Consider the following 133,959-nt stretch of genomic DNA (forward strand, 5'->3'; position numbering starts at 1 on the left):
GCTGGGATGGGCCCCTGTAAAGACCAGGAAGAGGGAAACCCCAACTCCTGCAGAGGCCCTTGGCAGCTGCTAGGAAACACCCTAGGGCACTGGCCCCCATTGTGAAATGCAAAGTCACTTTTCAGCCTCTCATTCACCAAGAATCCTAGATTCCCAAAGCCAGTACACATTACCTTCTAATGTTTCCCAATGTTCTAGATATTTGGAAAACAGACTCCTTGTTAGAAGTTGCCACAATTTTTTCTTGGCTTTTATTAGCATGTGTTAAAATCATAGTATCCAAACACTACCAGAAGAACATGTATTGTTCTGCATAAAGTGCTTAAGGAAAAAAAAATGCAACTTATTCAATTGGACATTCTTTTCTAGTTCATAGATTTTGGGTTACAATCAGGGCACAAAAGGAGAAACAGAATGCAGTATTAGAGAGAGCGAGAAGCTTAGTTAAGAACTTGGGTGGAGACACAAGACCACGTCCCGTCCCGCCCCTCCCACTTCATTGCTGACTGAACACTGCACCTGCATAAAGCAGCAAACAGCTTTGTTTTAATAAATATATTTCCCTTCATTCAAATCGGAAAAGTTAATTATAGTAAAGCACTTTTTCTTTGACCATCTGTTTTTAGCCACAGACAAGATTTAGCCACAGAGTTTAAGTGTGAAAGTGTTATTTCATTGGGCTTTCAGCTTTCTAATGCTATCTGGGTTCAAGATTGTCTGAGCAATTCATTATTGGTTTATTTATATTTAGCTGGTACTTTAAAATACCAACTCTGTAGTGTTCAGATGCTCTGTACAGATGCCAACCAATGATATTTCCTCAGTACTAGAAATGTCAGTGAGTGGGCCTACACAAGGCCCCTCCCCCAACACACTCCATTTCTTTAAACTGGCTTCCGCACGTTAACATTTTGATGGCTGCACAAAACCCAAGTCCCTCTTGTGACAGATTTTTAAATTGGTGATATTCTGAAAAAAACAACAACTTGGAAATCTCTGCGTTTGAATCTTGGGTGGTCATGTTGAGAACAGAAAAAAACTGCATTAAATACACTTTTAAAACATTCATTTGCAATCAAACACATTTAAATCTTCCAAGGAAGGAGCAGGCTGGTGACGGGGTGGCTGCACCTGGAGCAGCCCCGTCTGGAGTGGCTGGCGGGCTCGGGAGCCTGTTTGGGACATGCACTCAGGCAAGCTTCTGGGCCGCAGACCTCGCTTCTTGGCTGCAATGCCTTTGAACTTCTTATAGCAAACAGAAGAGGAAGGCTGGCTGTACCTTCAAATAGTCAAGAGCAACCTCGTTGAGTTCAGCTTGAGGCTGACCCAGAAGCTGAAGCAGGTGCCAAGCTCAGGGCTGCCAAAGGGCTAAGCAGTACTGGCTGTAAAAAGAAGTCATCTTCGGTTCTCCTGGGGAGACCCCCTTGCCTTCTCTCAAACTTCAGTGCTTTGGGCTTCGGGCAGGAAAAGATCTTAGCTGCATCTCTTACTAAAATTTCCATATCATTTTATAAAAGCACACTGAATAGCAGTCCTGAGTGACAAGTATACAGAATTTGCTGAGTGTAGCCAAGAGAAAAACAGCTTTCTAAACTATCCTGTTCTTTGCCTCTGTAGATGCGTCTGTAGAACATTCTTCAGTTTCACAGTGATATATGCTGTTTCAGGAAGCACAAGGTGATCAGACTTTGTTTCCAGGAAGTGATGACCTACTTTAGCTTGAGCACAAGTTTCCATGACTGGTTCTAAATCCTGCCGTGTGTTGCTACACCAGTGACAGGATTCAGAGCAGTCGGGAGGCTCTCAGCGCCCAGTTCCCGCCAAACGTGGCCCACTGGAGTCCCGGCTCGGCTTTCACCATCAGTAGTTCTACTTCCCTTCGATGTTTCAAAAAACGTATAGTGTATCTGTTGCCTCACTTCACTCCACCCTGTCCATGTGACTTGGAAGCCTGAGAGCTTATTGAATTAGGCTGAAAAGAGGCTCTGTACCTGCTGATATTGACGGCAGTAAGATGCTAGCTTACTATTTTGCACAGCACCATATATTGTGCCTGTTATTCAGGCCAACTATAGCCAACCTTTTCTTTTTTTTTTTTTTTTTTGTTTTTTGGGTTTTTTGTTTTGTTTTGTTTTGTTTTTTTTATAAAGAAAATCTATGTAAGTTGAGGTTCAGAAATGCATATATTTTTTACTTACAAATATTCATCTGACCAAAATTCAACATAACCTTTATGGAACACTTAACAATTGTTTTGTTTTTAAAATAACATTTCATTCAAACTGTATATAATTCAGTAAAGTTTTTTATACAGCAAGCAATGCTTAAACCCTGGAAAATCTGTAGAAAAGAGATTTTCACACAAAATAAGGAAAGAAAACTTTGAGGTATCCCTCACAGACACACGCACCCATTCACTCTGTCCCTCGTGCACGCATGCGCACACACACACATACACACACACCTGTGTGCGCAGACACACATCCATTCTCACTCACAAAGTGGCTGCAGCATAGGCAAAAAATTGTAGGTCCAATGGAAAATAATTGATTGTTCTAATAGAGTCCAGGTAGCTCAGAAAGAAACAAAACAAAACACAATAGTCCTCTGAGGAAATTACTACCTCAAAAAAAAAAAAAAAAAAAGTCCTCAAGATGAATTTGAGATCTAAGCCTACCAAATTGCTTTTGCAAAACAGCTCCCTGCAGTCCAAGGTGACTTGTGCAAATAGAAGGAATCAAATGAGGCTAGTTCCTGTACTTCCTTTAACAAGGATGTGGGATGCTTGCAGGTGCCCAGGGCGCTCCCCTCACGCCAGGTACTGCTGCAGTGCCATCTTTGCCCTGGAATCACAAAGTTCCTGTTAGCCATCACCTCAGAAATGTGATTAAGGCAAAAAAGCCTCGGTTCAAAGATGATAGCTGGGAGAGCCAAGAAAGGTGGATTCCCAAAGGGAACTGGGGTGAGCCCTGTTGACATCTGCCACGGGGGGCAGAGATCTGTGTCAGCACAAACTTCAAACCCAGGCTGCCTACATTCCTCTTCCTGTGGCCCTGCTCTTGTCCCTACAGCTGCTGCAGCCTGGTGACATTCTATAGTTTTCCTGTCACTGGCATAGAGTTGTGATGGATCTGGAATTCCTGACTTTCTCCTGTTCTGGTGTAGGTTTTATCTAGCACTGCAGGACACTGGGGAGGACACTTAGGGTTCTGGGAAGCTATGAGGAAAACTGACACACGGAGAGGTGGGTAGGTGCTGATGAAAAGTTACATGGGGAGGGCCAAGAGCTCATGGGATGAGGGTGCCTCGTGGTTCAAATGCTTTAAAACTGAGGAAGGGAGGTTACAATTTTATTCCATTCTCATCATGCCTGATGACACTGACCAGCGTGGGATGGCGGTTGTCATGGTGATTAGGGAAGAAGGTAGCTGGTCAGAGAGGAAAAGCTGTAATTGGACAATGACTTAACCTGTCCAGATCCTTGTCAAAGTGCCTTCCTTTAAGTGGGGACTGAGAAGGCTACCTTTACTCTCTCATCATGAACTTGGTATAGTTCAGCTGTGGAAGTTAGGAAGTCTGGTTTTAGCAATGGCCTCCCCATCTAAGTTATGGAAAGTAAAGGCTAAAATTTCCCATTACTATCAGCTGATGAAAGTAGACTGGGCATGCAATAGGCTGGACTCAAGTGCAGTTTCTTCGGTGTAAACAGTCCGATCCATCAGAACAGAGAGCTCCATGCAGGCCGCTCCATGTTATGAGCGAGCTGGGTTTCTACAAGACTGTTTTCCTAGGGAACACATTATGAATAATGCTGCAGGTGACCTCTTATACACCGTAACTTCACAGATCTGAGGCCCTCTGAGCCTGGGGTGGAGAGGCCTGGTTAGTAATTTCTCCTCATCTGTAAGTGTTTGAAAGTGAAGGATCACAAAGCCTCAGAGACAGAAAGAACTGGAGAGATGTCATCTCTAGGTAATAGATTTTACTGGGCCATGATGGGAACGTCCCCGTGAGGGTCTTGACTGGAGTTCTGCATTGCTTTTTAAAACTGCCAATTCAGACTCCTTCTGGGTCTTTCTAAGGGTTGGCTGTGTTTGATTACATCTGCCCTCAGAGACTGTGCCCTCGCTAGCTTTCCGCTATCTATTAATATCTAAGGCGTTTTTCGGATGGATGGGTTTGCAGGCAAGGTCACCTTTCCTAAATGGACTTAGGCAGGGGAGCTCAGACCTTGACTCTGTTAATGGAGTTTAAGAACTGCTGAAAACATATGTGCCACACAAATTTGGGGAAACAGGACCAGGCCAGTCTCAGCAACGCAGGCCAGGGCTTAAACCTATTCCATCTCATGCTGGTGAGGCCTCTTTTAGTGTTCCAGGTCATCCCAGAGATGACCTTGAGCAGAATTAGTTTAATTTCTGAACATGAAAGATAACCCCAGGGAACAGGCTGGCTCCCAGCCAGAAGACACAGGCTGATAGAGGCTGTCTCTTAGGCCAGCAGCTGTGGAGGCAAAGGCGGCGGCTCCAGTCCTCAAGGTTCAGCTCAGATCCAGCCTTCGGCATGTGGCTGCTCGTGACTTGCCTGTGACGTGATGCTCATCTGAGCGGCCGCCTCGGGCTGCAGTTATTTGGGGGTCTGTCTTCTCTAAGCCCCTGGACGGCAGGCTTCAGGGAGGCAGAGGCCCGGTTTCTGTGTGCTCTGATCTGGCACAGCCGTTCACTCAGGGAGCCATGACCCAGTGCCTCTTCCCTTCCGTAGGGCCAATGGGCAAGCTGACAGCCGTGTCACAGTGGGATGTTATCTAGGTGCCGTGGGAGCAGAGAAGGAGTCCCTGGCACAGCCCGGGGGAGGGTGGAGGATGGTCCAGCAAGACTTCTCGGCGGAGGCGACAACCTGGTCTGAGTTTTGAAGGACCCGTGGCCACTGTCCAGGGAATTCTCTGCCCTTGCTTTCAGGACACCTTATGCACCTGGGTCTCGGTCTGCCTTACCAGCTCTTCCTTCTGTTCCTCTGCTGGACCTTTTTTTATCTCCTCCAAAATGTTGGCGTGTCCCAAGCATGCTCCTTAGCCCTCCTGTCTTCTCTCCTCTTTCACCCTCCTTAGGTGACTCCATCCAGCTCCACGGCTTTCTATATCATCCCAATTTGTACCTTCAGCCCCACTCTCCCAAGTCCCTTGGATATCAAACAGCATCAAAAAGCTGGAACACCAGACAAGGACTCTGGGTCCTCTCTACCCCCACTTCTCTTGTGTTCTTCACTAACTTGGTAAGTGACAACCCTCTATTCAGTTGCTCAGAACAAAACTCTAAGCATTTTCCTTTCCCCTCTTTCTTTAACAGCCTACAGGGGATGCATGGGCAAATCCTATTGGCTCTACCTTTAGATTACATTCTGAATCCAACTACATCTCACCACTCCTACCACTACCGCCCCCATCTCTTACCTGACAAGACTGGAACAGCCTTCAGCTGGTCTCCCTGCTTTCATTCCTGCCCTACTACAGACGATTCTCCAAACGGCCACCAGAGGGCTCTTTTAAAAGTTCAAATCAGATACTGTCTCTTCTGTTCAAAACTCTCCAATGACTTCCTATTAAACTCTGAATAAAATCCAAAGTCCTTACTATGGCCTACAAGGCTCCCTGAGTCCACTGCTTATCACTCTCCCCCTCGTTTATTTTCCTGTGGTCTTCCTGCTTTTTCTTAAGCAGCCAAGCTCATTCCTGCCTTGAGTCCCCTCTGCCTGGAATACCTCTCTTCTAAACATCGGCCTGGCAGGCCCTGTCATTTCATTCAGGCCTCTGACCAAACGTCACATCCTCAGGGAGGCCTTTACTGACTCATCTATATGAAGAGCTTTCTTACTCTCCACACCCTCACCTTGCTGATTTTTCTTCACAGTACCCTTCATTACCTGCTACACATTAATTTGCTTATTGTGTCTTCTGTGCTAGAATTTAAGTTCCACGAGGGCAACGACTTCATCAATTTTAGTCACCGTTTTATCTCCAATAACTGAAAAGATGCCTGGTAGAGGTTAGTATTAACAAAAATATTCATTGACTGAATGGGGATTCAGAGGAGAGGGGACTGGGATGGCAAATCAGATGGAAGAGAACGTGTAAATGCCTGAAGGTGTGATACAATGACAGGGCACGTGTGGCTGGAGCATGGGGGGGGGGGAGGCCAGGGGGTGGGGAAAGCACGAGGCAGGCAGAGCCAGACTGTGAGGTGCTTCTGAGCCACGCTTGAGAGTCAGGAGGATGCAGGTGAGCTGGGAAGTGAAGGCTGTATTATGAAAAGTGCACACAGCCAGGAGAAACGTTCTTGGCTATTCTCAGGTTAGAGGGATCTCTGACCATGACTCTTGTCTCTCCCAGTAAATGGTGAGTCTTTGGAAGACAGGGACTCCATAATGGTCACTGCTGTATCCCCAACAGCCAGGCCAGGCTGGCAGCAGGTACTCAGTGAGGTTTTGAGCTAATGAATGTTTTTATTGTTAAAAGGCCTAAGATCTAGTCTAATGATTGAGGGAATGCATGGGAATGGCCTCGGGATCCTCTCCAGATACCCACTGAGATGGCCCAGGCTCATGTTATTCAGAGTTAAAATGAGAATCTTGAATAATTTGCTCATTATTAGTTTAGCTCTTACTCAGATGTCACATAGTTGGCTCATAGATTATTAAAAAAGAAATCCAGGGATCTAAAAGATTTTGAGTTTGGCCATGTGACTTACTAAGCAATTCAAACCCTTCCATAAACAAATCCAACATACCTCAAAGCAGGGCCCTTTCACCTTGATACTCACTTGTCACAAAGGTTTGAATCTGGTGACTGACTCAGTTTGTGTAGAATATCCACAATGCCCATGTCTCGTAATTTATCCTGGCGTTCTTGTGAACCTGAGAGATGGAAGCTAACAGGTTACTGGGAACATGACCCAGGCAGTTACTCTCCTTAATGTACGACCAACCACCCAGGGCCTTACCAGTGTCCTCCACTCCCCGCTTCCTTCCTCCCCCTCGCCCTCACCCTCCTCAATGTAGCCGAATGCCTTCGTGCCTGGATTCCCCAACAGCATTTTAACTGGTCTCTCTTCCTCTTGACCCTCCTTCCTGCAGTCCATCCTGGATTCTGCTGCTGGATTGATTTCTCCATGGACCACAGACAGGGTCATGGTCAGATTCTATAGACTGGCACAAGGCTCTCTCCATCAGGCCCCATCTTCATCACTTCTTTCTGGACATACTTAGCCAGGCTCTTCCTACTCCAAACAGGTCTTTTTCCCCCCTCTATTCTCTTCCACCCTCCTCGGACCTCCCAGCACTTCCTGTTGCCTCTTAGCAGGTGGTAGTTCCAAGTCCATACTACTATGTTCTACCTTCCAACCAGACCAGGACGCTGTGAGAGTGACTCTGGTGCCTGACACCTGGCCTGGCCTGTATGTTGAATCCAGTTTTTCCTCCTTTCACTTTGATCTGGAAGAATAGTAATTCTCCTGGATTCCTTCCTCCCCACTGAAGAGCCCACAGTCACTCACTCATGCAGTGACCTCCTCGAGACATAGTGAACCAGAATCTCTAGGGGGAGCCAGAAATCTGCATTTTAAAAAGTTGCTCATGTGATTTTCATGTAGTCAACGCAGCACTGAAACCCATTGCTCTCTTACATCTGTTCACTACCTTGGCTATACAGTGGAATCATCTGAGGGATTAAAAAAAAACACTTCTGCCTGGAGCCCACCCCTAGAGATTCTGATTTAACCGGCTGGTGCAAAAATCCCTGGGTGATTCTAATACAGTCCAGGTGGAGACCTACAGAGGCCTCCTTACAGACTAGCCACTTCCCTAGTCCCAGTGTGTTTCTCATTCCTCACCAACACCCCCTCTTCTCCACGAAGCTCACCTGCCTGTAGTCCTTCCCTGTGCTTCCCTGCACAGAATGAAAGGCTGTATACTTGCACCTCTCATCTTCTTCAAGGGCAGTTCGCCATCCTCCTCCTTAGCCTTCTCAAGGGCAAGGACTGTCACTTACTTCTCTAGGGTCTCCTGCACCCCACCCTCAGTAATCCGGAACAGTGCCGACTCCAAGTTGGGGGCTCAGTGTCAGCTAGTCACACAGATTCTCATCCTAAGGGACTCAGTTGGGGGCCTGGGACCAAATGAATGGTGCCTCTACCCAGGACTTCTGGGCACCTGATGCCTTTCCTGTGCAAGACCCTCCCTTCCCGCAATTTTCTTCAGGACAAATCTCACCCATCTCTTACCTTCCTCGTCATTCCATATGAGGTTTGATATACAAAACATAGCGGCAAGCTGCAATTTGACATGTGAATGACCCTATTTGATGCAGAAAAAGAAAGAAGAAATGGAGGTAATCTCATTTGAGGTAATTTTTTGGAACATACCACAGACAATTCCAATAGCCTAAAAGTTTGAAGCGGGGACCTCAAACCCGAATGTCTTCTAAGTCACTTATTTGTCCCTCTGCGTTATCTAGTCTGCTTCTAAAAGAATTTAGCTTGGCTCTTATCTCAGCCACTGAGTTTTCTGTTTTTTATTGGCTCCTCTTTATGTTTCCATTTTCTTTGAATGGTATTCTGTGTTTTTATTTGCAGTCTCTCTCATTTCCTTCAGTGCTTTTATAGGGCCCTTTTTGAACTCATGATCTAGTAGACTATTGAGGTCTACTTCATTGAGGTCTACTTCGTTCTTTCAGGGGACTTCTCTTAAACCCAGTGTCTTGAGGAGCTACAAAGTGAGCACTACTGGGTGAACAGGTTGGGCTAGAGACAACAGAAAATGGTGGGAAAGCTGGCCAGGGGGAGTGAAACCTTGCCAAAAGACACTCACACTCCAATTTCAGAAAACAACCCCCACCCCCAGGGCCACAGGTGCAGTCTGCAACCTATCCCGCCACCCTTGCACATGGGAACACTGGCACCCGACCAGCCCGTGCTCCTGACTGAGCTCTGTCTGCGTTACGAGATGCTCGGGTCACCAGGCCAATAAACTGGATGCACGTGCACTCGGTACTCATCTCTCTGGCCTGATTATCTCATCAAATGACTCATTTCTACAGGAACATCACAGAAAACCTGATAGATCCTCTTTTACTCGTAAGGGGCCTCCTGAAACATACTTTCTGTTTATTTCTCTTTATATACTGAAAGTACAACCATTTTTGCTTAAGTTATTATTTATCCATATAGAGTGTTTCTCCTAAATGAAAGAAGACCTAATGGTAAAACAATCTTTCCTAATGATTTTCCTATTGGTCAATTAAAAAAGAAAGTCCCCAGGACATTACAATAACTTAAGCATATCTGGGGAAACACTGCGGCTCGAAGCGCTCAATGGTCCTCGAGGGCTGAGACAGCCTTGTCTTGCTGCGGAGAACTGCATCTCAACTAAGCGGAGACAAAGGGAAGGACATGGCTTCCGTCATTAGAATTCTATGGTGGGTGGTTTTCTTTTTCCTTCTACCTGCCAAGACTCTTAAAGAGCTGTCTAGTTTGGGTTCCTACAAAACATAACAAAATGTATCATCTGCTCCCGGCATCAGGCCATCAGTGTGTATTTGCTGAATAAATGAACTTATTTATAGCATAACAATAAGTATTTACTACATACAAGTTCATTCATCATTCACTCAATATTTTTTGAGGAAACAAATTGCTGTGATAGAGAACCCTGGAGGGTGGAGGGGTAGGAACCTAATTCCTAATTTCGGAGAAATACACAGAAAAGATCTCTTTGAAGGAGGCAATACTTAAACAGAGAAAGAATAAAGAATAAGAAGAGTAGGAGGGTGCCAGTGTACAAAGAGCAAGAGGCGCCAAGAGGAAGGACCAGGTCTGAGAAGGCGCGAGGTAAGCAGCAGCGGCACAGCTTGTGCACACAGGGCAGGAAAGCAGCGTGCTGCTAATGCAGAGAGGGAGGCACAGCTCCACCGTGGGCCCTGCAGGCCAGAGGAAGGACTGGACCTCATTCTGAGTTGACGGGAAGCCCTGCAGGATTTAAGCAGTGGAGGGACAAGGCGGGACTTAACAATTTTAGAAGATCACCCAGGCTGACGGGTGGGAGTGACAGTGCAGAGGTGTCTGGGAGGCTGCTAGAGCCCATCAGGCCTGAGATGCCGTGGCCTGGACTAGGGTGAGGGCAGTGGTAAAAGGAAGAAGTGAACAACAGGATGCAGATCAGCGTTGGCGGCAGGGCTGACAGGACCTACTGATAAACTGGATCAACCAGGTGAAAGCGCTGGGGAAATCAAGACTGACTCCTGGGTGTGAGCAAAGGGGTAAACGGTGGAGCCACTACACTGAGAGAAAAGGTTGGGGGGAGAAATTTAGGTTTAGGGGAGATATTTAAGAACTGATTTTTAAACATCAACCTCAAGAGGCTTCAGACAGCCACGTGGAGATGCTGGGTAGGCAGGAGGATACACGGGACTGGAGTTCAGAAGAGAGGTCGAGGCTGGAGGTAAACCCTCACTGTGACCCTCGATCTTGCCCCCCTCCCCAGCCCCCATTGAGAAACCAGCATTTGTAAAGCTGTAGACACCATCAGGGAAGCTTGTTGTCATGGCTTTTGGAGGCCAGTAACCATTACTGTGGCTGTGTTTTATACTGCTTGATACCATGAAAGTGTAAATACTGTAATGCCTAACTTATCAAAATGACTACTGAACTAGAACCAGAAATCAGAAAAAGAATAGAGGTGACAGTAAAAGCCATGGGAGCGAATGAGATTCCTCTAAATCAGAGGTTCTCAACTCTAGCCATGTACAGAAGAACCACCTGGGGAACCTTAAAAAATACCCTGATGTCCAGGCTATTAAGTCAGAATCTTGGGAGGAAAGGGGCAAGGCAATGGTCTTTGAGAGCTCCCTAGGAGACTCCACTGTGCAACAAGGTGTTAACCATTAGTCTCAGGAGCCACGTGGGAGAGAAAAGGAGAGAGTCCAGGGCTAAGCAGGGAGGCGTAATGTCATGGAAACCAAGAGAAAAGAATGTTTCCAGCAGAAGGAAACAGCCAGCTGTGGAGAAGTTCGCTGTAAGTGAGCTAAGATGAGGAGAGAAGACTATCCTCTGGATTTGGCATCACAGAGGTTTGTTGGTGACTTTAACCAGAACAGTTTCAGTTGAGTGATGGGGTGGAGGCCAGAGGAAGTTTGCTGAAGAGTGAATTTAGAGGCATGTGCAGAAGATGCTTTTAGGAAGTCTGGCTCTGAACAGCAGCAGAGAGGCAGGTGTACCTCAGTGAGTATGGGAAGTGAGGAGATACCATGCGGATCTGGTACTGGAAAGAGAAGGGAGTTCCTGGCTGAAGCAGTACGGTTTTCATTCAACTTACTGAGCATATGCTAAAGGCCAGGCCCCGGCAAGGTGATGGATATACAACTGTGCACAGAACTGACACAGTCTTTGCCCTCACGGAGCTGACACTCAGTAGTTGCACAAACAAAAAAATATACGTTGTGATAATTGAGCCAAGTGCTCTGAAGGGAACAGAATTCAGTAACAAAGAATAATGCACGTAGACAAAAGCCCACAAGGAAGTATCAGTTGAGCTAAGATCCGAGAGGTGAGAAGGTGCCCCATGAAGGAGTGGGGAGAGAAGTGTTCCAGGCAGAGGAGCCATCATGTGTGAAGGTCCCGAGGCAGGAAAGAACACGCGTGGCTTCTGTGAGGAACAGTCAGTGTAGTTCAAAGGGAAGAGGGGAAGGAGAGGAGCTGGGGATGTAGATGAGCCAGGTCATGTAGGAACTCACAGGCCTTCAAATGTGGGCTGTAGGGTTTATTCAGGGTGTAATAGGGAGCCACTGAAGGACTCTGGCTTTTAGTCTCCTAATAAAACAGAAGGTACAGAAGGTGAGGTCATCACTAGGAGTGGTAAGGGAGAGAAGAGGTGAGGTTTAAAGAATAAGGAAGGGGGGAGGGTACAGCTTAGTGGGTAGAGCGCATGCTTAGCAAGCAGGAGGTCATGGGTTCAATCCTCAGTACCTCCGTTAAATGAAAAATAATAATTAATAAATAAATAAACCTAATTATCCCCCCCCCCCCAAAAAGAATAAGGAGAAGGTACTACCTATTCTTTGGAGAATGGAGATGCCAGTGGAGAATCACAGGAGGGTACCAGGCAGGGCTGAGCGCCATGCAGTTTTTGTAATGTGAATTTTTTTCCCTTGTTGATTTTATAATTGCTCTTTATATATATTTATATATGTGTGTGTATGTGTATGTGTGTGTATATATATATATATATATATAGATAGAGAGAGAGAGAGAGAGAGAGAGATAGGCATACATACACTTTTTTTTTAATTGAAGTATACTTGGTTTACTCTGTGTTAATTTCTGGCATACAGCATAGTGTTTCAGTTATATGCATATATTCTTTTCCATACTGTTTCTCATTATAGGTTATGTAATGTGAATTTAACACGAAACCAGTCAGCCTGGTTCTGTGCCTTTCTCTGCAGTTAACTCTGACACACAGGCAAAGAGAAGATAGGTTTGTCCACAGTTAGGGTTTTGCTAAGAGACACTGATGGCATGAAAACAGGAGGGATGTTTAATACCCAGATTTTGACAATGGGCAGTTTCTGGTGATGACAAGATCCAGGGTATGACCATGGCAGTAGGTGGCTGAGGTGTTGCAAGCAGGTAGCAGATTGTGATTAAAAGCAGACTGATCAAAGGACAACTGCCAGAGGTAGCAGAGGCTAGAGGCTATATAGGACTGAAGCTGTGAGAGGGAAGAAGGGGCTAGGGGGCGCCGACAGAGGGCCAAGAGCCCGAGTCGTCACTGTGTAAGAGGGAGGCAGTCAGACGAGCGAGTGGGGAGGGGCGTGGCAGGTGGTAACACTGCCAAACGGCACAAGATTCCAGGGCTTGTCTGGTGTTTTATTCTTCAGGATGGAAGAGAGCTTCTGGAATCTGTTACAGAGGAGTCCATTCTTTGTTTAATCTCTGCACAATCTGGTTTGAGCTGACAAGGCTACAGCCCTTGCCTTCTAACGTGCAGCTAGTGTGAAGCGGTGAAAGGGACAAAGGCCTACCATGTAGTACTTGATTTTCTGCAGGATGTCATCGTTGGTCATGATAAGCTCTTTTGCCGTTGTCCCATCTGCTATGTTGGCCAGGATGCACAGTGTCTAGAAAAGAACAGAGGGCCAGTGATCAGGAACGCTCTGAAGCCCGCAGGCTCAAGCTTTCTCAAGAACTTGGACAATTTCCCACCTGAGGCACATGTTCTCCCAGGTTCTACTCCAAATGCCCTGATTTCGTATCTCCTAACATCACTGACAACAAAAGTAACCATACCTAAGAAAATCTCCCTGAGGTAAAAGAGAACCCAAACGTTTCAGTGGTTTCTTTCTGGGCGTAAGCCATCACTGCTGGGTAAAGGCAGCCATGTCTTAGAGTTCATCACACAAATCACAGGGAAAATGAAATTTATTATTATTTTCTTGAAAATTTTATTTTACAGAGAAGCTCTTGCTACTAACCCACAAGATTTCTTCAAAGAGATAGTCTCTTTGGTGGAAGCTTCACACGTGTTACAACCCCTCCTACCTCCCCCTCCAAATGCTACTGGTTTCCAAGCTCATGACCTTCTGGAGGGAGACCTGGGCCCTGTCCATTAGCCACATGCAATGAGGACCTCTTGACTTTTTTGAACCCTATTAGAGGAACAGAAAGGGAAGCACATTGTGTGGAGGAGTTTACTCCAGGATTGGCCTAATTTGGAGGCTGGAGGGAGCCAGTGCCAGCTGGCAGGACAGTCTATCTTGAGGACAATCACCACATTGGTCCTGGAGGAAGAGACTGCTCTTGTCACCTGCTACATTCTCACAGCCAGACCAGCAGGAGGCAAGAACTAAGGTAAAGGTGAAAGGACTGGGACAGGGCCGCTGCGCCAGTACCAGCTGCAGCAATTAGACAAACACTAGCCGAGCACCTGTAACATGCATGCCCTCCGCCACTCCGCAGGACACGAGGGTGAGACAGGACGAGGACACACTCCCTAACTTCGAAGCCATCTCACTCCGGTGTAACTGAGGTAAAAACGGAACTGAGAAAGCAAGACGTGCATTTTGTGATAATGTGAGGGTCAGGGAAGGCTTCTTGGAGGAAGTGGCACTGAGTCCAGGAGCACAGTAAGGAATCACTCAAAGAAGGTGATGAGAGGTGGGGAAGGGGTCTAAATTCAAATAATTTTCTCCAGTTTCAACCTTTTTTTCCCCTAGACTCAAGCTAGTTAAGCATGCAGGTTATCGCTAATTGAGGAGACCGTTTTCTTACTACGGTCCAAACCTTCAGATATCTTAAAGGGTGGGTGGTCTTATTTTTCCTAGGTTAACAATACTACAGTAACTAGACTGTTAGGGAGTGAGTTCTGAACCAGAAAAGGTTGCCTTTCTGATACAGGAAACATAGAAAATGCAATCTTATGTTCCAAGGCACTGGGAACTATTCATTCCTGGAAACTTAAATCATGTGAGGAGACCCTGACATGCCCCAGGAGTTGGGGAGAGGTGATGTGAGGAAGATGTCAGATTTCAAAGTGATCTGGTACGTGGTGAGCCTGTCAGAAATCTTGGCATGCACAATACCCTTGAATTCTTCAGGACTGAGGGGAGAGCATGGGGGAAAAACAAGTTTGGACTGTAACCATGGGTAAGAATTTAGACTTACTTAGGGAAGAACGACGCCTCTCTTATCCACTAAGACAATGAGTATAAGAGGGGATTTCAGGAAACATTCCTCAGAATAGACTAGGTCAGCAAAGACAGGCAAGTGATTCCCCTTCTTGGAGTGTTAGAATACACCTATGCATCGCATCCTCAGGCTTGACAGCATGGCAGAGTGAGCTACAGTTTTTGAAGCCCATATACCCCTACGGTAAATATTCTGATGGAGACAAGAAACCAAATCGTAAAGAGACTAGTTAGTTCTGGGGTCAAGCCAATGTAATACACGAGCTAGGGAGCAGAGATAAAAGCCACACACACGCAATCTCCTGTGAACAACTAGAAATCAATGATAATAGAGTAGAAATTGTCAAATTATGGCTTGTGAGCCAAATACAACCCAATGCCTGTTTTGGCAAAAAAAGTTTTACTGGAAGACAGCCACGTCCACTTGCTTACATATTGTCTATACCTGCTTTCAGCTGAGAACAGCACAGTTGAAAAGTTGCTACAGAGACAGTGTAGCCTGGAAAACATAAAAATATCTGTCTTGCCCTTTGTAGAAACAGTTTGCCAACCCCTGAAATAGGTAATAGAAAAATAACAGGGGGGAGGAAATCAATGAAACCAAAATCTGCTTCTTGGAGAAGAGAAAAAAAAATGGATAAATCTCTTGTCTATCAAACCTCTTGTCAAACTGAATCAGGAAAAAAGGAATTACCAATATAAAGAACAAAAGACAGTTCAATCCAAAGAATACTAGACTTTAAAACACAAGAGAATATTTTGAATACTTTTATATTAATAAATTTGAAAACAGATGAAATGGACAAATTTCTTGAAAGACACAATGTCAAAGCTCACTCAAGAAAAAATAGATAACCTGAATAATCCTATTTCTATAAAAGAACTTGAATTTGTAGCTAAACACCTTTCCACAAAAGAAACACCAGGTCCAGATGGCTTCATTGGTCCATTCCACCAAAATCTGAGACAGAAAGAAGACCACTTCTTCGCAAATTTTCTTGCAGAAAACTGAAGAAGAGAGAACACTTCCATCTCATTCCCTGAAGCAAGCATTACCCCGTATCAAAATCAGACGAAGACATCACAAGAAAACTATATACTGTATCATGAATATAGATGTGAAACATTCCTCACCAAATGTTAGTAAATTGAACCCAGTAACATAAGTAAGCATAATACATAATGACATTTTAATATGATACATCTATTTATGTAGATCTTAGATTTCTTTATCAGTGTTTTATAGTTTTCAGCAAACAGAGCTGTGCATATTTGTGAGATTTATACATAGTATTTCATTTTTTTCTGAGCTACTGTAAAGGATACTTTTTTAAAAGTTTCAATTTCTAGTTACTCATGCTAGTATATAAAAATACAATTGATTTTTCTACCTTGAGGCCTTGGTTAACTCACTGACTAGTGCTAGCTTTTTTCTGAGTCGATGGCATTTTCTAGACAGACTTCCATGTTGCTGGGGAATAGTTTTACTTTTTCCCTTTTCTATCTGTATGCATTTTCTTTCTTTTTCTTGCCTTATTGTACTTGGTAGTAGTTTCAGTAATGACGATGAATAGGAGGGGTAAGAATGGAATACTTGTCTTGCTCCTGATCTAAGGATAGTGATAGATATGCTCGCTATCTTGATCATGGTGACTGTTCCATCGTATACACATGCAACTTATCACACTGTATGCTTTAAATACATGTAGCTTATTGTATATCAACATACCTCAGTAAAAAAGAAAAAAAAAAAGAACTTATATTTTGATACTTTTGAGAAGAATTAAACTTCTAGCTAAAAACCAGACAGTTTAAGCCTCCCCACAGTCGCCTACTTCTGGACCGTCACCCACATCTGTGTGAGAGAGTACCATTTGCATCCTGCCAAAACACATTTTGTTGTTGGTCTTCTCTTTTGCCCTCATCTAAATCTTGCCCCACCTTTCAAGTTAGTGCAATTCTATGCAGGTGCCTTTTATAGACAAATCTCTATGCTCTCCAGATAGACTAATTTATTTTGAACACTGTATCTTCTTTATTGTTGTGTTCCAATAACGAATCTCATTCGCCCTAATTCAGTGATGCCTACAAGATCATAGTTTTACTGTGTTAAAGTTTTGTTCATCAAAAAACATACTTGTTTATTATTGACTTTCAAGAGAAATTCACCTATAACGTCCGTCTTAAAACCACTCTGTCAGATCTATCACCTCTTTCGCTCACAAATCCCATCACAGCTCCTGAGTCCTACTACTCTTGCTTCCTGGACTTCTGAAGCCTGATGAATTACTCTTCACCCAGGAACACAGAGGATAAGGAGTGAGGCCCTGCAGTTAGACTCTGAGTCCAACTCCCCAGGGATGACCTCAATGCAAGTTTTTCCCATACATGTAAGTGTATAGCTCCATGAACGGTGAAAGTGAACACACTGTGTAGCCAGCATGTATGTCAGAAAGCTGAACGTCACCATTATCTTAGATCTTGTGTTAAAAATTTAAGTTTACAGGTGACTTTTCCTCTTATGACAAAATATAATACACACACTATGTTCAAAATCATATAATAAATTCCAGGAACTACAGAAGAGTCACTCCCAAACTGTCTCCTAATGAACGCACAGCCTCTGTATTTTTATGCCTACCCTAAACCTGCCTTACTGAAACACAGTAGAAAGTAGGAGTATGGGATAAAAATAAGGAACAGGGATTCATGAAGGTAAAGAAAGAAAAAAATGTCTCCAGCATAAGGAATTATTTCATCAGGGAGTTGCAGGAATTTGAATTCAGAGTGTGGTGATACAGAGGGCTAGAAACAGTGAACCCTAGAGAAAGGATTCACTCCAGGGTGATCAGAATTGACCCCCATAGAGACAGAGAATGTCTATGGTACATGACACAGAGGGTAAAAACTCCAGACTCTGGTCATGTTTTCTTCTGTTCCAAGAGTAAGGATTCTTGAAGAGAGTTTAAGGGGTGGTGAAGAACCTTTCTCCCCAGATCTGTCTCTACAGCATGTCTGATCTCTGCACCCTGCCTTTTGCTGACTTGAATATTTCAGGAGACTCTTAACTATGATCTCTTAGTACTCACATTCAGATGTTCCTCAGAAAAGGGAAAAAAAAAAAAGGAACACATACCTGCTCTTTGACCTCAATGTTATGCTCCCCTTCCAAAATAAGGGTGACGGCTTGCATAATTTGCTTTCCGTGAGTACTCATTATTTTATCTATGTGCTGCAAAACAATGAGAAATCCACAATTATCATCTGAAGAACAAAGTCTTTTTAGACCAAGAACAGAAGGCTTCGAAAAGTTAAACAATACACAACTGCTTCAAAGAGAACACCATGGTATATAGGACTAGATGCCAATGAACAATGTTTACAAGTGTACCTCGATTTATCGCACTTTGTAGATATTAGGTTTTTGTTTGTTTGTTTTGTTTTTTAACAAATTGAAGGTTTGTGGCAACCCTGTATTGAGCAAGTCTATTGGCATCATTTTTCCAACAGCATTATTTTTTAATTAAGGTATATACTTAGTGTTTTTTTAAACAGAATGCTACTATATGCTTAATAGAAGACAGTATAGTGTAAACATAACTTTTATATGCACTGGGAAACCAAAAAATTCTTGTGACTCTCTTTACTGCAGTGGTCTAGAACTAAACCCACAGTATCTCTGAGGTGTGCCTGTATTATGTTATGAAGCCATATTTTGCCTTCAGTTTCTGTTGCTGATGATGTGAAGATGAAGAGAGCACAGACTCAGCCAGATAGAATATAGAACAGCAATCACTGAGGATCCTCAAGTTCAAGGACATTAAAGAAAATAGAAACTAAAAATGGATGGGGGAGAGGGAGAAGTCAGAGACACGGAAAATATGGTGTAGATTTACTAATACTATCTTGGAGCACAATGTACTGAGAAGACTCAGGAAACAAGTGGGGCACAGAGAAGGGAACCACCCATGTTTCTTTCTCTGCCTGAGGCCACTGACACTGTTGCTCAGGGAACATGAGAGAAACACCCCTCAGCGAGGCTCAGCCTCTCCTGCTCTGACATATACCCACTGTTCTCCAGGCTGACACCTTCAGAGGTCAATCCAGTTAACGTGGGCACGGTGAGGAGCTGTTTTATGGAATAGCACCAAGAAGAATTCTCTAAAGGGAAAGAAGCAGAGGCCCCAGAGATAGGTGATTTGGGCAGATGAGAAAACTCATCCTGGCCAGCGAACCAAGTAAGAATAAAATAACAAGTCAAGGCAGGCTCCCATCCAGCACAGAGGAATGGGAGGGGACAGAACAGGTGGTGCAGGAGTTGGAGGGTCAGGTGGGCATATAGCAAAGCAGCTTCTAGAACGTCTATGAAGGTGACAAGTCTAAATGTCAACTCCTTGCTTCTCTGGGAAGGGGCGGCACTGAATCACACTCCCAGGCAGATGCTGATGGGAGCGCAGAGGCAGGGCAATGTATTCTGTAATGCATGTGCAGGGGTAGCTAATCTGGAAACCTGGGTGATTTTACTTACAGGGCGAGTGGAGAGGAGATTTCTAAGAAGTCCCAACGTCTTCATCAGCACATTCAAATCTGAATCTGATAATAACCGGAATAGCTGCTCAGTACTCAAGCTTCGTAAAATATCTGCTTTTATTTTTTGTTCAGCCTGAAATGCCATATTCTGAAAGGATTAAAGAAGTTTCAAGAATCATGTCTCTACACTGCTTTATTAAATTATATTTTAATAGTAATTCTGATAATTATAAACAGAATCTGTAGAAAATCCTTAAAGGTAAGTCACATTATTTTCCTGCTTCTTATTAATCACCTATAATTCTGTCAAGAGAAAGATAACTGTCACTCCTATATACACTCCTCTATGAGAAATATGATCACTTCTGATTATGGCATTTGCATGTCTTCAGATTTCTCAAATAAATACAAAATCTACTATTACATTAAAAAAATTCAATTTATTTAACTAAAAAAAAATGGTTTAACCATTTCTCCCACCCGCACCCCCACCTCTCTGGCAACCACCAATCTGTTCTCTGTATCCGTGAGCTTGGTTAATATCCTCCTGGTTATCTAACTGCTCTCTGTGTACTTTAAGTACACTGTGCCATGCATGTGGACAAAGACTTAAAGGTATCCCCTTTTTATGCATGAAAATAAGTAGCGGGTTTTGTTAACTTTACTGGCATGAAACACCTACTGTGTTCACAGTTCTACGCTAGGTGCTGATATGGCTGGGTCACATCATACAGGAAGCTCTCCAGGGGGCAGGGGGTGTATCCAAGCTACTAGTAGCCCTAGATGGCCAGCAGGTATTTTGCTCATTTTTCTCATTTCTGGACACATTATGGGTTACCCTGGCTTAACCTGAACTATAATAACATGTCTGAAGGGGAAAAAAAAAGGCAAGTTCCAAATAACTCATAACTCAACTTTTAGTATAAAAATCTCTTACAAACTAGTGACTTGTTATAATATGTGTTTATTGCCCTCCGGGAACTTTTTAAAATTAAGGCTTTAAGACATGCTGAGTGTCAAGAGACCCAGGCCACAGACAATTCCAAGGTTTTATACTTTATGGACCAAGAACATAATAGCTGGTAATACGGAGATTGATGAGAATAAGACAGTTAATACAAATCTGAAGAGTGGGATGATAAGTTCAATTTTCAATATTAAAACTGTACTTGTCAGGGGGCTCTCAAATGAAGTTCCATCAGCCGTTTAAGTGACAGATCTGGGGAATAGGGAACAGTTACATCTGGATATGTATATTTCAAAGCAACCTCTTCTACTGGGGCGGTTGAAACCATGAGAGTAGATGAAGTTCCAGAAACTGAAGTGTAAAGGGAAGTGGAAACTGGGAACTGAAACTCAGGGGAATGTCCCGTAAGAAGGAAGTTGAAAAGGAGGCTATGTAGAAAGTGAGGTGAAAAAAAATTAAGTCGTGGGAAAGAGTTTCAAGAAAGAGAATTGCCAAAAGCTGGTGCAAAGTTAAGGAGAAAAATTACTGAATCTACTGAATTCAGTGCTTTCTTGGAAGATCATTATTTCCATCCCAAAGTTTGTGTGAAAAGACAGCAGATATACCCCGTATGGGGAGAAGAGTATGGGCGTGGGACAGGTCCAGAACCCATTTCCATGACTTACTAGCTGGGAGGCCTCAGATGATTCATTTACCCTGTAAGTCCCAGTTTCCCAATTGTAAGGTATATATATATCAATATAATACAAAATAAAAATTAGAGATAACAAATGTAAAACACCTAGCTTGGTGTCTGGCACATAGTAATTAAATTATAACTACTATAATTATGTTTTAAAAATTTCATGTAGAATTACTTTATTTTTAATTTCAATAAATTTTATTTTTAAAACTTTTAAGGAAAAACGGTTCTCTGACTTCATAGTTACACGGTTTTAGCATTTAGATTATTATAAATTATTTACTAGGAAACAATTAAGCAATTATTAGGCATTTATTCCCCAACTCTGTTACCTTGGGCAAGTTATTTACCCACTCTGTGCTTAGTTACCTCACCTGTAATTATGTATACTCTCTAGCTTATTTCAAAAAGATGTTATAAAGGAGATGCAAAAGTACTTTGTCAAGTAGGTAGCGTTATAAAGATATCAGTATATGTTCATGATGAGGAAAACTTTTTTCCTAAAATTAGATATCAAATTTCAACACCTGCCCACTTTTCTTAATAATAAATAGGAGAACTGAGGCACACAGTGGCCAAGTAACTTGCTTATATTTGAATCTGAAAGCTGAATGAAGTCTTCTAGGTCCTAGGTCTTTAGAAAACTGGGCCAAATAGCAAGATTTTTTAAAAACAAAATTCCAGACATTTCAGTGAATACACTCTTTAGTTTTAACTCTGATAACTGCTTCTTTTTGTGAAACATACCATTAAAGCCCAAATTCCATTCACTCGTAAAGCGGGGTTTTCACTTTGGGTTAATCCACAAAGTAGCTCTACAGCTCCTGATTCTAAAATTGGCTGTGATTGGAAAGGAGAAAAAAATAACATTAAAGTCAGGTTTATAAACTAAGTGCATATACGCCTGGCACTGCCTATGATTTCTTTCCCACTCTTACCCAATTCCAAGCAAAGTTCACAAAGCAGGGAGTGAGGCAGCCATAAAAATCACCTTGAGAAGAGCGAGGGCAAGGACACTGATTCTCTCACAAATCCAAAAACCAAAATAAGCCCTCTCGTTTCCTTTTCTTTGCAGTCCTGAAAGACTCAGGAGACACCCTAATTCTGTGCACGTTTTGTACATACCCTTGGGATCCCAATGCCTAGTTCCACACTCTCCTCGCCCTCCTCTGAGAGGGCCGCTCCCTGCTTCGAGCGTGCATGCATCTGGGGTGTTCTTTATGAGCTGTGACTCTGAAGAGATATGGCTGGTTTAGAATGGAACTACCTTCATTCCAAATTGTTAATCTTACTCATCAACATGCTGCAGAGTTCATCTTTTAGAACTACTTTCAGGACTACCTATCAATCATACAAGCAAAATAGCCTTGTACTTTTATACTTATATCACATTTTATACCTAAAGTAGCATACATTAGTTTGACAACTTTATTTATGATACTTGGCTGAAAATAGGTTTTGATGGTTTCTAAAAATTCAAACCTTAGAGAACTGATTCACCACCACCAATGAATGCTTAAAAGACCATCTTTCAAGTGGATTCTAGAAACGTCTTAAGCAATTCAGACTGACTTACTGAGAAAAAGGGCAGTGACTTTCAAGATGACATTTTGAAGAAGGGTACACATGTGGAGTTTTAAAAAAACTTTTTATTCTGAAATGAGTTCAAACTTACAAAGCAGCAAGACTAAATAAGGAACTTCCACATTTTTTCCCCCCAGATTCACCAATTTCTAATCTGTTGCAATATTTGTTTTATCATTATCTCTCTCATTCTACACACCCATATCCACATTATTTATCTTCTTCTGAACCATTTGAAAGTAGAATGCAAGCATCATGACACTTTACCCTTAATGCTTCAAAGTGTATTTCCTAAGAACAAGGATATTCTCTTAGGTAACCACAGTTATCAAATTCAGAGAAATTGACACTAAAACAATACTTTAACTGGATCTACAGTCCATATTCCAATTCTGTCAACTGGCCCATTAAATGTTCTTATACCATTTCCTTTCCTTCCAGTTAAGGATCTAGTTTATTTTTAATATTAAAAAATCAGTTGTATTAATGACTCTATACCTGAGCTCATCTATTTTACTTTCTAACCAGATTCTAAATATTCTGAAGGTGGATCTGAGGCAACCTAAGAGCTGTCCACGATGACTAACGGTGTGGCACTGACTGCAACCAGATCACCCTCAGGCTGAGACCCCCACCACCAGGGCACGGGAACAGATGGAAGTTCTGGCATCCTATCTTGCCTTCCTCTTCATTCAGAACAACTACTACTCTCCCCTTTTGTTCCAAGATTTCTGCTTGAATAACTGTCTCTGAACCTCGACCTTATTACTAATGTCTTCCTAAATACGAGTCAAAAGCCCAAGGTGTTACAATGCAGAAAAGAAACTCACCAAAATGGGACCACTAGATGCATGTAACAAAAGATGGTATCTAAACCAAGTTCTTGATGGGACAGACCAGAGATATTTTAACATGATAAAACTAACTCTACAAGATTTTCTCCACTGCTTTACTAACTTTATTAAAGTTTACTTCCATTTTCCCTATTATAAAAATAACGCATGCTCAAACAACTTATAAAATGAATAAAAGGAAAAAGGTATTCCCAAATGCAATCCCTCCCTAAACAACTACCATTAACATTAAACATTAAAAAGATTATTTTCCAATGTCAGCAGTTATCTCCTGGAAATGACTTGTAATCCTGGTTTACAAAATAGAGTCAATTTATTCTTCAGTAAATATAATTTAAAAATAGTCTATTTCTTGTGTAATTATTTCGTACACTTACAGTTGCAGGCAGTTTAGACTGACTGTAAGCTATAATATCTTTTAAATAAACTGCACATGCCAGGCATAAAAGGGATAACATGAAATGATAACCATTACTTTAAAATATTTTAATTTGCCCCCTCTCCCCGACCAATCCAAACAATTCAGAAATGGTTTTTAAACAACCCAATCCTCAAATTTCAATGTTAACTACTTTGGAAATTATTTGATTAAGCTCCAGGTAGACCAGGCAAAAGTCTAGAAAGAGAAAATCAACACTAACCTCTTTGCTTGGAGAAAATTCAAGAAGAAGATTACATAGCATGGAAGACGCTACTACTAGGATTTCATCTGGTGCATTTTGTAAAACCTATGGAATTTTAAAAAAGATACTATTAATGGTTTGGAACCATGAAGGCGAGATCATAAAAATAAAGGAGAATAGAAACAATTTATCTTTCAACCTGATTCCTCACCTTGGAGAGTTAGGGAAGACTCACTTGATATCATGTAAAACTTTACCTAGTGCTGTAATTATGACTGACTAAGGCCCTCTCATCTATCTTGCTGAAGGAGAAGCTACAGACCCACTGCTGGGATGGGGTCTGCTGCACGGAGGAGATAGTCTATGTGAAAAGTGTGAAGGCCATGAGACTGCTCTGTGGCAAATTAGCTCAATTTATTTCACCACATTTGGCCACCTATGAAAGCACAGAATGGCCCTGGGACCTGAGACCTTCTGATGTCTCTGGAAGGACCTGTTTGACTAGGAACGTGGATAGATTAAAGCTATTGCGCAGGGAAGGCGGGGAACTGGTTCTCAGGACTGTAATCACACAGCCCTGGTTCCAATCCTCACTCCTCCACTTACTAGAGGTGTGAACTTAAGCACATTTCTTAAGCTCTCTGAGCTTTCAAATTGAGGAAAACAACGCTTTCTTGACAGGATCATTTAAGATTAAGTGTGATCCAGTGAATAATAAGGGAAGCAGCACAGCATGGGCCCTAAGAATACAGAATGCTTGAGAACGAACGTCAGCTCAACCACTACGTAAGTGTATGAATTCCTTGGCTGTAACATGGGGGTAATAATAGTGCCTGCTTCATAGGGTTGTGTGAAAATTAATATATGACAAGATTTTAGAACAGTAACTGGCACACAGTAATGGCTATATAAATAAGGTTTTTTAAAATGGTAGCTTATCGCCATAGTTGTTATTGGGCACAGGATCAGACACACAGCAGTTATGCAGCAAACTAACTGCCATGGCCTCTTACTGAACTCAGAAGACAACAGAGCATGATGACAAATGTTAGTTGCCATTAGCTATTACCAGAACCTCTTCTCTCTAGATTCTAAGAGGGAAGGCTTCATGAACACTACCACTTATATGCAATATCCACTTCAAATTAATTCTCTGCATTGGGAATCAGCAGGATCAGGCTTATGATCCTAAAAGGAATCCTAGAAGCTCTAGTTATGCAAATTGGAAATGTATCGTCAAGAAAAAAAAATTTCAGAGATAAATATATGATCTGCTTTCTTTAGCTAAATCAAGTCTGATGTTCCCAAGAACAAGCAAGAATTACAAAGCTGAAGCAGTTCTCCTAAGATGCTGCATTTTAACTCTCCTGTGAATTGTTAGCTAGTTGATAAAGATCAAACCTCATATACTAGGCAGGGTGATCTCTGCGTTTGCCACAACCCACTTGAAGACCCTGCTCACCCTTCCCTTCCCTTGCCATGCCCTTCCTACATCTCTCAGGTGTGTATTCTACCCACGCCTTACGGCTGGCTGGCCCATTCCAGAAGCCTCCTTGGAGCTCTTCCAATCAGAAGTCATTCTGTCCTCCTCTGAGTGACCACTGCTATCATCTGGGACCTCTCTTAGGGCCCTTCTTACTGTCCACTATTCATATTTTTTGTGCAGCCCCACCAACCTCCTTTCCTACTAACAAATTTAAGCTTCTTGACAGAATAATCTGTAACAGTATCTACAGTCTAGTTTATCCTGGCCTGTATCAGCTAAACGGCATTGTACAAAGTGGGTGCTCAGTGAATGCTTATGAATTAAGAGAAATAATCATTTTCCAAAATTATACTACTTAGAATCATTGGTTGAAATAACTGAGTGTCTACCAAGGCTTTAAAAAGTTGCTTTATTTCTCGTCTATGTGCAGGGAAATTTGCAATCATTGAATTCAGAGCAGCATATTTTTGGGCAGAGGGGCATTCTGCGTTTTGTTAAGAAGAAAAAAAAGACTTTAAACATGTCTAACTTTTAGAAGAAACATTAATAAATAGTTATTACTTGTTTTAAAAAAGTTGCTTTGCTTGGTATGATTCACTTTTTAAAATAACTGTTTTATAGAGATTAATGTGCTTTTATCAAGTTTTATTTTCAAATTAGATAACATTTAATAATAAATTAAAACAGAAGAGATTTTTGGAAATTCTTAACAGCATTTACTCAGTGCAGTGTAAGATACAACATGTGAAATTCAGAAGTTGACATCTAACACTGACCAAATAGAATTTCACCAAAATAAAAGCAAAAAATTATCACAAATTTTAAAAAAGTTAAAATCAAGTGCCTACTCCCCTGTGGTTTGTTAACCAACATTTAAAAACATGGAAAAGCAGGAGGGGAGAAAAAAAAAATCAGTAGACATGCAACTAGTCTCTGAACTAATAGGAACCTGAAAATATCTGAAATAAATCACTGATTTACTTCTAGGCTTTTCATACTACAATTTAAATGGGCAACAAAGCAGTAGGTTGATGGTAATCATACCCCATGTACCCAAGTACACAAAATCCTTTCAGACTGCTCACCAAACCCTAGCCCAGGCAGAACGAGTCAGAAGCCACACGCCGCTCCATTTCTGATTCATATGATAGAGGAGTACTGAGCTGAGCAATCAGAGAACATGAAAATGGCTCCAAAGAAAATATTTGGAAGTTATTTTTGGGAAACAGGAGAGCACTTTAAGAAATCTTGAATGGACAGAATCAACAAATCAAGGCTAAGCTGCTATGAAAAAAGTGCAATCTAAGAGTAAGAAAGAGTGGCAATGGTAAAATCCCTACTGAGGCAAGCACTGGTCCAACTCCTCCACCTGGTGCCCACATCCCACCTCTACTGCAGTCCCGAGGAGTCCTTAGGCTTCCTACATACACAAGCGTAATTTTCTGTTCCTGCTGTTCCTCTCTCTGCATAATCCTCATGCCTTCCTGTTGCCCTCAAAGCCGCTTCATACTCTTCCTCCCCTGACTACTGCTCCCCTACTGATGCCTCTACCTGTAACCTGGAGCTTTCAGCTGACGGCAAGAGCTCTGTAGTGAAAATTTTTGGTAGATTTAGTGTGCCCGGTGGCTTTCACAATAGGTACTAAAAAGCAAAATGAAAAACCAAAATCTTAAACAAAAAGTTTCGTTGGCGAAATACAAGGTGTATAGTCACTTAAAAAAAGAAAAAAAAAAGATGGACCAAAGACCAAGTTGACCTGTGGTTCTGTAATGTATTAGGGATAACATTATTAGCAGCAACCTGATGTATACTCTAAGTCTCCATTCATATTTATGTAACCACCCCCCTCCTCCCCACCAAGGGAAGACCTTTAGGTCTTAACAAAGAAGTTCTTCTGGTAGAGAGACAGGAGGTAACAATTGTTTTTAAAAAAATATTCAGGGATTGCCAAAAGACTAAGAACACGGTTAAATGCATAAACAGCTGATTCCTTTCCTTTTTATAACTAAAAATTACAAAGATGACTCTGGATGTAAGTCTAAAGTGTAATACTAAATACACAGGGAGATCAGATGAGTAAAGTTTTATTTAATAAAGAAAGCCAGGCATATACTTCCCACGTCACACATAAGATGCTGACTTCACCAACATGTTCTGCAGATCTAAAGAGAGTCTTAGAACATCAGAAATGAGGAGATATACATTCAAAATGCTTTACACAAAAATCAGACACATTCCTAGACCAGGGAGTGTTGTCAGCCACCTCACTCACCAAAGGTCTGTGGGACTGGGTGTGAATTTGCTTTCTTCTTACCTTCATCAAAGGTTTCCACACGGCGTGATCCTGGAAACTGGTTCGAAGCTGCTGCACAGATCTAGATAAACTGTGCAAACATCTACAAAGAATAATCAAAATTAGCTTCACAAGAAGCTGAAACTTTTACTCTTCAAACACACTGCTTGGTACTTCACAATGACTAACATACACTTCAAGTATATCTACAGACATTGTTAATTCAACTACTTCAGGACTTCACGGCTTTTCAGGCTAGCTTCTCTGTTAAATAATGTTACACACTGTATGAATTCACCTGAGAATACTGTCAAGTAACATTTGGACTCTGTGCTTACTTGGTGAAGGTCTGGAAAGGAAACAGGTTAAACACACGGCAAAAGATTTTTATTCAGGCCATTTAAAGCTCATACCTGACGGCAGCTAACCGCACCTTGACACTAGACTCAGACAAGCCAGTCACAATTCGGTCCATCATATTTTCAGTCTCAATGATCTGGAGAAAAAGGTTAATGCTGCATAAATAACAACACGAAGATGATAAACTTCACTGCTTGTAAATGCAAGTATGTTAGTGTCCATTTTAAGTTTAATGTTGTTTTTATCAGGTTTTTACCTCTGGAACAATCATTTTGCAGTGGGGGCAGGCAGCTCGTCAGAAATGTAGGGCTACCCCACCAAGGACCTGCCAGACTGAATGACAGGCATAAGGGGCAGATTATATTTCTTCATTTATTTTTAAAAACACTTAAAACAATAATTACATGGCATAAATATTGCAGAGGTGTTGCATACACAGTACTGAGAAAAAGCAAAAGATGTAACTAAACTGCCATCAGGCGGGTTTCCTGACAGAGGGAGTTTCTAGAAAAATCACGGTCCACACTCAGCCCTTATGAAATGAAATCTGTGGGTCTCTGACAGAGCTACTCTGTGGCTACTTTCTCACCAAGCAAACTGGAACTAAGCTAAATATTCAGAAAAGTATTCCTTGCCTACTTTCACTGTAGCACCAAGTCCTGCTACATGTAATCATTACAATCATGAAGCATTATTATTTTTTAAGATTTAAAAACAAGATAGCCTAGGATTTTCCTTCATTAAGCAATGTATACATACAAAGTAGTATGTAGAAGAAATTAAGTTTTAACTTGCATGGTCCTTTGGAAAAACAGCATATTAGAAAAAATGCTAATGCAATTACAACACAAATATTAACAAAAACAACTAATATTTATTGAGTATTTTCTATGTGCCAGGCACTGTGCTAATAAGCATGTGACCTTATATGACCTAACGCTTTTGTAGGCACTATTATTCCCCATCAGCATATTAGGAAATTAAGGCTTCCAGAAAATCCAGAGGTTGCTTAGGATCACAGAGCTGAGACTGGAACCCAGGCATCTGACTCCAGAGGCCTCCTGCTCAGTCATGCTGGTAACACAGCCCTGGTGAGAGAAACTGTCCCCTGCTCGTCAGGCAGCTCCCAGTGTGGGCCACACAGTAATGGGAGTTACTCCTTTCACCTGAGAGAACACCTGGTCAGGAGAAGTTGTGGGAAGATCACCTGGGGAGTTTAAATAAAAAAAAAGTCCCATGCCAATTAAATCAGATTCTCTGTGGGTGGGGCCCAGACACCTGTAATTTTTTTTTTTTAAACCTTAGAGTCCAGTGTGCAGCAAGGTTGTTCACTAACCCAGACTAAAATGAGAGGAGTGAGAAGGCTGAACTCAGAATAGGAGGCGGTGGGTAATCTCCAGATTTTCAAACCAGATGGGAAGAGACGAAAACAGAGTTGAAAAGAACAGTGCAATGGAGAAGACAACTATTGACTATTAAGACCAGAGAACCACGCTTCAGCCACAGGACAGGAGGAATGGTCTTTAATACAAAACAAACAAACAAACAATCCATAATGATTTGCAGGTTCCAAAGTGGCTGAAGAAAACTTACATAGTGGAATTATTCCTCACCCTGGACCAACCCTAATCTCCTCCTTACTTTTATGCATCTCACCTTGTCTTCATTGTCACTTCTAGCCCCCAAACACCTCCCTTTCTCACCGCCTACCTATCTATTCAACCCTCATATTTTTCTCTCTGACCTGGATGCCTTGCTCAGATGCTCCATATAGTCAAATCCTGTCCACTGTCCTCCCCTCACTCAGTCCTGCTTCAGATCCCAAACTGCTGATATTACAGTAGAAAAACCACCCAGCCTGGCTGCCTGGTCTCTCAGGGATGCAACCTCACCTCAGTGGGACCCTCACTGCAGGACCACCAGCCTTGCACTCACCTGCAGGAGACTCCCAGATTCCTCAGGATGTTTACCTCCTACTCCGAATCCCTCCTTCCTCCCTCATACCCTCAGTCCCTCTGTGATCACCTCATTTTTGCAGGGACATTGCTTTCTTTCTGGGACATAAGCTGCCTCAACTTCCCTCCTCTCATTAACACATCTGCACTTTTCTTCACTCTGGTTATGTAGAAGGTGGGTACGTCCAGCTCAAAGCCCTTCCATCTTGATCCAGAAACTACTTCCCCACATGTCTTTCTCGTATCTTTACTCTGCCCCACCCCACTGGATCCTTCTCCTTGGCCTGCCCCACCTCCCACTCTTACAACGAAACTCCTATGTCATAAGACCTAAGTGTCCCAACTTTAACCTCTTTACATTACAACCCTCTCACCCCTTCCCTTCCTTAAATGGACATGTGTCCCAAAGCTCTCTTTATCCTCACTCTACATTCACGACAATGTTATGACTTCAAAAATCAGCTCGATATGGGTAATTCTCTTTCTTGATGTCTAGCTTCATATTTCCAACTGTTGCTAAACACAAAGGCTCCACAATGTTTGATCTAACTCATGATGTCCTACTATCTTCTCTCCCGAAACCTGCTTCTTCTCTTTGACTGTCTCTCTCTGCTAATGGTGTTACTCTCCCAGCCACCCAGGTACTACATCTGTTAATTTTGACTCCACCTCTTCCTGAATCAAGTGATTCTGCGCTATACGTTATATTCATTCCATCACTATTCTCACTCCAATAAAATAGTTAGGACCTTATTACTATTTCTTTGGGATTAGAGTGTTTTCCAAGTTATCTAATCTTTTGTGCTATAGCAACTGTCAAAAGGCTGGTTGGCTGGCAGGTTACTTCAGTCAAGCACTAGCCACTGTTCTTGAAAAAGACAAGGCCAAATCAGGATCACCTTCAGCATGGAAAGAAAACTAAAACTTGGGACAAAGTCTCAGGTATTTGACAGCTAGATGCAGAAGCCTGAAAACTCCTTCCAAGTGGCTTGGGAAATAATTTTCACTTGAGAATGAGAAGGGATAATCTGGGAGAAACAGTTGCCTGTGCTGACTGTAACTGTATTATCAGAGAATAAAGTGGTGGGGCTGGGGTAGGGACAGGGACACATGATTACTTTCTAAGAACTGGGAAATACTATTACACTGGCTTCAGGAGCTTAAGAAACCTGGGCACAGGAAAGACTTGAAAGAGGCTTCTGGACAATATTCACTAGCCACATCCAACCAAAGATGTAACTCAGCCAAGGGATAGGACAGGTGCAGCAAACATGTAGGCACATAGATTTGCTCTATGCTCCTGAGCAGGTCTCTTGACCTCTCTGGGCCTTCAGTAAAATGAGGGGGCAGAGCAATGATTATTCTACCTCCAATTCACTGCAATCTGGTAAATAAAAATTGTGTTAGTCTGTATGGGCAAAACTACCATGTTGTTCAGAAGTGACATGGGAAGCAAGGTTGGTTTGAAGAGACTGGAGATGGTGTAGAACCAGTTAGACAAGAGGTCAAAAGCAGGGAGGAAGGGAAAATAGGACATAGCTCCTATCTACATGCCCACATTTACTTACTCAGAATATACCTGCGCGCCCACTGAGTGCTAGGCATGGTTTTAAAACTTGAAGACACAATGTTGACGAGGGACTGAGAGCCCTTGCTCCCACCAAACGTACAGTGTTGACTAAGGAAGTGCAATGCACTGTTTAATGAGTGCTCTGGCACCTGAACCTATGTTAGCAAGAGAACTTATTATGAATGACAGGGGCAATGGGGCTTAAAGCAAACAGAGTGAAATCAGTACAATGGGTAAGTAGGAAACACATCCATTCTCAGAATGGGAGTTTTACTATCAGTTGGGAAATGGCCATTAAATGACCTTACCAGAGAACATTCCGGCTCAGGCCAGAGGACACCAGAGAACTGCGTTAGTGGCTAATCACTGCAACATTAAAGTGGAGCCTTCAGCTTTCTTTCAAGTTTTCCGGGGGTTGTGGTAGCTGAAATGCTGGGGATGGAGGACAGCTGTAAGGTGGCTGGGAAACCTGTCTCCTAATTTAGGATACAAAACAGTAGAATATCTGGAAGTATATTCTCTGCAGGCACAAGGTGATCTTCTTAAAGTCATAGCCTATCAAAATGTCTGCAGTAAGAGGCCCTGATTTGTAACCAAATTTGATACGGAGGGACTTCAGTAACCCTGCTAGGGTTCCAGAAAGCACACTGCTTGGGTGTCTGGTCCACCTTCTCCATCAAGGTATCAGTCTGGGAGCAAGTGGGTGAAAATGATGCAAAATCAGAATGTGAATCTAGGATTCCAATCCAAAAGACTGAGGCTATGTGAATGAGCAACATGATTAAACCATAGTTTTGTAAAAAGAGTATAGTGAATACACTGACCAGATGAGGATAAAAACGGGATTACAAAGCAGAGAAAGGTTTGGAATCAAATCCAGAGAGATTTCAGGTCAGCTGGGAAGCAGGTGGCAGTGGTCACTGCCATAGCCCTCTGACCCACATGAAGGTCAAACAGAGCACTAGATAGCTTCTCAGATCCGGGGTCAGAAAGTCAAGCACAATAAAACACGTTCTCCATGGAGCCTTTCACCAACCCCAGTGCTGTGCTGGAAAGCCTTGATAATCATGGACAGCCAAGTCCTAACCCCTGCAAAGGATCTTTGGGCCTTTCTAGGGCATAAAAGCAATGTCAAGTGGAGGCTGAAGTTGTTCTGCCCTGTGGTTCTTGTCGAGAGAAAGAGAGAGAGAGAGGAGAGAGAAAGAAGAAGAGAGAGAGAGTGCCCTCTATTACATAGACACTGTGCCTGGCCAGGATGAACACTAGTGGTGGACGGAATCCTCAGAGTGGAGAAGCCATCTCTCTTTCTCTACTCTTCTAGAGGATTAGGCTGTATATTTAACTATAGAATTAAATCACATTAAAAAATGCTGAACCCTAAACTGACCACGTTTTAGGTCAGTGGACTAGGTATTTTGTACCTCCTGCTGGTGTCTTCATGACTACGTGCTTTTGCTAAGCTTTTTGTCTCTGACACTGTAGCTCTTGTACAGGAAGATGAAGATCTACTGGAACTGGATTTGAGGCCCCTGCCTTGGGACAGGAGATCCCGATGGCCTGTGGGAGAGAAGGGCAGTCAGCCTAGAGGGTCATGGGGAAGATGCAGAGCCCAGATAATCCTAAGGCAGTGGTTCATGGCACATATGGGAGTGTTAACAAGATACAAATGGCTTATAAGGGAATTTCCTAGCCCTCCATGAGTTCTAGTGGACCCAGAACTTAGTTGTGGCCAAGTCATACACCATCTTTTCCTCAGAAAACTGAAGAACTAGAAGGGTCAGGGAGTTTAAAAAAACAAGGCACAGCTATTCTGCCAGCATGACCCAGGATGAAGCAGTTTCCAGGCACTACAAACTTCAGAGTGGACTCCGAACTGTGATGGAAACATATCAAGCAGAAGATGTGGAAACTGAAATGAAGCAGATTCTTACTCATATCACCAAACTTCTCAGACAATTCAAAGTCGGTGGGTTCAGAGTCAAGGGAGTTGGACTTTCTTTATGTAGAATTATCTATGCTAATGTGCACAATGACCAGGCAAATACAACTTGATTTCAAATGGGCTTCTGTGAAAGGTTTCTAGAAAGAGGTCCAACAGAAGATAACAAGATAGAACTGTCTAGAAAGAGTGAAGACTTGGAATTAAACTTTGTAAGTCAGGAGAGGCAGCCATCTTAGATTGAAGATGATAAGGTACCAAATCCAGAAAGTCTACTTAAAGCACCACAGACTAAGCAGCCAAGCAGAGTGTAGCACAAGGAGGTCAGGAAGAAAGAGCAGGTCTGGCAAGGAAAAAGGGTCCATGAGAAAGCCTGAACCTGTCAGATGTAAATGGCAACACTTCGTCTCAGAAGTGTCAATGTTGATGAGTCCTGGAGCACACACTCGAGTCTTTCCTACTAGGGGCCACTTACTTAAGGACCAGCTCCTCATTTAACTTATCTTTTTTTTAAAAGTTGAGCCCTATGAGCACAAGATCAGATCAGATAACAGTGCAGCTGACTGGTTTGGGAAACGAGGTAGAGGCTGGGAGAAAGGAGAAGGGTTAAGAGACAACAAGGTAAACATTAGAGTGAGATAAGCACGTACAACCAGCTTATCTGGTGGACTGAGTAGCACTGGTAGGGGACTAGGGAGGAATCTATTCCTAAAAATGGAAAACCAAACTTTTCCTGGGTTTTATGAAGTGACCATACTGATTTTGCCACAGAATACTTAACTAAAGGAGATGACGCCACATACATCATGAATATGCTTGAGCACTTAATACTGATAATCCCTGAGTACATCCTCATGCCATTTCTCCATTATTAAAACAAAGCAAAACAAGCAAAGAAAAACCCCAGCAGTACATGGCCTTCCATGGATCAAGCAAGGGTGGCTGCAGCGCTCGCTCCTTAACAGGCTCGGTGGAGAAACCATTCTCTCACTGCATTCTTCTGGCATGGCATTAATGGCAGCACACGACTCTCTGAAAGAACTAAGTGCATTTACGGCTGTTAATTTTTAGCTGGATAATGTTAAAATCTGTAGAGGTCTTAGAAATAAACTTATCCAACTTCTTTGGTTGATCAATAAGATCTCAAAATTCAGGAAGATTAAGTCACTGGCCCAGGTTCTCTAGGCAAACTGGGACAGAACTGGGACTTCACTGGGTTTTCTTATTTCCAGCGTGAGGTCCTTTCTACTCGCTGTGCTTAAAGAAGAGATTTTTGCTTAGCCTTAGTAATTAAGTTGAGACCTGACTTTGCAAATTAGAGAAGAGAACTTTAAAAGCTGTCAGTGCTCTGGGAAGTACAGATTATATACAGACGCCCTAGGCCAATAAAGATCAGTATATGACGTATGAGGCAAAAGAGGTCATCACTAATAAACTGGATGGACAAGTGAAAAAGAAAAGGTACAACTCACAGGGCCTCCAAGAGAGACAGTGACAAATCAGTCATTCAGTTAGGGCTGGAAGCATAAATGCCAAAGGTCAGAGAGGACGCAAGTCAATGGCGAAAATGTAAGTTAAGAGAACACTGTGAAGAAACCGCGAGAGTCCCACTGACTTTTAAATTCAAAAAATTCCCTTATAATCTGATCTCCAGTCTAGAATCAGGATCTAGCTCCAGCAGATACCAACTAAACAGAACTAGTATCCTACTGTTCTCAGGCTTCAAGCCCCGTCTGCTCTGGATGAGCACTGCAGGTTTTCCCAGCCACAGCCTAGTCTATGTAGTATCTTTGCTGCTGCTCCAATATTAAGATTACCTGACATTTTCCTCTAGCAAAAATATTTAAAAAATAAAGGGTAGTTTTTACCAAAGCCTCTTTTTTTTTTTTCCTTAAAGATATATAGCTTCTCTTAGGACAGATCACTGATCAAAACGTTATATTCTGGAGTCTCAGTAAACATTTTACAAAGCATTTCTTCCATTCTCTCAGTCTTCCATTGCTCTACACTCCCACATTCCTACCAAATTTCTCTAACTCCACAATCTTGGGAGGCAAGGGGTTTGGGGAAATTACACGTCCTTTCAGCCAGAAAACTGAAAAACAAAGCATCCTAAGAGTTGACCTACAGGGCCTACTTTTGGTCCTTTCTCTTGAAGGCACGGAACTGAAATTAACATCTAATAACCTGTCCTGCAGGTCTAAGCCTGGGAGCAGAATCACTTCACTTTAGGAGTGCAGAATGAAGAGGAGGGGGTTCTAATGGTGGGTGCATTTTTAAGCTTCCATATTTAATTCTTGCTCTTTATAAAGCCTCTTTAAGTGGTATTTTGTAATTTCTACCTCAAGACCTTTTAATCTTCTTAATAGCTGGGTAACTTCACTTATGTTAAATGTTTAGAAGAAACACTCAAAGTTTTAAACTTTTCTACACTTTAAGGAAAAGTAGGAGAACTCTTTTGGCCTGACTTCTCCTAAAACCAAAATATAAAGACATTGTGTGAGAAATACTTACAATGTCTAAAAATAGATCAACACTTCCTCTAACAAAACAGTATTTCTCTACACATAAGAGTTCAATTTTTGAAGTTCAATCATTAGCTTAGTGGCAGAATAGAACCTGTTTAAACAGATGCTGAATTACACTTTTTTATTTTAGCACATAAATAAAACAGTTATAAATAACTATTCAAACAACAAACCAAAAACTTCCCCTCCATCTCTTACTGCTTTCCAGGGATCTGAATGATGCCCTGCCCCAAGAACTGTACAACACAATGGCCCCTGCTCAGCCCCGACTCCTCTACACATGGTCGTGCATGCAACGGTCTTAACTATCCAACAGGCTGGCTGGCTGAATTCTAATGTCCAGACATAACACAATTTACTCAATAAATACAAGCACAGTATCTGCTATATACCAGGTACCAATTCTATGGGGCTTACATTCTAGTTATGAACATTATAGCTAAAAGACCCAAGGATTTCAAAATGCTGCCTCAAGTTTAAATCTATCCCATAAGGAAGCTGTCTATAAAATAAAATTCTGAAACAGTACTGTATGACATCATTAACTCTGGATGTTTCCTTTCTAGGACAGTAATTTACAGTGTAGTCACATCTAGACAGTGGCCTTAGAAAAACATTTCTAATCGATACAGAAGGAAAACAAATATGGCCAGTTTTCATTTTGTGGGTCAAAATTTCTGAAACAACTTATCTTAATATCCTGGAAGGAAAAGGTGAGAATGCTTGTTGTAAACTTTAAAGTAGACGGACTCTTCCAGACTCACTCATAATAGGCTTCAATTACAGCCTTATTTTAGTCATATCTGGGTGTACTGATCACAGCAAAACCGACTTTCAATGCAGATAAGACTTTCTACACACACACGAGGCCCTGGGATTACTGCATAGCGATTTAGTGTCTCATTCCTTAGCTACTTTAAACTGTAAGCTCCCAAAGGGTACACACACCAGTCTTCTGCTTCATCCCTGGGCACACAGGAGGAGGTATATTATAAGTGACAGATGAATAAATGGACATAATTAATGCAGCTCATCATCCACTTGGTACCAAAAACTACGAGAGAAAAAGACACATTTGCTGAATCTGATGCTTTTAACCACCTAATACAAACTATTAAGTTCTCTGAATTCTTAGCATTTTCTTTTTCAACTATTTCAGACTACAACATATCCTCCTGTGAAACTTCTTGCCATTCCACATCATGATTTGGCTCTAGTAATGGCATTTAACTTTATACGAGTAAAGTAATAAAACAGTTAACAGCATAGGTTTTGGAGTCAGAGAGACTGGGACATGATGTAGGGGCTGTCACTTATTAGCTGGGTGGTTTTGCCAAAAACTGCTTGTTTTCTGATCTGCAGCAGCTAGCTATCTTCCAAGGCTGTGTACAGTTTAAGGGAGATAACGTGCTAATGCTTATTATTAGCACAGTGCCCACACATAGTAAGTGCTCAATAAATGGTAGTTTTGTTAAATTAGGTTTCCCAAACAGACTCCCTCTTGATGTAAATATTTGAATTATAAGATTTTTACATGCCCCCACACCACCTAACAGTGCTTTGTAGAGCAGAGACTGAGGAGATATTTGCTTAATAAGGGAAAGCAAATATCTTCCTTTGTCTTAATTTTTAATTAGATCTTAATTTTTCTCGTTGGCATGGTGAAAAATCTTTATTCAGGCCATTCTGCTAATTAATACATAGAATCTAATAATGTTTCCAAACATAACCAAAAGCCATAGTTATTATCCAATTTGTCCGGGGTCTGTGACATGCCAAATCATTCAAATAAGGGGACCAACATGTAGGAAAAGAATCCAGCGACGATGTCGTATCACACTTGATAATGCCTCTCTTTCAGGAACTCAGACAACTGACCTCCCTCTCCCCGGCTTCGGTAGGGCCCCACTTCTTCCTATAGCCTAGTACAAAGAGGCAAATGGGAAATGCAGCTTCTCACCAAACTCATTTATGGTCATTTTTGTTTAGCTATGCAGCTTAGCACAGGGTGAGCAAACTTTTTCTGCAAAGGGCCAGATGGTAAATATTTTAGGCTTTGTGGGCCATATGACTGTGCAAACAACTACTCAACCTGCCACTGTAGTGCAAAACAGCCATAGGCAGCGTATAGCAAATCAACATGGCTGTATTCTAAGAAAACTTTATAGACTTTTTGTCAATCATAGTCCATGGACACAAATTTGAATTTGATTTACTTTTCACATGTCAGGAAATATTATTCTATTATTCTTCTTACAGTTCTCCCCCTCCCCCAACCATTTAAAAATGCAAAAACCATTTTAGCTCACAGGCTACAGAATTATTATATAGGCAGTGAGTACCCAGAGGATATAGTTTGCTGACTCCTGTGCTAGCATTTTAATCATAGGAAAGAGCATAGCAATGATCCTGGTTCTTTATTACAAACTCAATCTTCTCAATGCCTACTATTCCACAAACATTATATCACCCCGAACATTTCATTCCTACCCAGATAGAATATTCTTGAAAATCCAACTAAGTCACTAATTTTAGCTCTACAGATCTAATACAGACCATATTTTAGCCCATTTCCTGGTTTATAAGACATCTGTCTTGATTATTAAACAACTAACAAAACAACCAATATGTACTTCCTATTTTAAAAAAACAACAAGAATTGTAATTCAATGATGTAAGCAACTACGATATCGCAGTGTAACACTCAATTTTATCTCTCCCTTTAATCAAATTCTGAAACAAAAATTCATTACTTGATTTTATAAATACCTCTATTCTGTATATAGCATTATCACTCCCAGGTTTGCTTCTTTCAGTAAGCTGAAGGCCAAGGGTCTCAATACTGTGGGCAAGTGGCAAAACCTGGTCCTGTCATGGTGAACTCTTTAAAAATACTTACCATCATGAATCAATGCTGCAGAGTTCATTTAAAATTCTTTGGTAGATTAGCTTTCAGACGACAACTAACAATTTAACCACAGATTAAGTCAAGGAATTCTGAATGAATTTGTTGTTATTTGGTAGCAGAACCAAGTCCTGAAGGGTGCTACTTCTGTGGTACCATCGAAAACCTTCAAAAAATATTCCAGGCAATTGTTTCAACACGTAGGCTAAGGCTTAGAAATAATTCTTCGCATCTGCCTGATATCATGGCAGAGACAAACACAGAATTTTGACAGTGTACCTTTTAAATAACCATTTAGAATTATTGAACTTTGCAAAATATTTAAATATATAACTTCATGGTACAATTACACCATTACACAGAAGACCAACTAGTAATAAAATCATGCTATAATAAATGATAAAAATGTTCAAAGTGAGGTATTTATCAAGTTTCTGAGAGAGCAGAAAGACATTAAGAAAAACTGACCTAAATTTACAAATACATTTTAAAATCGTATAACTTCAAAAATATAGGAAATTTACGTTTGTCCAAAATTTGAACACATGTATTTGGGATACAATTTCATATGAATGATGACTCTGGAGAAATGACATCTGTGGTAACCACTGACAGTAATATTAGATAACCAAAGTTAGACAGAATTTGGCCTCCTCGCTTTTCTCAAGACAACTACTACCTATGATTTTAACCAACATATTGACTTATATTGTAAGTTCTAATTAACTCTAAGAAAAGCAAAATTATATTTTGTGCCTCAGAGGGCATGCTACAACAACAAAAAGTTTTGAAAATGAGTATTTTAAATACATTTTAAAGTATAATTATGAGAGTAAGAAGACATCTTGTCACTAAATATAGATAAACTAAAGAAAGAGCCTATGCTTCTGAAATATAAGTATTCTTTTGACTAGAATGAATAACTAATAGTCTTGGAAATTTATAGCATAAGATCACTGCCTTCACTCTAAACCTCTTTTATTTATACCCCAACATTGTTTGGCTTTTCTCCTAATGCACTTAAAAATATATATCTATTTTGAATCTTCCAATGAAGCCTTTTAAGATATTCTAATAAATGCTTCCATTTATTGAGCACCTACAGGCACCATGATAAATATTTTAAATACATTATCTCATCCTCACAATGTCCCTGAAAATATAACTTTCTTTGCCAGGAAAAAGAGGGTAGAAGAAAAATTCTCATTCTTCTTTCAAATTTTTTTTCTGCCTATACCACTCAAAAAAAATTGTTCAGTAAAAAAAAAATTGTTCAATTTAAAAAGAAAAAACATCCTACCCTTGGCTACCTTCTTCACATATGTTATGTAAAAACCACTGTGACTAGATGGCATTTTTCCCCCAATGGAACAAAAAGTTAAGATTTAATGCTTTAAATTCTTGAAGATATAAAATAAAAGGCACTTAGAAAACATTAAAAATGACAAAAATATTAAATTAGTAATTTCCAAATTGATTCAAAGATAGCTCCACTGATACTACTATGTTCATTTTAACTGGTTTCAAATAATTCTTTGAGCCCCTCGCAAATTCTTACTGGCTATTCCTTTTTTCTGACGTACTGAGGTTTTATTATAAATGCTGAGTATTAAGGCTGTGTCTTTATTGCTCTTTATCTCATCTTACTATTTACCTCTTCCCTCCACCCTCTTGACAATGTTCATACAATGTAGGCAGTACAGTCTATGTAGAACTGAATTAAATTACTGGCCTTTATTAATTATGATTTTCATAAAAATCTGAGATTCATTAGTTGGGAATATAATATTTTATACAGGTATATATCACTTTACAGAATAGTTGATTCCGGAGACTTGGGCTAATTTCTATAAACCAAATCATACTTTTATCCTCAGGGGAAAAAAACTGGTCCAGATTCACACTGGTGAATCCTATACATTTTTAAAAATCACACATTTAGAAAGGAAAAAAATGAAGAAATAATTTCAAAGTTAAACAAGTACCATACCACAAAATATGTTCTCTTTGTTCTATATCAGTGAGTAGAAGACACGTCCTTGGGACTGTCTGCCTCTTGAAAATGGGAAACTTCCTGCATTTTCTCTGTGCTAAGTATAGTGAAACTTCTTGCCTATATGATCAGATACATAGAGTTCCTCTATTTTAAATCTCCTCTCTTCACATACCTGCAGAATTGCTAATAAAGTTATGAAAGTTCTTAATGCAGAGAGGTCCATATGTAACATGATTAACGGTGCTTAACAACACAATTTTGTGATATGATTCATTTATCCATTTGTCCATGCATTTTTTTCATTCACCCATTCATTCTTCAAATATTTATTAAATGCCAACTATGCATCCAATAGTACTGTAGATGCTGGGAATACAGTGAGGAACAAAACATTAAAAAAATCCCTGCCCTCATGGAGCTTACATTCTAGTTCTTCAAAAGGGATATCCAGCTAAAACATAAGTACTCGAAGTCCAAGAGGAAAGCTTTTTGAAAGGCTCCATTAGTCAGGTATCTCAAAGGAGCGAAGACTACAATAAGTACTACACTTAACATTTGTAATGTGTTTTATTTTTTAACATCCTGTTCAATTTATTAATTTCCTTACATTTTAACTTATATTTAATACTTCTAATTTTCCTCCATTTACATTTTCTAACTATTTCTAATAAATTCTACAAGTGCCTTGAAGATAGTAAAAGAAAGACAATCTTTTTAAATTTCCAACCTAACTGATGATCAACAGGTGGCAAGAAAGTGATGGTCTCTATAAAAGCAACTCTTTGCTATAAAACAATCGGCTGCACAACTACAGGGTTGTTTGCCACTGCTGCCCCTGCACGACTTAACCGGCTGACTGGGGTTTTGACTGGGATGCCACTACTTGAAATAATTTGTTGGTTATCTTAACTTCTTTCTTTTTTACTGTCCCATTAACTGAATGTATGCTTCCTAGTCAGCTTTAATATCCTGGTAAAGGCTATCATCAGAAACTAGGCTGTCCCTATGGCAGAGATGACAGCTAGTTTTTAACCTGGCATTGCCATCACTTCAGTTACTGCTAATGTGCTCCAGACCCTTCTTTCATTGAGCTCTCAATTCCTACCTCTGCCCTTGCTTTCCCTAACCAAAATCCTTGAATTATTCTAAGTTTAATATGGCCAGGCCACATCTGTTGTCAAGCTGAGTGGTCCTTCATCTTTTCTTGGGCTTCTTCTCCCTCTTCATGTCACAGCCAATGGTAATGTTTTCCACTCACCGCAGGGCTCTTTCTACCCTCTTTCACTGACAGGACACCACAGGAAATCAGGTAATTTGTAGGTCACAGAGTGTTATGTCACAAAGTGATAAAGGATGCCAAGCTAGGAATTAGGATACCAACTTTATCTGCACAAAAGGATACAGAAAGATCCAGGTATATTAAAGGAAATGTCACTCTGTGTATGATTTCTGCATTTTCATTTCTATATTTATCTCTCTGTATTCATGTAACAATATTTATTGAGTGCTTATTAGGTTCCAGGGACCGTTATATAGTTGGTTTCTTTTAATGGGAACACATCAACACTGCCTCAAAGCAGGAGTGATAAATCTCTGACCTACAGGTCATATTCAGTTTTCAGCTTAATTTTGTGTGGCCCAGAGAGAAGGTATCAAGAAATGAAATCACAGCAGACCTTCAGACGTCTTTAGAAGCAACAGGATAGACAGACACATAATTCTAGGAGGAGAAAAGGCCTGTTTCTTTCTCCTTCACTGCTGTGTATACCCCTCACTGTCTCCATCTCTTTGCTTTAGTTTTCTCTTCTTTATCCTGCCTCATTTCCTTAACTGGTCAGAATAGGGCAATGGGATATATGTTATTTCCTGCATTTATTGAATTACATTCCCATTTTCAATTTAAAAGGCAGGCCATCTGAACATTTCATATTTTTATCCTGAAACAAACAAAAAGCCTTTTTGTTGCTTCTGTTTGGTGGGGGCTTGGGTAGAGGGGGTGGGAGTTGGGTGGAAATAGGTCTATAGTCCTTGAAATATCTGATCAGAGATTCTCCACTCATTAACTCAGTAAACTGAAATTCCATCTCAGCAAGTATAAAAACTGCATTAAAAAATAAAACAATAATAACATTGTACTTCAAGAATCTAAACCAGAAAAAAAAAGAAAGAAAGAAATACAATCAAAGTTCATAAGGCATAAGTGTAAAAGGTAAATAAATATTTCATGGAGAAAGTAAATAAAAATCTACCCAAATAATTATTTCAACAAAAAAATAGAATGGAAATAAATGCATTCAAAGGAAGAGTTATCATTTATCATCATTTATACACTGAAAATAAGAATTCTCCACTCCTAAGAATCATTTTCATGCAAATTTTATCACAAAATTACTTTATATTTTCCATTTTACAATTTCTCTCTTCAGTAGTTGCTATGAACTGTAAATTATTCACTTAATTTCCCAGAAATTAAATATCTTCCTAAAAACCCTATATAATCCCCATTACATAAGAATATCACAGTATCTTTTCTTCAGCACACACAAAAAAACTATAAATTATAACTTATTCTTTATTTGTTATACTTCTACAGAAATTATCAGGATTTAGCCTTATCAGGAAATTATACATATTATAAATACAAGTTTTAATAGACTACTTGATCATCAGACTGTTACGCTGCAAGTATTTCTAGAACACGATATCACAAATTAAAGTCATTAATTCCAAAACAATAGTTTATTAACAAAAAATTACAAAGAAGTACAAATGGACATCCTATTTCCCCCCATTATGGTCCACCTATCTATCTCCCTTTCAGTCCATGGCAAGCCTTCTTGAGCTAAAAGAATGGGTAAAATACTTCTCTTTCCAATGGGCCCTAATAACCATCCCCAAACAAATTATTACGTATTTAAGTTATACAGTCCATGTCAAGTTTTTAAAAATGTTTTATCTACATGAGTTGCCATAAAAGCCTCTTCCCTTGCAATACACCATGTACCTGAACTGAATGGGACATCAACGTCAGCATCTATAACTCATGTTCAGACATTGGGAATATCATAGCACTAGTACGTGTGCCTTGAAGTAACAGTTTACAAATGAAAGCTCAATGGTGTCAAAAAAGATTTCCATAGATATTCACTAAAACAATTCAAGTCAAAAACATCTTGTTAACTGAACTAAATTGAGGTACGTGGAAAACATTCAGCGTAGTTGTGTTTTCTGCACTGATTTTAAAACAAAGCTACTTACATACCTAATCTTACTGCTATCAATTTCAATTTTCTTCTAGAATGGTTCCATTTATTTCAATAAACCTGCAGTTAATTCCATACTTCTCTCTCTACAAGCCCAAAGTACTTCTCCAAATCATATTAAAATTCTAATACTTTGTGCTTTCTCTCACAGGGCTCCTTAAAATACCAATATAGGATGGGGAGATTTAGTAAATTGCCATGTTCAGTAAATAATACACAATTTGCTCTTTCTGCTATGGCTCACCAAGACAGAACATGAATTAATTTACTGATGTTCCTAAAAGCCTTGCATATAATTTATTAGATTATACATATTTTTGAGTGGTAAGCTCCAGCCTTTTGGTTTGTGGAGGAAGCCAAATCAGAGCTTACCACTATACCTTACTCCCTGCTTAGAACTATTCTCAGACAGAACATGAGCTCAGTGTCAGACTAGGCTGTAGTAACATAAGGTGCTATACCAGTGATACATATTTTGGAGCTGGAAAATTCAGATGACCACTCACTAAACATAAAATCATTATTCCACAAAGATTTTATTCACATCAATCTTGCACAGTAGCAAAAAAAAAATCAAAACATAACTAAGCCACATATCAAAGAACAATATACAATAGAGATTTGAATTTCTCAATGGCATTGGAAAGTATTTCCATAAATAACATTTACAATTCTAGTGTTAGGTCTTTCAAGGTGTCTGAAGCTTCACAGTGCTAGAATTGATTTTTATCAGAACACATGCAAAAAATGTGCAACATAATAATCCATATTAATGACACAAAAAAGCACGCCAGTTATTTGTCATTCCAGCACGGCCATGCCACTCTATGTTCTAAAAACAAACAAACGACCCCCAAATCCGGGTCCCATTCATTCTTCAATTATGCCTTTAGTCACTCTGTTTTATTATAGTCAAACAGTCACTGTTAGTGCTCTTCACCACGACTTTCAGGTTGATGTCACTCCCTGCCTGCTGGCTGTCAGGACTGGGGGACGCCCCTCTCCCAGACTCACCTTCTTCCGGATGTCTTCATCGTTTGCTCCGAGAGAGGCATAGAGCTTGAATGCAGCCTGGCGAAGTTCGTGAGCATGCTTTAAGTCATGATCAAGCTATGGGAGGGGAAAAAAAGGTAAGTTCCAACTCATCCCATGATTAAATTTTCAAAAAAACTAATCGAGTAGAGTTGCTGTGTGTTTGTGTCAATGTGTTCTTGAATTCCTGCAGTCTGCTTCTGTCTAAAAGTGAACACCACAACATCTGACACCGGTATATGAAAAACTTTTGCGAACCTTTGAGCCCTAAAAATTCAGTGTTTCGAGATGGTAGCTTTAGCGGCACCGATGCTTGCTTGTCCCAGCTCTCTGAAATGGTCTCCCCCAAATCAAGGCACACTCGGGCCTTTCGAGCCCTAGGATATAGCTGATAACTAGAGTGCTACTGCAACAATATTTAGAAAGTTTTCCAAACATTAAGGTTAGTGCTAGCCGAATTTCAGCATTTAAAAAGCTTTTAGAAACAGGGAAATTTTTGTGAAAATCCTTAATAAACAAGAGATAATGGTAATCATTATTATCTATTATGGCTATCGAAGAATTATGTTCAGAGGGGGCTTTTTTTGGGATAAATTCATTAAAATTACTTACTGGTAAACAATTAATGCTATCTTTCCATAGCATTAACTGGCTTTCTCAGTTAACAACTCTTCCATATACCTAATTTATCACCAAACTACCATAAAAATAAAAGAGAAGCATGTTCCCAGGATACTTCTAGTGACTAAATACAAACCAGTAAATACACAAGGCATATCAGTAAAGTAAATAATTTTATAACTAAGAGATACAACTTACTCATCTAAATGATGACAACTTTTTCCAAATGAGTTGCCTTGGAAAGGTTTACCCTTATGCAAAGACATAGGTGTTGTTCAGAATACTATGACACCCTCTTTTGAGAATTCCTAAAGAGTTGAGTGGCATACTAGCAAGAAAACCCTGCCAATTATATATCTTCATCAACTAAGAGAGTTTTTAAGTTAAATGTCACTGGTGTGTGAAGATGGGGAAATCCAGCTGGGTAACATCATTTAGAGTAACAACAACAAAAATACCACAGTAAAAACACTGAAACTCAATTGGGGTGGTTCTGAAGGCAGTTCTTAAGAGAAGCTTCAAAAATACTGTGGTCAAAGCAGCACTGATGGATAATGGGAGGAAACTCCCAATACACAACACTCGTTTTCACGTGTAAGTTCTAAAGTATCTCTTCTTATGTCTTAACTACTTTCTAGTCACATCATATATTAGAATATTGACTTGGACTAATATATCATGAAAATCACACATTTATTAACATGTAAAAATTCCTCTCTTATGGGTCTAGTATCTATACCTGTGGGAAACCACTGGATAATCCATCATCAAAAACAAAGATGACAAAACAAACTAATATTCAAATCCAGGAGATAATTTTTAAAAATTATCATTCCAGTTTTACTGTGGTGGAAAAAAGTGGAAAAACCCTAACGTAAGGGATAATCTATATACTAGTTAAATGATTTGCACATGCATGGGCTAGAAGTTCTTATAACCATGTTTCCTCACTCTCATGTCCATCAAAGTGTCCTATTTGCCTTGATGGGACAGTCAACTAAGGATGCTCATGAGGCCACAGTTAGGACTTGCTCATTTATCTTTGGACTGTGAGGTACTATGTTAGTGTGAGTGAGTTGCCAGAGGGAAAACAGACAAGGCAGGTGGTTCAATATAACCCACCACTTCTACTGGAAAAATACTACTACTGAGGGAAGAGCAGGCACAGAACTTTAATACAGAAAGAGCAGTGTACATTAACACAAATATCAATGAAGATTATTTTAGGTCCTGTCTGAGTCAGAGGAAAGGTATACCCTTAATAGTTTTTTTCATTGTTAAATGCCAAATGAACAGATGCCTACCAGATGAAGTTTTCTAGAACTCGGGTATGGGACAGGTCAAGACAACAGTTCAAAAAATTTTACCATTGAGAATAGTGGCATCACAAAAATACAGTCACATTTGTGAAACAGAATTGGTTACTAAATAGAAGGCAATGCTCTCACTACCATGACCTCCTTAAATAAATTTTCTCTAATAGAGTATTTATCTCTCATGATTAGAGAAATGAATATGACAAACAGGTTGAGCAAAACAAAACCAAAAGGAATATCTATCTGTTCTAAGGAATTTCTATTTTGAGAAAAAGTTAGCACAATTTGGTCCCTGATGGTCTCAAGCTGGAGGTTAAATGGTGCTTTAGCTGTCAATAGCAGACACAAAGTGCAGTATGAAACTGCAGAAAGGAAAGAGAAGATGGCAAAAATTAGGGGAAAAGAGATAGCAAAAGAAAAAGACAGTGGTGGAGAGTAAAATAAGGCCACTCAGTCACTTGGAAGAAAAGATTACTCCTGATCTAAAGAATGAGAACATAGCAACAGAGATGATTCTGGGACCTTGAATAGGATTAGATGATGTTAATATAATGTCAATAACCAGCTTAGAGACCCCACTATTTTGAGGATAATTGGGAATTAGGGATGCAATTTTCTTCTTTTCTGATTACCTCCTTACAAAAAAACTTCTGACAATAAACATAAAATAAACTGGATTCATAAACACATAAAGCAACATCACCTATGTTACCAAAAGTAAAAGATTCCTTTATTTAAAAGGACTTTGAACTGTAATTATCAATTGGTTCAAAGTGGTGAACAGTAAGAAAATCAATCCCTCTTAAGCTGCTAAAAATGAAAAGAGAACATACCCTTTTAATATCAGTGATGGCACTCACTGAGCTGGGATACTTGAAATAATCAGCAAGCATGGCAATGAGGTGATCAGTAATGCTCGCGATTCTCTGCAGCTCAACATCTGGTTCAATCAGATAGGCGAGTGTCTCAGCTCCTTCAACTCTCTCCTCTAGTAATCTCTCTTTACTGCACATTCGAACCAAACAAGGCAATGTCTGTAAGGCAATGAAATTAATTATTTGCTTTTTGGTAAAGGCAAAAAGCATGATTGAGATCATATAGTTGAATCAACCCAATGGTTTTTACTGGGAGTCATGTGTGTGAACAAATGTTTCAATAAAGACTTTCAGAGGACAAAAGGTTTCTTTGAGGAATGCAAAAACAAACAAAATTCAGTGCATATTAATCACTTATGCTGGCACACTATAATCATACAATCAAAGCACATTAATACAAACTCTAATTAGGCTTTTTGTAATTTATAAGACTGAAGTTTATTATACAACCTTACAAAAGACATTTAAAAATCCCTACTAAATCATTTCTGATGTTTCTGCCCTGTCTATATATTAATTTAATATATTAATAAATATATACTAATATTAAAAGACACCCAAAAGTTTAATCAGGAATGACTTTGCCTTAGAAAAAGTATGCTATCTTTTCCTTAATGAGTGATATGGCTAGGATGACTTTTAATTTTTGTTTAGAGATTAATACCTACAGTTGCAAAAACAAAATACACCTTTAAAAATTCAGTCATCTTACCATTACTCAGATTCCACCAGTTCTATAATCCAAGTGAAATGCATCAATCACAGTTCCTAGGTTCTCCAAATAACTCCCTATAATGACTGTGAAATCTACTAATCCAATTTTACTTCTGAGCTCCTTCAAAAATCTTGGCACTGATCTTGGTAATTTATCCACATTAGGTTCTCAATAAAAATGTCCCATATATTTATATTTCTAAGGCTGACGAATTCACTTTAAAGGATAATGTGGAAATAGAAACTGAAATGTTAGACTTACAGGAAGCCTTCCTCAACTACCAGTCAACTATGGCGTGTTCTTTTCTAAGTTCTTATTATTGCTTTACCACAGAGTTTAGCACTTTACTGTTCAGTATTGATTTCCTATCAGGCTGTTTCAGACTTTAAAATACACCCCTAGGCTTCCAAGGAGAAAGCTTTATTCTTATTTTCCTTTGAACAGTTACCAACATTTATCAATACCATGAATTCATGGATTATTGAATTTAAAGCTCACAACTACTATATAAAGAAGATACCATTAACCTAGTTTGGCAATGAGAAAGAAAAGGAGGGGCAGAGCAGTTAAGTAAGGGCACAGAAGCCCTTAGTACTCTGTGCGGTGCTGTTTACTTAGGGCCCTCAGATTTCATTAAATGAATTGTCTTGCTTCACCAAAGACTAAAGGAAACATTAATCTTCTTAATGTTCTTTTACCCTTGGGTTCATTTTGAACACTGATAATGAGAGAGCTCATATTCATAAAATGACACACTATCTGAAGTCTGGGAGGGTTATTCCTCCAGCTTTGTTCTTTTTCTTCAGTATTGCTTTGGCAATTCTGGGTCTTTTGTGATCCCATAGAAATTTTAGGATTATTTGTTCTAGTTCTGTGAAAAATGTCCTGGGTAACTTGATAGGGATTGCATCAAATCTGTAGATAGCTCTGGGCAGTATGACCACTATAACAATATTAATTCTTTCAATCCAAGAGTATGGGATTTCTCTGCAATTCTTTAAATCATCTTTAATTTCCTTAATCAATGTTTTGTAGTTCTCCACATGTAAGTCTTTCACCTCCTTCATAAAACGACACACTATCATTTATAGTTGTTCTGTTCTTTATAACTAATGAGATGCTTAATGTATTTAATATATTGCTATTCTCACAATACCCTATGGAATTATTGCTTTCCAGTTAACTACAAGTCTGAAGCACCAAAAGGATAAGGGATGTGCCCAAGGCTACTAACCCAGTCAGTGGTGGAAGTGCTAAAACCAGAATCCAGTCCTTAAGACTTTTAGGGCTAGTCTTTTATCTGGGTTTTTCTGAATTCCAGTTGCATTTGACACATCACAATAATGAAGACTGCTTTCATGTGTTATTTACTTATTCTTTCTCATTATGCCTTTTGATTATCTGCCATGAAGGTGATAAAAGTCTTTGTTAGTGAACCGCTTGCCTACAAAATTGTTGCAAACTTAATGAAAATCAAGGACTAATGTATATTTTCATAACTTGAATTTTACATATTTTTACAATTTTTACATCCTCCTAATTACCATAAAAATGAAAAGGTTTGAAAAGGAAAGAATTATTTACTTTGACTTTAAAAACACATTTAAAACCAATTTTTTAAAACTACATCATCCCACTGAAAAGCATGCTGTTTTAATATTATTTCATGGTATGCACATATACCACAGTGATAAATGTGTAAAAAGAAACAGGAATATCAATATTTATATTCAACACGTGTATGACTGGGTAATTTCCACATTTTTAGAAAGAATCAGCTCACCTTTAGTACAATACAGTTGTCATCTGTCCGAATTGCTCCAGCTCTACACATGTAAGTTAAACTGGAATAAGATGGCAGAGAGTAAGTTTTTGCTTGTGTTTTAAAGCTTTAAACAAAACAAAACAAAACAAAACAACTCTGCTTGTCTTTAACATTTTATGGGGGAAAAGAAGACAACGCTCACATAAGGGAGGTTTAGCCACTCCCTTATCTGAGGTTCTGTTAATTTAACAGTCAAAGAAAACTATCTGATACATGCAGACAGTAAGCCAGATATTTTTTTTAAATACCTACAAAATTGTTTCAAAAATACATGGCTGAATGAATAAGTAAACGTTAAAGCAGTGAGTAAGTAAATGTGCTGGGCACATTGGAGTTCTTTATAGACTTTTCTCTGTACTTTTTTATGTTTGAAATTTTCCACAATAAAAAGGAAAAAAATTAAAAATAATATATAAAGTTAACAAAATATCTAAGTTCAAATGAAGTTAAGTTGGAATATTCTAACTCCAATAACAGCAGAAGTATCGCAGAAGAAGGATTTAACTTACAACACTTACAGCTATCACTAAGATAAGTATTCAGAGGTTACTAGCAGTGGCTTTCAGAATTAGCCACTGATTTGGTTCTCCTGAAAAGCAATTTACTTTCACAATTATATCTAGCTTTGAATAAGAATAAGATTGCTTGTGCGGAGAGCCCTTCGTCCTGGGACATGGGGTGTGGCCGGAAAGGCGGCCGCCCCCTTGCCCGTCACGCACCACATGCTCAGTTTGTGGGGAATCTGGTGCTAAACCATTCCTAGACGACCTGCTTCCAGGTCGGGGTTTCTAACGTAGCAGAGCAGCTCCCTCGCTGCAATCTATTGAAAGTCAGCCCTCAACACAAGGGTTTGTAAAAGAAGAGAAAAAAGAAAAAAAGATAATAGCAAAAAAAAAGATGGGGGGGGAGAATAAAATTGCTTTGTACTCCATAAGCAGGTACTGAACATTAAGCAATTACAAAACTTAAATTAATGAGAATTTCCTTTTTCAAAGATTCCTTCAGACAAAAAGCAGACAAACAAAAAATACACATAATATTTAAAAAAAAAAAGCAAACAATCATGATGCATGAGTGATTCACTGACAATTCCTCATTCTGGTCAAAATATTAGAAAGCCACAACTTCTTACATGGTGAAACTAAACCATTCATTTAGCACAGAACCTTACATAACAGGTGCCAAACCTATCTGGAAATGTAGTGACAATTATAGAATTAATATGTATTGAATGCTTACGTGAGCCAGGAACTGTGCCAATAAGAACATTACATAACTTTCTTATAAACAGTCACGTCTGTATAAGCAATCTTTGTTTTTATAAAGATAAGGAAGTCACATTCTCTGAAATCATGACTTGGTTATCAACTTCCACTAATTCTCACTATTTCTATATCTTTATATTTTCCTGGCATAATACTTAGCATAATATATGTTGGTTAAATCTGATTTAATTCTGTATTATTTCAACTGAAATACAAAGAGAAGGGAATGTTACGAAGCAATTTTCTGTAGTCTTAGATGTTACAAGAGAGTCCTTCTGCACAGTACTAGTAGTAAACTGAGTACAAAACTCACATCCATTTAAGAAAAGGTGACATAATCCCATGACGTTCAAATTTCAAAATCCCCAACAAGATGGGAATTGAAAGTGAGCTAATTAGGCTGTCCAAAATATTCTACGATATCGATAAAGCACTGTCTTTGGTCCCACATTGTCTTGACTTTTACCATTTTGCTGATGTGAGCTGCATCTCAATAGGCTTATCCCTCTGTAACATCTTCACAAAAATTTGTGGTAACAATTCTCCATCAACCAAAACTAGAAATCAAACAAACAACAAAGATTAAGGAATTCTTTAAATCTACAAAGTTCATAAATTAAATCATGTAGGTGCCACTGAAAGTTCCAGCCTACCATTTACCAGAGTCATCGATACCTGGGGATTTTCAAAAGCTAAAACTGAGAAGCATTTCAGTGCTTGCATTCGAACCTGTAAAAATAAGTGAACAAACAAAGCGTTTATTTTAGTTTTGCAAATAGAAATTTCAATGTCTCAGAATCTAAACTCTTCTGAAAAAATAACTATTTAAATCTGCTTAAAGTACTAAAGGAAGGACTCAAGGGAATAAAAATAAGACGCGTATGTCTGAAGAGTATAGTAAGTTAAAATTAATTATAAAAAGTTAAAATTAATTTTGAAGTAACAGAAAAGAAAAAACAGTGAAGTAGCAACTAAAACTGAACTAGATAAATTCCTAATCAAATTTAAAAGAACATTGTAAAAAATACAATGTTGGTGAGGCAAAGGAAATTTAATAACAATTAATTACCAATTGCCTTTCAAGTGGGACATTTCTTCTTCCCAAATTATAAACCAGAGAACTGAAGAGAAAAAAAAAAAAAAAAAAAGAGTACTCTCATAGTTGTGAATGGGATGGGGATGGGGGGTGGGGAAAGAAAACAAGAGAGGAAAGAAAGTTACAATAAAAATTTGAAAGGGACTAATTTAACTTCTGAAATACCTATGAGCTGTGCTACTGTTCCTCAAAACTAGGTGACTGGTCTGGGATGATACCAAAGGCCCAATCTCTTGACCACATACAACATATTTTGTAGTTTGCAGGAGCTCCTATGAGAGCTGTTATTTTTCATTCTGTTCAGTTTTCACCAGATGAGCTAACCGTCGCTTCCAAGCCTGAGTCTATATATGATGTTCCTATGTGGAGCCTGAGATCAGCAGCACAGGTGGCTGAGGTGTGAAGAAGCCCTGTCCCTCACTTGGGCAGTGCTCTGCAGCACGAGCACCTGTCAACGGGCGGAACCTGCAATATGTTAATGAGACTGTGACAATGGAGTAAACCTTGGCAAGAGTAATGTTACCAAAACCTTTTCCCTTTCACTGTTATTTGTCATTGTAGATAAAGAAGTCTAGTGTGGAAAAGAAAAGAAAGAAATGGAGGAAGAACTGGGGGAATTAATGAAGCTAGAGGATGGAGAAGAGGGGCAGTAAATTGCCACCCCAGCAACTGTTTCCTGATATGCAAGTGCTGGCTGGTCTCAGCCTCCATGTGGTACAGAGTAGAGGAAGCAGCTCTCAGTATACATTTCCTTCCCTTGCTTCTGGCTAGTTTCAAGCTGGTACCATTCCCTATTCCCATCCTTGTGAGATCTTCACCAAGACCTAACTCTGGATGTCTGAGGTAGGGAAAATATACATATTAGCAGGCCATACCTGCAATAAAGCTAAGGACCAAAAGATCAGTACAAACGGACAGAGGACAAAAATGATTGCTTCTCTGCTCTACAGGAAATTTCTGGCACACTTAGTTCTAATGTGACACAATAAAGACAATGTCCCAATATTTGCTACAACTGTCCAATTGGACAATAATGAAATGACTAAGTTTTAACCTATGTCTGACAGTATATCATGATACTGCTTACCTATATATAAAAGATGGTAAAGAAATTTAATTAACAAGTCTGAAAACCCTTGACTTTTTAAACTCAAAATACAAAAGAGAACACATTTTAAATGTTGATGTATGTGTGGGTACATGGTATAAGTTTGAGTCACTGTGGCTAAATAAAGGTTTGAAATAGGAAATCCAAAGCCTTTCCTGATACAGCAAGCCATTGCTCCTATATACTTCAAGGCACGAAGCTTTGGCACTGACACCTTACCAGAAGAGACTAATGATCCAGGTAAAAATCAATAGCAACTTATACCACAACCATATTCTGGGAAAAAAAAAAAATTGAAAGGCCAGGGTTTTTCTTTTTTTTAAAAGAGCATTTCATTGATATAACAGTGCCCCATAATACTTACTGACATACTACTCTTGATCACAATGTATCTATCAAAGAAGCAATAAAATATGTGGGCCTCTTTCTAGAGCAAGACTCTAGAAACCAAAAATAAAGTATAAAAATGGCCATAATTTTTAACATCTTACTTTATAAGATACTGAGGTTAGTAGGTGAGCAATATTCTGAACTGCACCATGGTTAAATAAAACTGTTTGATGATCTGGACCCTGTAAGAAAAGAGAATATAATAGTACATTAAGAAGAGTAATGATTCATTCCAATAAAACATTTACTTAAATGTAGAAAACCATATTCACTACACTGTAGAATTCTGTTACCCTTCTCTTGTGTAAATCCATCCCCCCAAAGCAGACAGACACTGTTCTTAGTCCTGCAAAGGGCAGCCACGTCTTACCTCTCATCCCAGTTCTACGGAAGTGCTGCCTCCTTACTTCCTCAAAACAATAAGGGGGCACAGAAGCGTTCCCAGCATAGGCCCTTTGCAATTCTTAAAGAAGCACACCATCACAGCAACAGAGGCACTCCGAACTCTGCATTTAACGTGCACACCCTTACCCAATGCCCACAGGAGACAGTACAGTCATTCCTACAACTTAAGACTCATGACCTAGTCAGGGGACCCCAACAACCAATTAACTGCTAGAGGAACTAGACCAGAACCTAAACTGTCTGAACATATCCGGGAGGTTTGAGTAGTGAGAAACACAACACTCTATAACTGAGAGATAAACATGTTTTAGTTCTCCATCTCTCTCATTTCTCTTCTTAAAATTATCACTTCTTAGAGTAAGAAGGTGAAGTAATAGGAAAATTCAGGTATTTTATTTTTCATCAACTCTTGTTTTCTACTAATCAATTTACTAAAGATCTTCAGTGGCACAAGCTAAAGATTAATGCCAGGCTTCAAATTTGCCATTACTTATTCATTTCTTTTATGTCCACTCATCCACTCAAAGTCAATTAAAGCCAAGGCAAGGATGGTACTTCATGCTTATCATTATCTAGAAGAGAAAAATGTACTGCTGAATGGTAGGCTACCTGTCTGGGTTCACCAGAAGAAATCAGGTCCTACTCCAGAAAAACAGCTCTCAAACCAGCTTCTCGAACTCACTATTTAGTCAAGTTACAACTATCTTGCAGATACTCATTCCTTCTTAAACCAAAATATCCATCGTTTGACGTAGGGATATTAGGATTCATACTTCTGAATGTTAAAACAGCCATATTCTATTTTATAAGTAACAATCCCCTAAACATCTTACACACTATTAAAAGGGTTCTTCAAAAAAATTCGGCAATTTCTCTCTTACTTTTCTTTACATTTTAAAAATTTAGCATAGTTGTTTTCAAATTGAAGTCTATAAATTTTCTAACTTCTAATTTCTTATTTTTAATCACTATATAATATTCCAGTTTACTCAAACCCCAATTACATATTTTAGATAGTTTCTAATATCTCACAATTATAAACAACATTTTGCTGAACATTATTAACAACATGCATCTGGGCAGATCCTTTGAGTATGAGGACAAATTTCCAGAAAACAATTGCTTGATGTATTTATCACTACATATCCGTCCAGTATAGTGCAAACTTGCTTTTATAATGACTGAAAAAACTGACGTTCTCAGGGCACAGGTTTGAACTGTGCTGTCTTCCTACCTCATCCTCATCCATGCATCTGCAATTATAATTATAGGTATTACTTACTGGGGTACTTGCTATGTGCTGGATATTGCTCTAAATGCTTTACTTGAATTGTCTCATTTGAAACATAGGAGTTTCTGGCTTATTCATTATAAGGATAGTGGTGGAGAATGTAATGGAGGAGCTAAGGAAAAGAAAGGTCTCCTAAGAATCTGACTCATTTTTTTCTTACCTATTAATAAGCAGGTAACTAGAATAAATTAGGAAGATGAGCCCCAATTAGCCTTGGCCAAGGTTCTTTTTTTGCCTTTCTTATAAATTTTAACATCCTAATTTAAATACTGGTAATGTTTAGCAGAATAGCTGAATAGAGAGGTGGCTGCCTCCACCCCTGTACCTCACTCTTCTTCCACCTCTGTATTCAGCCAATCCCTTCTCCTGCCTTGAGGTGACCTAATACTAACAGATTAATTTATATTCTTCAAGACAGTTTATATGTATACAAATACATAAGTATATTCTTTCCCCCTGTTTTAACACAAATGGTAGAATAATACTATACATATAATACTATATACAAATACTATATACATACTATAGAATACACATTATATATGAGTATACATATGTGTGTGTGTGTGTGTGTATGGCTCTAAACCTTTTATTTCCTTTATAATACAACTCAGTGATCATTCATATCAGTACATAAAGAGGTTTCTCATTTCTTTTTTGGCCTTAATCCATTGTATGAATGTCCCATGCTTTAACTAGTACCCTACAGTCAGACACTAGATTGTTTTCAGTCTTGGAGCTATGTTTGTAAGTGATGGTGAAGCACAATGCAATTCTTTGTACATAACAGTTCCCCACCGCTTACAAGATATCGGACTTTTTTCTCCCTCACGTTCTTTGCCCAAAGATAGCAGCAAATGTTTGTTACAAAAGAAGCTCTTCTTCCTCTCTGTGGTTGTACATAGGATTGTGTAAAACTAACTGCAAGGAAAAATCTAGTGGCTAAACCAACTAAAGAGGAGGAACAACTGTTCCACTCTTAACAAGTCTCCTTTAGTCTCTCCAAATCGACCTGCATGAACCTGGGGTAGTGAAGCAGCGTGCACAGGGTGGGAAGCATAGAAGCCTTCATGATCTGAAACTCCAAAAGACAGGTCTTAGAAATTCGAGTAACTGCTTAAAAAGTGGCAACAATTTAGACGTTAGATTTCCAATTAATATTATTACTAGCCTTTTATTGATCCTTAGTAAATCAGGGAGAGAATTTCAAAAATATAATTATGATTAGCTTATAACACAAATGCTTTAGTAATCTTTTTCTGTCTCCCCTTCCCAAAGTATGCAAATTTATTTAATATTGATACCAGTATATGCAAGTTTGTAAATGAGTCTTAAAATGCTGTTATTAATTTTATTTTGGGCCTATATGTAAACTAATCAATACGAAAATAAAAGGTTTTAATAATTAAATACAGAGATCATCAGTCTGTTGTTTTTAAAAATCCATGTTGTTGGTGTATCAATAGGGAAATTAATATTGCATTTTAGGCTATTACTATCATCTCTGGGTTTAAAAACGCTCTAATGTTTCCTGAGATCTATTGTATCTCAGAACACTTAAACTGGATCATTTAATTACAGTGGCAAATGCTAATTATCAGGCTAAAGGAAAGCAGAGTTCAGGTGACTTTCTCTGATAACATCTTTGTTCTGTTAGTGGCATCTTTGTTCTGTTAGAGGGTGCCTGTAAATTCTTGTTCAGCATAAGTTGCTCTCCAGCAAAAGAACCAGTGATTTAATAGTATTCTTTCATCTATGATTTCAGCTAAAACAGCATTGAGAAGCTTCAGATGAGTAAGCCTAAAAATGTCGGGAAATTTCTGATGCGAAATTCTAAAAACTATATGGGTAACTTCAGAAATGGGATTATTCAAATGTCTGATAATTTAACACAATAATTTGACATGTAGTAGTTAAGCCTCCAGGTCCAATTTTTACTGCCTTTTGGGATTGCTGTGATCATGAATAGTAGATGCTGTGCTCTCAAGCACTCGGGTACAGATGCTATAAGATTTTTAATGAGGCACAGAGCTCTGGAGTATCCTTTTCCACCTATCTGCCAGGGCTGGCTATAAGACATCACTTAATGTTGGAAAATTCTAGACTCTTATTACTTCAACTCATTTTTAATAAATGAATTGCAATGAAATTGTTCTTTTCTCAAAGATTTTCTTTACCCTCCTCAAAAGGTTAAGAAATTGACACCCCTGGTCCTGTGCGTTGGCTTCCACATTGTCAAAGCAATCCAGGGAGAGAAACTGCAAAGACTTTCGACAAAAATCTTAAATTCTGGATGTCTTAAATAGAGTGACAATCAGCTAGGATTTGGAAGGGGGTTTAAAGGTTTAAGATATAATCTATAGATACTTCTGAAACCAAGTGATTTAATTTATATTTGGGAAACTGTTCTAAAATAGCATAAATCTGTGATCTTCCTAGTTTAGTATGCAGTTGTTCACTTTTCATTCTTTCCTATAGTTCCCCAAACACCTCACTTTATATTTGTAATTATAAATGACAGGTATGTGATTTCAGGTCCTGAAAAATGTATAATCAGAAGATAAACAATCATTTGGTTAAAAGTTAGCAAATCATGGCTATCAAAAGAGTACACTCAATATATAAACTGTGAAGCAAAATAAGTAGCACTGCAGAGCATTCTTCAGTTTAGGTTCAGGCACTTTTAATAACCGAAATTTCTCTTATTTCTCCTTATATGAGATCACTTAAAACAATTTCCAACAGTGTGCAACCTGAGGGTGTAGGGGAAGTCATGACCACACATGGCTGGTCGGAGTGTAAAACTATATAACCTCTACTAAGGCATGTGGTAAAATTACAAATGCTCACACTCTTTGACTCAGCAATTCTGTTTTTTATAAAATGTCTTACATACAACATATTGACTACAGCACTTTTTTGAAATAAGACTGGAAACAAGCTAAATGTCTGACAACAGAAGACTGGTTAAATAAATTATTATACATCTATACAATAAAATACTGTATGCCTGTTTACAAAAAGAATGAGGAAGCTCCTTATGTACTGATATGGAATATCTTTCAAGAGGTTAAGTGGGGGGAGGCGGGTATAGCTCAGTGGTAAAGTGCATGCCTAGCATGCACAAGGTCCTGGGTTCAATCCTCAGTACCTCCACTTAAAAAAAAAAAAAAGGTTAAGTGAAAACTGCAAGATGCAAAACAGTATGGATGGTAATGCTACCATTTGTGTCCAAAAAAGGGGGGGGGGGATATATACATTAGGTCTGCTTATATATGTATAGATTAGCTCTAGGAGGATGCACAAAGGAGGTAATCTCCTGAGGGCACGTAAGATTTTATACTACAGAGAACATTCATTCTGGTTCTTACTTTACAGCAGTGGGAGAAGATCTGACAGATGTACTCCTGGGTGTAGCGGGACCTGCTAAGCAGCGCCATGAGGTGCGGTATCACCGTAGCATCCTGAAGTCAAAGGGAAGAAGAGCATAGCAACAAGGAACTTAGACATGGGGAGCACCTCTAATAAGTATTTTCCATGAGCTAGTAAGCCTCTTATCCTAATGACAGTAAATTAAATCTCTTCAAGGAACACAGCAACACAAAAGCAACACGGACATCAGAACTATTAGGAAAAGGACAAGGAAAGGGGTTTCAATTTTATCCTTGACAACAAAATACAAAAATATGAAATTCTCAATTTCTCTCCCATAAACAGCCTACATCCCCACAATAAAACAAAATAATTTCAGTAAGACCTGACATAAATCTATTCTGAGACCAAAATGTGACATAATTAATAAGATATATAATACATAATTTCTAAGGAAGAATTACTGTATTAAGATAAAACTTGATAATTTTGATTTGAGATGTTATGATAAGTATCAGTAACAGATTAACATTCATAATAACCATAGTTAGCTAGTTTCAGTCTTCACAAAACAACTTATAAAATAGCAACTTCTCACTTAATAGCCCACTCTCTGCCTACTACTGACACTTAGCAACATACATGATGATACACAAGAAGAGAGAAGAATCTACCCAGCCTGCTGCAGGGCTCTCCAAAAATGTCCTTTTTCTTAGAGTACAGAAAGAATTAAACGTTGAAAGGATATCTGGCTTGAACCACAGACAGAATAGGAGACAGCTCAAGCCCCCTGGTCAATGCTGTCACAGATCCTATAGCGATGCCTCTCAGGTATGAATGTGTATGTAAATTCTCAGGGGATTTTCTTTATGTACAGCTTCTGATTCCGTAGGTTTGGAGTAGGACCTAAGATCCTGCATTCTAACTAGCTCCCAAATGATGGCTGATGCTGGTCCACAGACCACACTTTGACAAAAGACAACAGAGGGCAAGGAAAGAAAGTTAAAAGAATACCACTGTTGGGATAAACAAGATTTGGGGTTTTCCTTAGAAAGAAAAGAAAGCCCAGGATACATAAAAGCTAAGTCAGAAAACAGAAGGCTGTTGATTGCCTACAAGTAGAATCTTTTCCCCTTGCTTGTTAGTGTAACTCTGTTATCATAAGTAGTTTAAAAACAAAATGAAAACCTCAGAAAACTTCAAAGAAAGTCAGCTACCAAATGCATAAAAGAAGAGACGAGAATGTAAAGTACACATCTATTTTACAGATGGGGAGGAGCAGGGATGACAACAGTGGTTCCACTGACAGAAGAAAGGGAAGTAGGTTGCAGCTAAGAGAGAAGAGGCAATTGAGAGGAAGATAAAAAAGCCTCTATCAGGCTCCTAAAACTACTTTTACCTCCCTCCTTTCCTCTATTGCTCTCTCATCTCTCAGTTTTCCTGTTACAACAGCCCTTACTCCATTTCTTCACATTTGACCCTTTCTGCCAATTGTGTTATATATCTGCAGTATATATCTGCAGTTTGTGACTGATTAAATGATGCAAAGAACAGTTACAAAATTTCTCCAGTCACCTATCTGATAAACAGGATTTCAAACTAGACATCCTGCCCTCTTCAACAGGACTCCACTGTCTTTAGTTTGGTGCCTGGGTTGCTGTGGCAGCCAGCCTGTACACAATCCAACTCACAAATGTCAGCTAACTATACTGAAATATTACGCCCTGTCATTATCCCACCCAACACTTTTCACGGATTCTCCACTGTCTCTGAGGCATAAAGGTATTTCATAATTTAGACATTCTCCCTGTGAAAGTCACTTAAATGTCCCCGTGTCTTAATTTTTCTTATGTAAAGAAGTTAAATTGGTGTAGATAAGAGTTCTAAAACTATGTACCATGATCCACTAGTGGGTCGTGAAATCAATTTAGAGAGAGAGGAGAAAGAAGTTACATCAGTTGGCCAGGATCAATTTCTCCCCCATTACTGGGCTGGGGGTTGGGGAGAAAGTTCTAGGGTAAACAAGACAAGTGACTGGTTTAATTTCTTTGTAAACATGACAATCAGACCTTCAGGAAAACAGATTGATATTTACTAGAAAGACAGCCTTTCTATGTAGAATGCTTTGAGGAGGATGTCCCCAATTTAGAAGTGCTTACAGTAAACCAGAGTGGTCCATGGACTAGTGGCGTCTCAATTACCAGGAAACTTGTTAGAAATGCATATTCTCAGGCCCCAACCCGCAATCACTGAATCAGAAATTCTGGACGTAGGGTCCAGGGTTCTGTGCTTAAAGAGCTCTCCAGGTAATTCTAGTGCATGTGCAAATTTGAGAATCATTGTAGTAAATAACCTATAGATTTCTGAGGTATGGCTCTCTGAAGAATGCTGCCCAAATCCCTGAGGTAAAACAGATGTTTCCTAATTTAGAACCTCCCTGCTTTGTGAGGTCACCCACAAACCTCACTTGGAGACCTTATGTAGCATTACGGGCCAGAGGAGCAAGTGTCTGGTGTCGGAAAAACTAACTATGGAGGCACGTGGCATGTCCCCTCCCTTTCCCTCCTTGCTTTGCCTGTGCCTCTTTACTGCTTATATTCTTGAAATACCTGGAAAACATGATTCTGGACAACATCTCTGATTCATATGTATCTGCTTTGACCTTCTAATTCTGTGTGTTAGTTCAAAGAATCACAACCAGCATTTTTTTTTAAATGGAAAAGGATAGACTAGAAATCAGAAGGCACCACATTTATGGAATGTTTTGTGAAGACTATCTCAGGATATTCCCCATCCCCACACACACAATGTGACAGTGGAAACTACTTCTTACTGTGGATTGTGGATAAGAGTGTTTGAAAAATATTGGCTTGGGTCATTTTTATTAAGAAGTCCCATGTAATCACCCCCTAATAATTCTCAAAATTTTAAAAAACCATTGAATGACTCTAAAGATCTTTGGATTCTCTCACATGTATTCTCTGATTCTAGACTGGCAGGTAAGCCTCCAACAAAGTGCTGCTCATTCACCTCTCCAGCTGAAATGAACACTGATGCCCCTGTGTTCTACTACTCTGCCCACTGCCCTGCATATCCTCTTACACAGATCTTTCCTAGAACGGCTTCCTCCCTTTCTGCTTCTTGAAATCTTAACCAGTATTCAAGACCCAGGTCAAATTCTATCTTCTCTATAAAGCCTACTTTACTGGATTTAACCTGAAGTGAGTGCATTAAATATACTGCCTTAATTTCTAATATATTAAGAAATTAAGGTGGGTCTTTATACCCACCTCCCCCCAAAAAGAACAGCTTATAAATTCCCCAAGATCTGAGACTATTTTTTACTTCTTTACAAAGCCTAGAACATTTGATATTTGCAAATTAGCAAGAACTCAAATACTTCTTGAGACTTTTCTATAACATAACACAGTTACCACAGTTATGATGCATTTTGAGATGCTAAGTAAATTAGATGTATGCTATTAGTAAAATGTAACTGATGATGCAAAAACATCTAAAACTCACTGTATACAGTAGTTCCTCTGGAGTGACGGGACTGGTAAAGATGGTGCGCAGGCATCGGAGGCAAGCTTCAATGAACTTTAGGTCCGGGGACAGTAGTCCTATTAACAGAAAATAGATTTGAGACTCAGGGTTTCATCCTGTATTTAAAACACTGCAAACTGATTCTACTTCCTACTTGTATAAAAATGGCTTCCTCACATACCTTGCAGTAAGGCAGGGATAATATGGCAATCTAGAAGAGACTTGACATTGTTTTCAGTACCCATAGCAAGACTTCCCAATACCACTGCACATTCAGTTTTCAACTCTGTGCTTGAGGTTTCTTGCTGAAGCAAGTACAATAACCTAAAAAGAAAGAACTTGATAAACAGAAGACACTTAAAAACTTAACAGTAAACATTAGCTAAAAGAAAAAGGCTACCAATACATCCCCCATGCTGAAAATATGGTTGGAAAGCTTACAGAGGGCTAGGAAATGGTCATATTTTTATATCAGCTGCTAATTTAATGACAGAATATCTGAGAGGGGGGAAATCTAGAAGAGATTTTCATCATTTTAAGCAAGAGAACTATCAGATTATCTTAGTCTGTCGGAAATATAAATCTGAAAGTTGTCTACAGGTGATCCCTGTGCAAACGGCAGCAGCACCGTCCATGTTATCTCCATGGATATGAAGACTCCCAGTGCCAAGTGCCGCTGGATCTTAAGGACTCTGAATATCCAGCACTGTAGTTCAGAGATCACAGGCGTTTAGTCTAGAGGGAACATTCAGAGTCCTCGCGTAGCTCTTCAAGCAAGAGAAGCTCTCTTCTTTCTCCAGTTCTCCCATTTGGGGAATCAGCAGATCCTCCTACTTCTACTCCAGCTGAGCCTGTCAAACAACTGCTCCCCAAACTCTAATCATCCACCACTTATGACCATCTCCCTTATGTTCTAAGTAGAACCTTCATGCTCCCCAGAGCATATTTATATATACTGAGCACTAATCCCCTAAGAAAGGCTGCTGAGACACATGTACCCCAATGTTCACAGCAGCACTATTTACAACAGCCAAGACATGGAAACAACCCAAATGTCCATCGACAGATGACTGGATAAAGAAGTTCTGGTATATTTATACAATGGAATACTTCTCAGCCATAAAAAGAATAAAACAATGCCATTTGCAGCACATGATGGACCTGGAGATCATCATTCTAAGTGAAGTAAGCCAAAAAGAAAGAAAAATGCCATTTGATATTACTTATATGTGGAATCTAAAAGAAAAAGGACACAAATGAACTTCTCTACAAAACAGAAAGAGACTCATAGACATAGAGAACAAATGTGGTTATCAGGGGCTAAAGAGGGTGGGAAGGGATAAACAGGGAATTTGAAAATTATACCTTTGGGGAGTGATGGAAATGTTAGCTATCTTGATTGTGGTGGTGGTGTATACATCTATCAAAATTTATCAAATTGCTTATCTGAAATATGTGCAGTTTACTGTATAGGAACCATATCACAATAAAGGCGTTAAAAAATAAGTAAAAAAAAGAAAAGAAAGACTGCTGAGAGCTTTATAGTTACCAAGAATATATTTAACATCAATTATGATAACAAACAATGAAACCACTAATCCTACATTAAAAGATAAGAAAAAAAGAAGAGAGAGAAGAGAAAAAACCAAAACATTAAAAAATTCTGGGGGGTGTGGGGAGGGTATAGCTCAGTGGTAGAGTGAGTGCTTAGCATGCATGAGGTACTCGGGTCAATCCCCAGCACCTCTCTTTAAAACAAACAAACAAACAAAAATATATATACACACACACAATAAATATATAAAAATTAATAAATATATTAAAAGTAAATAAACTAACAAATCCTAATTACCTCCTCTATCAAAAAAAATTCTGAATGAAAAACTTAACAGCAATTGCAAATAAAACTTAGCTCTGAGTAGCAAAGACAAAAGAGAACTTATAAAACTGTCATCATCTGCCAAAAGGAAGCTTATTAGTTCATCAGAAGAAATCAAAGTTTCCACGTTCAGTTAAAAAACAGCAAATTTTAAAAATTAAAAAAGAACAGCAGTATTAAAAACCAAGATTTTTTTTTTTTAAATTCAAAAAACATTTTGGGAATCCTAAGATGTTATCAACCAATCATATAAAACCTGCCAAGGCTCTGAGGAGATACAGAAGAATCAAGCTGGTGTAGACTGTCTATCTACCCAATGATCAACCTGAACCTCTAAAAAGTATTAATACATTTGCTTCATATTCCATTCTCTGGTACTTTAATTTTTTAAAGAGATGCTTCATATACTCCAAAACATTTATTTTAAAAATTAAGAGGCTTTTCAAAAACAGGACAGACAATACAGAAAAAAGATGAATCTTATGGTTGAGAATAAGAAATATACTTGAAACTTAGTATGAACAGCAGAAAAGGGCAAGACAGCAAACTCACCTTGGAACAGCTCCTAAAACAATGAGGTTGGCTTTCTGCTTGTTGTTTCCAATTACAGCATTTTTCATGTCTCTGAATTAAGGGGAAGAGAAAAGGGTAAAGTACGTTGAGACACCACAGAAAAATAAAAGATCAATCATCCCACTTTCTCTTTATAAGGCAACATCTTGAATTGGCTCATACAGAAGTTAGTGACATAGTGAAAACATTGATGCTTTTCCACCTGGAGTACCAAAGAGAAGGGACAGAGACAGATGCTGAGTAAACCCGGGGCTGTAAAACAGGACAGCAATGAAGTGAGGAAAGTGGGAGATATCTTCAGTATTGGCAAAAGACTTCTAATATACAGAAAGTTGAGTTTTTCAAAAAAGGCCACCAATCCTTTGAATAAAAAGAAATCTAGGCCACCTTCTCACTCACAGCCCTGGAAGTGGGGAGTAAAAGCACCCAGAATGTATCTGATCCTGTTCCAGGGACCATGACTTTGTTTACTTTTTTCCTCTTTTTCTGACTTCTCTGGACTGAATACTTCTTGTGATTCCATTTTATCTCCTTTATTGTCTTAGCAGTACCTCTTCGGGTTCTGTTTTGGGTTTTTTAGTGGTTGCTTTACAATTTACAATATGCATGGTTTAACTTCAAGGGATATCATGCCATTTCCTGTATATTGTAAGAGACTTGCAAGCATATACTTTCATCTCCCCATCCATTTTTGTGCTGCTGTCATACATTTTTGAATTAGTTAGAAACAACATAATATATTGTACTACTTTTGTTTAAACAGCCAATTATCTTTTAAGGAGATTTAAAAATAAAAATATTTTATATTTCCCATATATTCACCAGTATTTTTTATTCTAGCTACACTCAGATCTTCGCTTCACCAGAAGTAAAATTCTATTCCACAATAAGAGTATCTCTACCAATGACCAACTGATTCATAAACACATGGCTGTTCCCAGAGGACAGATGGAGAAAAAATAAATAGCTCAAAATAAGCCTAGTACTAGAGAATATTTAATAAAAAGAAAAACTTATGCAAATTAGTCAGTAGTACTATCTTAATATAGAACACTAGAACACCATGGGTTTTCAAAGTGGGGAAGAAGGCATCAGAGACTCTTAGGGGCATTTCAGAAGTTTATGAGGGTGTCTAGAAATTCCTGGCCATAGTTTTACAAATAGATAGAAAGCATTTTTTACACAATTTTAAAGAAAACTGTATTTTTCAGTATTTTACCTGCCCTGTAAATAAAAGGGAAATTATGCTTTTTATTAAAAGTTATTTCATTTTGGAAAATCAGGTCAGTGGTACTCATGGTGTTTGAGTCATCAATACCACACCTATATCAGCCCACACTTTCAGCTCTTGCATTCATACTTCATTAAGTTTGCTAGCACAGTCACGCCTAAGTGTCTACATACTGAAACATTTATACATTATCTTCTTTAAAATTTTACCCTTTACATTATAAGCAGGGAAGGATTATATTATTTTTGGATGTTTGTGAGGTTATATTACTGTGGATTTAATTTCAGGATAGTGCAGGAGTCAGTCATTACAAAACATTTACAAGGGGAAGCCAAGTCTGAGAGCATTAAGACCATTGTCATGGAGCCTCAAAAAGTTCTTAGCTCACCCAAATTCATTTCTTCCATATCCCAAATCTATTCCCCTAGTCACTTGACCAGCATCTCTTTTGACTTCCCCTCTTTTAGACGGCAGAGCTCTACAATACATAGGAATCATTTGCCAACCTTTAAAGTTAAAATCCTGAAAAAGTTCTCTAATTAGTAAACCATAATCTTGTAGAAAAACAGAGTAGAAAACAGAGGTGGGAAGTTACTTAAGAAAATCAACAACTAAATATTATAGTCAGACTGTGTTTCCAATATCAACCAAATTCACTGGCATTAAAAACCCTGGTAATAATAATTATAATATCCTTCTCTTTAATTACCTTCTTTGATTACTGCAGGAAAACACTGCTATGATGCAGTGATATGCTGAAAGCTGATTCTCCCTACAAGTTTTTGAATAGCATTTTCACAAGTCTTGAGACATACACTATACCTACTAGTCTTCTTCCATTAGCTCAGTGTTTGAGGGTGGTCTATTTTTGAGGGCTTTACCTCTTTTTCTGTAAACTGTCTCTCAGATCTTCCATATTGTTTATAGGGGTTATGCAGGAGGATTTTTTGTTTATGAGGACTAAGCTGAATGAAGCTTACCAAGGTTTTAACCAAGTTCTGATACATTATATAAAATGTGATACTGGAGCTTCATTTAGCAAAGCATAGCTGATGGACTGTACATCGAGGGTCCTGCCTCTTGGGGATGCCTGCTGTTTTCTTAGAGACTTAGTTCCCACTTATCAGCTTATATACCCTAACCTAGCATTTTGTCATTTACTTTCATCTTCTTCCCTTCTTTTAATGGGTCTGCCTATACTAATGCAGCACACTCATTTGTCCACTTGCTATTTACTAAGAGTCTATTTTACGCCAGGTGCCATTCTGGAGGCTCTCTCTAGTCCGGAATTCCTGACCCTAACTTTTTCCCAGATTTCTCTCCAATCTTCCTAAACTAAGCAGAAATGAGGTGTCCCCACATTACCTTATAAACCCATTTCAAGTATCAGAAACCATGTGAAAGTAAATATTTTTAGAGTCAAAAGCAAACAAAAACCCCTCCAACACCAAGTTTCCAGTTCTCCTAATAGTTTGCAAAAAGGACATGAAGGAGGCAGCAAGTAGTTACAGAGTAACTGCAAGCTAAAGAGAACATAATGTCTAAAGACAACAATTCTTGCTCTGGCTCTAACAAGTAAAATATTTCTATATTAGGTAAGGAAGAAGAGATGTTAATACCCAGCAAATGAATTCTATTCAACTATTACTATAAAGGGTTACCAGGAGATCATTTCTATGAAAAAATTAAAACTGAGAGAGACAATAATCATCACATATACCCATTTTTAGCAGATACAAGATTAGTACTGTGTAAAATTCAATTTCAGAGCCAGCCAAACAGAGCTTCTTTCAGTTGCCAGAGGGTAGCTATTCTCTCTCTCATTTCCTTATCCCCTCCCTCACAGCATTCCTGGCTAACTTTACTCATCTTTCAAGTCTGAGCTTGTATGTCAATGTCATCCTCCAGGAAGCATGCCCTGACAACTCCTAGGTCTGGATTAGGTATCCCTTCTAGCGTCCTTTATCATAGCACACTCATTACTTTTTTAGGATAGAAGTCTGTCTCCTCTTCAGAGGCAAGAAACCAGCCTGACCTGGAAATCTCAGAGAAGTTACTATCAATGGATCATAAAACATACCATATAGAAATCCGTATTTTTGTAAAATGCAAACTCACAACTATCATCCAAGATGGGAACACAACAAAACCATGCAAGATGTATATACACTGAAGTTTACAAAGCATTCCATATCCATTACTTAATCTTCACTGCAATCTTGAGTAATATTAACCCCATTTTACAGATGAGGAAACTAAGGCTCAGGTTTGGGGGTCTACTCAGTCCCACAGTAAACGACAGAGCCAGTCTCAATCCATATCTTTCATGCCAAGTGCTTCTTTCCATTACCTCCAGCATATGAGACATTCAGAACAAACTGACTGAAAAGACAAAAGAATTCAGTAAAGGTATTTTCTTTTTCCTCCTGTTTTTCAATTTTACACTTTTATACAAAAATAAGAGCATCTCTAACTTTTAGTCAGACATCCTTTTCCCAGTAGATCAAAGGAATACAATCTCCTGTCCACAAATTTTTAATGTTGGGGGGGAAATTACCCTACTTATATACTATTGAAATTCAACAATTACTTTTTGGGCTCGGCCCTGTGCTAGGCTCTATGAAGAATACAAAAGCATCACATAATGGAAAGCCTGATCTGAAGAGTTTACAATATCCTTGGGAAGACAAAAATAACACTAACAATTAAGGCAGTGCTGTATTATAGACAGTGAGCTTACAGGGCTGACAAAAGTAGATGATAAGACAAGCTTAACAGGTTTTGAGGCAATGGTAGGAACTAAGATGAACCCTAGAAAATGGTCAGCATTTGGATAAGTGGATGAGGAAGGCAAAGGGAATAATGCTGGAAATGAATATGGCATATTTCTGGGTCAATACCAGGAGTCAGGCCTGAAAAGAAGGTTCCCTTTAAGATGGGAACATTAAGCATGAAACAAAGTTGGAAAAGTGATAGAGAGAAAATATAAACTAAAGGGGGACAGATTAAGGCAAGATCATGTTTTTATCAGAAAAAGGACATGAAGGAAGTAGTGACTAACTAAGGAAGAAAAGCTGAGTGTGGAATGGATTGGAATATAGATAATCCTAGACCCAAAAGAGGCAACTAAATGGCTGATGTCTCTCCTTTGTGGTCCCAAGTCCCTCTGTGTTTATCATTATCACAGCATTTATTAATCAAACTACGGTGGATTGCCTCTTTAGTTATCTGACTCCTCCATTAGACTTTTGGAACCCCCAGAGGAGTGACTACATTATTCCCTCTCATATACTCCCAAACTTACACAAGGCCTACCAGGCACCTGGTAGGCACTCAATAAATGTCTGTTGAAGAAATTAATCAATTCATCCAGGTATCTGGTTATATGACACTGACTAGGTGGCAGCCATAGGAATCATTTATAGAGAGGACATTTTAAGAAAGTAGTTAACAAGATGGTTTGATAGGTACAGGAAAAGTGATACGTGACACATGTTGAGTGTCAAGTCCGGATGCCTGGGTGCAGAGAATACTAGGAAGTTTGGAGAACAAATCTCTTAGCAAAACAAGGATCTATCCTGATTTTATACATACTGAATTATCTTTGAGGTAAGATAAGAATCTCCAGGTAGAAAGGCTAAAACGTAAGCCTTGGAGATATCCCACACTTTGAAGATGGGAGAAGAACCAGTATTAAGATGCTACAAAAATGCATTTGCCAGGGAACATTTTCAGCTAGAATCTTAAATTTGCCCACTAATAAATGGACTCAGGAGGCACTCACTTTTACATGAAGGCTAACTTTTCTACTTCCTTTCTTTGTTCTGAAAGAGATTAATTTTCAGTGTGATGGAGAAAAAGGTCTCAAATATGAAAACAACATGTACAGTGCCTACCACAGCATATCTAAATGCCTAAAACAGAGCATTATGATTTTTGATCAAAACCAAGATAGAAAGTAACAACACACTTTGCCATTAAAACAGTAGGAAAAGTAAAAAAAAAAAATTAATTGGAATCTAGACTTGCTGGAGAAATGTTTCAATCAGGTATGAGCACACTTTTCCTAAACAGTCAAAATAGCATAAATTGTAACTGAAAACCTAATTATCACCTAAAAATAGAAAATTATCTTTAAAATCATTGAAGGCTGGAGTCAGAAGCTAAAGATCAATTGTGTCATTTAAATTTTGAACAGTATGACTTCTCAATTACCTGAAGCAGCTCTTATTTGGAATATTGTGCGTTCATTCTTGGCCTACTTGGTGTGAAGCAGCCAAAAACTACAGTGGACACTGAAAACTACAATCTGAATATAAAGTTTGATCTACTTAGGAAAACTCACTTTTCATAAGATGTTCATAAAATAAGGAGAAAATACACATTTGTGGGTAGCTATAATAAGGCAAATGGTAAATACCTTAAAAAATTATTTGGACTTGGAAAATTACAAACATACTCACTGTTCTGTTCCTGTAATAATAATTATTATGATGCTCTTTATGAAGAATGTAACATCCAATCATCCAAGCACAACAGCTTTCTAATATTTAGCACAGTTAAGGAATGAGATTATTTGTATTCCAATCAAAGTCACCATTACCATATGTGAATTTCCAATTTTAAAAGAATTAGATAATGATGATTTATTATTCAAACTAAAGTTATTTTTAACATAAGGCCTTGATTCAGGAGGCACTTGAGAAATTTATAGTGAACTTCAAGTCAGCTTAGCATTTATTGTGCACCTACTATATGTATATATTGAACAAAACTGAGAAGTGGCAGTAATTTAGTTCACTCTTACAATTACCCTGTGGTATAGATTTTTGAAATGTAGGTAGTGTCAGATACAGTTTCAATCTGTATAACACCAGTTCAGAAACTAGGAGTTGTTGTACTTGTCTTTGTTTTATCAATATATGATTATAAATCACCCTATATTCTCTGAAAATGAAAAGTACAATATAATAATTGCACTAATAAATGCCAAAATATTTTATAGTATATTGATGAATATTATTAATATAATCATTCCAAAGAACATCAAAAATGTGTTAGAACATTATGAATCTGTAAGCATACAGTTAAGTGGTTTATAAATATGAAAAGATATATACAGATATGCTAATATATACAAATATACACGAATATCAGCTAATCTTGACGTTCAAAGTTAGTATCACATACACATATAAACAGCTTATCTATCTGCATACGAAACTATGTCAATTTGATCTAATAATTTCTGGAGGATCTTGTTACCCTTTTAACCAGACTGAACTGTCTCAGAATATGAAGTTTTAAACAAGTAAGACTCAGAATCACTCCATTTTATTTGGTATTACGGTCATCTTCATTTATGTTTACCTGTAACGCTTTCAAAAATGACTGACAAGATATTTCTTTTGAATCATCCTAAAACTTCTACTTTAGGCTAAAATTTCCAAAAGCCAAAGGCTTCATCTTTTGGGAGCTCATGCAAGAAAATGGAAAGTGTCTCTATTCTACTGAACCCAGAAGTACATAATTTCCTGGAACCAGAAAATCAAGTACCAAAATCATTACCAAAATGAACTTATTTCATCAGTACATTAAAATACTTCAGAAGACACTTTTAAATATGGATACCTGTTGAAAACCACACAATTCTACAGTAGCCACAAATGCTTGCCTGAGTTTACCAGAGAGACCCAATCTAGTTTTCTACTTTGATTCTACTTTGTAACTACAAAGCCAGACACATTTGCTTATATCATCTTTTGCCTTTCAACACAGGGAATATCATCTTAGGGCCACAAAGGGATATCTGTTGACTTTTTTCATGGAGAATCACTAATATAAAAACCAGATTCAGGTGCATTAATTTAGGTACATTAAAAAAAAGCAGTGTTTAACCAACTCTGACTCAAGGTCTCCAAAAACATTTCGATAGCTAATTCTTCATCAAATAACAGATTTAACATGGTTGAGCTAATACCAGAGTAAATTCACCAAAAATATCCTGTAATTACTCTTTAAAAGTCATACATAGATCTCCACACTAGAGGAAGCTCAAAATTTGCAATACAGCAGTTTATCTGATATAGCTACTCTCTGTTGTAGTTGCAAATGCTGTAGTTTATGACCTACACGATTGACCTCCCTGTTCTCTCTGTTCATATCTTACTCCATACCTAATGATCTTCTACTCAGTTATGCATTTGACATTTGCTTTTCAGGACCTGATTCTGTTTTCAAACCTTTAACACATTAGGACCATTCAAATTTATGCTAAATATTGTACCATTAACAAAAAGTTGTCCCTAGGATAACTTCTCATTCTTCAACATTTAAAACTAACCAGTTCTGATGTTTAATAATATCTTTCAACAAAGGCATACTCACTGACTAGGTAAAATGGTCCTTTATAACATGAGTTATCAACAAAGAAGTTCCCTATATTTATGGGTATGGTTACGGCTCTAACTCAGCTGAGTAGATTAGTTGTGGGCCAGGATGAAAAGTCATTATTCATCTTCAATTTCTTTGATTTTGTTTTTCCTGCTAGTGTATTATGTTTTATATGTTCACAATCTTTATTGAGACAAACCAGACTTAATATTGCTAGAAAAATGACAGAACTCTGGTTGTAATGTAGCTAAAATTAGTCATCAATTCTTTCATGTCTTTCCAATTGGATATTTTCAATTCAAAGCTGATTACTATAGCCACTGTCCTTCCCTTCCCTAAAGCTGGAAGACTACCTTTGGTTGCCTACGCTCTGCGGCCACCTCCTTCTACCTACTTATTTTGGTCCAGTAATGGTCTCTGTATGACTGATTCAACGGCGGCTGTGCAATATGCATTAAAAGAATTAGTCAATTCTCTTTTCCTAAACATTATTTTGGTTCCCCCCTTTCCTCTATTAATATTGTAATATTCTAGTATTAGACAAGGTTACTTAAAAATAAATAAAATGTTAAAGGTGTAATTCACTTTTCATTCTCTTGACTATATACAATTAATTTTTAGACAGTAACAAAGTTCAAGAAAGAATTAAGTCAGAAAAAATAACTATTTCTGAGGTAAAGAAAGATTTATCAAATCATACTACAAACACCTCTATAAGACCCTAAGTGAAAAGATTTTGGGTAATCTGTCCCTTTCAAACTATAAATAGATTTTAGTCTTATAAGTAGCAATCACTTTCACTGGAATGCGTTTGTGTTATCACTTGCATTCTCTTGTCTGAATCAAGAATTCTAGCTCCTCCCTCTCTTCTCCTTCAGTTTGAATTGTTTTCTCTGACATTTCTTATTTGAGTTTTCCTTTCTCTTCTCTGAAAAGAATCATTTTATTTTTGAAGTTGTTTTAAATTAGGGCCAATAATGAATAAACACCTAAATGCTGATTTGTGGGTATCCACAACATACCAGCACTGAATTTTATATTTCTGACTTAATTCTTAATAACTTGGCAAGATGGGCTGTGTTATCTCCCTTTACAGATAATGAAGTTGAGAGTCAAGGAAATTAAGCAACTTGCCCAAAGACTCTACTAGGAAAGGACTTAATTAGGAAATACCAGAACCAGGAATTCAATCTACCGTTGTCCAACTCAAAAGCCCATACTCTTTCCACTCCACTATCTATCTTTCCACACAAACCTTTCTTATCTTCTTAGCTTACAGCTAAGTGTCTGACACTTGATAATTCTTTAAGAGGCACTAAAGCTATCAAACTATACCTTAGCCGGTTTTTAAGAATACACTCTTTCCAGTGTTTTTATGCCTCATTTGATATTTTATCACCTTTCAGGAAGTTACTGTGTTCTTTGGTAAATGAGAAATTTCTAAAAGTGATGATTAACACTTGAATTAGCTACTCATATGAGATATGACTCAAGATAAGTCTTTCATGTGGAATCCCTGATTGAGAACTTTAGCTTTTCTCCTAAACAACCATAGAAGCAGTAATAATGAAAATAATTACAGCATCATTATCTTCTATCATTTATTGAACACTTAATAAGCCTGACATTTTCAACTGAACTATTTATTGAGGAATCTTAAGTGATATCTAGGATTATCAATATACAAAGGTGACTGGCTTTGTGTGGGGGAATGTCTGCTTGCCTAAGAAAGCATATTAAATTAAACCTATCCCTTCAACTAATTTGTGTGCCTAGGTACAACCCAAACTGATTGATTTTACGGGTGGATTTAATACCACTTTCCCTGGTATTAATCAAACTAGACTTAAAGGGCTGATTAAATCATTACAAAGTCCCGGAGTTAAGGGACAAAGGCAAAGTCAACATGAGAAAATAAGAAATATCTACTATTTCTGTGAACTGAGAAGATGTGAAGAGAAGGTGTCAAGTAACCCAGGGGAGGGGGGCGGTTTCCATCCAGCTCCTCACCTTCCCTTCTAGCTAAATTTGAATAGTCAAGCAGCCTTACTTGCTTAACTTGCCTCTACTTTACAAACACACATCCCCAAGACATCCCTTCTATAGAGTCTTTTTTTTTTTTTGGAAGACGGGAGCACAGAATAAGAATTATAGTCAGTAGAAACTTCCATAAACAAAGCATCCTAGCCTTGCCATGGTCAAGCAAGAGTTAAACTGAAGATGTTATCTTGCTGATAACACTAACAGGGTAAGAGAAGAAGAAAGGGACTCATTTGTGCCCTCACTGCTACCCCATGAGCCTCATCCTGATCTTTTTTTTGTGTCCTCCTTCCCCAGGACACAGTTCAACCCTGTGGACACTCAGTGTTTCCCAATGCTATGAGTAGTCTTAGGCTAGACCTTCTTTCTTAGAATTAATGTGATAAAAGCATACATAATAATTTGCTCTTAGGAGAGAGAATTCATCTTTCAGTCATCTGCAATCTTATCACATGTGTCTTAGTTAATTTTTTTTTAGAGTATAATCACCTTGGTTATGTTGCTTAAAAATGTTTCCTCCTTAAACATGAGGGAATTATGGAGAAAAGAAGGGCATTTAGGTTATGAAGAGTTTATTTAAATTTTCTAATGATTGCTTTCTAAATTCTGATATTTAAAACATCACTAGGAGACTCAAACCTTAGAGACCATCAGTGGGTTAATCAAAAATAAAACAAACCCCCCCAAACCCTACTGACCTATTCTCCCACCCTTTTCCAATTATAAAAAATCATCGATTTTGCTCTCTTGCTTTTGCTGGATATTAAAGTCACAAAAGCATTCTCCAAAGTAAACATTTTTAAAAATGTAAAACAAGTATGCTACAAAAAAAAAAAAATGAAGTTAACCATGTCAGTTAACAGCTATCCAAGAGACAATTTTTTACAGTACCATATTAAAGTCATGAATGTCAAGGGGCCATTCCGAAACAGAAGAAAAGAGAAAAGAAAAACCCTGCATTTTCAGAATTATAATATTTGACAGATTCAAACATGAAACAAACAAGACTTTTTGATAGACTCTTAAATACATACTACTTACATGACACCTTGTAGAACTTTCTGGGGATCAGGGTCAAATAGCCTGTCAACATAGTGGCGACTGCTAGCTGTTACTTCCTAGAAAGTGGGGGGAAAAATTATGACATCTGAAGCCATGCAAATCACAAATTCACAGTATCACCCACAACACAAAATAGCTATATAATCTAACGTAAGGCAGAAGCATTAGAGTTTCTATAAAATACTTATAATATTAAATCATTCTGAGAAAAGCTTGTGACAAGATAAAAAATAAGAGGGAAGAAAGAAGATACCCGGTTCTCACTAAAAACATAACTAGACGGTGGGACTTTTGTGGTGATCCCTGCAAGCTTCGCCAACAGAAGAACTGGGAACAAGTGTTAAGAAGCAAGCCACGTTTCTGAATGGTTGGATATCACCTATATATGAAAAAAAGAAATGTTGCTTCTGCTTAGTACCCATTAAAGGGAGGGAAAATCCAATTCTCAGCAAGGAAAAAAGGACTTCATGAGTCTGTGAAGGGTAGTCTGAGTGCAAGAGGAACAGCCTCAGAGTGATGCAGAGGAGCTGTACTGCTAGGAACAGACATATGTAAAAAATAAACTAATATAAAGGAGTTGTCACACTTACTGTGAGGGAAAAACAATTAAGAATTAGAGTGACTTGTCAGGTCCAACAGAGTTACCCAGTCTAAACTGGCTAAAGCCGCAAAGAAGGGGGAGAGTTAGAGCATGAAGAGCAAGGGAGACACTTACCTCCTTGTATTTGTATTGCAGGGTTTGCTCTATTATGTTCTTTTTTGTTAATATTTATGGGGGGATTGTTTATTTTTTATATCTAATTTTCAGTACTTAACATTATTTAAAGCAAAGAATATATGTCTAAGAGCCATGGAAAAAGAATTTTCGTCCCTTGCTGTTTCTTTCTGAGGCCTGCTGGAATATGCTCATGTACTACCAACCACCCATCAGCAATAAATCACTATAGAGAGGAAGAAATGGTCTTCTGGTTTACCTAGAACCCTTGATTAGAAAAGAGTTAATCGCCAAAACACAGGGCCAGCTTAAAATTCTGAGTCTCCAAAAACAACTCTGGAGAAAAATTTCAAGAACTCCAATTTCCTGACAATATAGTTAATCCAAAATCAAAGCATATTTTCATATTATGAGCTTGCAAAATATCCTCAAAGGCAACTCAAATACCCACTTTCATTTTGTTTTGTGTTTTTTTTTCTTTCTTTGAGGGGAAGGTAATTAGGTTTGTTTATTTCTTTTTGGAGGAGGTACTGGGGATTGAACCCAAGACCTTGTGCATGCTAAGCACACGCTCTACCACTTGAGCTATATCTTCCCCACCAAATACCCACTTTTAATACATACTCCATTTATGGAAGAACAAACTGTAGCAGCAAACAAGCCAAACTGATGAAAATCCTTATGCCCAAAAGGGTACCACTAAGGACTTCCTAACAGGGTCTGGCTTCCTCAAAATAACAGAATCAGAGAGTTAGAAGGACTCTTAACTACCTGTCCCAATCCCCTGGCTAACAAATGAGGGTTAATCTTTACCCAGATGTCAGACTATCAAATGTTAAATAGGGATTCAAACAACAGCACAAATATATCAAGAAATGATATACTCAAGAGCAAAATCCAGGGCAAAACTAAAAACAGTATTCCTATAATACAAACAGATAAGTCTTGTCACTCCATTTGAGCATATGTGCTTTCCAACAAAAGTTCTTCTGCGAACTTCAGATCTTTCGACTCCCTTCCTATCTAGGGATTCATCTTTGACTTTACTGTTCCTCTCCGCACACTCTCCCACAGCTCTATATCTCTTGCCTCTCAATACGGTTTTTAAAAAAGTACTTGGGTTTAAGAGCTGTATTTTAAACAATATAAAGTTCGCCCATTAACAGCAAACTCCCTTACTGCCCTATGACTGGGTCATTCAATTTAACAAGCACTGCAGAGCTACTATATATGCAAGGCACTGAGGAAGGCATTAAAGTCAGAAAAAAAAATTAGAAAGGCATGGTTCCTCCCCTCAAGAACCCACATGCTACTGTAATTTTGTGTACATGTTTATATTCCCTACTAAAATACAAAACAGAAGTATATACACATAAAGGCAACATTGAGGAGGGAGTTAATAAGCCAGCAGCATCAGTGAAGGCTTCTTAAAGGAGGCGGTTTTGGAAAATGAGTAAGACGCAAAAGGACAAACAAGGAAAGAATCAGTGTCACAGCCACAGCCATAGGGCATGTGAAGCCAACACACAAGTACCATAAGCAACTACATCAGTTGCTGGCACTGAAAAAGAAGGGAGGAGAGTAGAGAGGAAACCACAGAATATAAAACACAAAAGGCTAACCAATATATCACAACAGGTAGCCAATAATTGGAGAGTTCAGACTGCCTTCTGGTCAAAGTTCTATGCAAGGTGCCGAAGAAAATAGAGGATGTTAAGGCAGAACAGTTCATGTAAAGAGCTTACAATCTATAAAGGGTCAGTCATATATACAAAAAAATGATCCTCTGAGCTGCCTAGGTAGTAGTAAGCTGAGAGGACAGTCACTTACTCAACCGGATTTTACTCTATGCTTTTGTCTAACATATTAATTTGTTTCTCTGTGTGGGACAATTCTCGTATTTCACTGCCTTCCTTTGTAGATCACACCATCTTTCTCATTTCAGCCCTCTTCTCTTTTCTTTTAAAAGGTATCCTGGAAATGGAGATTTGAGAGAGAAGGAAAGTGGTGGAAATATTAAACTGGCTGGTCAGGGAAAACTTCTCCAAGAAAATGTGCGCGAAGACCTGAAAAAGGTGAAGGAATCTGGGAAAAAAGCTTTTTAAGCAAAGAGAATAACAAATGCAAAGGCTCTGAAATGGGAAGTGTTTGCTGAGATCAAAGAACAGGAGGCCATTACAGCTGGAGCAGAAGGAGCAAAGGAGAAAACAGTAGGAGATGAGGTCAGAGAAGAGAGACCAGATGGTAAAGAGCTGCGTTGTCCAGTATGATAGCCACTAACCTCATATGGCTACTGGGCATTTGAAATGTGGCTAAAAATGGAATTTAAAATTTTTAACTTTAATTAAAATTAAAAAGCCAATACTGGATTCAGTTATTAGAAAACTGTTAAGAATGTTTAGAATTACTCGGGTATGTAAATCTACTTTCAACTACAAATTTTATGAACCCTAAATACCAATCAAAATACAAAGCAAGTATTTCCATTCAAAATTTAGTATCAAAATTGTGTAAAATACACAACAGATTTTGAAGACTCAATATAAAAAAGTAAAACACTTTAATAATTCCTTATATTGATTACATGCTGAAGTAATATTTTGATATCCTGGTTTAAATTAGATACGTTAAAATTAATTTCATCTGTTTTCCTTTTACTTTTGCAGCACAGTTGCTAGAAAATTTAAAATTACATATGTGGCTTGCATTAATTTTCTACTGGACAACACTGTTATAGAGCCTTGCTGGTCACTGTAAGGATTTTGATATTTTACAGTGTAAGTTGGGAAGTTAGAGCTTTAGGAAAAGAGAGACATGAACTGACTTTTTTTTAAAAAGGACTGCGCTGCAATTTGCAATTTCAGAAACATACAAATGGGTGGAGCAGGCTAGGAAACAAAAGCAGGGAGACTAGGTAGGAGGCTATTTCAATAATCAGAAATGCTGTATTTCAGAGAGGTGACGAAAGTCTGGACTAGGACAAGAGTTTTTGAGGTAGTAAGATTTACTCAGATTCCAGATAAATGTTAAAATTGAAGTAACTATTAAATTGGATATACTGTCAGAATAGATATGGGGTGTGAAAGATAGAGAAGCCAAGGATAATACTTAAGGTTTTTGCCTGAGCACCCAGAAAGACAAGCCAGTTAATAAGAAGAGAAAAAATGTGGGAGTTGCAACTCTGAGTGAAAAGATCAAAAGTTCAATTTTGGACATGTTAAGATTGAGAATTTTATTAGCCATCCAAGTGAGAATGTCAAGTTAGCAGCTGAATATATGTCGAAAGTTTAGGAGAGAGTGTGGGTGGGAGATACAAATCAGGGGTTGTCAGCGTATAAATGGGATAAATTCACTTAGGGAATAACCACCGATAAGGCAAGGCCTGGAGGCTGAACTCCGGAACACCTGAACAAGCAGTCAGTGTGGTGGGAGGAAATTTAAGAAGCCAAACAGGGGAATTTTTTAAGGAGGGAATAATCAAATAGCATAAGATGATAACTAAGACTATCGGATTTAGGAACATGGAGGTCATCAGTGATCTTGACAACAGCAGTACAGGCAGAATGGAGGGGCCAAAGCCTGTGTGGGGAGGGTTTAGGAGAGCAGAGGAAAAGAAGAATTAGAGAAAGCAAATATAGACAACTCTTTTCAAGGATTTTCTGGGAGTAAAGGGGAGTGAAGAAAGTAGTAGCTAGAGGGAGAAGTGAAGTCAGGAAAGCTTTTCTTTTCTTTTTTCTTTTTCTAAAGATGGAATAAATTAAAGCATGGTTATTCACTGATAGAAAAACTTCTTAAATAAAGAAAAACCTGCTGTGTCAGGGTAGGGGGAGAACTTCTGGAGCAATGTTCATGAATAATTGAGAGGGAACTGATTTACTGACCAAGTAGAGCCAGAAAGTACAACAGCCAGAGGCAATTAATTAGGTGGACATGGTGGTGAGAGCTCGTGGATATTCTCTCTGATCATGTCTATTTTTCTAAAGTTAAAATGGTGAGGGAGGGTGGGAGGCTGGGTGAAGAAAGAAGGAAGGAATACGATACTGAATGTGCCAGAAAATACACCAGGACTGCCAGGCAGAACTAACCCTCTTGAGGTTCATGATTATGAATTTAAAGTGAGACCAGTCAGGATGACTGAGTTTTTCTCCAGCTACATTAAAATGTACAGAAGTTGTCATGAATAAGAGAGTTGGATTTAGCCAGAGCTGGAATTTCACCAGGCACGGCTGACAAAGGCAGAAGAAGGGGTCAGCAAGGTGAGGGTATATGCAAGGGCGTAATTATAATGACGGATCTATTGAAGACCAGTGAAAAGTGGTAGATTAATAGAATGCAGGTTTAACAGAGGGACTGAAGAAGGGCCGTTGGTATTCAGGCAGTAGAAGGAGTGGTTTGAGAGGACAGAAGGTGGTGGCCAGGATGTGTAAAATTGAGCTTATAAAGGGGTTTTAGTTATTGGTAAGGTCAAGGTCTAGGAAATAACCATGGGAAAAAGTACCTCAAGGTAGGACACGGTATATGATCATTGGGGAAGTCTAGAGTTTAAGAAAAACTGTCTATCACAGATAATGAAATTTCCATAAGTTATCACAGAAATACTGATAGAAAAAGTGACCATGAGCTAGGAGCCAAAAATCCTAAAGAAATGAGGGGAATGATCCAGAGGGTCTACAGATGACTACAACAAGGTAGAGTCTGGTGAGATTCCGAGCTGGAATGTTTAGAGAAAAAGGAAGAGAGGGGTCTGAAAAGAGCAATGAGGAGCAAGTCTGTATCTATACTGTAGGCCTGGAGGCATGAGGGAAATGGGAAGAAAAAGAGTCACCAGCCGAGAAGATTGCAGGAGAAAACTGAGGAAAAGGGTGTCAACAGGTGAAAAGCCCAGTTTCAGCCTAAACAAAACAATGAAGGAAATGTTCAAAGAAGCTGAGGATAAGAGAAATCCAGTGAAAAGAGCAGGAGAAAGGCAAGGGATCTGGATAGAAAAGTACAGGGACAGAACATATGGGCATGAGGAAGGACCTTAGAGTCCTCAGCATCTTGTGGTAGTTAATGTAAACAGAGATAAAGAGCTTAATCCTGACAACCTCAAGGAAAAGAAGAGTGAGGCTGGATACTGGAGGAGGTAGAGGTGAAGAGAATTTGGGGGCTTTTTCATTCTTGCCAACAACAGTGTGGATGTTGGAGAGGGACAGTTTGATCCGGGCAACTCTTATTTACTCCAGAAATATAAGCAGCACTAAGTTTCCTTCCTCCCTCCTGTCCGTAGAGGCCAAAAGGTTAGGAGACTTTCTGATGATCTGTCCTTTCAAGATGTGGCTTCACTCACACTTCAAAACAACAATACCCTTTTAAATAACTCTCTGTAGCTTCCAGTAGCTGGAAGGGATTGCACACAGTGATTCCTCCATCCTCCCAACCAATAGAGTAAATGTGCCAAGCAGCCAGCTAAAGCTAAGGGTACAGTTTGTGCCCATGAAGGAGAGTAGTGCTAGGCAGGGTCACACTATGACCTCTGCTTTTTGGCACAAGGCTTCAAACAAATGACTTAGTAAGTCCTCAAAGCCTGGCTCTGAACTCATGTACCCATTCAAAGCTGCAGAAGCCACCACAAATGTGTATATTAAAATTCTGTTACAGTTTTATGCTTAATAGAATCCCCCCAAATTACATTATGTGAAAGTGCACATGGATCTCTTCAAGCAGAAAGTCTGTATATGTGCCAAATTTGTGAATTAGAGTCAATTCTAAGTAGAGTTGCATGTATGTATGTATGAATGGGTACTAAACATTAAAGAAAGAAGAGTGAAGCAAATTTCTTCTTGAAGGAAAACAGAAACAGGTAATGAGTTGCACTCCATTGTGGAGAACTATTATGTGGAAGCAATTTCCCTTTTATTAGGGTGACCATCTGTGACTGGCAGCCTCGGAGATGGCCCCCAATGATCCCTATCTCCTGGTATTCAAGCCCTCTGCAATGACTCCCCTTGAGTAAAGACTGGGCTATAGTGACTTGATTCTAGCAAACAGAATGCAGAAGAGGTGATGAGATGTCATTGCAGAGCTCTGTCTCTGTCTCTCCCTCTTGGTGTCCATGTCTGTGTCTGTCTTGTCTATCTGTCCCTCCCTTTGTCAAAAGCCAGCAGCAATGTTGTAAGGTGCCCTATGGAGAGGCCCACATGGAATGGAACTGCAGAGGGGGGCCTGGCCAAAAGCCAGCAAAGAATTGAGACCCTCAGTCCAACAGCCCATATGGAACTAAATCCTGCCAAAAACCATGTGAGTGAGTTTGGAAATGGATTCTCCCTCAATTGAGCCTTCAGGTGAGAGGTGGCTCCTGCTGACACCCTGACTGCTACCTCACAAGAAAACTCTGGGACAGAGGCACTAGCTAAGCCACATCTGAATTCCTGACCTACAGAGACTGTGAGATAATAAATGATGTTTTGAGCAGCTAAGTTTGGGGGTAATTTGTTACATAACAATAAATAGACAATCAATAAACCTTCAAATTTATCATTCAAACCAGGATAATTTTAACACTGAAAGAGGGCACTATTAATTCCTGTCAAAGAATCACACATGTAAATGAAGAGTGTTGGAGACAAACTGGGCCATGTGCTCACCCTACCTATTATTCCTCTTTAGTGGTACAAAAAAAAAAAAAAAAAAAAGAAAGTAAGAAAAGAAAAAAGAGAGAGAGAGAGAGAAAACTTAGTGACAGCTCAGAAGACTGGTCAGACATACTGAAAAGGCAAACTAGAACAGTCTCTAATTGCCCTTCTGAATAAACAACCCTTGACTGGGGTGAATTAAAACCCTGTCTTTTGAAAAAAAAATTATTTGGGAAAGGTTTTGAATGACAAATTACTAAGTTCCAGGCTTGCCACGAATGGGATTTAACTCAAAAATTAGGAGAAGTAAACGTGATCAACTGAAGTTTTGAAAACCTGAAGTGAAACAATAAGTATATTACATAACGAAGAGTGAGAGTTTAAGTATGACTAAGAAAACACCACAAGGACCTACTGTGTAGCACAGGGAACTATATTCAATTTCTTGTAATAAGCTATAATGGAAAAGAATCTGAAAAAAAAAATGTATGTATATGTACAACTGAATTGCTTTGCTATACACCTGAAACTAACATTGTAAATCAACTACACTTCAATAAAAAATAAAATTAAAAAAAGAAAATGTCAAACTACTTTATTTATTTCATTAAAATCTTGTTCTATGTATATTTTATTAAAATAGTATGTTCTTTATTTCTACCATACTCAGGCACTGTGCAGTAGAAAGAACAAATGATCTGGCATTTGAAAACAGGCTTGAATCCTAGTTCTACCACTCTGCAGCTCTGCAACTTAGGGCAAAAATAAATAAAATTTTGAGACTATGTCTTCAAGTTTAAAGTGGTGATGCTGCCACATAGCTCAGAGTGTGGATCAAATGAGATAACATACAGGAAAAAAAACCTTGTAAACTGTAAATGAACCATATAAATACTGACTTCAGGAAAATTCTATTTTTGTATTAAAAATATAATTGCCTTAACAAGCATACTAATGTTCTTCTTGGTTATTTATATTCACATTCATGGTTAAAGCCTAATTATTCAGATACCTTTCCTCACCTGACAGAAGCTTTTTCTCAGAGCAAGCTAAGTACTTAGCAAGAAGTAAATAGGCATTTGAGTGCTGAATTTAACAATCTAAATGTTCATTATTTGAGATTTTAAAAAACTCCTTAAAAATGTATTAAGTAATCACTTGTGCAGTTTTTATCATTAACTTCCATTGTAACTGTAGGTATTACCATGGACTAAGAGAATATAAAGTCACAGTTAAGAATACCAATATATAGTTCAAAGAGTAATCAACTTATAGAGTTCTCTTTCCCATACAACCTACCCAGAAAGGAAAGGTAGACAGAATAAATATTTTTATAATATCTGACACTTGTTTAGTATATTATACTTTACAAAGCATTTTTTTTACATATCATAATACCTTTTTATAAACTTTTTTTAAATTTTTAAATTATAGTCAGTTTACAATGTGTCAATTTCTGGCATACAGCATAATATTTCAGTCATACATATACATACATATATTCATTTTCATATTATTTTTCTTAAGCATTTTCATATCTATTTTCTCATTTAATTCATGTGTTCTTTAGAAATTAAAATATTACAACTCTCAATAGTGAATTCTGACCCCTAAGAAATGACTGTTTAAATTAATGATTGCCAATCAAAATTTAATATGTCAATTATTCCGCAAACTACTAGGAACTTCAAGATAAAATTGTTCATTCTGTTGATCATTCGGCACTGTCAGGAAAAATCTTGGTTTTGGGAAGAGATGAAAGAAACACAACCCTGAAAACAATGTTTGAGCTCTATAAACATTCAGTTTAAAACATATTTCAGGCTGAAATTCAACATATGACTATCTTTAATTTACTACGTATTATGCTGGGCGCTGGTAGTGAGAGATAAGACAGAGTCCCTTGCCCTCAAGGCAATTCACAGCACCGAAAGGAAACAGATAGGTAAGTAAGTTACAGTTGTTACTTCTAACACAGGGTAAGTGTAACCATAAAAAGGGACACAAGATAAAAAGAAAGTTGAAGATACAATTAACTGAAATACTGAAGTTAGGGGTGGAATGAGAGGTGGTATCTAAGCAGCAAGGATGATTAATGAGAAAGACTAGAATTATTTTGCAAGGTGAAAAAGGGAGGAAAAGGGACAAGGACTCTAGGTAGAGAGCACAGCACATGCAATGTGATGTGTTTGAGAACTGCAATTACTATTATAGTGAGATAATATATACTTGGGAATACAAAAACAAAGTTGAAGTTATACTCCTTAATTCAGTCAGTCAACATTTAAACAGCTATGCAGGCACTGTTCTAGGTTATGAACAAAGAACTCTCCCACCCCCACCTTACAAAAGCACCCACTTTTGCAGAGCTTACATTTCAGATAGGGGAGAAAGCTAAAAATTAATAAACATAATAAATAAGTCATATAGAATATTAGAGGGCTATACATGCTATGGGGGAAAATGTTTAATAGCACATTTTATTTCCATCCCCTTACATTATACACTGCACAAGCTTGGGGGAGGGAGGAGCGCAGGAGAGAAAAGGAGTTATACTAACATACACACACCAGGCAGAGAACCCCATACTCTTAGCATCTCAGCAGTTCAAAACACGGACAGCACTACTGCCTAAGATGCATTTTGTAAATCTATGGAAGTGACTTTGGCTGTCAAAGTGACAATAGTGATATCTAGTGGGCAAGGACTATGAATGCTAGATGTTCTAAAATGAGTGGCAATAGGCCCACATCCCAAAAGACTTTCCACTATGCAGTCATGTAGGAAAATAAAGTTTATTTTAATTATCTGAGCCTAGAATCAAACTCCATTTTACATACAAACACAAAATATGCTTTGTATCATTTTACTATACAGTTTTCCAAGAATGCTTGAAAAGGGTTGTACTTTGTCTTGTTAGGAACTTTACCAAAAGCTGTTCATTTCAGAAAGTCACATCAAAAACAGTATCACTTATTATATTTAAGTAACCATACATCATACCTATATCAGTCTGTAGTGCAGCAGTCATATTCACAGCCAACCTTACCTCATCTGCAAATATATCACTATTTTATTACTTCTTTCCAGTATAGTAGTACCTAAGTATTTACTCATTTAAATGATTTAAATTAGTTTCCTGTGCTTTCTCCCTTAATACAGATGGGGCATTATGCCAACCCTTAAAAGGTTACATGTGAGAAGAGTTATGGATTTCACTTTGGGAGAGCCAAGGAGGTGCTTTAAAATGTTTTAAGAAGGGGATATGGAGGCTGGTAGAGCAGGGAACCACTAACTGAAACAGCTTTTAACATTTCAGTTAATTGGGAGCCCCAGAACCAACTGTCTATCCCAAAACGATATGAAGCCAAGATTTCATTTTCTTGACGCCTCTGAAACTCTCAGTCCAAACAAATGTCACTTTGACTATTTTCTCAAATGCCAAATAAGTGTACTGCTTAGATCAGTCACAAATTCACAATTATTCATCTTAAAGTCCAGAACACTTGATGTGTTTGTATGTGTCACTAAACAGATTAGGGCTACCACAATCTAGAACATCAAAAAATGATACTTTGAAACCAGTATTTTACTAAATTTACTAATGTCCTTAATTTCAAATCCTATGTCCCCCTCCTTTTTTCTGACCGTGTTCTGGTGCGATAAAGTCACAATATCTTAAATACTGCCTCATCGTTACTTGAAGAGTTCTGGTGACACAATATTTCTCTGCTAGAGAGTTAATTTCACTATTAAAACTAACTGCTAGAGAATTTTTTTTTCTTCTGATTTTGAGGGGAAAAAAATCTACCTCCTTCTGGAACAATAAAAAAAAAAAGAATAATATCAACAAAGACTGACCTTTTCTCTGCAGATGGCTATCATGTCCTCCCTGTGTATTAAAAAATTCCCACTTGCCTCCAAAAGGAGAAAAATAGAAGAAAATGTTCAAGTAACCCCCCAATTTTGTGGATATTTTGGGTTTTCTTTTCTTTCACTTTCTTTGTACTCTGGTAAACTTCTGGCACCATTAGGACCCAATCAGATTCTCAATCAATTTTTTTCAGATTCATCACATAGTATTTTTGAAACTATTTTTATCCTTAAATTTTCTATTATGAGATTCATTCTTGGGTGATAATAGAGGTTTAACGCATCCTTTCTCCCCATATTAACCAAAGCCCTGCTTTTGTGCAGCCTCTAGCAACTTAGGGAAGTTTATAAAATGGTACTTCAGTTTGGCTGGGTCCAATTAGTGTAGATTGTAACAGACTTGTGACAACTGAAATTCCCAGAATATAATCTGCTTCAAACTCATAAACACAATCATGAAAATACTTAATCTACTTGGATAAGAGGTAGCCCTCACCTCTCAATAAGTAATTAAGACTGAAAAGCAGATTTTACATGTTAAGAGAATTTATTTTAAAATAAATAGCAAATAAATCAGTGCTTATAAATTTTGAAAATAAAATCCTAAAATGTAAGGCTATCCACACAAATTTTTTTTAATTAGGTGTTTAGAAATCTGACTGACATATATAATAGCACATGACAGTGGACAAGTGTGTCTCTCTGGTTCTCAGTTATCCCCAATAAAAAAAGAGACAAGGATGAACTAAAGATTATCTGCAGATTTCTTTCAGGCAAAGATTCTATAATTTTACTCACACAAAGGATTTTTTTTTCATAACAGGAAAACCAGAGCATAGTTAGATTAAAAAGGATATGAAGAGCAGCCTTTACTTTTTCTGTAGTGAGTTTTTAATGTAATAAAATATGATTATAGCCTCCGTATACTGTATCAACATGCTATAAACATGCTTTGGTGGTCTCAGAACTGGAAACAATTTATCATTCATGCTTCTTTCTAATCAGGCACCACAATGTTTATCCTTTTAAAGTATGGTACAAATCACAAAGAGCTATTTGGGTCTAGATGATTATTAAAGTTCCTTCTCACTATTAAATTCTACTCATGTTACTCTTCAACGTAGACAAGAATGTCCAAAGACCGAGGGCCAAGAAGAGATCTCTCTAAATAGAGTAAATGAACTATGTAAGAAGGATTTACGGTGCAAAACAGTAGAATCTGAAAGTCCAAGGGAGCAAGAACCATCTCTGGGGCACTGGAATGACAAGGGTTTTGAGGAGTTGTATAAAGATTGAGATATTCACTCAGGTTGGCAAAGTTCATTTAGATGTCTTCGAAGATGATAAGACAGCCCAGGAAATCCACTAGGATGCATTCAAATGCCTACTTTTCAATCCTGGCATAACAAAGAGTGAAGCTATTCAGACACGGGTGTGGTGTTGTCCTAGACCGTAAGAACAGTCTAAATTACTCTTCAAAATTGCAGTAATGTAATGACTTAGAGATCTGGGGTACCATCTTTCATAGTACACCTCAGAGGTGGTATTGACCAGACAGGCTAGCTGCCTCCTAGTGGAAAAAAAAAGAAAGGAAGAAAGAAAGAAAAAAAGGCCTCATTTGCTTCAGATTCTTTGAGGCAGTAAACGCCCTTGCCTCGGAGCTATCCATGGTGCTTGACTCATACTCAGCCCCGTCACTTCAGCAATTGATACATTAGCTTTTAGATCATAGTACCACTCAGGATCTGTCTGACCCATCATCCATCTTGTGGGCTGTGACTATTATGCCAATATCATGGGCCACTTATAATTTCTGTCTATTCCACTTTGTCTGTGCTGGACCACAAGTGCCTTACTTTGTCTTAGCTTGGATCTCACACCCAGTTCTGCCTCCCAAGCCTGCTACACCATCTGCTACACAAAGCCCTTTCTATAGATATAATGCACCTTGCAGAAAATCACTGGTATACACTAGGCAAAAGATTAAGGTTCTTTATAGAGTCAAGTCCCCCACGTAATACCTTACATGAGTTTTAAAATCTTGTTACAATTTTTACCATTCCAAAATGATTTTAAATGACTTTTAAATTTTGCTATATGTTTTTGTGACTGATTTTGGGATGAATAAAGATTAGGAACTGTTAACTCAAGATTTATGTGTGAATTTCAGGGAAACCATGAACCCCCTGGAATGATGTGATTCTTTAGGCAGATACATATTCTTCTGGGGAAGATGGTGGTGAGCCTCTTACCATTAAAAGGTTAAGAACCACTGATCAATATGCTGAAGACTTCCAATAATAATCACCTCCCTAGGTTTAAACACTAAATCTGTATATCTGTTGTTTAGTAAATATATTTGGTCTTTGTCCCAGTTCCTGGCACAGAACTCTTAAAGCCCTTGAAATTTCCTGGGTGATATGAGCGTCTTTCCTTATTCATAAGAAGCACCTTTTGAGCATATCTGAGTTTATGCTAATAAATGATTAGGCTAGGGCCCCTAGAAAACCTCAAGATGGGACTGGTTACAGGAAAGACCAAGTGATCAGAGGGCTGGAACTTTCAGTCAGTGGAAGAGTGGGGAGGCTGGAGATTAAAGCTCTATAAAAAATCCTGGATAAAATATGATGAGCTTCCAGGTCGGTGAATGGATCCATATACCAAGAGGGTGACGCACAAGGACCAGTTCCGTAGGGACAGAAGTTCCTGCACCTGGGATCTGCATCTTGCCTTATGTACCTCTTCACCTGGCTGTTCATCTGTATTCTTTATAATAAAATGGTAAACATAAGTAAATGTTTTGCGGAGCTTTGTGAACTATTCTAACAAATGATTGAATCTGAGGAGAGAGTTGTGGGAACCCCTGATTTATAACTGGTCGGTTAGAGAACAGGAGAACAAGCTGGACTTACAACTGGTGTCTGAAGTGGGGGCACTCTTGTAGGACTGAGTCCTTAACCTGTGGGATCCGATACTATCTTCAAGTGGATAGTGTCAGAATTGAGTTAGATTGTAGGTCACCCAGCTTGTGTCCACAGAGAATTGGAAAATTGCTTGGTGGTGCAGAAAATATTCCAGAATATCCAACTGTCTACTGGACACTTGTAAATGGATTTCCAGAAAACACATCAAACTCAGCATGCCCAAAATGAAACTCATTTTTCCTCCTTACTCCTCTAATGTGTTCCTCTCCTAATCCTCGCCCTCTTGGTAGAGGACACCCCCTAGCTATAAAGGTACAATCTTGTCCACCTTGCTTGATCATGACTTATAACTCTTTCCTTTTCCTCATTTCCCTTATCCAATCAGTCACAACTTACAAGTTTTTGAAAGCTTAATAAATAATTAAAACACTCCTGAAGCAAAAGAATCACGTGTTCTGTAATCATTTTGCAAGTAGTAAAGACCTCCAAATAGTAATAGAAGGTGGAAACTCTTCCCACCAGACCACAACTTTTCATTTTTAATAGAAAGCATAACACTGACTCATCATTCCCCTTCCCCCAATAACTGTATTATGAATATACTGGAGAATGTAGAGAACTCTTTTATTCTTCTGAGTTTATGACATAAGTCAAAGTGACAAGTAGGGACTGTTTCTGCAAAACAGCTCTCATTTGGAATACTTTTCATTCCTGTCTAAACAGTGCTAAGGATCGCAGCATTACTGCTCAGGGAGGGCAGCTATTCTCCCATTTTCAGAAGGTAACAGGAATCTTCCTTTGTCAATAATCCCGTATCTTTACCTAAAAGCCAACATGACAGATGGCACTGCAAAACAACTGCCAAATCAGAAATAAAAAAGATACAAATCAAAATAACTGAAATTCCTGGGTCCTGGCACTATTTTAAAATTCTTAATGAGAATGGGAGATGAGAGGGCTAGATCTCCAAGTGAAATTGAAAGACCCTACCTGAAGGTGTTCTAATTCTTGGTAAAGCTTAAAACACTTCTTGAGCATTCACTGTCTGAATTCAGGTGGCAGTCTTTCCTTAAAAAGAGCAAGATGTCCAGAAATGTACAATGGGCACCTCCCATTTTTCACACATTGCCATTAAAGATTAGAACATTCATTGTTATTAATTTCTTTTAGGACCACCTCCTGTTATACTCTGTGCTTATTGGTGCTCTGTAGAGTAAACAAACGGGAAACTCTAAAATGTGCTTAGGAAGATTTTACTTTGCATTTAATACCCAACAGAGGCCAAATTCATGCTTATAGAACAGCTGGGTTTAACCTCACAAAAAATTTTTTTTAAACTCTTATCAGTTGTCTATGTAAGAGAGCAAGTCACTATGCAGCTTAAGACCAATAAATACTTATAATCACCAAGAACAGAACAAAATCAAGGAATATCCAGACTTGGAATACCCTATACAGTTCTAATAGCTGCTTGTCAAAAAGACATACCAGCACAGAGAAAAGAATGTAAAGAAGGCCTTAGCTGAGAGGGGGGGTATAGCTCAGTGGTAGAGTACATGCTTGGCATGCACAAGGTCCTGAGTTCAATCCCCAGAACCTCCATTACAATAACTTTCTAAATAAATAAACCTAATTACCCGCCCCCCAAAGATACAGTTAAAAAAAAAAAAGCCTTAGCTCTCTGTGCCAGCCTACAGTATGATTCAAAGGCATTTTATTATCTTGCCTCACTCAAATCATTACAAAGTGACCAAAGTAAAGTGTAATCCTCCTCTTAACAGGGTCTTTCAAAAAGCATAATTTTCATTTTGATTAAGTCCAGTTACCAATCTTTTAAGAAATACATCATGCATTTGGTATTGAGTCTGAGAATTCTTCATTAAGCCCAAGGTTCTGCAGATTTTCTGTTTATTCTAAAAGTTTAATTTTATACTTTACAAGTTAAATTTATGATCCATTTTGAATTAATTTTTATACAGTGTGAAGTTGAGATCAAAGTTCATTTTTTACCCTATGTTTAAGAGGATGAAAAGATAAGCTACAGACCAGGAGAAAATATTTGCAAAGCACCTATTTGACCAAGGACTCATATCTAGAATATATAAAGAGCTTTCAAAACTCAACAGTCAAAAAACAAAGTCCAATTAGAAAGTGGGCAAAAGGACATGAAAAAGTATTTCACTAAAATATTTTATTCATATTTCAATAATATATGGATGACAAATAAGTAATAAAAATGTTTCTATCATTACTAATCATTATAGAAATGCAAATTAAGACCATGATGACATCACTATAAATCTATCAGAACAGCTAAAATAAAAAATAACAACATACTAAATGCCAAAGAGAGTGCAGAGAAACTGGATCTCTCACACATGACTGGTGGGAATGTAAAATGATACAGCCACCACGCTGGAAAAGTGTCAGTTTCTGTAAGAATTAAATATACATTTACCATACAACCTAGAAATTATACTCCTGGGCATTTTTTTCAGAAACACAAAAAGTTATGTCCACACAAAAACCTGTAAATGTTTGTTCATGTAAGGTTATAACAGCCAAAAACTGGAAACAACCAAAATTTCTAATAGGTGAACAGTTAAACTATTTTTTAAACATTCATATTAAACATCCATACCATGGAATACTAATCAGCAGTAAAAAGGAACAAACTATCGATACACACAACAGCTTGGCTGGCTCTCCAGGGCGCTATGCTGAGTAACAAAAGCCAATCTCAAAAGGCCACACACTGTATGACTCCATTAATGTAACATTATGGAAAATGACAATTATAGAGATGGATATAGTTGATTAGTTGTCACCAGGGGTTAGAAATATTGGGGTTGGGGGAGTAGGCAGGTGTGACTATAAAGAAGTAGCATGAGGGAGATCATGACTGTAGTGTTACACAAATATACACACGATAAAATGACACAGAACTGTACACATATTTATACCAATATCAATCTTCTGGTTTTGATACTGCACTATAGTTACATAAAATGTGACCAATGGGAAACTGGGTGCAGTATACACAGGGATCTCTCTGTACTATCTTTGCAACTTCTTGTGAATCTGTAATTATCTTAAAATAAAAAGTTAAAAAAATGCAATCAATGTAAAATCACCCAGAAGTCTGGGAAACATGGGAAAAGTTATAAATTTATTGAAAAGGGTGATGTTGTAATGCTAAACGCAAACCAAAGAAGGCTGGAGGTGATCATGATGCAGCCTAAAAAGGCACCTAGAGGTTTTTGTCCAACTCCTCTAAATAGATAGTTCAATTGAATACTTACTGAGAACCTAGCATATGCAGGACATAGTGCTATATATAGTAGTGGGATTAAGAAGAAAAGGTCAAGCACTTACCTCTGAATTAATTTACTAAGACATAATAGAATAACTATCAAAAGCCTCAGGGCCTCTGCAAAAGCAGTTCCCTTTGTCTGGAATGCTCTTCTATTTTTCTAGTTGGTTCATACTCATCCTTGAACTCAGCTCATGTCAATTCCTGAAGGAAACTCTCCATAGCTCTCCTCATTGCCCTCCATATTAGACCATGTTCCCCTATTACATGCTTATACTGCACCCTATATTTTTCATTCATAACACTAATCACCATTCACAAAGAAATGTGTGACAATTTGATATCTATTTCCCTCATTAAGTTTAAATTTCCAAAAGGGCAGAGACAGTCTATGAAGCTCACCACCATATTCCCAAACCCAACACCATGCTTGGTAAATGACAGAAGCTGAAGATATGTTACGTGAGTAAACCCATACAATCCTATAATTCATATGTGCAAACAAGCAGGCAGACATTAAGAGTTACTGGGGTTTGGAAGAACCCAACATCACTTCAACTTGAGAAAGCCAGTTTATATGAGACAGAAGGTTTATGCAGAGGGTAATGACTCTTATATCCAAAGCTGAATATGAACATCAGCCTTTCAGCAACAGGAACTCACTGTAGAAAGGGCGAAGTAGTGTGTCCAATGTGTTCTATAGTAAACTTTATGTGGAGAATGGATTTCAACTGAGATAAGTAACCAGAGGCAGTAAAAATAATTGCAAGGACACTGTAGTAATGCAGGCAGAAAATGATAAGGTCTGAATGAAAGGGTGGCCATGGGAACAGAAAGATGTGAGAAATCTAAGAATGAAGAGCCAGTAGAATTTAAGCATGGATTAAATATAGGGGTGTGAAAGGAGGAAGATGATTCAAGCAGTTTAACAGTGGGTGATCTGTGAAAGCCAGTACCATTAACAGAAGTGGGAAGTCATGACTAAGTTCTCTTAGAAAAAGGAATGTGCTTTGTTGGAAGTAATGGGTAATGTCCATGCAACTGAAGACGTGAGACTGGATGGAGAACAGCCAAGGCTGACAATGTAGTTGTGTGATTTGATTACAGTTAAAGTTACAAGAACGAATGAGATCTCTCAGAGGGGAGAAGGTATAATGGGCTTTGAATGCAAATCCTTCAAAACCATTCGATTTACCCCTTATTTGAATTATGTTTATCAAACGATGGAGTCACTCAGACTGTGAGCTCCCTGAGGGCATGCATATCTGATCTCATCCATGCATTCCCAAATATATATTACAAGGTGTTGTACACAACAGCTACACAATAAGTAGCCTATTAAAGGAATCATTAATTTCCAATATAACTTCTGATTATTAATTCCTATTCCATTTGCACTTTGTATTGCAAAAAATTGGAGCCCTACGTAGTACTTTGAAAGCTATAGGCTTCACTTCAAATTATTATAATCAATGAGTTTAGACAGTTTAAATCATTTATCCAAAGCTTTGTTTTCCCCAAGGTTCTAGAACTGAAGAACTGAAAGACCAGAGTTTGGCGCTGTGAAAACCTTAAAAAAAAAAAAAAAAAAAGGCCTCAGTGAGGCTAGGGCTAAAGCAAATGCCCACCAGAAGTAGGGAATATCCTTCAAGAAGTTTTTGAGTAAAGTTAAGCAGGAAATATTATATACTGAGGGAGTGAAACAAATGAAAAATTTCAATTGTACACTACACAAGCTGACAATGCGCAAAGAAGCTTCAAGTGAAATGGAGGATAAAAGAGATAATTAAAGGGAACTGAGAATAGTCAAGATGCATACTTAAAAAAAAAATAATTAAGGAAAAGTCATTGGCCTGCTCTCCCAGAAAACATTCCTAGGTGTTAGTCAGAGATGGAATAATTGAATCTAATTCATTGCTTAAGTAAATAGTATTTTTCCCCAGCTGCAGTTTAAAAATAAGAAAAAGAACTGCTAAAATGTATAGGAGGACAAATTTGTGGACAACCCCTCCCCTACAAATAAATTATCAAGGTGGTGCATGCCACAATGCTCTAACCGTGGAATCACCGCAAATGTCCTGAGTGTTTCCAGATAGGTGAGTGTGTTTGTGGGAGGTCAGGCAAGAGAAAGGGAACCAACTGGAGTTACAGTCTCTAAGAACCTGACAAGTCATCTATAGGCCAACCACCCTCTTAACGTAAGACTGACTGACTTGCACAAGTCTAAAAAGATGGTCAACCAGTCTTTGCCTACTTGTTTCCAACAAAAGCAAAAGGACCATTGGTAAACTGACCGTTCTCAGAGTTGGACAACCCCAATTTGTTGCAAAACCCTTCTAAGTTATCTCCCAGTAACTTTCACCCGGGTCCTGGTTCTCTCAAGAGTAACATAGCGAAAGGTGGACGTCATGTTTTAAGTTTTAAACGTAGACAAGCAAGCAAACTAGGTATTACTCCCTGGCGTGTCAGTGCGTTCCCTTCTTCCAGTTGTACGAAAATAAGACCTCTCCCTCTTTTCAACGTCCGACTCTCCTTGAAGGAAAAAGGAATGTCAGGCACCGGTTCCTTTAGACTCAAACCTGCGACCTCCAGAGCAGAGCAACGGGGCTTAAATAATTACAGACACTAGGAGACGTTGCAGCTGATATGAAATCCCCGTTGCCAAGAAGCAAGCAGCTCTGGCCCGTGACCGGGTGCTGGGACGCGATAGGTGCCACACAGACCTGGCCTGGCAGCCCGGCGACTGTGGGGGCCTAGGAACCCCTACCTCTTTTGGCCAAAGCCGCGGGGGCTAAGTGGACACTCCTTCCCAGCCCGGCGTCTCACAGGGCAGAGCGCTCGGCCCCGAGAAGCGGCATCACTAAGGAGGAAGGCTCGGTGAAACGCCTGGCAAAGCCCAAGCCGCGCCGCCGGGCCAGCTGCCCGTATGCCCTACCACCCCGCCCGCCGGACGCCGTCCCAAGAACCGGCACCGGCGAGCGCTCCCGGAGTTGGAAACGTCTCTGGCTCGGCCGGGGTCCCGTCTGTCCCGCCCGCCTACCCTCCCTGACTTCCCGGCCCACAGCTGAGCCAGAGGCCACCGCAAGGGGTGGTGCCCAGGAGGCACGCTGCGTTGGTGGTGAACGCTGCGGGCTGGGCCCCAGCTCCCGGGCGAGCAGCTGCGGCGGGTCACTCACCGAGAGGACGCTCATGCGGATTGGGGTCTCCAACAGGCACGCCATCTTGAGCCTTCCCACCCGGCTGCAGCCGGCGCCGGCGCGGGGGCCGGCACTTTCGACAGCCAACTACTAGGCCAACCACAGGTACCTCTGCAGAAAGTCAGGCAGGTAGACGGGAAGGGGTCACGCTCTAGACACCGCTGAAGTCCGGCCAAGGCCCGCAGAGGGGAGAGCAAAGGGAAACCGCGCCAGGGCCCTCCTTACGAATCGTCCTCTCAGAAACGGCAGCTACTCTCAGCCAGGGTGAGAGGTGGGAGCGGGCAGCAGTTTCCGCATGCGCAAAGCAGATCTGCCGCCCAACCTGCGGCTCGCGGGGGGCGGGGCTTCGGGGGCGGGGTATCGCTACTAGCTTCACGGATTGATTCGTTATTCCGAAAAACTGGTGTGTGGAGTCACCTACATAATTTGAAGTTCACGTTTACCTTCATTATCTCCTTTGCACCAAACTCCCAGCGTCGTTATTATCTCCATTTTTCAGTTGGAGAAACTGTTATCTCAGAACTAGGTCTTCTGTCACCAGTAAGAGAGTTTCACGATCCAACGCTGAAGTGTGACCTGTTTCGGCATTATCTGCCAGACCCTTTTATTCTAGTGTAGTGTTAAGAATAGATACTCTAGAGCCAGAATGCCTGGGTGTAATCCTTGCTACTTCACAGAACTGCATTACCTCGGCAAGTTACTTAACCTCCTATGCTTCAGTTTCCTCTTGTGTAAAATAAGGGGTTATGAAGATGAAGAATGTAAAGCCCTTACAACATGCCTGGAACGTACGAAGCGTTGTGTATGTGTTAGCATTTCTCCAGCCTCTGAGTTAAGTAGGAAAAAAAGGGGGGGGGGGGCGAATATCTGAATAATTCCCACTAAAACACTCTGATAACTGAAGCCAAATAAAAATGCTGCTAATTCTATTTTTTGATTGATGAATTCACCTCTTCCTCTCCATTTGTGTGTTTATGGATATGGACGAAACTGCCCTGGACAGGTTTCAACTTCATACTGCTGGAAACCAGTAGGGTTTTCACAGGATGATTGCAATGAACCTGTTAAATTACTTGCCTTACTCCCATTGCTGTATCCACTCCCTAATTCAGGCTGGTGTTACCTCTTCCCTGGACTAGAGCAATAGTCTTCCAACTGATGTCATAGCTCTAGCCTCTCCTTCACTTCGTTCCTCAGTGCTTTCCTATCTTCCTCCTGTGACTTGGTTTCTAAATTTACTGTAGTACTAATCATCCTTGCTTATGGGCCTGTGTTCCCTTACAAACTGTTGACTTTCTGGAAAGCAGGAATTTCATTGTAGATTTTCCTTCTGTTGCAACACTATTTCAGTAATCTGCATACCTCCCACACAGTCTTTGCCAGTCTGCACCCAGGTACTTTTCTTTAAAGCCAGTTTCAACTGATGAAATAATTTTAGCCTCATCCTAAACCATAATACTCTGAAAAAAATCAAGTGTATTGTACTCCCTACTTTTATTCTAGTACACATTAACGTAACTACAAAAAAGTTTAAATGTCCATCCATGTATGACTTAGAATCATGTCATGTACCACACACCACAACAAAGCAGAGCATAACCCTTATACAGAGCACATAGAGATATCAACTAAATTTTCAGTTGACATTTGTATGATATAGAGTTTTAGAACTATATTTGATCTACACTTCATTAATTAGCTCAAGCAATACATTCTCCAGAAAGGCCCTCCCTTAAGTATAGGTTAGGTGACCTCTCCCCCATGTCTTCATGCATCATTCTGTTCTTGCCACTAACATAGCATCTCCAACAATAAAGTGTAACTTTGGGGGTAATGTTTCACTCGTTTGTCTTCCCATTATACACTTCAGAGCCGGCACTAGGAATTTTAGCTTTTAGGTCTTTTATTTCACTGCCTAGCATAGAATAGTCACTTAGTAAGTGTTTGGTGAATGAAGTTTTGGCTTAGTTTGGGCAGATCCTGGGAGAATAATCTGGGTGCAGGTAATTTATTTGGGAAATGTTTCGATGGAACAAAATTGATGGACCCAGAAGAGTGAGAAAGGAAAGAAGAAAAAGTCAATATAATGGTCCATTATTGAAGTCACTGCTTATTCCTTGAGGACCCCTGAGAAACATGACCCCCTGGATATCCATCTTGAGGTTGGAGCATTTATCCACCACTACCGTCCTATATTGGTTGAGGGTTTCTCTGGGGCGGTTAATTCCCCAGCCTCCTAGATCATACTTGCGCATAGAACAGAGAGGGCTTCCTTAACCTGATGCAGAAAAGCAGACTCTGCAGGCTCACTTTTGGGGTAGGATACAGGCAGCATGCATCTGAACTTGCAGCAGAATCATCATTATTGCTGTAGCTGAAATCAGAGTGAGGAGGGGCTAGGGACTGTGACTCAGGGCAATCAATACCTCTGTAAAGTGATTTTACAGGAAGGAAGCATTGATTGGCAATCCCCTAAGCTGAGGGGTCAGAAATCTCACGTCTGTTCCAAATTCTGCTCCTAAATAACCCTAGATACACCCTTCAAACCTAAATAATGAGTAGAAGTTGAAGGGTAATGAAAATTTTTGATTCAGCCTCTATAAGTCAGCAACAACAAAACAGTTAACTTTGGCACTGTGGTAGAGAGAGAGAAATAGCCCCATGGACTCCCATGCAAACAGGAATGAAATTTATCCCCATCCTGCCCTATCTCAGAGAAGTATTAATTTCTGGAAAAAAAAAACAAAACAATGACAACAAAGTGTGAATTTGATAAAGAAAAAGTAGGAATAAACAATTAAAAGTAAGGAGCAAGAAAGAAATCTGCCAAGTATTGATAAATATCTAAATGGAACTCCCAGGGAAGAGAAATAAAGTCATATTTTTGAAAGTAAGAAACATACCTATGTAAAAAAGGAAAGCTTAAGGTGCAGAAAGATTCAAACCCCAAACTGAATGGTCCCAAAAGGAATTTAGAGGAACCTTTAAAAGCTTTCAAAACAGAGGAGATTCTTTACATAAATCAAAAATAGAAAATGGACTAATATTGGTGTAGAAGGGATATAGGTCAGTTGGATAGATGCTAACTGGGTTTACTTGTGCACACATTGTACGAGGGATTCAAAGTGGAATAAGGTGTGGTTCCTGCCTTCAAACAGACGGGAATACGAGTGAGACTCTGAGAGATTCAATAATTTGCTTACAGTTGCTCAGGGAGTAAGAGGCTGAATCAATTTGACACAGGCTTCTCTGTTTCAGAGTCCTGCCCAGAGCTCTCACACATAGTCCTCTGGGACCCAACAGGACTCTCCTACATGGGACTACTGAGCGCACACCTCAGTGACCAGCCAATTAAAAAAATCTACGAGGGCTTTACAATGGGAAATAGTGCATCAGTAATTCATGCTTGGAGTGTGTAAAATACGTATATGCATAAAGCAGAATTAGTAAGATGTTGAAAAAGTCTTTTATTTAGTAACTACAGTGAAAAAAGAAAAGAAAATACTCTTTTTATAACTGAATTACTGCTGTGGTCGAATTCCAGCTTACAACTATAGAAGAAATGATGGAATTTGAAAACCACCCCTTGACGACCATATGCATTATAATTATTTGAGGCAAGAACCATCAATGCGTGCTAAAACTAATTGGTGGAAATCTGATGAGAAATAGTACCTCCCTACATTACTAGTGTTAGTAGAGAAACTTGATAGACACCACTTTATTCAAGTGATTATCATTCATATCACCACTAATGGAATAAATAGACACCATGCTATGATACACTGAGAAGAACACAGCATCACTTCTGTGGTATTCCTGCCAAAAAAGCATGGTGTAATCATGAGGAAACATCAGACAAACTGTACTTGAGGGACATATGACAAAAGAACACACCTACGCCCTTCAAAAGTGGCATGAAAGACAAAGAAAGTGAGGAATTGCTCTAGATTAAAGCAAACTAAAGGGACATGACAACTAAATGCAATTTATAATCTAGAATTGAATCCTGGACAAGGAAAAAACAAATTTCCCCTCTTGCTACAAAGAACATCAAGGGAAAAGCTGGCAAAATGTGAATAAAGTCTGTAGATGAGGTATCATTGTTAATGTGCTGATTTTGATCATTGTACTGTGGCTATTAAGAGAATGCCTTTGTTCTCAGGAAACACAAAGTGAAGAATTGAAGTATAAAAAGACTGAGTCACTGTGGATTAAGCAATTGTTTTTTCTTTAAAAATGAGAAAGGGAAAAAATGAGAAAGGAACTCATTTAGAGAATAATAATAAAAAGAGTACCAAGGCTCCTGGAAATTAATTCATTCAACAAAATATATATGCAAGGTACATACTATGTGCCAAGCACTGTGGCCAGGGATAGTAATACAATTAGCAAGATAGATAGATTCCCTGTTATCACAGAGCTTTCAAAAAAAAGGTGAAGAGAGACAAGAGAACAAGAATGTAGGATGATAAATGAAAGGGTATGGGGCTAAGGGAGCATCTATGAGGGAACATCACCAGGACTAAAGTCATAGGAAGTCCTTCTAGTGGAGGTGGCATCCAAGCTTTTTGACCTGAAGTGTCAACAGGAACAGCCGAGGCAAAGCTGTGTGTGCTCCTCCAAGCCTGCTTTGTCCATAAATATTTGTCTAATGGAACAATTAAGACACTCTTTCTCTGCATGTAGCTGTGGAAATACTAGCAGATCTTGCCAAATCAATACTAGGACAAGAGCCCCAGTTACTTATAGGAAAATTGACACTATAAAATCAGCAGATCTCCAGATGGCTTGCCATCTCCTGGATTACCTGAGTAACAAAAAGACACTCTTACCCTCATCCCAAGCAGTGGGGACCACGTTATACAAATGAGTTTGAAAGTGGAGACATGAAGATAAGTTAGGCAAAGTAAATCCAATCTTTACCATTTACAGTAACAGGAATGGAATCTGTAAGTCATCAAACCTATAAAAAGAGATACTGTTTTCTTTTTAAAAAATTGGATGAAATCATAAAATTCAATGAAATGTCTGACAAGTTTAAAATCCAGAGGCTAGAGACACCGCAGAACTCTTTCATCCCTCTGTGTTACTTACCTGTCTTTAGTTTTAACCACACAGAGGCACTCTTGCCTTAGTTCTCCTGTGGTTAGACTGTGCTGCCATCAGGTGGTGGGAAGCGCCATAACCACCTAGTTCTCTTATAACAGCACGGATGGATGTTTTATTTTGATGTTTGTGACATTTTATTTATAAACTGACTTGAAAACTCATTGCCCAGATATCTCCACGGCTCACTCCCCTACCTCATGAAGGTTTCTCCTCAATACGTCACTCTATCAACACGGTCTTCCAGAATCATCCTATATACATTAAGTACCCTACCCTCACCACAGCATTTCCTATCCCCTTACTTTTTTCTATTTTAAATCATCCATCTTTTCAACACAGTTCTTTCTTCTTGTGTCCTTTATTTTTATTCATCTTTTATTTGGCTGGATTTCATTGTCAAGTCATTTTTTTTCCCAAGAGGAGCTCATGTGTATTGTCTCCTTGGAGTTCTTTCATGGTTGAAAACATCTGATTGTGGCCTTTTCCATGAATGACATCCTGGCTGGCACAACATACAGGAAAACAGAACCCATTTGAAGTAAGTACTTTAAGTAAAAAGATTGCAAAATTATTAGAATGACTAAAGATGCAAATAGGGAGGGAGTATTTTACTTGTGATCAGGAACAGTGGGAAGTTCATCATTGCTAAAGGAGCTTGGGTTGCTGAGCTGTCATCACCATTGCTAGAGCCAGAAGAGAAAAGAAACAGCTTTTACTTTTACTTTTCTTCTACCTTCCAACCTCACATAAGTGTTTCTCATGTGCAAAGCCCAATCCATACCTCAACGAGCAAGGGAGTCTAAGAAATGAAGTTTCTTAGCTTCTAGCCCCTGTAATACATGGATGGGCAGGTATATATATCCTTAAATACGTCAGTGTGTGTTTCCTAAAAACAAAGAATTCTGTTATGTAGCCACAGTAAAATGATCAAGACCAGGAAGTTAATATTGATACAATACTATCTAACTTACAGATCTCATTCGGGTTTTGCAATTATACTAATAATGTCTTTCATAGCAACACAATGCATTCAGTTATCATGAAACCGCGTATCCTTTAACTTTAATCTTTCTCAGTCTGTCCTTGTGTTTCATGACCATCATTTTGGGGGTTTACTTTATTTTATTTTATTATTATTTTTAATGGAAGTACTGGGGATTGAACCCAGGACCTCGTGCATGCTAAGCATATGCTCTACCACTAAGCAATAACCCACCCCTTGACCATAATATATATTTTTTAAAAGACAGGCAAGTTATTTTAAAAAAAATCTTTCTCAATTTCAGTTTGTCTGCTGTTTCTCAAGATTAGAGTCAAGTTACCCATTTTTGGCAGGCATACCATAGAAGTAATGTATGTCATATCAGGGGGCACAAGAGGTGGATTTGTCCACTCCTAGTGAGATTAACTTTAATCATTTTGTTAAGTGGTGTCTACTGGGTTTCTCTGGTGTAAAATCCCTATTTTCCTCTTTGTTAAAATAAGTATCTGTTGGAAAGATACTTTGAGATCATATAAGCAGTCTCAAATAATGGATACATTGACACTAGGTAAGTATCCTATTACTCTTCAAAGTTTTACCCAGTTATCTTAGCATTCATTGACAAGTCTTGCTTGAACAATGATGATGATGGCGGTGATGATTATGATGGCAGTAAAATGGTGATTTCTAACTTCAACTTTCTTTCTATACTTACCAATCAGCGTTCTTGTGTAAATAAGAGCTCTATTGATTAATTGATTGATTTACGTCAGAATGGAATAATAGATTCTTACTTTATTCAGTGGGCTCATATTGATATTATGTATTTTGACCCTGAAATTGTTTCAGATTTAGCAGGTGGAAAAACCTCCACTCAATATACTTTTGATGTCCCAGATTCTTTGAGCACTTCCTTGCCTTCTGGCATAAGATGATTCAGGCTCATTTTGTATTTTCTCTGCCCTGGAATCAACCACTTCAATGAGAAGACTTGATTTAGGTTTTTCTTTTTGGGGGGATGGGGGGTGGTCATTAGGTTTATTTATTTATTTATTTTTAGAGGAGGTACTGGGGATTGAACCCAGGACCGTATGCATGCTAAGCATTCACTATACCACTTCAGCTATACCCTCCCCCTAAGAAGACTTGATTTCAAGGAGATAGATCTGGTTGTACCTAAGAAGTTTTAATTAACACCAGCTTAGCTGGATTATGCTCTGTTTTGCATGTTTCCATAGTTCACATGTGCTTTTTTCATCTTGCTCATTGTTGGCTGCTTCTATCTAGATACTGTCTTTGCACTGACAGAATCAGGGAATTTCCTTCCCACCAGATCTGAGACCTGTTTGTTTTCCCAGACCACACATACACAGTTTGAGAGGGATTGCCTAAGCAGTAAAGAGTCCCTCACATTTGCAAAAAGAATTATCTTCATTGTTCACTCAATTCACTTTTCTCCAACCACCTTCGTGTCTCTTCTCATTCAGAATAGGAAGGAGTTGAAGCTATCTATTTTAGTTTTGTTCTCTCTGGATTTGATAAAGTCAGTGAGAATTCTCAAGTTTATTAACTTACTGGTACGGCCTCTGGAGATGGGGTGTGGGTTGGGAATAGAGGTAAGAGCTGAGCAAAATGCACTTCTTCATCCCTATTCATTATCTTTATGTCCTTCTTTGACCACTAGATTTTGAATGTTATGGTATTAAGTTATTGTTTCCTATGGTCACCAAAGAAGAAAATTCAAATTGATATATTAAAATTTTGTTGTAGAATCTCCATGAAAATCACAAGGAGACACCATTGCACAACTAACAAAATGGCTAAAATTTAACAGACAGATAATACCAAGTGGTATTGAGCATAGGGAATAATTAGAACACTCATTTTGCTTAAGAAAGTGTAAACTAGCACAACTACTTTAGAAACTGACACTGTCTTAAAACAACATATATCTACTATGTTACCCAGAGAGTCCATTCCTGGGCAGAATCCAAGGGAAGAAAGTGCTACGTCCACCAAAAGATTTTACAAGAATGTGCATGGCAGCTTTATTCATAATAGTCCCAATTTAGAAACAATCCAAATATCCTTCAACAAAAAATAGATACATGAACTATGGTAAGTTCACATGATGAAATACTACACAGGAATAAGAAATAGCATACATCTATCTATAGTATGGATGTTACCGGACCAAACTTGGGTCCATTCACCTGCATGCAATGAAGCCAATCTACTGACACTGCGTTGTGGTGAAGGGAAGTGCAGTGTTTATTGCAGGGCACCAAGCAAGGAGCCCAGGTAGCTAGTGGTCAAAAGGCCTGAACTCCTAGATGGCTTTTGGGGAAAAGGTTTTAAAGACACAGTGAGGGAAGGGAGTTGCATGGTGCATGGTCAGCTCATGGACAGTCTTCTGTTTGATTGGTGTGACGTAATTGGGAGTCAACACCATCAACCTTCTAGTTCCAACTGGTCCAGGCCATACATGCCTCTAGGCAGGGTACAGTTAACTTCTTCCACCTGGTGGGGGTTTTGGTATTTGCAAAACAGCTCAAAGGATATGGTTCAGAATATTCTCTATAGCTGTTAAGGAGGAACTAAAGATCTTTGACTTTGTTCAGTGGTTAAACCATTATTATTTTGTCTTGCTTGACTGTTTTCCTTTGTTTCTGCATTTTCTCACTTCTCTGATTAAGTTTATTCGTTGAAACTTGGGGAAGGGCTAGGAGACTAAAGTTTTTCTACAAACAAGAGGCAGGCAGAGGACATGGTGAGGGGAGTTCTGTCCTGGGAAGGCCCCATAGCATCCTGCTCAGTTACTTAGATTCATGGATGAATCTCACAAGCATTAGTTGAATGAAGGAAGCCAGACATAAAAGAGTATATAATATATACTGACGTTTATATGATGTTTAAAAACAAGCAAAACTGATCTATGGTGATAGAGGTTAAAATGGAGTTTTTCTTTTGGGAGAAAAGGCTTGGGAGGAAGCACAAGGGAGTCTTAGAATGTTGGCAATTTTTTATACCTTGATATGGGTGATTATACATGTAAAAATGCATCAAAATGTGCTCTTAAGATTTGATTTGTTCATGGTACTTCAAGTTAATTAAAATTAAAAATTTTTTTACATGGCGGGAAAAAAGACCCATAAAAAGGTAATTACTGTAGATTGAAAATCAAATGGAAGAAGTTAAATTTAGCAATGTCATAAAAAGTATCTCTTCTTATGTATTTCAAAAAATTTAATTCAGAAGGAAAATAAAACATTAAAAATAATCGGGAATATTAGTTTCCATATTTTTCTAACCTTTTGATCGATTTAGATGTCATGAAAATTATGTCCTCCTTGTAAATGTGAAAGAAATTGTCCATAAATCACTCTGGCTACAATGTCTTTCAATGGATTTATGTCTTAGACAACTTTTCCAGTGTCTTCTTATTGTCATTGTTTTGTTTACATCTTCCTCTTCATTTTGTATTAATTTTGGTGCCTTTGTTCCTGGAATATTGCTTATTTTATCTAGATTTTATTTTAAGAGCTGAGATCGATTTTTTATTCTCTGCATTATCTTGATTAGCTTATTTTCTTGATTGAAATTTCCTGAGGCGTTTTATTTATTTGTTTACTTGTTTCTGTCTTGGCCACAAACTCTTTGATTGCCAGCTTGGCCCATTATCCCCCTGGATGTTTTCTAGACATCTGCTTTCATGAACTTGCATTCTAGTTATGCAAACAACTATTTGGTAGGAAAATGAAGAGTCCCCGGACCCTTTAAAAAAAAAAAACAACAGATAATTTTAGAAACTCTTCGAGGAGATAATTTCAAAATCCTCAGTGAGTTTTTAAGTTTTATTTTAAATTTATTTTTATTTTGGGGTGTCTTAAAATCTTTTAATTTCTAATCACTTTCAGGCAATTATCTTTGCCATGAGAAGTTCATTCCAAGTTTGGTTTGATTTTATCAAACTAAACGCCTATTTCTGAGGATTTTTGTTTATTTGTTTTACTACTCTGGTTTTGCTTTTTACCGTCTGTCAGATCGCTCCGACTCAAAGACGGGACAAGATACGTAGAGCCTGAGTTGATTCACCAGCTCCCTGGAATCCGGTGCTAGTCTTCCCCGTCCCGATCCTTCTCTCGCGAGATTTGGAAACCGGAAGTGAGTTATATTGCAAGAGTCTCACTTGTAAGAGGCGGCATCTCAGTTAAGGTTGGCGGGAGCTGAGCGATCAGTCCGGCTTGGGCTGGCTCAGGTTTGAGGGGTTGCGGACAGCGCTTCCCGCCTCGGGCCGGCAGGATGCGGGTGGCTGTGGCCGGCTGCTGCCACGGCGAGCTGGACAAGATCTACGAGACGCTGGCGCTGGCGGAGCGGCGCGGCCCCGGGCCGATAGACCTTCTGCTGTGCTGCGGCGACTTCCAGGCAGTGCGCAACGAGGCCGACCTGCGCTGCATGGCCGTGCCGCCCAAGTACCGCCACATGCAGACCTTCTACAGGTGAGGGAGGCCGCCGGGCCTCGGACCCCGCCGTGCGAGGTGTGACTAGCCAGCAGTGGGGGTAGAGAACCTGGGCTGGGTTCGAATCCCGTCTGCCACTGAACAGCCGTCTCTCTTAGTACCCCGTCTTTGTTATCTCTAGAAACTGGCCCTTCGTAAATGTCACTTTTCTTATTTAAATTAATCTATTTTATTTGTTTCGGAAGGGATCGCAGCCTGAGGGGAAAACTTGCAGGAAGAAACTGACAAGTTAATCTACCGTATACTTGATAGGACTCGGGGACTAGTCCATTTAATGATCCAGGAATTTTTACTGGACGCTTGCTATGCGCCATTCCTCATTCTGGAAGCTAAAGTTACAGCAGTGAACTGACAAAGTTTTTGACCTCATTGAACGTACGTTGGCTTGAAACCCAAGGCGGCAGCCCTTCATTCCTAAGGACAAGGATGGACAGTTGGTTTAGAGGATTTAAACTTTTTATGATGAACTCAGATTTTTTACTTCGGACCATATTTCGCTTTTCTGCTATGCCTGATGGTATAGATATGCCCAATTGCTTTCCTCTATCCCCGATTTCTGCTATGCCAATTGACGTTACCCTTGTGTTTTAGATATTACTCTGGAGAGAAAAAGGCCCCAGTTCTTACAATTTTCATTGGGGGAAACCATGAAGCCTCAAATCATTTGCAAGAGTTACCCTACGGTGGCTGGGTGGCACCCAACATTTATTATTTAGGTATGTGTTTGTGGGTAATTTCTTGGTTTGATGGGATGGAAGAGCCTGTCAGGATTTCTATACCAGTTGATCAGCATCTTGAGATGTACGGTCTTTTAGGAATGTTTCTTGATTTAAATAATCATGAAAATTTAATTAAAACAATTAATTTAAGTAAGTAGTCATGAAAATATATCCATGCATCATCTGGTGTTTTAAGCAATACTTAATATTACTGCAAAGAACTTACATACTATTTGCAATCCCTTATTTTTTTCCTACTCTTTTAATAAAATTTTAAAAAACTCAAATTTTTTATAATGGAAATTGTTAAACATATACAGAAATAGAGAATAGCATAATGAATCTATGTACTTATTAATCAGCTTTAACAACTATTATTCCGCCATCCTTAATTCAATCCACTCTCCCCTAACTGCTTTGCAGGAGGGGCTTACTGGAGTATTTTAAAGCAAATCTCAGGCATCAGATTATTTCACTTGTAATACTTCAGCATGTATTTTTAAGTGTGAGGGTTTAAAAAAATACAACTACAGTACCGTGATTATACCTAACTAAAGTAACAGTAATTCCTTATTATCTATTGCCTAGTTCATATTCAGATTTCCCTGATTATCACAAAGATGTCTGTTTTACAGTTGACACTTGTTCAAATAGGATGCAAACAAGGTCTGCACATTTCATTTGATTGTCATGATTCTGAAGCCTCATAGTCCCTTTTCACCCTCTCTCCCAACTCCCACCCTGTGCTGTTTATTTGTTGAAGAAAATGGCGACATTTGTCTAGTAGAACTTCCTGCATTCTGAATTGGAATTCCTCGTGTTGTTTAACATGTTCCTTATATTTTTTGCATTGGCTATAATCTGCATTTAGATTTACAGACCTGATTAGGTTCAGGTTTGATTTTAATCCTTTTAAACTATATAGTGCTTTTATCTCTTCACTTAAATGTTTATAGGTGTTTCTAATGATGACATTGTAACTTCAGAAATGTAATTTCTTTACTTTATTACTGATTGACAACTGCAGTGTTGTGAAAAGATGAAATTTTCTGTAAACTATCAATCAGAAATTAAATACAGAAGCTGCCGGTTCTTTTTACCTTAAACTTTTGACTTCCAGATTTATAACAGACAAATCCATCATAGGACATTTTCCCTTATTTCCCCTGCCCCATCTCCATATTCCATTATGTGCCAAATTACGTATGTCTGTTTCCCTCTTAACATGCCCTATCTCATTTGTTCCTTCCTTTCTGCTCAGTCTCTTGCCTGATCTGCTTCTAGTCCTCCCCTCCCTAGTCTGCCTTATGTATTGTTGGCATATTCCTATGTAAAATAGTAACCTCATCATGATACTTAATTTTCAAATAATTTTAGGACTGCATGGAATTCTAGGCTTCTAAACTGTTTGTTCAGTTAGCAAAGAGATCGCTTTTCCTGCAGTAATTTTGTTTAACTGTGTATTTTTTCAGGTTTGGCAGGTGTAGTAAAATACCGAGGCGTAAGGATTGGTGGAATCTCTGGTATATTTAAATCTCATGACTATCGAAAAGGTATTGTTATTTTGAGAATTGTTTTTAAACTTTAGAACTTGCATGCCCCAGAGTAACTAAGCATAATATATACAGATTGACTCTTTTATTGGATTTCTTCTATGAACTGATTAGTTTATTCTTAAATTTGTTATAAAATATTTTATACATATGAAAACAGAGAACACTAGAATGTATTATCTGTGTGTCTACCATCTAGTTTTATTTGCTATTTTGCCATTTTGAATTTTGATTTTTAAGAAATAAAAAAGTGCAGATATAATTGAAGTTCATTGTTTATCTTTCCTCAATCCCATCTCTCTCTTTTTATTCCTCCCTTACCTCACCAGGCAGTCATTATTCAGAATTTGGTGTTTATCATTCACTTGATTATTTTATATCATTACTGTATCAGTAACAGCTTATTAAACATTGTATAGCATGTGTTGAATTGCATAGCATGTATTAAACATTGTATTGCATTGTATTGTACAGCATGTGTTAAACTTCATATAAGTGTGTCATTTTATATGTATCTTTCTTCAACTTGCTTTTTTGTTTAATATGTTTTTGAAATCCATGTTGACACATGTAACTCTAATCTATTCATTTTAATTTGTGAATAGTATTCCATTGTATAAGCATACCACATTGTATCTGAATGAATTAATTATACCTAGGTTTTAAAGTTAAAGAAATAGCTTGGATTCACATTGATTTTAAAACTTATGAATTAAGTTGGCAGTTAAAACTTATATCCTCAAGGTAACTGTTAAATCACAAGTCTGTTCCCTGCTGCCCTGCTCCCTGTGATTATAAACTTGGCACGGGTCACAAAAATAGTCCATCTCCTACATGGCAGGTGTGGGTGGAAATTGGAACCACTCTTTAGATGACAATTGGTAATATCTATGGAAATTAATAAAGGTGTTCTGACCCAGGAGTTCATCTTCCAGGAACTGATATACAGATATATTCCACAGGTGCAAAAGGATATAAATAAATTTATTTAGTTCAGCCTTGTTTGTAATAGCAAAAAATAGGAACTAGTTAAATACAGCATTATAATGTAATGCTTTGAAGTCATTAAAAAAAAAAAAAAGGCAGGCGCTCTATGTGTGACTAATATGAAAAGAACTCCAAAATAAGTGAAAAAAACAAGGCACGGAACATGTAGAAGATATACTGCCATTTGTGTTAAAAAAAAAAAAAAAGAGGGAATAAAGAAATAGGTGTTTTATATGTGTAGATGATTTCTCTGGAATAAAATACTAAAACCTGGTTAACACTGTTTGCCCATAGGTAGGGTTACTGATGGCTGGGAGAAGGCATAGGAAAATCCCCTCCTCTTGTTTTAGTAGCTTTATTGCAGTAAAATTTATATACCATTGTAAGTATATAATTCAGTGATTTTAGTAAATTTATAGTTATGCAGCTTTTACCACCATCCAGATTTAGAACAGTCCTATTATCCCTAAACGTTTTGTGCCAAATGTCATCCTGACTCCTACGCCAGCCCTAGGCACCCACTGGTCTACTCTCCAGGAGGAACCCTATACCTTTAACCTATACCTTCCTGATGGTATCTTTTAAATCTTTAGCAATGTGAATAAACAGTGTATTTCAGAATTACATATAATTTAATTTTAAAAATTATAAGCCCCCACAGTTATTTAATTTCTAGTTTATGATTACTTATTAGTAGAAAATACTAATAAAATTAAAAGAAAAATTTAAGAACCAAAAGCATTGGAAAAGTGTGTGTATGTATTTGTACTTGCAATGTTTAAGGGAGTTGAATATAGCTTATTTGTCTTCTTCAATTTAAGGTCACTTTGAGTGCCCCCCTTATAATGCAGCAACAATAAGGAGTATATATCATGTGAGAAATATCGAAGTGTACAAATTAAAACAGGTATGTAAAAAAGTACATTACAGCAGACTGGAAAAAAATGTTAAAGTAATTCTGCACCAAAATGTACTTTGATCATTGTAGTCTACTGTTTCCAAGATGAGCTCAATTCAGTATTTCTAAAATTTGGATCCCCAGTTGTTTCTAAGAGGTTCACAGGTGAACTTTTTTTTTTTTATTTTAATGGCTATACGTTGATTTTAGTAGTTAATAATAAAATAAAATATTTGATCCACACCTTTGGATACTGTTACTTAGGCTAAGGCTAGAGTATATATTGGGATAAAGTGATACTTTAAAGAAAATATTAAATGTTTTATTTCATATAATGATATGAAATAGAAAATAAGTAACAGTGAAGATGATAGAGGATATGGGAAAATTATGAAGGTAGTATGGAAACCCTGACTTAACTGGAGAGTAGGTGAAACTAGGTTTTTGTTTGAGAAGCCATTAAATGCCTGACACTGGGCTAAGCAACTTTCCCCCGTGATAGTTCAAATAATTGTCACTCAGATGCTGTGAGGTAGGTGTTACTTTGTCACATTAAGGGTGAGAGGCCAAGGCCCAGGTAGGGAAGGTAACCGGGACCTGCCCGGGACTTCCCACATGGTTAAGTGGTAGAGCCTGCCAGGTCCGAACTCAGTCCCTTCTCACCAGGTACAACAGCCTCTACAGGAGCATCAGAATGCTTGCAGGTGTGCCCTATTCATGACAGTTCTCACCTTGAGTGCTTTTTCCCTTTCACTCATCTGAATCCTACCAGTCCTTGTAGACCCAGCTTAGATACCACTTCCCAACCAGTGTCTAGTTTAAAGTCATCAACCTTCTCTGAATTTTCACAACACTTTTTGCCCACTCAAGTTTTTCAGTGTAGTCATATTTATCTTACATTTTGTATTTTCTGGAACACTTACTTAAATTAATTTGTTTTCCAAGTATTTGTTTTGGATTACTTGAAAGTATGGAGTATATTTTGTGTGCTCCTCATGAAGACACCAGGTCCCTTAAATAACTCTACTATAATTTTTGTAGTAAACAAGAGGTTTGTTTTTTTTTTTTTTGGTGTTTACTGTGTGAATCTGTTAGGAAAAAAATGGAACGTATCTTTAGGTTTATTGTATCATTTACATTACAAGTCTCATGAAATCTGGTGTCACTGGATCTTAAAATAGTAGTTTCTTTACCAAAAAGGAAAAGAACAATGATTGTTAGAGATTTTAGACACCCAGTGCTAAGACCATAGCTGATTGGCAGCCTAATCGAAGTGTGTCTCTATGGACCTGCCTTGCCACGGAAAATAAGGATGATTTGTGAGGCAGAGAGGAAGTTTTCTCTTTGCTAGATGAGCGAGTAGCTCAGTATTCTGTGACTTCCTTAAATAAACTGTCTTTAGAATGAATAACACAGAAATCTAGAGACCTACATGGGTAAATGGTTGTGTGGTGATGGAGAGAATGGAGGGGACTGCTTTTGGTTAATCTGTTTTTAAGAGCTTTCTTTTTCCATTAAAGCTGAAGCAGCCTATGGACATATTCCTATCTCACGATTGGCCAAGAAGTATATATCATTATGGAAATAAGAAGCAGCTTCTTAAGACTAAATCTTTTTTCCGACAAGAAGTGGAAAATAACACATTAGGAAGTCCCGCAGCCTCAGAGCTTTTGGAGCACTTAAAACCTACTTACTGGTTTTCCGCACACCTCCATGTGAAGTTTGCAGCCTTGATGCAACATCAGGTAGAAAACAAAGTGTTTATTCTTTGATTTAAGAAACATTTATTGAACATCTACATGCTAGGCACTATGGGCACAGTTGTAAAGTCAGAGAAAAAAATCAAAGACAGCTTTCCTTTTGTGAGTCACTCAGCGTCCAGTGAGGGGAAGGGCCAAGCAAGCAATTATAAAACAGCGTAGTCAGTTTGTGACAAAAAGTGCCAGGATGCTGTGGGAAAACCTAAGCCAGGGCAGGGTGAGATGGGGCCGTGGCCAGAGAGATGGAGGGATATGGAAGGTTTCTAAAGGCACTGATGGTGCCAGGAGGAAGCAGATGACCAGGGTGATGCAGGTAGAGGGACTGATGTGTGCAGAGGCTGGAGGGCTGAGAGCCTGGTACCTTTGGGGAACTGTAGCTGGTTCCTGTGGCTGAGGCCCAGGGAGAGATGACGTGGGAACAAGATCCTAGCTGCCTCCTGGGCCCTGCTCTGGAGTTCAGGTTTTAACCAGAAGGTAATGGGGAAAGTTGGAGAGTGATGACATCAGGTTCTCACTGCAGAAAGATTACATTGGCAGCAGTTTTGTGTATGTATTGGAGTAATGTAAAATAGGAGGCAAGGAGGCTATTTAAGCAAAAGATGAGGTTCTAACCCAAGGCAAAGCAGGAACATTGAGAATAATGCAGGTTCCGAGAGATTCTGAAGCAGAATCGTCAGATTTAGTGACAGAGGGAGGTGGGAGTCCTAGACTGACTCCCAGAGTTTTCCTTGGGTGATGGTGCTTGATGGAGGCTAGAGAATAAATACATATTGTTACAGATTTATAGTTAGGCTTTTACGGAAATAAGCGGTTCTTCCTTTCACCTCCTACTCTGACTGAACTCTGACTTTCCCATGAAGTATTCCGTAGGGAAGACACAGAAAATGCTGGGTTAACCGAGATTTCTTCTCAGAGGCTTCTGTAGAATTTCTGAGGCCCTTTGATATGCTAACGGGCCTTACCTTTCTCCAAGATGGGTAGGGAGGGAGGTTGGTGCAGAGCTTCCTGAACTTAAGCAGACCCCTTTCTGTGGTGGAGGTGCACTTTAACGATGTTCCTCAAACCCAGTTAGGAAGGTTCTGTCTGGAAACAGTCCTGTGGGACCCTCTGCTGTGGGCTTATGCTCCCTCGCCAGCTTCACTAGGAGAAGGAGGCGAGGTTACTCCTTTCGTTTTCCTTTGGGCTCTTCTAATGTCCAAGTCATGTGTCAACATCAGTCACCTCTTCCACATCTGTGTTACTCTCTTCTGTCCCTTGGGGCTTATGACACCCTTGGATTTTTACTGAAGCACCTGATTTACTTTTCCCACACTCCGTCTTCCATTGTTGACCTTAGGGACCCGTGTCTCTGAATTAGTGTTCTGTCTGATCCCTTTTTCTTGGCTCCTCAACCGCCTCTGACTCTCACCAGTGTTCTGTCGGAGCCCTTTTCCCAACACCAAAGACCATCCTTCCTCAGAACTGCCCCGTGGCCAAGACCTGTCCGTGACCTCTGTGCCTTCCACCTCTCTGTGTCCCTCACCACCACTCAGTTGAAACCTGGTCCTCAGTAGGATGTCCCATGGCTTGCATTTTTGTTTTTTTTTCCTCCATGTGCCTTACTGTTTTTAGTGAGTCACTTTCTATTTCTTCCAACGTGACCTTCATGTTTGCGGTCCTGCTCATGTTTTTTCCTGCCAATTCACTTAAAAAAATAGTTTTATTGGAGTATAATTTCCACATCATAAAATTCACCTGTTGTAAGTGTAGAATTCAGTGATTTTTAGTACATTTCCAGAGTTGGACAAACATCATATAGTCTAGTTCTAGAACACTGCCATCACCCCAGAAAATCCTCTGTGCCTGTCTGCTGTCAGTCTTTGTTCCTGCGCTCAGCCCCAGGCAGCCACTGATCTGCTTTGTCTCTATGGATTTGTCTTTTCTGAACATTTCATATAAATGGAATCATACAATATATAGTCTTTGGCATCTGATTTCTTCCCTTTGCTTGCGTTTGAGGTTCATTCTTGCTGTGGCATGTATCAGTATTTCATCTTTATTGGTGAATAGTACTTTGTCGTACTGTAGTATATACATCTACTCTGGTGTTGTGTCTAAGAAATCTTTGCCTAACCTAAGATTGCAGAAATTTTCTCCTGTACGTTTTAGCTCTACCAATTTACTTTTAAGCTCTTCTGTTGTCTTATCTTTAATCTGTATTATATGCTTTGATTTATGTGTGTTATATGCTTTGATTTAACATTGTCATCACCACCATTACTTTCTGCTTTGACTTTTGTAAGGAAATTGAAGCCCAGAGTATAAGTGCCTTGCTCATCATTGCACAAGTGGGTGTAGAGCTAACTTGTTTTGGAAAAGTACCAGTTGTTACTTTGACACACCACTTAGGGGTATGGCTGATAAAGATGATTTCCATCCTATTCAGTGTATGTTTTAACAGTCTTTCTCAAATCATGCTTCATATTGTCTAGGCCAAGGATAAAGGACAGTCAGCCAAAGCAACGAAATTTCTAGCCTTGGACAAATGCTTACCACACAGAGACTTTCTTCAGGTAAAAAGAAAATGAACTTTGCAATATAGTTTTACTCTTCCAGTGATTAAAAAACAGTATTAACTTTCTGAATTTATTTGTGCTCTTTGTAATTTATATATTTTCAGATTTCTTCGGGAATATTTAAGTTACATTAATGTTTTTAAGCCATTTAATTAAATTCATTTAAAATTTTGTTGTTATATTGACATTCTTAGAATATTAAAAATAGATACTTATTTCTTGAAATTACCTATTTCTTCTTGTAGGTAATAGAAATAGAACATGACCCCAGTGCTCCTGATTACCTGGAGTATGACACTGAATGGCTGGCTATTCTCAGGGCTACTGACGATCTTATTAACGTGACTGAGCGCCTGTGGAATATGCCTGAAAATAATGGCCTGCATACAAGGTAGGTTCTGACCTTAGTAGAATTTGCCTCCTCCATTGCATGCATAGTTTTTGTCCCCTCCACCTTTTTATTATTATTTTTAATCAAGGGAATTACTGTTAAATAAATCAGAACAATTCAAAGTTTACTAACTGGTAAGAAAATTGCAAGTTTTCCATCTAAGAGATCCAAGAAAATGGACTGCTGATGAGCACCGACCCAAGTAAGTGTGTAAGTGCTTAAAACTGTAAGATGGTGGAGATTTGGTTCACACATTAAAATAATTCGTACTTGTCTTTGGGTGTGAGTTAAGGGTAGTTTTTTCTTTGTTTTTATTTCAAAACTGTCCTTTGCTAAATTAACTGTAATTTTATTAAATGGAATTTTAAAATGTGGCTTATTTTTTATCCTTGCTCCTGCAGCCCATAGTTAGATCTAATCATTTACTGTCCAAGGCTGCTAAAATATAAAAAGCTATTGTTTTGGACTTTACAGGTGGGATTACAGTGCAACAAAAGAAGCTATGAATGAAGTATTGGAAAAATTGAATCATGACCTCAAAATTCCAAGTAACTTTAGTGTAACTGCTCCTTGCTATGACCCTAGCAAGCCACAGACACAAATGCAGTTGGTTCATAGGATCAGTCCTCAGACTACTGAATTTTGTGCTCGACTTGGCATCACTGACATTAATGTCAGGCTTCAGAAGGCCAAAGAAAAACATCAGTTGTGTGATGACTATGAAGGGCAGGACGATGTGGAGAGCAATGACTCTGGAGAAGACCCCAGTGAATACAACACAGACACATCAGCCCTGTCCTCGATTAATCCAGATGAGATAATTTTAGATGAAGAAGAGGAATATGAAGATAGTATTGTAAGTGCACACAGTGACATGAATACACCATCTGTAGACCCTTCTTCTGATCAAGCTTTGGACTTTTCTGCAAGCTTCTCTGACGTCAGGATCTTGCCAAGTTCCATGATTCTATCTTCTGATGATACATCAGGTTCCCCAATTGGCAAGGAGGGGAAACCTGGTGAGCCTGTGGAATTGGAGGATGGAAAGGACTTAACCTCAGTGCCGTTGAAGAGGCTGAGTGATGAACGTGAACCCGAACAAAGAAAGAAAATTAAGAGGAGGAATCAAGCCATCTATGCTGCAGTAGATGATGATGATATAGCCTAAGACAAGTTGCTTGTCTGAGTATTATATGTAGATATGTGATTTTTGAGACTATATTTTTAGAATTGGATTTTTGACTCAAGACTTAACTTTGTAATAATGAAATTATATAAGAAACTTTTAGTTAGGTATCAACTTTATCTTTAGGCCTTTGTATGTTTCAGATAAATATTAAAATTTTGTATATTACTTGATTAAGTACCCCCTTTTTTTGAGAATATTTATTATTCACTTTCAGTTTTTTTCAGCAAACACTTAATGAACACCTACTTTGTACCAGGCACTTTTCTATACGATGGCCCTACAAAGTTGACTAAGGGATTTTTGCCTTCAGGGAGTTACTACCACTGTAAATATATATTTTGATGTATAAAATATGGCATATTTATATTTTGTTTTACAGAGTTAAGTCATTATTGTATATATACTTATATATGCTTTCTTTTCATTTCTTACAAATATTTTCCCTGGTCAGCTCTTAATGTCTGTCAAATATAACTGAAACTGAAGATGGTAGATCAGATTTCAGGAAATAAATTAAATATTAAACATTGGTCAACATAAAATCTTACAATTAATTGCTGAGATTAGCATAACCCTGTTGACTTTTACATTTTATATTTAGCTTTAATTTTGATGTCTAGAGTAACTGTATAGGTCATTTGGGGCATGGTTCAGCGTAGCGTTAATTACTAGCAGGGATCAAGTTGCACAAATGCTACGCCTCATGCTGCATAATGGATTGCTACTATTGCATCGTGTTTAAAGATCCATGTGGAGAAACTACACCTCTGTCCTGTCTCTGGTTAGAATGCCTGGGCCACTTGAGGAGACTGTCGCTCTGAACTTGGACCAGTAGTCACGGAATCCAAAGACTGTTCCAGGATCTCATCATCTCATGGCAGTCCAAATCCAGGAGCCAATATAAGAGAATTGTCATCTTGTCAGCATTTGATTCAAAAAAGGTTTAGGACCATGGGGTTTTATCTTTATTGCCTTCCACTTTTTGTTTACTTTCTTTTTTTGAGTTAAGTAATTCACTGATTTAAATTCTCACATAAAGTATTTAAAAACTGTTTCCCCCATCATTGATTTAATTGAATCCCATATATTCTGACACTTAGCGTTTCTTTTCCAGAAATTTTTAATCAAGGTAAAAACAGAAAATAATTAGACATAAATAAGTAATACAGTTGATAAATGGTAGTTCTCTCATACACACACAGACAAAATCCTCTAGCTTACCTAATCAAGAAAGAGCATAAATACCAAAAAGTAAATAAAAGGGAGAAGTAGCCACTGAAGCAGGGTATTCAAACAAACATAGGACTACTTTGCATAACTTGGTACAAGTGAATTTGGTAAGTGAATGACTAATTTCCTAGGAAAATAGAATATTTAAATTCATCCTAGTAGAGAAAGTGAAAATAATTTCTATAGAAGGAGTTATCAAGGGACTACTCCTGGTTCAGATGGTTTCAGGAGAAACTTCCAAACCTTTTAAAGGCCAGATAATCCCTAATGTTAGATAAAGTGTTCCAAAATAGAGAAAATGAAGGAAAGTTCATAGTTTCTTTTAATAAAGCAAGTGTAACATTGATATCCAAATCTGATAAAGACTACTCAAAAAACCCACAAACCAATCTCACATATGAATATTGAGTCCTAACTTCCTAAATAAAGTATTAGCAAACAGAATCTATAGCACATTTTAAGACATAGCCTGACTGATACAAGGATGGTTCAATATCAGGAAGTCTGTTCATATATTCACACAGTAATAGATCTAAGGACAAACACAGTTATCCCCATGGATGATGAAAAGGCCTTTGACAAAGGTGAACACCCATGTCTGATTTTTTTTTTTAAGTAAAATCTAGCATCTTGTTTAACGGAAATACTATAAGCATTCCCATCAAAGGAAAGTAAGCACAAAGTCAAGGAATAAGAGGAAGATATGTCTGCTACATTTCAACACTCAATCAGTGAAAACAGCAAATCAGGCAAAAGAAAACAATGAGGGGCATCAGAATTGCAAAGGCAGAACCATCTAATACAGACGAGTGGAAAACACCAGGATTTCAAAAACGAATACACCACTAAAGCAATATGTAAATAAAGTAATACAGCAAAGTAATAAGATAAAATTAATACACAAATCAATAGTTTTCACACACAACTACAAGTGAGTAGCATTATATGAGCAAAAACAAAAAGCAATGCTTAATGAGAAATGTGTAAAACCTATAGTGAGGAAAACCTTAAAATACACTCGAAAAATGCAAAAGTAGACTTGAACTAATAGAAAAACATGGTGTTTTGTTTACCACGTACACCATAAACAACGTTAAAAGATACACAACAAACTGGAAGAATACATTTGCAACTCAGATCACAGACGAAGGGCTTGTCATTTACAATATTGCTTTAGTTTCAGGTGTATAGCAAAGTAGTTATATATATATATATTCAGATTCTTTTCCATTATAGGTAATTATAAGATATTGAATATAGTTTCCTATGCTATACATTAATTCTTTGTTGATTATCCAGTTTATATATAATAGTGTCTGTTAGTTTCACACTCCTAATTTATCCCTCCCCCTGATCCTTTCCCCTTTGGTAGCCATAGTTTGTTTTCTATGTTTCTGTTTTGTAAATAAATCATTTGTATTATTTTTTAGATTCCACATATAAGTGATACCATATAATACTTATTTCTCTGACTTAGTATGATCATCTCTAGGTCCATCCATGTTGCTGCAATTGGCATTATTTCATTCTTTTTTATGGCTGAGTAATATCCTATTGTATATATTTACCATATTTTCTTTATACTTTCATCTGTTGATGGACACTTAAGTTGCTTTCATGTCTTGACCATTGTAAATAGTGCTGCTATGAATATTGGGATGCTTATGTCTTTTCAAATTAGACTTCCCTTCTTTTCTGGATAAATGCCTAGGAGTGAGATTGCTGGATCATACAGTAGCTCTATTTTTAGTTTTCTAAGGAAACTCCATACTGTTTTCCATAGGAGCTGCACCAATTTACATTCCCACCAACAGTGTAGGATGGTTCCCTTTTCCCCACACTCTAGCATTTATTTGTAGACTTTTTGATGATGGCCATTCTGACTGGTGTGAACTGATACCTCATTGTAGTTACCAAAACTATATTTAAAAGGAATACTCAGATATACTTCCTCCCATTCTGAACTCCTTCACCCTGTTACTCCCTCTCCCACTTTTTTCATTAGTTTCTAGTTTATCCTAATATCTGAAATGGCGATATTGCAGGTGGACCTTTAAAGTGATCGAAACCCAAAACTTGTAAGTTGCGGAAGTCAAGGATTCTTGACCCGCAAGCATCAATTCCTCTTTCTGGTGGTAGTACCACATTATGTCTTCGGGATTCACCCCTACTTACTACACTGGTGTTGCCCTCATCTGTCCAAGGATAGTCATGTGACTCAAATTATACCAGTTGGATGCTCCCTCCCTGGAATATGGATTTTGATCAGAGAGATAAAAAGATGAAAATGGTTGTCCCAATGGCAGTACCCAGACAAAACTGTTGAGTAGTTTCTACTATCTACTCTACACCCTCAGAATTGCTCGTTTCTTAGCATAGTGTTTCAGCCCTCCTTTCACCTTCTAATCCCAAGTTCCCATCTTGTCTCTTTCCACTAAATTCCCCTCTCATTTAATTTAGCCAGCATGAGTTTTGGTGCTTGCAACCTAAATACCCTGACTGAAACGTATGCTCCTGAATGTTAATACACTTGTAATTGTAATAGGTGAAGAAAAAACAAAGTAAGAAACATAGGGCCCTCATCTATGGTGCTTTTAACTCTTCTTTATCAGCTTAGGCCATTCATTTATTCATTCACTCAAGAAGTATTTATTGAGATAAATATGTCCCACTACACTACACAGTGATGCAATGAAGAGAAAAACCAGTCATAATTCCTGCTTTCATAGAGCTCGTAGGGAAGTTAATACTAATAAAATAATCACATCAATAATTGTGAAATTTCAACTACAGCAGTGTGACAAATGAGAGGAACATAGTGGTGCAAGAGCAAATCAAAGGGACATCTGAATCCCAGGTATTGTTTAATATAATACCTACTGGAGGCCTTGGTTCAAGCTATAAAATAAGAAAAGAAAATAGATATAAAGGTTGGAAAGGAAACATTACTTGCAGACGATCTATATGTAGATAATCTGTATAGAAAGGAAAACAGCAAAATACAAAGATTCACACAAATAAACAAGATCAACAGAAGTTTACCAGAGTCAAAAACACTTTTAAAAATCACAGCATTTTTTCTAAAACAGCAATAAGCCTTAAGTGATAGAGACAACAACACAGTAACAAGAAAAATGCAAACATTCCTGGAAAATAATATAACAAAAATGCACAAAATTTCCGTAAAGAAATACTGAAAACTGTATTAAAGGAAATAATTTACTATTTAAATAAATGAGGAAGTAGTCTAGGATTCTGGATGTGATAGCTTAACATTGTAAACATGTTAATTCTTGCCTGACAACAACTACCAATTACTCCAAACCACATGGGAGAAGATAACTGACTCCATCCTAGGAATTTAACAAATGTAGAAAGTTAAATTTTAGTATAAATTATAGTAGTGAAATTATAAAGAAGATTCAAAATCAGTTCCTAAAAGTATACAAAAGTATAGTAATAAGGAAGAATGCTGTGAAATATTGATATGACCACTATCTTTACTTTTAATATATATAATATGGAGATGAAAGGCTAGGGAAGAACATCAAAGGATTCCAAAGCATTTCAGTTGCTTTTCTTTGTCCATTTTGGACTTCTCTACATATTAACTTATTGAATACAAGGTGGGAAGTTCCTGGTGATTTCCTGAATTCTTCATTAGTAACTGTATCAAACTTTTGAACTCTCATCAAAAGGCTGTGTTCATCAGTCATTGCTGGGATACTCAATTGTTTTAATTTAAATTTTGGGTTTTTTTAAATTGCTTGTGTGTTCACATAGTACAGAATTCCAATAATATTAGGTGCATATGATGAAAAATCTATTCCTGTCTGTTTCCTAGTCACTCAGTTGCTTTCCCTAGAGTCAATCAATAGTTGAATTTCTCAAGAGGACACTAATGAACTCATTTACAAAAGAATTAGACTTGCAGACATAGTAAACAATCTTATGGTTACTGGGGGAAAAGGGATGGGAAGGGATAAGTTTGGGAGTTTGAGATTTGCAAATGTTGATCATTATATATAAAAATGGATAAAAATTTTCTTCTGTATAGCACAGGGAACCATATTTAGTATCTTGTAATAACCTTTAATGAAAAAGAATATGAAAATGAATATATGCTGTACACTGGAATTTGACACATTGTAACTGATTATACTTCAGTTAAAAAAAAAGTTGAATTTATTTTCCTACTCTATTTTGAGAATGATAGTGGCAATCCACACATTCTTTTCTTTCCGTGCTTTGTATCACTTAAAATATATATAGTTTGGAGATGAGTCCATGTCCGTGTATAAATTTCCTCCTTGTTTTTTTATGGAAGCGTATTATTCCATTGTATGGATGTATCTTAATTTATTAAACCAGTCCCTTCTGATGGACATTGCATTCTTCCTAACCCTTTGAAAATAAACACAGTGAAAATGAAAATATATGTCATTTCACTCATGTGCAACAAAATCTCTAGGATAAATTCTTGGTAATAGAATTGCTGGACAAGGATATATTGGTTTATAATTTTGCTAAGTATGGCTTAACTGTTCTCTGCTGAGGCTGTACAAATTTATGCTCCCAGCAATCTGTGAGAGTAACTGTTTCTCCACACCTTTTCCAATACCTTATGTTGTTAAATTTCACAGGCACTGAGAGATGAAAAATAGTATTCTAGGGCAGCTTTTAATTATCGTATGGATAAGACTGAATATCTTCATATATTGAAGTCTATTTGTATTTCTTTTACTGTAGACTGCCTGGTCATAGCCTTTCCCTAATTTTCTACTGGATTGAAGTTTAATTTCTTACTGATTTATAAACTTTTTATGTTAACGGGCAATTTGTTACTCTACTATTTGTCTCTGACTTACTATTAAGGAGTCTGTAATCACTGGGTTACAGGTCTAGGTCTTTTTATAAAATAAAATGATAAAGTCAAACAAAACGCAGAATCAGAATACCTCACAAGATAAGTGTATAGTTACTGAATTATTAGGTGAACACTCTTGTCATCCAGGTCACCCAGATGACTAGAACTTTGCCATTTACCCCAGAAGTCCCTCGAGAGCCCCATTCTGATCTCAATAACCTTCCTTCTTCCGAAAGTATCCATTACCCTGTCTTTTACAGTTATTACTTTCTTGTGTTTCTTTATAGTTTTTCACCTGTGGGCAATCCTATACTATAGTTTAGTCTCGTCCATTCAAAAAATTATGTCTTTAAGAGGTTTTTACTCTTCAGGATTTCACTCCACTGTTTCTTTTCCTTACACTTTTCAAATGAAGATTCCAGGACTTTTGATGTGTAGTCTTCCACAGTCTGGATTTTGCCCTTGGTGCAGTTCAGCACGTTCCTTTATCCTCTGTTTTCCCTGCAAATTGGCAGCTGGAGCCAGATGCTTTATCAGACTTGGGGAAAATCCCTTTGAAAAGACCATAGGTGGTGCTGTGTTCCTTCAACAGCAGGCACACAACGTTTGGTTTTCTTTCTTTTTGTGATATTAGCAGCATTTGATGCTCAATGTCTAGATGCAGTAATTAATTGGGAGTTGAAAAATAGTGATATTCTAACACATAATGGAAAATATGAAAAATATACATGTACATATGTGTATAACTGCACTGCTTTATTTGCTGTGCACCTGAAACTGACATTGTAAATCGACTACACTTCAATTAAAAATTAAAAAAGAAAATAGTAATATTCTAATTCAATAATGTATTTTTCATTTACTAGTTGGAATATTTTTTTACTTTTGTTTTTTCTTGATTTTTTCTCTTTTCTCTTTTTTTTCTTCAAAAATTTTTTTGTATTTTTTTCTTTTTTGGGGAATTTTTAGAGTACTACTATTTTTACAGCTAATAACCAATAGTGCAATTTTATACAGGAAACATAGGATAAACGTTTGATTCTTTCTCTTACAAGTCTTCAGATAATGAATTGAATCCCTATCACAGTCCAAAACTGGTCAATCAGTTTTTAAAACCTATGGGTGAAAACATATTAAATAAGTTTCAGTCAGTTGCACTTTTGCCTTTTAAAGCTATGTGTCCTATTTTTGTTAGTAGAAACCCCTACTTCTGAGTCATTTTGACATGACTCTTTCCTTGCTATCTGGTGTGAAAATATACTCCAAACTCTTCTGTATTTTTTTCTTCTCAGGCATTAAATGAATCATTTTCCCCAAGAAGCCCCTGTTTCTCTTTGTGAGACATGATATTTCATGACCACAATCTGGGTACAAGTGTTGTTGATTGTTACTGAATTGGTCATTGGTTCCAGGCCTCTTCAATGGACAGAGCTAGGAAAACTGTGCACGCGCGCACGCATGTGCACACACACACACACACCACTTCATGCATTCATACTGATACTTCCAATTCAAATTCAAGATTACAGGATGTTTCCCTTAACGTCTTATATATTACACCAATTTCTCCTATCTTTCACACCAGAAATCCTGATTTCAAGGACCTAGGGTAGAAGAGAATTAGAATTTCCTATAATGGCTCATTTACTTTAACCTGTAATATGCACATACAAATCTCAGAAAAATACAGCTACTGAGAAGAGTAATTTTTTTGCATATGTGCTCTCTATTTTCTCCCCATTTCATTTTTTGATTATTGATACAGTTAATTTTAAGTCTCTCATCTTATTAATTTTAAAAATTGCTCCTGCTTTTTGTTCACCTCTTCTTCCGTTTCTGGCTGATTTTGGATTAATTGAATATTTTGATTCAATTAATATTCAAAAATATGATTCAATTTTCTCTTTTGTTGCCTTATTAGCTATAAGCTTTGTTGTGTTATTTTAGTGGATGCTTTAGCATTTATAGTGTACATCTTTAAGTTATGACAGTTTATCAAGGATATTATACCACTTCCTACGGAGTGTAAGAACCTTATAATAATACACTTTCATTGCTTCCCTCCCAGCCTTTATGCCATTTTGATACACATTTTATTTTTATGTGTTATAAACTCCAAACGGTATTACTTTGATTTTTATTTAAACAGTGAATTATATTTTAAAGGAACTGAAATAAGAAAAATGCTTGTATGTTTATCCATGTAGTTACCATTTTTGGTGTTCTTCATTCCCTTGTACAGATTCATATTTCCTGGTATAATTTTTCTTCTACCTCAAGGACTTCATTTAACATTTTCCTGTGGTGCAGGTTTGCTCGTGATTAATCCTTTCAGCTTTTGTATAGCTAAAAAAAAAATCTCTATTTTGCCTTCAACTTGAAAGTTATTTTCACTGGGAACAGAATTCTAGGTTGACAGTTTGTGTTGTTGTTGCTGGTGCTGTTCAGTACTTTGAAATGTTGCTTCACTGTCTTCTCTTTTACATCGTTTTTGACAATGAAGGAATAATGCCATCCTTTCCTTAGTTCCTCTTTGTAATGTGAGGATTTTTTTCTCTGATTGCTTTTTAGAATTTTCTCTTTACCCTGGTTCTGAGCAATTTTATTATGATGTGTCTTGGTGTACTTTTCTTCATGCTTCTTATGCTGGAGGTTAGTTAATCTCTTGGATCTGTGGCTTTATATATATAATTTACATCAAATTTGGAAACATTTTGGCATTATTTTTACAACTATTTTCTCTATCACCACTCTCTGTATCCTTCTTCAGGGATTCCAATTACACATATATCAGACAGCTTGAGGTTGTTCCATAGTTCACTGACTGCTCTTCTGTTCATTTAAAAAAGTTCCTTTTTCTTTCTGGATGACTTCTATTGTTATGTCTTTCATATTTCTATTGCTATGTCAAGGATATTCTTTTCTTCTGCAATTTCAAATCTGTCACTTATCTCATCAATATATTGTTCATCTCTAACACTGTAGCTTTAATCTCTAGTTTAACTTGGGTCTTTTTTATACTTCCATGTCTCTTCTTAGCTTTTTGAACATAATAATATTTTAATAATAACTTTTAATATTTTTTTTTTCTAATTTTAACATGGTTCAGTTCTGGGTTGGTCAACTGATTGGGTTTACTTTTCATTATAAGTTGTATTTTCCACTTCTTTGCATGCATGGTAATTTTGATCAGATGTGACACACTGAATTTTGCTTTCTCGGATGCTGGATATTTTTTCTTTATATTCTTTTTTTCCCTTCCAGTTTCATTGAGATGTAATTGACATAGAGGGCTATAGAGCTTAATGTGCACAGCATAATAATTTGACACATACATAGTAAGATGATTATCACAATAAGTTTAGTGACTATCTAACATCTCATATAGATAGGAAAAAAAAGAAAAAGAAAAGAAAAATTTTTTTCCTTGTGATGAAAACTCTTAGGATTTACTCTCTTAACAACTTACATATATACCATACAGCACTGTTAATTATATTTATTATATTGTACATTATATCACCAGTACTTATTTATCTTATAACTGGAAGTTTGTAACTTTTGGTTACCTTTATCCAATCCCCCTCCCCCACCTCACCTCTGATAATCACATTTCAGATTTCTTTTTCTGTAAGTTTGTTTGTTTTGAAGTATAATTGACCTACAATACTATATTGGTTCCTGGTTACAACATAGTGATTTGATATTTCTGTACATTTCAAAATGATCGCCAGGTTAATTCTAGTTACCATCTGTCACCATAGAAAGATGTTACATTATTATTAACTTCATTCCCCACACGGAACATTTCATACCCATGACTCATTTATTTTGTATATGGAAGTTTGTACCTCTTAAGCTCCCTCATCTATTTCACTCATTCCCCCACCCCCTCCCTTCTGGCAACTATCAGTTTGTTCTCTGTATCTATGAATCTATTTCTGTTGTATTAAGCTTGTTTGTTTTGTTTTTAGATTCCACACATAACTGACATCATGTGGTATTTTTCTTTGCCTTATTTCACAGAGCATAATTCCCTCTGAGTCTATCAATGTTATTGCAGATGGCAAGATTTCATTTTTGGGGGGGGGGGAAACTAGGTTTATTTATTTATTTTTAGGGGAGGCACTGGGGACTGAACCTAGGACCTTGGTATGCTAAGCATGTGCTCTACCACTTGAGCTATACCCTCCCCCAATTCTTTTTTATGGCTGAATAATATTCCATTGCATATATGTACCACATCTTCTTTATCAATTCATCTATCAATGGATACTTAGGTTCTTTCCATAGCTTTTATAATTAATGCTGCAATGAACATAGGGGTTAATATATCTTTTTGAATTACTATTTTTGTATTCTTTGGAAAAATACTTAAAAGTGGAATTGCTGGATTATATACTAGTTCTGTTTTTAATTTTTTAAGAAACCTCTAAAATGTTTTCCAGGGTGGCTGTACCAATTTACATTCCCCCAACAGTGCACAAGGGCTTTCTTTTCTCCACATCTTCACCAACACTTGCTACTTGTTGTCTCTTTGATAATAGCCATTCTGACAGGTGTGAGGTAATATCTCATTGTGGTTTTGAGTTGCATTTTCCTGATAATTAGTAATTTTAGCATCTTTTCATGTTGTGTCACTCCCTTCTGACCTGAAAAGTTTCTGCTGAAAAGTCAGCTTATAGTCTTATGGGAGTTTCCTTGTATGTAACTAGTTGTTTTTCTCTTGCTGTTTTTGAGATTCTCTATCTTTAATTTTGCCATTTTAATTATAATGTGTAGACCTCTTTGGGTTCATCTTGTTTGGGACTCTGTGCATCCTGGACCTGAATTTTTGTTTTCTTTCCCCGGTTAGGGAATTTTCAGCAATTATTTCTTCAAATAAGTTCTCTGCCCCTTTCTCTCTCTCTTCTCCTTCTGGGACTCCTTTAATGCAAATGTTAGTATGCTTGATACTGTCTCAGAGGTCTCTTAACCTATCTTCATTTTTAAAAAAATTTTTTTTTCTGTTCTGCTTGGGTGATTTCCACTATTCTGTCTTTCAGTTCATGGATCCGTTCCCTCTGCATCATCTAACCTATGGCTGATTCCTTGTAGTGTATTTTTTATTTCACTTATTGTATTCTTTAGCTCTATTTGGTTCTTCTTTACAGTCTTTAACTCTCTGTTAAACTTCTCACTGTGTCCATCTATTCTTCTCCTGTATTTAGCATCTTTATGTTCATTACCTTGAACTCTTTATTAGTTAGATTGCTCATCTCCAGTTTGCTTCGTTCTCCTGGAGTTTTGTTCCTTCACTTGCAACATATTCCTGTTTCCTTAGAGGAGTATGTCAAAATGTCTCCCAATTTTGCCTAATTTTCTGAGTTCATTTCTATATATTAGAAAGATTGGTTATGTTTACTGATCTTGGAGAAGTGGTCTTATGTAGGAGACTCCTATAGGACCCAGCAGCACACTCCTCTCTGGTCACCAGAGCTCTAAGCTCTAGGGGTGCCAGCTGTGTGAGCTGTATGAGTCCTTCTGTTGTGATGGGGCTGCCTAATGTGGGTGCACTAGTAGCTGGGGCCAGGTCTTGGCATGGCTGGCTGTGTGGTCCAGGATGTTCCAGGCTGGTGCTGGCCTGCTGGGAGGTGGGCTGGGTCCCAGTGTGGCTGGGTGCATAATCTGGAGGGGGAGGCATCCTAGGTCTGGTGCTGGCCTCCTGATGTGCAGGGCTGGGCCCTGGTATGGTTGGCCATGGGGCCCAGGGATTCTGGATCAGCTGGCTGTGGGCCAGAGGGGTCTGAGGCTGGTGCTGACCCACTGATGAGAAGATCTTGGTCTGGGGGTGGCTGGCTGTGTGGCTGGGGAGGCCCAGGACTGGTGCTGGCTGGCTGGTGAGCAGGGAAGCCCCCAGCTAGCTCCTTACAGGCTAGAGGGAGGACTCCAGCATGGTACTTGTCTGCACCTGTGTCCTTGTGGTAGACAAGCTCCCAAAATGGTTGCTGCCAGCATCTGTGTCCCCAAGAGGAGTCCCAATTGCCTTCTATCTCTCCAAGAGGATCTCTAAGATCAGCAATTCGGTCTTACCCAGGGTCCTTTCCAATCACTGCTTCTGTGCTGAGACAGCATGAGTGACCCATGCGGCTACCACACAACGACATGAAATAATATATCACTGAGTTGTGCTGAGGCCACTCCTCCCACAGGCTTCTCCCAGCAGTGACAGTGTGTAGGAAGAATACTGAGGTGGACCCATTCCTGGGGGGCACAGGACTCCTCTAGTGGCTGACTTTGGTTTGAGGACTCTCTAATGATTTTGCTGAATCTTCCCTGGACAAGGACAGCCTTGGGCAAGGCAGCTTAGGACACTTCCACCCTAGCTTCTCTCAGACTTGCCCTGAGATTTGACAGATTTGACAGCCTTTCACAGCCCCTTCCTATGTTCTCTCACACTGGCATTTATCTTAACAACATCCTTACACAGTATCATCTTGGGGTCTGCTTCTTGAAGGACCTGAACTAACATAGCTTGTACATGAAGATTAAGGAGAAAGAAGAGCTAATAATGACTCCCTGAAGCCTAGACTCCACTCATGAGGAGCGCGTGAACTCAATGGCTTACTCCCAAGCAGGGCAGAGAGCAGCTGCCCGGTTTCCCACCACTGTCCCAGTGTGCACCCTAGCCTGAGCTGAGCAACTGCTCCAGTCCTGCTTCCTTCACACTGCAGCTCTGCACTGACCCAAAGACTGCCACCACTGGGGAGAGAGTTCAGTCATGGGACACAGAGGCAACTTAGACCCAGGGTGACTTCTAAGCACTCACATAACTCAATATCATAAAAACAAACAACTCAATTAAAAAATGGGCAGAAGACTTGAACAGACATCTTCCCAAATATGACATACAGATTGCTAACAGGCACATGAAAAGATGCTAAGAAATCACTAATTATTACAGACATTCAAATCAAAACCACAATGAAATATCACCTCACACCTGACAGAATGGCTAACATCAAAAAGTCTACAAATAACAAATATTGGCAAGGCTGTGGAGAAAAGGGAATTCTCATGCACTGCTGGTGGGAATGTAAATTAGGGCAGCCACTATGCAAAACAGTACAGAGGTTCCTAAAAAAACTAAAAATAGAACTAGCATATGATCCAGCAATTTCACTCCTGGGTATACATATCTGGAAAAAACAAACAAAGACACGTACCCCAGTGTTCATAGAAGCATTATTTCCAATAGCCAAGATATGGAATAACCCAAGTGTCCATTAATAGACCAGTGTACATATATGTATGAAATATTACTCAGCCATAAAAAGAATGAAATTCTGCCACTTGCAGCAACATGGATGGACCTAGAGGCTATTATGTTTAGTGAAATAAGTCAGACAAAGACAAATAGCGCAGAATATCATTTATATATGGAATCTAAAAATAAAACAAATGAATGTATATAACAAAATAGAAACAGACTCACAGATATAGAGAGCAAACTAGTGGTTACCAGTAAGGGAGAGGGAAGGGGGAGGGGCAAGAGAGGGGAATGGGATTATAAGATACAAACTACTTTGTACAAAATAGGTGAGCAACAAGATTGTATTGTACAGCACAGGGAAATGTAGGTATTATTTTGCGATAACTTTAAATGGAATATAATCTATAAAAATATTGAATCACGATGCTGTATACCTGAAACTAATGTAATATTGTAAATCAATTATATACTTCAATTTAAAAAAAAAGAAAGACTCCCTGATTTCTGACTTGGGTACTGAGTGCACAGTGATTGTCAGGCACTGAGATAAGGAAGACCAGGGATCTCCATTTAAAGAGAAGCGGTGTAACAAGAAGACAGACTGTGGGTTGTGTGGAAGGACAAAAGGAAGAGAATGCAGAGGTGAGGAAGACAGTTCTGCCTATTAAGGGTTTCTGTTGCAGACAAAGTTGCCATTTCCCCACTGGAGGCCTGGTCTCAGTTCTCCAAATCTGAAGAGCAGCTCCATCCTCACCCATGGTACAAAAACAGATTCTCATGAAAACAGATGGAAAGAGATCAGAGAGAAGCAGCCCACTGTGGGGTTTCTATCACAGCCAGCTTGGGCTGCTACACAAAATACCGCAGACTGGCGGCTTAATCAACAGATACTTACTTCTCACAGTTCTGGAGGCTGGGAAGTCTAAGGTCAAGGTGCAGACTGGGTTCCTGGTGAGGACTCTGCTCCTAGTTTGAAGACAGCTGTCTTCTTGCTGTGTCCTGCCACGGCCATTCCTTGTGTGTGCTCACAGAGAGAGATCTGTCTTCCTTTTCTTATAAGGATCTCACCCTCATGATCTCACCTAAACCTGACGACTTCTGAAAGGCCCTATCTCCCAATACTATCACACTAGGGGTTAGAGCTTTAACACATGAATTTCGGTGGTGGTGGGGGATGGGGTGGAAGGGCACAAACATTCAGTCCATAACAGTTTCTTTCAGCCAGAATGGGAAGTGTTCATTCTCATGGTCACTCAGTCTTTATAAAGGTCCAGGTATGTGGACACTTGGCATAGGTGGCTCCAAGATGTTCCCAATTCCTTATAGGAAGAAGAAACTAAACCCTGACTTACGGAACTTAACAGCAAAGCCCCTTCAAACAGCTCTTCATGATCAGACTGGTTCCACAAACTTCTGCGGACTTGCAGACACTGTTCTTCAGCCTGGAAAAGTGGCATGTGGGGCACAACTGATTCACTGAGAACAATTATTTTCCCTTATCTCCCTGCTCTTATCCCCCATCCCTTCTTTTATCTGCAAGTAAATTTAAAAAGGGGGAAGATTACATGAGTGGATACAGTAATTTCCAGAACAAACCCAGAAGCACATTCTTGGTAGCCAGGTCAGATTTGTCAATAAGAGCATGTTTAACTAGTATGATTGTGTGGAGAGCAAAAACTTTACCTCCAAAAACACAAGGTTGGCACCATTTTCTTGGAGATGCAGAATAGTTTAAAATAGCACCATGGGACAAGGGGATTTTACTCTGGCACAAACTCACTTATTTTTAGTGAAAACATTTTTTTTTCAAGATTTAATGTTGACAATGTCACTTCTCAATGTGCATCAGTTATTCTCCCCCCAGGTTCCTGAGGGTCAGGCTGTGGATTCTTTCTCAGTCTACAGTGAATTGTCTTTGTCCAGCGATCTCCTCTCTGGTCATGGAAACTCAACGCTCAGGTCTCTGTTTCAACTTCAGAACAGTGGCAAAAGGAACTGGCAATGTTGATACACTCTGTGTATTGGTTTTGTCCTGCTAATGGCTGAATGCTTTAACAAGTTTATCAGTCCTACTTGCTTAGCAAATATGTTAAAAACCGGAACTGTGGTCCCAATGGCTCCAAAGAAAATAAGACAAGCATTGTTGGCCTGAATATTTCCTTCCTGCAGTAAACTGGAGTTCAAAGTAGTTACAGAATTAAAAGGAAGGCTTTCCACAAGTAATTAAATTCAACAAACATTTATCGTTAAAATTCCTTTAACGCCTTCTTCTTGATACAGTGAGTTCTTTATAGCAGAGGGAGTCTAGACACAAACACTGAACTATTTCCAATTGAAGTTATCAGAGGTTATTCACAGGCCAAAGAATGGAGAAATCTCTGCTCTGGTTCCTTGATTTTCCTCCCTGTACTGCCTTTTCTTTGCAAGAGCTTCAAACATCCAAAGAACAGCATCATAAAACAGAAAGAACAATAGATTCAGAGGTTTTACCCCATCCTGTTCACTTATTTGGGGCTACACCAATCCACATTTCCTAAGGTCTCATCACTCAGCAACAATTACCCAGGCTCCATAATCCACTGGATTGACCAAATCTGGTTTATGGTATAACGCAGGAAGTAAGAAGTGTCTCACAGGAGGCAGAAATAGCTTTACTTCCTCTGCTGTATCAGGATTCACAGTCTGCTCAGGAGGGACCTTCCCTGTTCACACCAGAGCATCCAGAGGGAACTGCGGATACCTGCTCACAGCTGAGAGAAGGCTCCAGATGAAGACAGAGCAGAGGGTGGCTTGAGAGAGGATTACTAAGTGCTCATGTTACGGGTGATGGAGAGCAGACCACAGGACAGTGACAATATCTAGGAAGATGTGCGGATTGCCATATCAGGAGAGGGCTATGAAGGTGACCTTGTTGAGACTGGGAGGAAGCTCATGCCCCACAAGTGGGACTTCAGGGCAAAGGGACACTTCCTGAGGCCACTGTAACTAAATCAGGGAATCAATTCTC

General features: G+C 38.5%; 2 protein-coding genes across 4 annotated transcripts; one reads left to right on the plus strand and one right to left on the minus strand.

Annotated features, from left to right (window-relative positions):
* Nucleotides 1-221: 221 nt before the first annotated feature.
* On the minus strand, nt 222-97,212 carry ARMC8 (armadillo repeat containing 8). Of its 3 annotated transcripts, XM_032487771.1 has the most exons (22): nt 96,917-97,212; nt 76,281-76,357; nt 65,555-65,626; nt 63,305-63,447; nt 63,103-63,200; nt 59,577-59,669; nt 54,611-54,691; nt 52,569-52,644; nt 52,382-52,472; nt 50,609-50,669; nt 48,069-48,269; nt 45,281-45,376; nt 28,164-28,246; nt 27,772-27,853; nt 23,990-24,076; nt 21,658-21,750; nt 19,260-19,409; nt 17,868-17,963; nt 13,070-13,165; nt 8,274-8,346; nt 6,816-6,909; nt 237-2,843 (listed from the first exon to the last, which is right to left on the minus strand). In XM_032487771.1, the coding sequence occupies exons 1-22, from the start codon at nt 96,959-96,961 to the stop codon at nt 2,810-2,812; spliced, it is 2,022 nt and encodes a 673-aa protein (XP_032343662.1). In that variant the 5' UTR covers nt 96,962-97,212; the 3' UTR covers nt 237-2,809. The 3 variants fall into 3 exon arrangements, with proteins under 3 accessions (XP_032343670.1, XP_032343673.1, XP_032343662.1); XM_032487779.1 differs by lacking the exon at nt 76,281-76,357 and having other exon boundaries at nt 222-2,843; XM_032487782.1 differs by lacking the exon at nt 19,260-19,409 and having other exon boundaries at nt 222-2,843.
* Nucleotides 97,213-107,193: 9,981 nt separating this feature from the next.
* On the plus strand, nt 107,194-117,777 carry DBR1 (debranching RNA lariats 1). Its single transcript, XM_006177461.3, has 8 exons — nt 107,194-107,530; nt 108,143-108,267; nt 109,743-109,823; nt 111,632-111,717; nt 113,229-113,453; nt 115,940-116,020; nt 116,269-116,414; nt 116,889-117,777. Exons 1-8 carry the CDS (start codon nt 107,334-107,336, stop codon nt 117,580-117,582), a joined length of 1,635 nt encoding a protein of 544 aa, XP_006177523.1. The 5' UTR covers nt 107,194-107,333; the 3' UTR covers nt 117,583-117,777.
* Nucleotides 117,778-133,959: the final 16,182 nt, after the last annotated feature.

The sequence above is a fragment of the Camelus ferus genome, chromosome 1 (genome assembly GCF_009834535.1).
Source record: "Camelus ferus isolate YT-003-E chromosome 1, BCGSAC_Cfer_1.0, whole genome shotgun sequence".
Lineage (NCBI taxonomy): Eukaryota > Metazoa > Chordata > Mammalia > Artiodactyla > Camelidae > Camelus > Camelus ferus.

Bases quoted from the DNA above. Each gene is read 5' to 3' on its own strand.
- ARMC8 (XM_032487771.1), bottom strand. From the start codon at position 96,961: ATGGCGTGCCTGTTGGAGACCCCAATCCGCATGAGCGTCCTCTCG. The intron at 52,645-54,610 runs GTAAGATGTTAA...TTATTTTTACAG, and splicing joins TAACCTCAGTATCTTATAAA to GTTCGAATGCAAGCACTGAA. The intron at 13,166-17,867 runs GTATGTGTTCCT...GTTCTTTTCTAG, and splicing joins ACATTGAGGTCAAAGAGCAG to ACACTGTGCATCCTGGCCAA.
- DBR1 (XM_006177461.3), top strand. From the start codon at position 107,334: ATGCGGGTGGCTGTGGCCGGCTGCTGCCACGGCGAGCTGGACAAGATC. The intron at 107,531-108,142 runs GTGAGGGAGGCC...CTTGTGTTTTAG, and splicing joins CACATGCAGACCTTCTACAG to ATATTACTCTGGAGAGAAAA. The intron at 116,021-116,268 runs GTAAAAAGAAAA...TTCTTCTTGTAG, and splicing joins CACACAGAGACTTTCTTCAG to GTAATAGAAATAGAACATGA.